Genomic DNA, 144,179 nt, shown 5'->3' on the forward strand with positions numbered 1-144,179 from the left:
CCCTATGGCCATAGGGTCTCAGCATAGACAATAGATGGTTTCTTATGATAGCACCCTATGGCCCTAGGTCCACAGGGTTCCAACATAGAGCACATGGTGTTTCTTAGTAGCATATATGGCCCTAGGGCCATAGGGTGTGAACACAAAACACACAAGGTTTCTTCCTAGCATAGACAATACCTTGTGGTACTAGCACCATAGGGTGCAAACATGAAACATTAGCGGTTTATATTAGCCTTGAGGGCACCTTGTGGCCCTAGGGCCATAGGGTGCCAACATAAAGCATATTGAGGTTCATATTATCATAGAATGACCCTATGGCCCTGGGGCCATAGGGTGCCTATATAGAGCATGGAGGGCTACCTTGTGACCCTAGGGTTATAGGGTGCTAGCATTAGGCATAGAGGGTTTGCCAGCATAGAGGACACCCTATGGCCCTAGGACCATAGGATGCCATCATAGCCCAAGTACGATTTCTCTTTTACCATAGAGGACATCTTATGGATCTAGGGTCATAAGATGCCAACATAGTGCATAAATGGCTTCTTATAAGTATACACATAAACATAGTGCATAGAGGGAATTTTACTAGCATAAAGGAAGTCCTATGGCCTTGGGGCCATAGGGTGCCAACATAGAGCATAGAGAGTTTTTTATTAGCACCTTGTTTTCCTTGGGACGCCATAGTGCCATAAAGTGGTTTTTGTATATGTAGTAGAGAATTCTCTCACACATGACACCTTTGTCACCATCTGGCCCTTGGACCATATGATAGTAGCATAGAGGACACCCTATAGCCCTAGGGTTTCCTTCTAGCCCTAGGGCCATACACTGCCAACATATAGTATACATGGTTTCTTCATAGAGCAAACCTTTTAGCCCTACACAATAGAATGGAAACCTAGACCATATAATGTATCTTACTAGCATAGAAGGCACCCTATGACCCTGAGGCCAAAGAGTACCAATTTAGGGCATAAATGGTCTCTTCCTAGGATGAAGGGCACCTTGTGGCCCTAGGGACATAGGGTGCCAACATAGGGAATAGAGGGTTTATTGCTAACATAGAGGGTCTCTTTATAAGATAATGGGCACCCTATGGCCCTAGGTCATAGGGTGCCAATATAGAGTCTCTAAGATGGCACCTAAGCTAAGGTGGTCTTTGCAAACATGGTAAGAAATACTCAAAGGTCACATTTTCCACCCCATGGCCCTTGGGACCATAGAGTGCCAACAGAGAGCATATAGGGTTTCTTACTAGCATAGAGAGCACCCTACAGCCCTGGGGCCATAGGGTGTCAACATAGTCAAATGGGGTGCAAACATAGAGCATAGAGGGTTTCTTACTATCATAGAGGACACCCTTTGTCCTTGGTGACATAGGGTGCAAACATATAGCATAGAGGGTTTCTTGCTAGCATAGAGAGAAACCTATGGCCTTGGGGCCATACGATTCCAACAAAGAGCATAAAGGGTTTTTTGATAGCATAGAGGATAGCTTATTTCCCTGGGGCCATATGATACCAAAATAGAAGAGTCTTAAGAAGGACACCTAAGCCACTAAATCACCATGGGGCCATAAGGTGGTCTTTGTGGGGAATGCTCCTAAAGGGTTCGTTGGCCACCCTATGGCCTTTGGGCCATAGGTACCAACATAGAGTTTAGATGGTTTCTTACTAGCATAGAGTGCACCTTGTGGCCTACAGTCTTTAAATGCTAATATAGAGTTTCAATGGTTTCTCACTAGGCGTAGGGGGCACCCTATGGCCCAAGGGCTGTAGGTTGCCAATGTAGAGCGTAGAGGTTTTCTTTCTATCATAGAGGGAACCTTGTGGCCTAGGGGCTATTTGGTGCTCCTCTAGAGCATACAAGGTTTCTTAGTAGCATTATAAAGGGTACCTTGTGGCCCTCAAGTCTCCATCGGGTGCCAACATAGAGCGTAGAGGGTTTTTCTTACTACCATAGAGGACATCCTATGGCCTTGGGGCCATAGGGTTTCAATAGAGGATTTCTTAGTAGCATAGAGGGTACCTTGTGGCCCTAGGTCCATAGGGTGCAAACATAGAGAATAGAGGACTGCTTACTATCATAGAGGGTATCTTGTGGCCCTAGGTCCATAGGGTGCAAACATAGAGCACAGAGATTTGTTACTAGCACAGAGGGCACCCTATGGCCCAAGGGCCATAGAGTGACAACATGTAGGGTTTCTTACTAGCAGAAGTGGCACACCTTGTGGCCCTCGAGCCATAGGGTGCCAACATAAAGCATAGATGGTTTCTTACTAGTGCTCATAGAGGGCATCTTGTGGCCCTATGACAACCCATGGCCTTAGGGCCATAGGGTGACACATAAATAAAGTACCATATGGCTTTGAAGCCATAGATCTATTTATATGTTGAGACCTCCTAACAATCCTAACCCTATGGCCTTGAGGCCATAAAGAGACATATTTTGGATTATCTTAAAGTCATAGAGATATCTACAAAGAGAACCCTATGGCCTGAAGGGGGTCTGAAGGCCATAAGAAACTTAGTCAAGGAAATCATCCAATGCAAGAAGATCATGGCAATAGAAAATGAGACTTGTGCTCTAGAGCTTAAAGGCATAAATGTTTCTTTAAGTATACTTCTAGGCGCTACCATCATGGACAAAGAACTAATGTAGCTAGATAAAGATTAGGAATCTCTAGCCAATGAGGAGCATAAAAATAAATTCATTGTAGATGTGTTGTTAGTTAGTAAATTTGCTATTTGCGATTAGTTTTTTCTAAGAGTGACAAAAAAGATTTATCAAAACTTTAGATACTTTGGAATCTAAAATTAGGTGTTCTTTAAACTTGCAGTCCTTCAACAAGATATTGCGACTGAAAAAGTTTTACTCGAGTCGTTGGTAAGAGGATGCTCATGCCATTGACCCTACTGAGAAAGATTCTATCAATCTCCATGTCAACCAAAGAGTTTCTTATGAAGATGACAAGAATCTACAAGTTTTTGAAGGTCAACTGCTACAACGACTAGAGATATATTTAAAGAGTAATCCAATCGAAGAAGACAGTGAAAGTTCCAGAACATGTGCAAGGCAAGAAGAAGAACTAGTAGCCCAAGATTTGGGAATTGGATTGCGTGACACTTCAATGAAAGTAGAAGGCAATACAAGTTCCAAAACATGTGCAACGCCTGAAGGAGAATCCAACACAAATATTTTAGCACCCTAGGATTTGGAAATCGAAGTGCATGGTGAGTCAGACCCTCCATCCACCAACAAACCAATGCTGACTATAATAGTGAGCTTGTATGGATTGTTCCTGAGGAGATGCTGGCAAAAGTTGAAGAAAATGAAGAGCTTAAAGTTTGGACATGAGCATATTGTTCTTCGTCCAGGATGCATTGAGTTTTTAAAGTCTCTACTTAGCAATTTCAATGTAGGGATATGGTCAGTTGCTAATGACATGCATGTTGTGGACATCATCATGATTTTCAAAAAGGAAGCTAAAGAAAAATTTCCATTCTTTATGATCTGGGGGCAAAGCCAATGTCAACCATGCATAGAATCAAGGATCACTCGCTTAGATAATCCATGAGTAGAAGCACTTTTCAAACCGTTGGCTATTGCATCATCAAAATTTGGGCTTGATGCAAGAAGATTTCTTCTTGTAGATGATGAACCATTAAAGGGATGCGTGAATCCTGCATTGAATTGTATTTTTCCACCATCATTTAATGTTGATGATGAGGAGGATAATATCCTCCTTGGGGAGCTGCTACCATATATCAAATCTCTCAATTATGTTAATGACATTCGCACAGTTATAGGGTCTCATTTATATGGAAAAGCACCCATTGCTCAAGGTTCTGAGCTTTATAACCGTATACACAAGGTTGTTGCAGAGTGGGAGGAGAGAAATCTAATTTTTCTAGGAAAAACCTACTCCACGGGAAGGCTACCAGAAGTTTCTCGTCCTCTTCACGATGAGAAAGTTGCAACATCTAGCACTAGTGGAATGTCCACTCGAAGTCAAGACAAGAAACTTTCAGCACGTGAACGAGAAAAAGTAAGGGTCTTAAAGAATATCAAATCGTTATCAGCCTTGAAAGGTACAGAAGCAATCATGCTTGCCCAAAAGTTAGGATCAAGGAGCCTATGATCAAAGTACATGAAGCCAGGAATTAAATAAAGCATTTAAAAATTCAGTATGATCTCAAATAGCCCCATATCAAGAAAGATCTTTATGTACTCAGAGGCTTTGTTAGAGTGCTTAGGGTTTCAAGATATATGAAGATGTAAATGATTAATAGTTTTTTAATTTGTCTTTCAATACTATAAGTAACTTTTCAGTTTCGTGTTCCAAATGCTCTTTTTTTTAAAGGCTTTATAGTTGTTTGCTTTGAAATTTGAGTTCATTGTGCCATCAAGGACAATCTACTTGCTCATAAGGTCAAATCTTGCTCTATGACCTTGGAGGAATTGCACTATATGGTCATAGTCTGACATGTGTTCTTGCAGAAGACTTACTAAGTGTAACCACAAATTAGCACCCTATGTCCCTAAGGTATTCAACACACTTAAGATCTCTATATTAACTTTTTTTTTTTAATCATTTCAGGGCTTCTAAGAAAAAATGTTTTGCTATTAGATTATCACAAAATAGAGGAGCTCCCTTTCATATTACATCAAATATCACATTCAAACCAAGAGCAATGGTTTCATTATCTACCAGCATCTTTTAAACAGGAGAAAAGAACGCTTATCTTGGATTTAGAGGGTGTGCTTCTTGCAACATTTGAACTTCAATCAAGGACAACCTGGACCAAGTACATGTGCATTGTAGAAGATAACAATGAGATGTATGCGGTGCGTCCAGATGCAGAGTATTTCTTAAGATATTGCTTTGAGTTCTTTGAGGTTTGGATTTGGAGCTGCCATCATTTACAAAAAGCTCAACACATAATCAAGACCTGTTTTCCTATACAAAGTCACAGATTCAAGATGATTATGGATAACAGGTGCTGCCAAAATTTAAATTTTAGTATTGGTTACAAAAGAGCCTATCACAAAAATCTTTCAACCATATGGAAGCTATTTGATTATTTAGATGGGGGCAACACTATAATATTTGATGATAGTCCATATCAAGTGATGCGGAATATGCAAGGAACTTATATGATTTTTCCAAAGTTTTGGAACCAACCTACTCAATTGCTTCAATTTTTTTAAAAAGATGAAATTGTTCCATGGTTATGTGGATGGTTGTATGCTAAAGACAAGAGAGACTATACCATAAGAAATTTTGTAATATTCCATCCCAATCCTGAGACTCACTATGTAATGCAATGTTATATGTCTCAAAGGACTCAAAATCTCAAGAGAAGGAGGCCACCTTAAGTATACTAGTTAAGCATTCTAAATAGCATCTACCAAGTATTTGGCATTGTGCTTTTCAAATTTTAAACTTGATGGAATGTTGTGGGATAGCTTGAAAAATCTTTAAACTATTTTTTTAATGAAGTGCATCCTATTGTGAGGAGACTTCTCTCATTCAAGTTCTTTGGTTTCATTGTTTGATGCTTCTATGGTATTGTTAACTTTTTCTTCTTAGTAATTGTCTTTATTAAGTGATGCAAACAATCACAATGTTCTTGACATTTGGTAGTGTTACAAAACGGTGTTTTTTGAACACCCTCAATCTTGGAGATATCATACTCTTTCTAGTTAGTACTTTGTTGTACATGCGATGAAGACCATCATTTTTATGAAACTGTCAAGTTGGTGGTAATCTTTGTGTCTATACTTTATACTATTTTGACATAATCAATGTATACAATTCATATTATTCACATCAAATGGTGTTTTTAAACACCTCCTTTTTTTGAGACATTATCTCTAAAACCTTTGAGTGAAGTTTTAAAGCATGTACTTGATGTAAAAATCTTCATATTACCATAGATTCTTTGGCACAAACTTATATTATGAGTTTTTATATTGTAGTTTTATGTTAAGAAACAAATTCAAAGTTAGAATTATGATAGTTTATCTAAGTGCCTCATTTAACTTTGTATAGTTAAATAAAATACTAAATGGAATTATAGGTGCAATAGATGACATCTTATGGTCTTAGGGCCATAGGATACTCTATATTATTGTTTAGATTTTTTTAATTGTTTGTGAACATAGAGCATAGAGGGTTTTTCTCACTACCATAGAGGATATCCTATGGCTTTGGGGCCACATGGTCTCAATATTGAGCGTAGAGAATTTCTTACTAGCATAAAGGGTACCTTGTGGCCCTAGGTCCATAGGGTGCAAACACAGAGTATAGATGATTTCTTACTAGCACAGAGGGCACCCTATGGTCCAAGGCCATATGGTGACAACATATAGAATAAAAGGTTTCCAACTAGCATAGGAGGCACACCTTGTGTGCCTGGGGACATAGAGTGCCAACATAGAGTATAGAAGGGTTTCTTATTGGCATAAACAACATCTTGTGGCCCTAAGACAACCTACAGCCTTAGGGACATACGGTGGCACATAAATAAAGTCTCATATGGCTTTGAAGCACTGGATCTCTTTATACGTTGAGACCAGCTAACAATCCTAACCCTATTGCCTTGAGGTCATAAAGAGACATATTTTGGATTATCTTAAAGTCATAGATATGTCTACAAAGATCACTATATGTCCTTAAGGCCATAATAGATGGCATCTCATGGTCTTATAGCCATAGGATACTCTATATTATTGTTTTGACTTTTTAAGTGTGAAATATTAGTTTGAATGTTGTTTAAATTATCGTGTATTTAAAACTTGATAACATGCTACAAAACCATGACCAAGTATTCTGTTATACATGGATTAAGATCACCAAATCTATGACAAGAGTGTTTAATAGTATTTCTCTTTATATATTATCTTTTTTAATTGATGTAATACAAATCAATTGGTTTTTTTGACACCTCATTTTTTGAGAAGCTACTTGTAGAAGCATTTGTTGAATTTTAAAAAAGCATTGATGTCATACAAATCCTCTTTCCAAGAACTATATTGGAGGTTTATTCTTAAATTTTATAGTAGAGAAATTAAAATAGACTTATACAATCATGATAACTTATCTAAATTATAGGCAACTAGAGCTTAGAAATCATAAAATAACACAATCCTAGCATACACGTTTAGAATTTGGGAAAGGGGATTTTCCCAAATTATCTAAAATGGTGTTCTAAAGTGTTTTTCTTTTCCTTTGGTATCCACAAGGATGTCATGAAGCTAGACTTGTATGGTAGTGCTATACTCACATATGTAGGCAAGGTTTGTACTTAAGTTCAAACCTCTTTCCATTGTTTGCCACAAGGATGTTATTCTATGCCCTTGGTAGCAAGGATGTCACGAGGCTAACCTTGCACCCTAGTGCTACGGTACCAAATACTCAAACTTCAGTTTGAACCTAAAGATATTTCTCCATGTCCTTGATAGCCACAAGGATATCATGAGGTTGTGCCCTTGCATAGTAGGGCTACACTAGCATATGCAGGCAAGTCTCTTGCCATTGGTAGCTACAAGGATGTTGAGGATACGTTTGTATAGTAGTGCTTCACTATACTAGCATAGAAAGTAAAGGCTCAAACTTAAGTTTGAGCCTAAATGTGTTATTCTATGCCCTTGGTACTAGCCTCAACGATGTCATGCGGGTAGCATTGCACAATAGCACAATAGCATAGACATTAATGGATCAAACTTAAGAACGGCTCAAACTTAAGTTTGAGCCTCTTGCCATTGGTAGCCAAGGATCTGATGAGGCTAGATTTGAACCCTCGTGCTACACTAGTACATGCAGTTGAGGCTCAAACTTAAGTTTGATCCTAGAGCTATTATTCTCTGGCCTTGGTTAAGTCTCAAAGCACTTACATGAGGCAACAATATTATGCTAAAATATCCACAATAAGCTCATGAGTGCAGACTAGATCGGCATATGCTAGTGCTTTGATAACATTAGAAGGTGAGGTTCAAGCTACATTAGTTCATTGTTCTAGTTTCTCAACAAGGACACAAGGCACCAAAAACAAGCTAAATATCAGAAGCAAAGAATCTACGTCAAGTGGCAATGGCACACTCAATACCCAACCAAGTAAGTGTTGTGATCTATCTTTTTCTTTAAAAGTGGTCATTGATTGAGTACTTAATTAGTGGTTTAAAAATAGTTAATTAGAGTTTATGAGTGTATGTAGTCATTAATGAAGAGGATTAAATAGAGATTAGAAACTAATAGAATGAGATTCAAAAGTGAATTTTGAGATGCATTCAGAATTGAAAAAGGATAGTAGATTAGAGGAGAGGAAAAGGTTAGTATCTGAGAACAATATCTCAAAGATTATTCAGAGGAGAGTAGAAGTTCAGGACCTGGGAATGTAATCTCAGAAGACAAGTTACAATGGTTAGTAGAATAAAATTTTGATTAGTGCACATTTAGGAGAGATTAAGAGGAGGGGACTGAGTGATTAGGAGGAGGCAAGGGAGATTACACAGAGAGTTTATAAGAGATTAGGGAATGAGTAAGAGGCGATGAGGGTAATTACACAGAAAGATTAGACGAAGGTATCTCACATACATGAGAGAGAGAGAGAGAGAGAGGGGTGCACCTGGATAAGCCTTTCAAATTTGAAGTTCAAAATTCAAATCTGGAAACCACTGCTATAATTAATCTTCACGTGCAATCAAAAAGAGAAAGATAGAGAGGGACACACACACACACACACACACACAGAAGAGTTAATGTTGACGTGTGAGAAAGAGCTTTTTGGGACTACCAAGAGATACATAGAGGAGAGGGAGATGTGGGAGTAAAGAACCTTACCTGTCACATTGTCTCTGTTTTGTCATAGTCTGCAGGAAAATCCAAACCCTATTTTAATGTAGAAGAGAGAGAGAGAGAGAGAGAGAGAGAGAGAGAGAGAGAGAGAGAATTAATGCAGACATGTGAGAAAGAGCCTTGTGGGGCAATGAACATATGCGTAGAGGAAAGGGAGACGTGAGAGTAAAGAACCTCACATGGTCGCGCTGTTGTCAAATTCATCATCGTCTGTAGAAAAACCCAAACCTATTATAATATAGAAGGTTTCAAAAGCTTTAAAATGGCTTTAATAGCTTTTCCCACCAACCCTATTAAGGTTAGATTAGCAAACACACATGTGTGGACCAAAACTAATGGGTTTTCATAATGGTTTAAAAAAGTGAAAAAAAAACTTTTCACAAAAATCGGCATAACTTTCACATACGGAGTCCAACTGCAAAACTTTTTTTATGAGCCTATAGATTGAGAGCGGCTCCACGCTTTTGTAAACAAAACCTGTTCAAAAAACCTATTGTTATACAATATGTTTTAAAATAACTTCTTGTATAACAACAAGTTTTATGAACAGTTTTCAAAAAAACGATGTTTAAGGGGTCAAAAAATTCATTTTTTACGTTTTTGGGAAAAAATACTCACAAGTTGGACATAGTTTTAACTTCCCTTGGCTAAGACCTCTTAGGATCAATGAGTGAGGGACCCACCTCCACCAACCCTCTTGCTTAACCGATTTCTTGGCACCTTTATGCGTGTAAAATTGTCCTGCTACAACATGTAAAACACCAGGACTATAATCACCAAGACTCAGTTTACACATAAGCAGCTAAGACAAAAACCTCATTGTATTTTGAATGTCCATAAAGGCTCAATTGTCATAGCATACTCTCCACAACCACCTTTACTCAAACTAAAGTTCTCTCCTCAAAGAAAACTATATGACTAACTGGACTCGAACTTAAGTTTGAGCCACTCATGCAACTACTTTGAAGCCTTGCCTTCTTGTAAGCTCCGGCTCTTTAGATGGGTCATTCAAGTAAATTTAGTTTTGATGTAAATCTCATCATTACTTTGGTTCCACCTTAAAACTCTTTAAATGTATAATGCAACTCAAACTTCAATCTGAGTTTCCTTCCAAATTCAAAGCTACTTCAGTATAGCATGGGTTTTTTCTCACACCTCTTGTTGGTCGTAGATTTTTAGCACTTGAATGTACATCTATGCTCAAACTTGAGTTTGAGCCTTCTACCAAAATCCATGGGTGCCTCCATGTAACTTGGGCTCCATCTTGCAACCGTGTGACAAGTATAGATTTCTAACACTTGGATGTACATCTAGGCTCAAACTTGAGTTCAAGCCTCCTACCAAATTCCGTGGTTGCCTCTATGTAACTTTGGCTTCATCGTGAAACTCTTGTTAGCTAAGTATTTCTAGCACTTAGATGTACATCTAAGGTCAAATTTGAGTTTGAGCCTCCTACCATTCTCCATGGGTTGATTCAATGTAACTTGGGCTTCATCTTGCAACTCTTACTAGCTATTGATTTTTAGCACATAGATTTACATCTAGGCTCCAACATCAATTCAAAAATTCCACCAAAATCCATGGGTGACTCGATGTTACTCAACTCTTGTCATATTCAAATTCTGGCATTTAGATCTACATCTAGGCTCAAATTTGATTTAGAGCCTCCTACCATCCTCCATGGGTTGATTCAATGTAACTTGGGATCCATCTTGCAACTCTTGTGATCTTTAGATTTCTAGCACTTAGATGTACATCTAGGTTCCAACATCAGTTAAGCCTCTCCTACCAAACCACATGGGTGCCACAATGTAACTTAGGCTCCATCTTGCAACTCTTGTCAGCTTTAGATCTCTAGTACTTATATGTACATCTAGGCTCAAACTTGAGCTTGAGCCTCCTACCATCCTCCATGGGTTGACTCAACATAACTTGAGATCCATCTTGCAACTCTTTTGAGTTATAGATTTCTAGCACTTAGATCTACATCTAGGCTCCATCCTCCTACCAAACTCCATGGGTGCCTCTGCAATGTAACTTAGGCTCCATCTTGGACCTATTTTCAACTTTAGATTTCTAGCACTTAGATGTATATCTAAGCTCAAACTTGATCTTGAGCCTCCTACCATCCTACAGGGGTTGATTCAATATAACTTCAGATCCATCTTGCAACTCTTGTGAGCTACATATTTCTAGCGCTTAGATGTACATCTAGGCTCCATCCTCCTATCAAACTCCATGGGTGCCTTTGCAATGTAGCATAGTCCCTATCTTGGCAACTCTTGTCAGCTTTAGATTTCTAGCACTTAGATGTACATATAGGCTCAAACTTGAGCTGGAGCCTCCTACAATCCTCCATGGGTTGACTTAGTGTAGATTTTTTCAATTGAATGGGATTCAAGCTTTTGCCAAAATTGGTAGTGTATCTTGGGAATGTATTATATTTTGAGTTCTATGTTCAAACATACAATTTTACTGACATCTCTTGATTTTCTCAAAAATTGCAGGGTCCAAACAAGGTGATTCAATGTTTCTTGTTGAGGTTCCACAAGGAATGCTCGCAAGGTTATTCATTCCACTGATGCATCTCAATGTTGTGGTTTTGAAATGATTGGTACAACATGTGTGGTGAAACATGTACTAGAAAGTTTTGATGACACCTTCTTGATTTCATTCGTCACAATGGGTGCAAGAACCATCTCTCAAGCAGATGGAAACATCATCAAATGGCCATTGCATAATATTATTATGGATAGAGGAAAATCAGATGAGGATTTTCTTGTTGGTCAAGAATATGGCTTGATAGATAGAGCGAGTTGGAAAGAGAAAAGAGTCATCCTTTGGGCTAACAATAGATCTACAAAACTTCGTAATGGAGTGGAATTGTTGGTCTACCCATATGAGGCTATAAACTGTACTGAACTAGGTGAGCGTATCTTGGATGTCATTGTGGAAGGGTTGATGCATCCACATCAAAGTGATATTTCAAGTTGAGTTTGGCAAGCCGGCCTATTAGGCAGCTCACATTTGAGAATGGTGAGCCCTTGATCAAACACACTGGATCTTCTTCTGCCATTGAGGATATTCAAGATCCCCTCATGGAAGAAATGGGAGATTCCCTTGATAGCCTATGTGCTTTTATTGATGAGAATGAAGATGATGGCATAGATAACAACACTGAAACTAGTTTTCAAGGAGGTGTCACTAGTATACAACTAGGTCTTCTTCTTCATACTAAGAATATAGAGGGCAATATGCCATGGCCGGTGATTATGATATCAAAGATGGGACAGCTAAGAAAAGGAGTTATGTACATAGAGTTACACCTAGAAAAAAAGCAAGTAATGCTCATGCATTCAACAAAAAATGTGATGTTGCAAGCAATCACAAAGTTGCAACAATTGATTGTTATGAGATGCGAAGTTGTCAGATTGGAGATAGATCCAAAATCATGCAAGCGAGGACAGACTTTTGGGGACAAAGCTATACTATCCGATGCACATTGTATTGCATTGTATGAGCATAGAAAAGATCAAGAAGAGGAATCATTTTAGTTTACTTTTGATGGAAAGTAGGTATGTAATAAAGCATGGAATGTAATGCATGGAATAGGAAAGTCAACATTTTACAGGCTGCGCAAGAAATTCTTGGATGGAGCATGCAATGGAAATCATGGAAACAAAGGAATAATAAGGAAGAGCTTGACACATGTTGAGATAGCAAAAGCACTCATACAGAGCTTCATAGATAATAATGCAGATCGCCACATAAGTCAAGGACAACCATGCATGGCACTCGTGAAACTCAACGTGTTCTACCAAAGATGTACAAACAAGTGGACATTCTACGGGAAGTAAATGACACACTTGTCACAATGGAATACAAAACGTTGTCACCGCCAACATTCTCAAGGTTGTGAAACACAGTCTTCAAGACAATCACTTTATCAAAATCAAGCACATTCTCTAAATGCAACATTTGCACATCAATAAACGTCAAGCTAGAGTGTAGCAAAAATCAAGTGGAGTGTGCTAGTGAAAACACTTTATTTGATGACTTCTGGCCAAGGAGTGTATATGAATAAGATCATCCTCTTGAAGTTCTATTGGAAGATAGTCTAGATGAAGTATTTGATGTAATTGAGGGCCACTACTGTGGTCTAATGCACAACAAACCAGCTAACGAGTTCAACCCAACTCTTGATGTGGCAAAGGGAGACTTTGTACTTGTGCAACCTTGTAATGAAAATTACCCAGTTTGATGAGGAGTGATGACAACAGATGGTGACCCTATTGAGTTAGACAAGAGTAATGTGCTTCTCATGTGTCCTACTGGCACAAGGAAAACCTTGCTAGAAAAAGCTTTGGCCAAGTTTGTGAATGTGCCCTTTGTTATTTCCGATGCCTCAACCTTCACTAAGATATCCATTGTTGATGTAACCTTACACCCACACATACACAATGGGTGAGACAACCATGGGCTATCGTGCTTGCAGCGCTTTGCTACATATGTACACCAATTCTTGTGCTCTCTATCTCTCTATCTCTACCCTTTTTGGTTTATGAATAGATATGTATGGATTGAAATTTGCAACAATTGACAGCTAGATATAATCTTTTAGGTTTTAGAATCTACTGCAATATTAACAATTGATTAGATGTGTAAAAGCCTTGAGCGAGGCTTAAAAATTAGACAATAACAATGTCTACCGAGAGAAACCAAATAAGTTACCCACTGCCTCAAATACCCTCCATAGCAATTTTGGTAGGATTTTATTCTTTTTTATCATACATGAACACTCACACTCAATCATTGGTTGACTAACAACACATATGAATTTTGAAGGACTATTAATCGTTATAGATACATTTGTAGGGCTTAAAACTTGTGGCACTTACAAATCTTTAGAGACTTTCATGATTCTTTCTATTTAAATGACTCATCCTTATTTTTTTTTAGTTGTTGACTACATCAAAAGTGGCTTAACATCCGTACTTCTGTTTAGTCTACAAAAAAATTCAAGATAATCCAATTTTCTATCTTGTATGACAATAACCAAATGATGATTTTTCCATTAACCTTCATTTCAAAGAACGTGTTAAGCATCTAACAATTCGCAAGAGCAATGTTGAACATAATGTGGCCCACCTATCTTTTTTAGTTGAATGCATGCATACCATCAAGTAAGAAAGTCATCAGAGAGAAGCAACCAGATAATTCATCTCCTCCATTTTCTTTTCTTTTTGTTTTCAATTCCAAAATTTCAATGATAATATACTAGTGGCACCATATAGGATTTTAGAGCGAACTCCTTGGTGGTTCCATATTAAATATATAAACTAGGGTTTCATTCATAATACTTAGTTAGTTGAGCATACTAACTCTCTAGTAAATTCCATTCAAAGCAACTAACAAATGCACACAAATTCAAATTAAATGGCTTGCATATCAACTTGATCCCTACCTTCAAAGAACCTCAAGGTATGTAATTTATCGATGTATTCTATTAACATATAGCTTAAAAAAGAAATTTTTTTTAATCAGTCAGTTCTCTCTCTATAGGCTCAAATGCCATGCACCACCCTTGTGTTTATCTTACCTTAAGATCTCCACATTATACAGCACCTCTTACAACATCTTCTTACACAAAAATCCCTCGGTTTATTATACTAGCTTGATATATGCTCACTTTCTTTACTTTTTTGTAACTTATTCTCTTTGCGAAGATTTTTTAAGAGTCTACACTCAAGCAACTTTGCAACAATGTCGAATACCACCGGTCACTCTTAGAAGACGGCGCTCTTTTACATTATCTTTTGAGCTCCGAAATCAACCATCTCTAACATCATGATTTGTACTTGCACTAGTTAGGATTAATTATTAAGCTACAAGCTACTCATATGAGCTCAAGTGATTTAGGATGGTCGACAACACTTTGTACGCACTTCACTATTCCAACTTACATCAATCCGGTGTCAAATTATATTTTGGTTTTTTGTTAATGCCTTGCTAGTCAATTGGTCACACACATGCACACAGATTTGTCGATTTAGGCACTGTGTACGTACTCATCCTAGTGTAGATTTGCCAATTTAGGCAAGACCAATCAATTGTGCAGATCCGTCGATTTAGGCAACATGAGTGCAGATTCCTCAATCTAAGCAGCACACCAACAAACATTCATTAGTTTACATAATATCAGTGCAAATTTGCCGGTTTAGGCAGCACTAGTGCAGATTCGCTAATTTAGGCAGCGTGCTTCATATGCCATATGTAGATGATGATAGGCATAAGTAAATTTAATTGTTTAAATTTATGAGTTTTATTTTTGACATACAATTTTAACCATTATTTTTGACAAGTATGGTTTGGAGATTTTTAACTTAGCAACTGAGGTCAATTGCTTTTCTTATGAAGAGGTATGTAATTAAAATGGAAATATATTTATTTATTGCAATTGACAAATGGAAAAATCATAAGCGATCAATGGCACATTTATGAATATTTTAGTGCTCTTTATGAGCTATGGTCTCTGCATGTCTGGGCGGACAGTCTATAATCATTTTGAGCATTCAAGAAATCTATAAATAAATACATGCAAGAGCGAAAATTCTCACTTTTGTACGGGGGAAGATTTCACGCGGTGCCCTATGTTCATCTTCTCTTCTCACCTCTCCTCTCTAGTTGTGTCGATGTAGCACTCCACTCTAGGAGGTGCACTTGCACATGTGCTTTGTACTCTGTCTCGCTCTTTATCTCTCTCAGATCATGTACAGTTCTTGATTGTGTGCATGTGCGACTTGCCATGTATGCAGATCTATCGATTTATTGTTTATAGTATGTTGTTTTCAATATTTTATAGGCCCTTTGGGCTGCCTGTTGCAATAATATCAATCAAGCTCTTCTCTTTTGTCTCACAATCTCTGTTACCCCTTTGCCTTTGAGTATTGACCTTGTTTCTCTATCATTAAGCTTATGTCCTATTTAAAATAATCAACTATATTCAAGTATGAGTCATGTCATCACCAAGAGCTCACTGCCAACCACTTTTAATGCTAAAGTTGGCCACGAACTTCCCTTGGTTGTGGCATATTTTCACTTCAAGCTCACATTCCAATGCCAAGGGGGAAGGGAGGGACCCGCGGGGGGGGGGGGGGGGGGTGGCGAACACCTCCCAGATGCCAAAATTGGCTACGAGATCAATGTACATGAGTATTTGGATATCCATGAAAATGAAAAAGGTACAAAAATAAAAGTACTATTGCAAAAACCCTAAGCTGTGAGGTTAGGGTTGTGTAAACATGGGTGTGATGGAGGATGAGGTGAAGGGATGGAGCTCTAGATCTAAGGGTATCAAAGTTATTTGTTTAGGGAGTACGGTATGAGGTGCATGTGTCTAGTTACATCTATCCATAGCAAAAAAATGGAAAGGTAAGATATGGGTGCATAGGGGTGAAAAACTCATGCTCCACTTGATCTTTTTTGGCTCTTTGATGTCATGTTTGGATCTCTTAGACTCCCTTTAATGTACTATAGGTCAGTTGCTAGGTGCAATTGTTTGTGCCAATGTGGTGTATCTACCCTCCGGGTGGTAGAAAAGAGGTATTTGAGTAGCTCTCAAACACAAGTCAACAATCTAGGACTATTTCCTTCCACTAAATGTAGTCGTGGACTAGATAAGTACCTCTGTGTGTGTAGCTCTCAATTATGAAGTGGCCAGACTATCTTTGGTCTCTTGACCCCATCACCTCTCCGTCCAAAGACTTCATCATCTCTTTGAGTGAATGTTCTCATGTGAATAGAAAAGAACACTACCTCAACATGCTAGCATAAGTTGGGCATCTACATATATAATGCTCCTGACTTTCCTCCTCATTTGTACATACTCTACAAGTGCTATGGTGCTTGGGATTGTGGATAGTTGCCTTGTCTCCATGTCTAATATGCGTGATGACACTATAAATTGTCCGATCACCACACAGGTACAATGTGGAAAATATTTATGCAATTTTTCCTAATCTTTGGCTCAAACTATCCTCCAAGACAGTCAAACAATATCTTTGATGGAAGAGGCTACTAAGGTGTTATCCAAGTCTTTGAGATGTACAGCTGCCGGAGATCGTGTTTGAGGACCCAGTTCCTACCAATATGTGAGAGACGGATAGATGGTGGGTAAAGGTCATACTAGACTTGGGGAAAATATGCTATGTATTCAAGACCATGTGTGCCAAATAACGGTGTGATTTGCACACGAGAGAGAGAGAGAGAGAGAGAGAGAGAGAGAGAGAGAGAGAGAGAGAGAGAGAGTTCCCAACAAAACACAAGTTTGTAAGGACATCATCTTGGGGTAACAATTGTTGTCTACTTTCACATGACTGCTTCGCCATGTTGGTTGTGGTCTATTCATGTTCATGTCTAATATTGGTCTTCTAGCTTGAGTCTTACAGAATGGATTACGAACATTTTTGAGCAAGGAAAAAATCGAGTGGCTTACCCCTAACATGGTCAATTGGACATCTTATTCTAGCTAAATTTGCATTCCTTAGAATCAAGAATATTATGCTTTTTCACTTGGAAGCTCAATTCAATCGTGTGGAAACTTTATTCCATTGGTTTCTCTAACTCCTTGGCAATGCGTTTCAACACAAATCATTTGGTGAAAGCTTTACAAATATGATAGATAGGCTTCACTTTTACAGTAGTATTATCAACAACTCATACGTTCAACTGAACTACAAAGGATGGTCATTTAAGTAAAGAGGACAGAAAAAAGATCAAGAAAAAGGTTGGGTGAAATTGTTTGGTATCACTATGAAACTAGGGGCTAAAATAAGATAATAAGGCACAAATGTATTATTGAGCATGTTAGAAGAGTTTTGATGATAAGAAATTTGTTATTCATACAAATTCAATGAAGAAAAGCTTGTCATCTCCCATTTATGATTTTTCTACAGTAGTACATCATCCTATAAAATGTTTGCCTCTTTGTCACATTGCAAACAAGCTCCTTCATTCCTCCACTCAGCGACATAGAGGTGTCCCTTCTTTATGTTATCAATAAGCGACAACAAATTACTATTCTCCCTCAATCCCTTTCCCATACTTGCTAGAGAGACAAGCAATGAATAGATGGAAAATATAGTCTCTCTCTCTCCTTCCTTGTAACATATATAGAAATCATTAATGTAGTTTGAATATTTGAAAGATCCTTGACTCGTATGTGTATGTGTAAGGTTAGCGTGATAAACACGTGCATAGACATGTGCCACTTGAAATGCCACAATATCATTGGGAGCTAACTATCTCCGCAGAGAAGGAAATTCTCGAGGTTAGACCCGCCTAGAGTGCAAACACCCCTAGCCAAAAGGTGGGGACTTGAAGCCCTCAAATTTCAAGAGTGACTCTCTTCTTTTAATTTTGAAGGCCTTAAAATAAACTTCACTTTCCTTTTTATGCAAATTGGAAGGGCATCAAATGTCCCATAATTCTTTTGAAGGATAGCATTCCTAGCCCTCCTCTAGAACGGTAAAACCCCCTTGGAAGGGTGTTGCAACATTCTACCTTTGGGGATGGTGGGAAGAGTATATGTTTGGGTTGAACTCTCCTCCAAAGCGAGACTTTTCCAATTGGCTACAATCATTGGATTTCAATAGAATTACATTTGGAGATACCGGAACGACCCCCTTTTGCCCCTCTTTGAATGTGTGTGAAACAAGCCTAAGACAATGTTTAGATTGAGTCAAGCATTGAGTGTAGACGTACATGTTGACGCAGATGGCCACATGTAGTGCAAGAGAAGGAAATGAAATCTCTCTCTCTCTCTCTCTCTCTCTCACACACACACACACACACACAAAACCAGCACAATTGTAATTAATATTGCATTCCATAATTGAAATCCGACACTTTGCTACAAGCCTAGGTACTCATAAAGCAAGAAAGGCCTATCTTAAAAGCATAGAACTAATGGAGATAGAGAGAGACCTTTTTCATGGAAATACTTCTAGCCATTCATGTCGGTGTGGATGGCCATATAGATTATTTTGATGAGGAGTACATGAAATTGAAAAAACTGCTTGTACCATCCACACCTGGTATAGATACTTTCATGAGGAGTATATCGAATTGAAATAACAGCTTGTAAGCATGAATGACTATAGGTTAGAGAGAGAGAGAGAGAGAGAGAGATCTGATGAGTAGTGAACTCGAGGCCCAATACTCTAGTAGAAAACGCGTAGTTGAGAGAGAGAGACAGTGTGGGTGAAATTCTTGCGATTCAATAATTCTTGGGATTCCTTTTCTAACCTTTATTAGCAACGCCGATCTTTCGGCAGAAAGGGAGTGAAAGGGAGTGTAAATTCGAGAAAATCCCCTTTCAGTTTTTGGAAGGTATGTTTTATTTTTCTCCTCTTTTATCTAAAGTCTCTTCTTCTTTTCGTTTCCTTCTCTGTAGCGCGTCCCCTCTGTCTCCAGACGCCTTGTTTGATTAATCAAACACAATACGGGCAAAAGGGGTGAAAAACCCACAAATAATAGGTGGAGCTCGTTCCTGGGCTCTTTGATGTTGTGTCAGACCTTATGCAGTGGCGCCACTATCTCTGGTCTCTCGCCTCCATCACCTCTCTGTCCAAAGACTCTGGAGATGTGGATAGCCGGCCCGTCTCCATGTCCTATCGCCACATGTGGCACATACTCGTGCAATGTGTGCTAATCCCATCCTCCAAGATAGTCGCTGCTCGGGTGTTATCCAGACTGTATAGCTAACCAAGATCGTGTTCGAGGAGTTCCTATCAATATGCGAGAGGCAGATAGATGGTGATTCGAGGTCATACTGGAAGAAAAAAGTGCTCTATATGGAGACCATGTGTGCTAATGTGTGTGTGTGTGTGTGTGTGTGTAAGAGAGAGAGAGAGAGAGCTTCTCGACAAAGGTAAAAGTTTAGCAGGGTGGCATCTTGGCGGTAACATTGATTGCCTAATTCTCTAGCATGACTGCTTTGCCATTGCGGTCAAGGGTCGGGGGGCAACTGTCCATCTCTTGTCAGTTCTGAGCAGGAATACAGGTCAGCGCGGGATGGATGACCACCCGGAATGGAAGCCACTAATCCAATCATGTGATGGCAAGTCAGCAGGTGGTGCCGCTGACACCTCATACTCAGAATGAATGTCCCGTTCTTCAATCAACGTGTGCCAACTCGGTAACCGGAAAGGCCTCTGATGCTGCCACCTCAGCCTTTGGAATATCGACATGCAGCCAGCAGAGCACACCCTACACATCTCTACAACCTTTGCACAATGCTGGCATCTGACGAGCACACCAGACATCTTTCCAACCTTTGCACAGTACTTGCATCTGGGGTCTGCAATGATTGGTGTATGACCAACGATTGGCTAGCTACCTTCGCAATGATTGGCCCCCATCCCCCCGACTCTTGACGGCAGAGTGCTTCCCCTCCCAAAGGGAATCCTAACTCCTTTATGAAAGACAGTGAAGTCCCCTTGCGACCTGCCAATGGACTAGTAGTAATCATATTCTGGTAGTCATATTGAATGGTGGGAATTTTCTCACTCCCAACAAAAGGACAGGCAACACTATATTGGCCATGCCAAAGGAAACTCGCGACAATTGATCAATCAATGGGTGGATTCTTTGATCAACCAATCTATGTATTCTTCAAAGACATGCATTGAACCTTCCTTAACGTGCAGTCAAGTACAATGAGCACAGAACTCTTTCAGAGAGTTCCAAACCTTCAAGAGGATCGTATCAAATTCCTTACTTGTCGCTTGAAGAAATGATGTAGCAGCAACATATAATTATATGACATCAGGCTTCCCCCAACAACAAAACCTTCACAACCTGGTCAGGCAAGCCTTCGACGAGAGGCAGCATGTGGCCCGCCCCTGGGATCTCATTTAATTGAACCCATGGAAGCCTTCTCTGAACATACTTCTGGAGCATCAAAGGCACCAAATAGTCCTCGACACCATGCCACACAAGTACTGGGACTCCAGCATTTTGCACTTCGCCAGGATCAAAATCCCATCGACCAAACATGTTCATCATATCACGAATTAAGGATTCATAAATTCCCTGCTGAGATGGTTCATTTGGAGATCTATCCTGGCAAAATGAAGAGGCATTGATTTGCTTTTAGATCTTGACAAACCCATACTGATACAAATTGAACTTATCAACACAAGTAAATATGTCCCTGCCTATTGTATAATGCTCGTGCATACAAACCTTTGTACACATATACACCTGCACAAAAAACACCAGTGCATGTGTGCATATGTACATACGACACTTGTGTGTGTGTGTGTGTGTAGAAACCATAATACGTACTTAAATGGAAGTACTATGCATGTGTTTAAGTGCTATGCATCCCTTTTTCTGAAAAAAACGAAAACAAAACTTTACCGTAAGAGGAGAGCTTTGACGATCCTTCATAATTTTCTTATCCAATGCGTTCAAAAAATGAAACCTCCCCTCTATGACACTAGATTTGGGGAGAAAACTCTGTGTGTTCCACCAATACGTTAACCAAGGTGCATAATGGGCAATACTGATAGCTACTTGATCCTGTCCTGGCTGAAGACGGAAGGCTTCCCATGCTTCTAAAGTTGGAATACCAGACCACCAGTAATTTGTGACTGGAGCTAACATTGCAACTCCAGCCAGCCTACAGTACAAACAAGACTCAATTTTCAGAATGAATTCTTAACCCTGCTGATTGCATGTGGCAATAAGTCTTAAGCATACCTGTGAGGGAAATACTTCAGTAATGTCCATGCTGTGTAACCTCCGATAGATATAGCTGTAACATAAAACTTGGGACCAAGATCCAATATGTCCGCTAGCGCTAGTACATCCTCAGCATCACTCTTGCGTGTTCGGCCTGGATTAGGGTCACTTTGTCCATATCCAGCTCTATCAAACCCAACATAGTATATGCCAAGCTCATCAATTATAGTCTGTGGCATAAAATCACTTATAAGCTAAAGAAAAGCCACAATTTTAGCTGACTGTTAAGATACTTTGTACAAAATACTCCTGCAATAGCGTAAGGCCACCTTGGACACAGGAAGAATATCATGTCGAGAACCCCCAAAGCCATGGATGTTGATAATCTTGTAATTTGCCTTTTCTTTTAGTATCCCCATTTCTTTATAAGCCATATACCGACCATCATGTAACTGAACACGAGGTGCAGTTACCGGTGGTCCAAGAGGAGTTCCACAAATTGTAGGAGGTGGAGGCTGAAGCGCTTTATAGAACCATGCAAGGAAGGCTGACAACGCTAAAAGTAAAATTTTCCCAGCCACTGTTGCCAAAACACAATAAAATTTAGAGACAAAGAGGAGATTTGTGAAAACTTCTCCCATGCATTGTCTTCGTAAATTAATGAAAATACCTCCTTTCTAATACCTTTGAGAGCAGCTCTTAGATCTACCTATTATGATAAAGTAACTTTTATCTGTTCATTGTTCACAGTCCACTATAAGCATTCAACGGAAATCAATATTAGTAAATAGAAGACCATAAAGATATCTCCATATTACAAACTGAAGTTGGACTCCCAACACTTGGACAAAACATAAAATCAAGTCACAGAAAGAAAGAAGATAAGGCAAGACTAATTCGATGTTCATCTTATTTCTCTAAGAGCAAATAAACAGACAAAACAAAACAAAAAATATACAAAAAAGATTTCACCAAGTAACTCTTGATACAATTTATTGCTACCTCACCACCTGCATCACGACGTTTTCCGTAGTCCATTTTCAACTCACTGTTTCATTTCCGCTTTTACATTTCAGGCATTACATTAGCATCTTAACTACGTTTTGTCCACTTTACCAAGATTAGTCCAGGAAAAGGACAGGCTCATCCAGGCTGTACTCCGATGGCACTACCGACCACCTGTGTGGCTTTTCCCTCCCCCCATTTCTTGATTTAGCCCCATCGTACATATGCTGGTTTTTCATTGGGAGAGTCTCACCATCATGGTTGTTGTAGCCCTCTCTTGAAGAGGTGGTTGTAGCCCTATGGGCAGTTTCATTAACTAATAGAAGGATCTTTTTCTCGGAAAAAAAAAAGGGACAGGCTCACCTCTAAAGGATTCATGGTGGTCATCCACTAAACAATGTGGCTATCAGCTCCATAATGCATATTATTGACTACAGACTACAACACTCCCACTAATGTCATCAGGTGCCAATAGTGGGTGTAGACCTAGGTGTCGATATATGCTCCCACACACCTGACACACACAAATGAGCATACACTAATACAAAAGTCAACTAAAAAAGCATATCACAAATGTACACTTTCTCATCAGAGGCAAGTTCTCAAGTGATGTCTATTTGAACTTTGAATGCATTATCGATTCAAGTTCTGAAGGGGAGTCACCGTAGACAACATCCTCCTCATGGTATGACTAACGTATGCCATCAGCAGGGTTGACACGTTCCATCACGTCCAGTTAGTTTCGTCTCTGACTTCTAAACATTTGTCCTCAATTGTAAGGCTTCATGATACTGATGCAGGATGTCTTAGGGCCATGACTAATCCCTTGAGAGACCCATTTCGCCAACTTGATTTGGGCGTGACAGCGACCAAGTACCTCTGTTCAGAGGCCAAGGGACTGCACGACTGCGGGACCTCGTCATGCGCATACCAATGTCAGCCACTTGAGGAGACCAGGGTAGTTTTCGTTCGACGTACGGGACGTCTAGTACCGTTCGGTCGGACCCGTTCCGTTCAGTACGTTTAGTACGTTCTGTTCGATCGAAAAATGTAGCCGTTTATGACCATTGGCGGCAGTTTTTGAACATTGGCAATGAACGTTAGTGGGCGTTTAGGGAGCCGTTTTGGAGCATGTTTGCAACCATGTGGCATGTACCAATGCCTATTGCCATGCTCTCCCTCTCACATGCATAATGCCCCATGCTCTCCCTCTCCCATGCTCTTCCTCTTCCTATAATCTATTTAAGGAACTCCTCCACCTTGTTCTCAACACAACTTACAAGCTACAAGCTCTAGCCTCTCAATGCTCTCATCATCCACGTGCTCCCATTGAAGCTCTCAAGTGACAAGGCTCAAGTTCTCCATCTTCTCTCCCTTGGGTCTCTCCCCCTCAAGCTCCCATTGAAGCTCTCGAGTCTCAAGTGACAAGCTCTCCATCTTCTCTCCCTTGGGTCTTTCCCTCTCAAGCTCTCATAATTGTAATCTGTACAAATGTCAAGTTTCTTTAAGGCCTAAGCCTTAAGCTTAAGAATTATTTGTTTTTTTAATTTTGAACGTATATAACGTCATCGTACATCATAAAAGTTTTTAGTTCGTTTAGTACCGCACATCGTCGTACGTGTACAAAACGTACAGGACCGTACGAGACCACCCTGGAGGAGACCTTACGGATCAATTGCTTCAGAGCCAGAGGATATGCGTGTAGTTGCTACTGACTTTTACCGTGACCTACTGTTAGCAGAGCCCGAGTCAGAGCGTCAGGATGCATGCCAAGAGCAGGTTTGGGCACAGATGCCTTGTCTTGTGACTGAGGAGATGCGCCAAAGGCTTGAGATGCCTCTCCAGCTAGAGGAGCTCCATGCAGCCCTCAGAGCACTTCCCCGGGGTAGTTGTCCTGGTGAGGATTGTTTGACTCCCAGTTTTTTCCTGGAGTACTGGGACTTGCTGGGCTCAGACCTTTGCAACGCTTTTCAGTACATCTTGCACACAGGAGAGATGCCTGACAGCATGAGTAAGGGCTTGATCTGCCTCGTTCCCAAGGAGGGTGGCTCCTTGGATGAGATTGAGAAATGGCGGCCCATCACCATCCTTAACTCGGCCTACAAAATTCTGGAGAGCGGACCGTGCACTTAGCGGCCGGCCAATCGACGTGAGGTGGGAAAAAGCAACCTTGGTGTGAGCGTCAGGCCGCCAAGGGGTGCGCCCGCAGAGAAGGGTAGAACTCGGGTGAAGAGAAGATCCTTCTCCAACGCGATTTGCAAGCGAAAGAAAACCTCAAGAACCCCAAGAACCCAAGACCCTCAAGACTCAAGAACCCCAAGAACCCAAGACCCTCAAGACTCGGGAACCTCAAGAACCCAAGATTCTCACGAATCAAGGACCTCAAGACCCTCAAGAACCCAAGTTCCTCGCGAACTTAAGAACCCAAGACTCCCAAGAACCCACAAGAACCCACAACTTCAGAATGATCATCACTCGAAGCGGAATGGATACTTCGCTTGGAGGTGATGAGCATGAGAGAGGCGAAGAAGAATTTTCCCCACTAGGAGGTTTTTCCGACCCTTCCCCATCTACGACACCGATTGCATTAACTCCTATGGAGGCTTTGGCGCAATTGTTTCTGAAACAGAATTTAGAAATCAAACGCAGACACGCAGAAGAAAAAGCAGAAAGAGAAGCCGAAAGAAAGGCAAGACAAGAACGGCGCGACCGACACATGCCAGAGTTCTTGCGACTCTTGTATCCCGTGCCGACACAGATGCAAGAGATTCAGGAGACGGAGACTCTCTCACTCTCTTCTTCTCCAAAGCATGACACACAAGATTTGCATGATTGTGTAAAGCATGATGATGATTTGATTGACAATGACTTGCATGATGTTTTGATTGACAATGATAAGCACAATGATTTGCATGATGATTTGAATGACAAGCATGATGATTTGGATGACAAAGATAAGCATGATAATTTGAATGATATTGCTAAGCATGATGATTTGGATGCCAATGACAAGCATGATGATTTGCATGATCAAGATGTGATTTCTCACGAGCATGATGATTTGCATGTTGAAGATGTGATTGTTCACAAGCATGATGTGTTAGTGGATGCTTTTCCTAGCGAAGCTAACCTTGTTGTAGATTCGATCAATCACGAAGATCCGATCTTGGCTTTCGAGTCGAGGTCCAAAGAACCCCCACAGGACGATTCGATCATTAAAGAAGAACCAATCTTGGCTCTTGAGCCTTGGTCCAAAGAACCCTCACAGGAAGTATTGTGTGTTCGCATGATTGATACGCACGCATTGTTCGAGTGTTTCATTCGTGAAGGTTTCCTGTATTTTAATCAGCATCGTTATGTGATCCCTTTTCCTAGGCATGACATATTGTATATTGGGCACGTTTCTATCATGGATGAGCACGAATGTATGCGGATTTCTCATGAAAAGCTGAAAAGTTTGTATGAAAGGAAGTCGCATTCCATGTCTCTTCCTTGGCATGACACAGTTTCCGAAAGAGCACATGATAATATGAGCACCAAGCATGGGCATTTCCATTGTGATTTGCCACAGTTGATTGATTTCGATCAAACAGAAAAAATTCGAGCGCATTGTTTGCATGTGTTTGATGAACGGATTGTCACTCCGTCTATATGTTCATCTCCATTGCATGCACAGTCTTTAGAGAAGACAAGATTTTTCTCCTTCACTTTACATGGAATGGGTATGTTCATGGTTTTGTGTTGGAGATGGTTTCAGGAATTTTCAGCCATGGAGATTCTTGAAGACGAAAGAAGCCGGACTCTAGACGAAGTTGAAGCAAGGAAGGAGCTATCAAAGACTTTGAGTCGCTTTCGGCGCGGCCCAAAGAAGCAAGCATTGCAGACCTTTATGAAGTTCAAGTACAGCCTAGCTTGGATCGTCAACACCACCAAAACCCTAGCGCTAGCAGATTACTGCCATCGCCAGCAATTTCATCAGCATTGCTAGCGTTTTTCCACAGCAGCCTATTAGCGTTTTTGGTCTCCACAGCCAGCGTTTTTGGCAAGAGAAAAGGCATCCCAGCGTTTTTCAGTTTCAGCCCTTATCGCATCAGATCCACAGCATTCCCAGCCCTACGACACAGTAGCAGATCAGCCCCAAGTTGGTTGCAGATGTTCCCCCATTTTCAGCCATAAAAACGCAGCCAAAACAGTCATTTTCAGCCACCAAAACAGTCCCGAAAAACAGCAGATAGAAGACTACAGATTTCAGCCATCGAGTCGTCGTCGTCATCGGCATAGTCCAAGTTGCATCAGTCCATTGCATTCTCATTGTACACCTTTGTGCAATCAAAGTAGACCACTCTCGCCGACGAGAGTGGGGCCTTTGGAGGAGGGTTTTACAACCTCTCGGGTGTCGTATCTCTTCTCTCTCCTTCTCTCAATCTCATTCACTTGCACGCACAATATCCACTCACTTTGTTCGTGATCATAGCACTCTCCATAAGACGGAAAGCTCTCTCTTTCCCTAAGAACTAAAAGGAACCTTGAGCAATAAAGATCACTAATCTTGAGAAAAAACAACATTCATTCCGCTGCACCTTACAATGTATGTAAGGAAGTCACATTACATGTCTCTTCCTTGGCATGACACAGTTTCCGGACGAGCACATGAAAGTATGAGCACCAAGCGTGGGCATTTCCATTGTGTTTTGCACACAGTTGATTGCTCTAGATTATAAGAGAAAGATTCAATCTCATTGTTTGCATATGTTTGATGAACGGGTTGTCACTCCGTCTCTATGTTCCTCTACATTGCATACACAGTCTTTAGCGAAGACAATATTTTTTCCACTCACTTTACATGGAATGGGTATGTTCATGGTTTTGTGTTGGAAATGGTTTTAGGAATTTTCAGCCATGGAGATTCTTGAAGACGAAAGAAGCAGGTCTCTAGGCGAAGTTGAAGCAAGGAAGGAGATTCAAAAGATTTTGTCGCTTTCGGCGCGGCCCAAAGAAGCAAGCGTTGCAGACCTTTATAAAGTTCAAGTACCGCACGACCCACACCTCGGAGTGGGCCGGCGAAGAGTCCCTTCCAAGATTCCGGATGCTATTGGCGATCTCCCTCGATGCCATACAGTTCGGTACAGTACCTCACTTAGGGGATGTCACGTGACACATCCAACCCTATGTGTCCATGGACAAGCTACAACATGATCAAGGTTCAGTCAGTCCAGTCAAGTCTAGATTAGAAGTGATCTGGCACTTTTGTGAGTCTATTCGTAGACAGTGCATGCCCAGTCACTTAGCAATAGATGCATATCCTCTAGTTGCACACAGCATGATCATCAGTATTACCTTCAGAATCCATCAGATCAATCAGGGGAATTTTCCAGTGCATTTAGCCTATTTTCCCTGTTTTTGGTATTTTTCACTTATTATTTTTAAGTGACTTTCCAACAAAAGTAGGTAGGGCAATTTTGCTAAGTTAATATATAAGCAAACCCAAGTTAGCACTTTCTGGCAGAAGACGCAGCAGGAGCTCCCCGCTCAACAGGCACCTTCTCAACAAGAACCCATCAACCCTAGCGTTTGCAGATTCCCTCTCCAAGCCCTGGCGTTTTTGGACATCCTCAACAGTACCTCCTCTAGTGTTGGCGTTTTCAGCTTGCATCATCGCCAACAGTCTCCCAAGCCCTGGCGTTTGCAGATCGCCATCAGCAGTACCAGATCCCCTAGCGTTTTCCAGTTTGCCATCGCCGGAACTTCCCAGACAGCCTAGCGTTTTTCAGATGCAGCAGCGTTTTTGGTTTTCAGCCATAAATGCATCAGATGGTCAGCGTTTTCAGCCCTATTGGACAACAACAGATTCAGCCCTAGTTGGTTGCAGAAGACCCCCATTTTCAACCCATAAAAACGCAGCCAAACAGTTATTTTCAGCCACCGAAACAGTCCCGAAATTCAGCAGATAGAAGACCACAAATTTCAGCCCTAAAGTCGTCGTCGTCATCACCGTCGTCGTCATTGGCATAGTCCCAGTAGGATCTTCCCTTTGCGACTTAACGCATCTGCAACAGGGTTAGCTTCACCACGCACATACTCAATCAAACCTCCAAATTGCTCAAAAAATTGTGACCACTGTGCTTGGCAATCACTCCAATGTGCACTAGGCATAGACTGGAGCCACTTGAGGGCTTGGTGATCTGTGCAAACTGTGAACTCTCTACCATATAGAAAATGCTTCCAATGCTTGAGAGAGTGAATGACAGACAGAAGTTCTTTGTCATAAACTGAATAGTTCTTTTTTGCACTATTCAATTTCCGACTAAGAAATGCAACTGGACGGCAATGCTGCTGAAGCACAGCACCTATGGCGACATTGCTCACATCCGTCCATACCTCAAAGGGATCATCCCAAGAGGCAAGGATGAGACACGGTGCTTCTATCACCGCAACCTTGAGAGCTGCAAAAGCCTAAATGGCTATTTCAGACAAATTCACGCGCTGTCAGTGAGTCTTTACCCCTTTCAAAACATATGTCATGGGTGCGACAATGCGTGCAAAATTCTCTATGTGCGAACTATATGCTTGACATAAACCAAGAATGAATAACATTAGCATCCATCTTACCGTCATACTTACTGAACGTCAACTTCTCAGTGACGGTGTTGTTGGAATCCGCTTCTCGACTTGTGATACCTGATGAATTGCCCACGTCTTTGAGTGGCTCGAATTTCGAGGTGAGCACCTGTAGGATCAACTCTTGCATGCGTTGGTCTCTCTGTGCCTCACGTTCTAATTCCATAGCCGCTCATTTTTCTTCGGCTACGATGCGTAAAGCTTCACGTGCTTGTTTGGCCGCCAAGCGCGCTTGCTCACACTCACGCTCCAAGGTTGCCTTTCTTTCTTCGGCCGCCAAGCACGCTTGCTCACACTCACGCTCTAAGGCTGTCATTCTTTCTTGGCGGTCGCGATCCAAAGCGGCACGTTGCGCTTCTTGTTGTAGCATCATGTACATCATCGACTTGACCAAAGCCTCCATAGGATTTGGTACAAGCCGTGGCGTAGATGGGAAAGGGGGAAGGTCGGAAAATCCTCTTGGTGGGGAAAACTCTTCGTCGCCACTTCCATGCTCATTACCTTCATGCAAAGTATCCATTCCGCTTCGTGTGATGACCATACACTGAGATCTTGGGTAAAGTTCTCGAGGAACTTGGGTTCTTGAGTTATGTAGCTTGCAATCGGTGTTTGACAAGGCTTTTCTCTTACCCGAGCTCGACTCTTCCTTGCGGGCACACCCCTTGGCAGCCTTGCGCTCACACCAAAGTTGCTTTTTCCCACCTCACATCGATTGGCCAGCCGCTAAGTGCACGGTCTACTCTCAATGAGTGAAGAGGAACAAGGGAAGGCTGGACAAGCCCTTCTTTCTTGGGTTACCTGTCACTCTTCAAAAACACATTTAGGAATCGACACGCCCAAGTGGACTTGGGTTACGTGCGACCGCAACAAGCAAAAAATTTCTTGTGGTTCTCTCCTTGAGTGATACAGAACACTGCCAAAGCTCTGATACCAATGTAAGGTGCAGCGGAAGTGAATGTTAATCTTGCTCAAGATATGTGCTCCGAACTATGCTCAAGGGTTCCTTTTACTTACGGAAGGAAGAGCCTTCTGTTCCTTTAGAGAGAGAATGCAATGATCACAAACAAAGTAAATGCAACTATGAATGAAGGTGTTGAGACAGAGAGAGAGAGGGAGACGGAAGAATACGACACCAGACGGTTCTCAAACCCTCCTCCAAGGGCCCCCCTCTCTATGGCGAGAGAGGTCTATGCTATAGATTGCACAAATATGGTACAATGGCCTCTAGATGCAATGGACTTGCCGACAATGTCGATGACGATGATGACGACGACGAGGACGGACTGGAATCTGAAAATGCTAGGGCTGAAATGCTGAAATCTGCAAACCTCGGACTTTAGGCTAAATGCTGACACTATGCCGACGAGGATGGCGATGGCGACAACTCGACGACGATACGCTGAAAACGCAGATGCTGAAATCTGAAAACAGTGGGCTGAAACTGAAAACGCTGGTTGACTTGACGGTACAGCGAGGATCTGCTGCGGGTAGGTAAGATCTGCGAGGCTAGGGGCTAAATCTGCAATGACTGAATGCTGGAAACTGAAAAGGCTGATGTACTTGGCTGATCTAGCGTCTTGGAACTGCAAAACGCTAGACTAGATTTGCTGCAAGAAACGTCAGAAAACACTGGGGCTGATCTGCTACAGAAAACGCCAAAGTGTTCTTGTTGGCTGAAAACGCTAGGCTCTTTGTCGGTCTTGCTGAGAAGGAGCACTGCAAGTTACTAGAACTTCTTCTACTTCTGCCGCTAAAACTGGGCGCCCCATGTTTGCATATATAGCTGATAAAATCTGGGTCGAGCAGTTCCCTACAGCCCACGACCTCATGAAAATTGGTAATTTAATATTAAAAAATGCTTGTAAACTGTACTATCCCAAAAGTGGCCGGGAAAATGGATTTTCTGCTTGAACAATGTTTATGATGGGTGGTACTGGGTGTGCAATCAGAGGATATGCAACTACTCTAAGTGACTGGACATGCACGGCCTGCTCACAGGCTCAAAAAGGTGCCAGAACACTTCCTAAGCTGACCTGAAGTAGCTTGTCCACATGCACATAGGGTTAGATGTGCACATGACATCTACCATCTTTGCTTTCCCTTTTTCAAGGGTCTTAAGCACTTTCTGCACTTCTGGCTGAGCAAGAGCATTTTTGCCTGAGCCGCTCAAGCTCTTCTGTTTCTCCTGCCATGACTGGGTATTTTTTTCTGCCAAGGACCCATCTCTCTTTAAGAAAGGAGAGGAGAGGACCTTCCTCTAATACCACTGCACATCTAACCCTATGTGCATGTGGACAAGCTATCTCAGGTCTAGGGTTCAGGTTATCCTAGGAAGTGTTATGGCACCTTTGTGAGCCTGTGCGCAGGCCATGCATGTCTAGGCACTTAAGAGTAGTTGCATATCCTCTGATTGCACAATCCAACCAGCATGTTCACTTTCCGATCAGGGTACCCAAATTTGGGACAGTACATTATTTGGTGATTTTATCATTTTAATTTCCCATTTATGAGGCCGTGGGGCTATTGGGGAGACTGCTCGACCCAGCCTTGTCCAGCTATATAAGCAAAGGGTGGGGCGCTCACTACAAGCAGAAGAGGCAGCAGAAGAAGTTCAGGCAACTTGCAGTGCACCTTCTCAGCAAGACCGGCAGAGAGCCTCAGCGTTTTCAGCCATCAAGACAGCTAGTGTTTTGGAGTTCCAGATCAGCCAGCTCTTTCCCATTGCAGATTGACCCCTTAGCTTCGTAGATCTCACCTACCCGCAGCAGATCCTCGTCGTACCGTCAGATCAACCAGCATTTTCAGTTTCAGCCCGCTGTTTTCAGATTTCAGCACCTGCGTTTTCAGCGCATCGTCGTTGAGTCGTCGCCATCGCCATCCGACACAATGTCAGTATTCAACAGCAAATAAGAGTTTCTAGATTTTAGCATTTTCAGCCCTAGCGTTTTCAGTTTTCAGCCTATCGTCGACATCGTCGGCAAGTCCATTTCATCTAGACCATTGCACCAAATTTGTGCAATCTATAGCATAGACCTCTCTCGCCATAGAGAGGGGGGGCCTTGGAGGAGGGTTTGAGAACCGTCTGGTGTAGTATGCTTCTCTCTCTCTCTCTCTCTCTCTCTCTCTCTCTCTCTCTCTCTCTCTCTCTCTCTCTCTCTCTCTCTCTCTCTCTCTCTCTCTCTCTCAGCACTTTCATTCACACTAGCATTCACTTTGTTTGTGATCATTGCACTTGCACTCTCTCTCTAAGAATGGAAGGCTCTCCCTTCCATAAGTAAAAGGAACCCTTTAGCACAGTTCGGAACACTCATCTTGAGCAATATCAACATTCACTTCCGTTGCACCTTACATTGGTATCAGAGCTCTTTGGCACTGTTCTATATCGCTCAGGAAAGAACCACAAGAAAAAAATTTGCTTGTTGCGGTCGCACGTAACCTAAGTTCACTTGGGCGTGTCGATAATCGTGTTTTTGAAGAGTGGCACGTAACCCAAGAAAGAAGGGCTTGTCTAGCCTCCCCTTGCTCCTCTTTTCACTCATTGAGAGCAGACCGTGCACTTAGCAGCCAGCCAATCGACGTGAGGTGGGAAAAGGCAACTTTTTTGTCAACACAAGGCCGCCAAGGGGTGCACTCGCAAGAAAGAGTCGAGCTCGGGTAAGAGAAAAGCCTCTCAAACACCGATTGCAAGCTAAAAACCCAAGAGCCTCAAGGACCCAAGAACCTGAAGAACCCAAAGTACCCAAGATCTCAATGTATGGTCATCACCCGCCGAAGCGGAATGGATACTTTGCATGACAAGTGATGAGAGTGGAGTTGGAGAAGAAGAAGTTTCTACACCAAGAGAATTGTTTCCCGATCCTCCCCCATCCCCATCTACGCCACGCATTGTACCAAATCCTATGGAGGCTTTGGTCAAGTCAATGATGGACATGATGCTACAACAAGAGGCGCAACGCGCCGCCATGGATCGCGACTGCGAAGAAAGAAAGGCAGCCTTGGAGCATGAGCATGAGCAAGTGCGCTTGGCGGCCAAAGAAAGAAAGGCAACCTTGGAGCGTAAGCATGAGCAAGCACGCTTGGCGGCCGAAGAAAGAAAGGCAGCCATGGAACGTGAGCGCGAGCAAGCGCGCTTGGTGGCCGAAGAATGAAGGGCAACTATGAAGCTTGAGCGCGAGCAAGCGCGCGAAGCTCTACGCATAGCTGCCGAAGAGAAGCGAGCAACTATGGAATTAGAGCGTGAGGCGCAGAGAGACTAACGCATGCAAGAGTTGGTCCTACAGGTACTCACCTCGAAATCCGAGCCACTCAAGGACGAGGGTGATTCATCAAGTAGCACAGGCAGAGATGCAGATTCCAACAACCCAGTCACTGAGAAGTTGACGTTCAATAAGTATACGGTAAGATGGATGCTAATGTTATACATTCTTGGTTACATCAATTTAATGCTTACTTTGCAACAACTAAGAAAACAGGGAATAGCAAAGTTTTGACAGCAACCATGTATCTTGCCGGTGATGCCATTGATTACGTGGCAAGAGGCACAAGCTAGCCGCGCACTTAGAGGAAGGCGTGCCCCTTTCTTTCAATTGGGCTGACTTCCAAGACAAGCTCAAGGCGTGGTTTATGCCGCCACAGTACCTAGCCCGGTTAAAAGAAGATTGGCGTAACCTCAAGCAAAATGATACCCCAGTCATGTATCTTTCTAACCGTGTTTTGCAGCTCGGCACCCAATTACACAAATCGGATGCGAAACGTAAAGAGGATTTTCTTTTCGGGTTGGACGAGTATATCAGGTTCGATGTTGAAGTCCTCAATCCCATAGACCTCAACAAGGCGGTAGCGATTGCTCTCACGCAGGAGATGAAGCACAACAAAGGAAAGCCTAAGTGATGAGCGCGCGGCGGTGTGTGCAAGTGAAAGAGCACGCGAGGAAGTGCAGTGTGTGTGCAGAGAGGGGAGGCGAAGAGCAGCAGGAGAGGAAGCGCTAGCAGAAGAAGAGGGAGAGAGAGAGAGAGCTCACGTTTTTGGGAAAAACTCAATAAGTGAGTTTTGGGTTTTCCCACTTTTATTATAAGTGACCTTTAAAAAATGTGTCCACGTTGAACCTAGACAAAGTATAAAAATGTACAAAAAGGGATTATTTAGGCCTTTAACCCAACAACCTCCCACTTCAAGGTATAAATGGCGCCTTTAAGCTACGTGACTCCCACCATCTCTATGCATAGATGATGTTGTGCTTTGGGTAAGCACTTAGTGAGAGCATCGGCTGGATTTTGTGATGTATGGACCTTAACCAATGTAATAAGGCCATCCTCAAGCACTTCTCGTATGAAGTGATACCGCACATCAATATGCTTTGTGCGTGCATGAAACATGGCGTTCTTTGCCAGACATATGGCACTCTGGCTATCACAACCAAGCATAGGTGCCTTGGCAGGCAAACCAAACTCACTGCATAGGCGTGCGAACCAAATAGCTTCTTTGGAAGCCTCAGTGGCTGAAATATATTCAGCCTTTGTCGTAGACAATGCAACAATCTTTTGCAATCTAGAACACCATGAAACAACACCTCCCGCAAGAGTAAATACATAGCCACTTGTAGATTTCCGTGTATCCACATCACCAGCCATGTCACAGTCACAAAATCCCTTCAACTCCATTGGTCCTTTACCATAGCAGAGACATTTGTTTTTAGTCCCTTGCAAGTACCTCATAATGGACTTCACTACATCCCAATGCAACCTGCATGGATTAGCCATAAACCGACTCACAACTCCCACTACATAGGCTATGTCAGGCCTAGTAGCAACCATAGCATACATAAGTGAACCACAAGCTGAAGCATAAGGCACACTTTGCATGTCATTGGCTTCTTCCTTTGACTTGGGACAATCATCCTTGGAAATTTTACCATATGGCTGTAATGGCACACCAAGAGGCTTTGCTTCAGCCATGTTAAATCTGTCCAGCACCTTTTCAATGTACTTTTCTTGCGACAAATACAATAGGCGCTTGTCTCTTTGCCGTGTAACACGCACTCCAAGTATATGTTCAGCTGCCCCAAGGTCTTTCATTGAAAACGCAGATTTCAACTGCCCTTTAAGAGCATCAACAATGCTTCTTTTCTTTGCAGCTATCAACATATCGTCTACATAGAGCACAAGAATAATAGGGCTACCATCCTCATCACGTTTGGTATACAAACAATGGTCTGCATGGCTTCTTTTGTAACCATATTTAAGCATGAAGCGATCAAACTTCTTATACCACTGTCTACATGATTGTTTCAGCTCATACAAGCTTCTATTGAGCATACATACCAAATGTTCCTTGCTAGGGATGACAAAACCCTCGGGTTGCTTCATGTAAAGCTCTTCTTCCACATCACCATGCAAGAAAGCGGTATGTAGCTGAGACAGCTCGCTACTGCAGCACGCTCCCCCCCCACCCCCTGCTGCGCCATCGCTGCCCCTCCTCCCCCCACGCCCTCGCACTTCCTCCAGCCCCCGCACTGCCCCCCCTCCCCTTCGCGCTGCCTCCTGCCACCCCGCGCTGCCCCACCCTCGCCCTCTCGCTGCCTCCCTCACCCTCGCGCTGCCTTTCCCCCCGCCCGTCCGCTGCCTTCCTCCCTTCCCTCCAGCTCGTCCGCTGCCCTCCCCCCCTCCCTGGCTGCTTCTCCCCCACCCCGCCTGCAGTCTCTTCTCTCTCGCTCGCCGCTCTCTCCGTCCCCCCCCCCGTCGTCCTTACTGTTCCCGAAGGTCTTCTACACCTGGCTCTGCAGCATTTCTTCTTCGGACGAGTGCTCGGTGTACTCGGTTGCAGACTTCCTTCACCGTCCGCTTCTTCGACTCAGCAGTAGACACAGATGGAGGCTCCAGCTCCGCCTCAGAGGGACTCGCCTGAAGCCCCCTCGCCCGACCCCGCTGAGCCCACCATTCGACTTGCTCTTTCGCCGACAGAGCAAGCGAGCCTTGCCGCAGAGGTAGAGCGCTTGCAGGCGACTTCTATCATCTGCAAGGTTCTCGACACCCGTCCTAGCAGAGGAGAGCTGCGAGACCTTCTCCAGGCCCGCCTTCTCGTAGAGGTGGGCAAGATCTTGGATGTCCAGATTCTCGGACGGGGGTACTACCAGATCGAGTTTGAGACTTCCGAGATGGCCTCCATGGTCATAGCTATGAGTCCACTGGCCATCCGAGCATCACGCGCCCACTTTCGACAGTGGCAACATCGTTTTGACCCGACTTCGGATGTGCTCGTAGAGGAGGCAGACATCCCCATCTCAGTTTGCTTTCCGGGTTTACGGAGGGAGTACCTTCCACTTCTCTCCAGGATTGGCTCCGCCATCGGGACTCTCCTGGAGACACCTCGCACGGCAGCATCAGTAGCTGCCAAGGCGGCTGGCATCCCTTCAGTTCGAGTTTTGGTCAGAGATACCCACACGCTCCCGAAGGTCATCCTTCTGCCTCGGGTGAGTGGGGGTTAGTTTAGACAGAGTGTGGAGTACTCGGGTCTCCCAAACCAGTGCTTCATTTGCAGACAGATGGGCCACCTAGCGAAGGCCTGTCCACGGAGGAGGCCACGACCTGCACCTCAGCCTCAGCCCCAGCCTGCCAAGGCTGGGCCGCAACCACAGCCAGCGGCACAGCGCACAGATTCAGAGCCATCCTCCGAGCCTAGGGCTCCAGCGGAGGAGGGGTGGCAGCAGGCCCGTGGCCGTCGACGCCAGGGACCACAGCGACAGCCTGGCACTCAGAGTGGCCCTCAGGTGCCTACTCAGCAGCACTGGGTTCCCACGGGGAACCGCTTTGGTCCTCTTGAGCAAGAGGAGCCCCCTACGCCAGCCTCCACCTCAGCTTCACCCTCGCCAACCGCCCCACCTTCAGATTTCCCCTCCTCCTCCACATCCCATCCCCCGCCCTCTACTCCAGCCTACTCCCCTCCTCGCCCTCCTGTCTCTGTCGCCCCACCCCGCTTCTCTTCTCCTCCGCCCCCCCCCAGCTCCTTCTCCCCCTCCTCCTGCTCCAGTACCACAGTTGACTCAGGAGACTGGTCCCTCGCCGGCGGCTAGGAGATCTCTTGGCAGCGCCTTTGCCACGAGTCGCCTAGCGAGAGAGGGTCAGCCCTTCTTGCGGCCCCCTCTGCAGATTCAGACATCTTCCCTTGCAGCTATCCCTTGTGGTCTGACGAGCATTGACCTCCGACACCGATGGGATTTCTTCGACTACGGGTTCACTCGCTTCCTCGGCGATTCCGCAGCAGACCACGAGGGAGCCTGCTTCAGGGTCCACGCTTTGTTCCTCGCCGCTAGGGGAACAGAGGCCTTGGACTCAGCAGTTGGTTTCTCCTTCCCCCTCTGTGGGAGGACCGAGACAGAGTGGTCCCTAGACTCAGTGGTGGGATGGTTGCATACACAGGTTCTCGAGTTCTCTCACCACATGGGAAAACTTGGAGTTACAGATTTGCTGCAGACTTTGTGGCCACTGGCCAAGTTTGCGGTGACACCCCCAGACTTAGCAGGATGTAGGCACATTGTGGTGTACTTTTTTGCTGATACGCAGTGTTTGCCTTGCTATGTATACATTCATGAGGACTCCTGGACAGAGAAGGTTGCTTTACGCACGGCTCGCTCTGCTTGGGCTTGGGCCAGGCACTCACTGCAGTCTCGCCTATCTAGAGGACGCTCGAATGCGGATTACTCCCCATCCAAGCTAGCCTCAAAGATAGCCCGTCTTGCTGCTACGGCAGCATCTGTTTCCTATCGCTCCCCATGAGGACCGTCTCGTGGAACGTGCAGGGACTAGGTGGGCCCCAGTTTCAGCGACAGCGGGGCCGATTGCATCAGGAGCTTCAGCGTTGCCTTGTGGGAGGAGAGATTGATCTCCTTATGCTTCAGGAGCACCATTTGTCTGAGAGCCGCATTCGGCGATGTGGTCAGATTTTGCGTGGACGGTATATGATACCTTTTGGTCAGCTGCTTTTGGACCTGGAGGCATCCAGGGTGGGGTATGTATGACCATTGCGGACTCATTGCAGCAGGCCATTGTGCCCAGAGGGATTATTGTGCCAGGCAGGGCTCAGTGGATTACTATGCAGCTTCAGGGTGGCCTTGTGGGCTTCCTGAACATCTATGCGCCCAATGTGGTGAGTGCTCGTGCAGAGTTTTGGTCACAGATTGTCGAGTCTTTGCCACAGGTTGACCATTGGTGTGTAGGAGGGGACTTCAACATGTTGGAGGACCCTTTTGACAGGATCGGAGGCAGCCATGCTACTGTGCATGGAGTCGAGTTAGCAGCTTGGGAGAGGTTGTGTATGACTTTGAGGGTCTCGGATACATGGCAGCATTCTCGCTTTGTGAGGCCTCCAGAGAGTCTTGCCTTCTCTAGATCGGACCGCAGAGTGGGAGGAGTGAATCTATCGCGGATAGATCGCTTCTACACTATTGACCACTTCAGTGACTTGGGGGGCTCCGTGGGCATCCTGGCAGGGACATCCTTCTCGGACCATGCACCAGTGATCCTCACAGTGGCAGACAGGCAGAGGAGTGGGAGCACGATGCTTCGCATCCCAGAGCGGGTCTTGTTGGACTTAGCACTCAAAGAGAGGGTAGAGGCTCTCTGGACAGAGAGCATGGACAGCCAGGCTCTACCTGCAGACAGAGTGGCCTTAGGCCTAGCTGAGCTTAGCCACTTTTTTCTACAGGAGTCTCTGGCTGGACGGGCTGCAGCGAGAGAGGAGGAGCAGCGTCTCAGACGAGGCATTGCTTCACTACAGAGAATGCAGGAGCAGCATCCAGACAATCCATGGTTGGAGGAGCAGTTACAGTAGGCTCGACAGGAGCTTGCTTGCACAGAGGAGAGGCGCCATGAGTTTGCCTTTCACCGACAGGCATCTCAGTGGACTCAGGTGGGTGACAGAGTGACAGGTGCTTTTTTTGAGACAGTGGGACCTCGGCACTCGCATGCCAAGGTCAATCAGTTGAGGAGACCAGATGGGTCAGTTGTTTGTGAGCCCGAGGATATGCATACAGTTGCTACTGACTTTTACCGTGAGTTACTGTCGGCTGAGCCCCAGTCAAGGAGACAGGATGCATGCAGGGAGCGGGTTTGGGCACAGATGCCTTGTCTTGTGACTGAGGAGATGTGCTAGAGGATAGAAATACCTCTTTAGCTTTGAGGAGCTGCACACGGCTCTTAGGGCCCTCCCTCGTGGTAGCTGTCCAGGTGAGGATGGGCTAACTCCCAGTTTCTTCTTGGAGTACTGGGACCTGCTTGGCCCAGATCTATGTAGTGCCTTTCAGTACATTCTGCTCACAGGAGTGATGCTGGATAGCATGAGTGAGGGCCTGATTTACCTCATTCCAAAGGAGGGTGGCTCCTTGGATGAGATTCGACAGAGGCGCCCCATCACCATCCTAAACTCAGCCTACAAAATTCTTGCCAAGGCTCTGAGTTTGAGGATTCAGCCACTTTTGGAGAGCCTTATACATGGGACTCAGACAGGTTTTGTCAAGGAACACAGTATCCTTGACAACATCTTCACCTTCTGGGAGGCTTCTGCCCGGGCACAACTCCGTGGGGAGGACCTTGTGATTCTTCTTCTCGATTTTGAGAAGGCATACGACAGAGTTGATTGGGACTTTCTAGAGGGCACGCTACGCAGGATGGGCTTCTCAAATGCTTGGATCAGAGGGGTGTCAGCTTTGTACAGACAGGCTCACAGTCATATGCTTTTGGCAGGCGGTAGAGGTAAGCGCTTCAAGCTCACACGATCGGTCAGACAAGGTTGTCCTCTTGCCCCCTTTCTCTTTCTGTTTTATGCGGAGGTGATGAGCAGATTTTTGGTGTCACAGCAGGTTGGTCTGAGGGGCTTAGCACTCCCTATACGAGGAGATGAGCTTCTGGACGCTGAGTTTGCCGACGATTCGGCCTTGTACTTAGAGGGCCAGGAGGCCAATTTACACAAATGTGAGCAGGCTTTGGAGACCTTCAACTGTGCATCGGGCGCACTGATCAAATGGAGAAAGACAGTGGCTTTCTCGGTTGGCAGTGCTCCTGTGCCAGATTGGATGCCAGGAGAGGGTTTCAGGCGGATTCCTCCAGGGACTACAGTTCTGTACTTGGGTTGTCAGGTTGGTTTGGACTTGTCCCCCGAGCAGCAGATTGCTCCTCTTCTCCTGTCCATCAAGAGAAAGCTGTTACATTGGAGCTCAGCACGACTCTCGTTGGCTGGTAGAGTAGTAGTTGCCAACCAGGTGTTGTTGGCGACTATGTGGTACATCACTTCTTGCTGGATCTTCTCGAGTTCTTGTATCAGCCAAGTAGAGAGGCTGATCAGGAACTTCCTTTGGTCAGGTCGCGACACTGAGATTACCCGAACCAAGGTGGCTTGGTCGGTCATCTCACTTCCTTGTTCTCAGGGAGGGCTTGGGATCATTGATCCAGCACAGCAGAGCAGAGCCCTTCTTGGGATGTTCGTCGTCAGAGGACTTCTTCCAGGCGAGGAGCCCTGGAAGGAGTTCTTGCTGCAGAGGCTTCGTGCCAGGGTGCCTCAGTCAGGAGGCCCTTGGCAACCTTCGACTAGATGGATCTTTACAGAGCTGCGCCGAGTTGGTTTGAGCAGGAGACTGGAGGACCGATTTGCTGTGAGTTTGCTTCGATCTTGGGAGCTCTTACGGCGTGGCCTAGAGCAGAGACCGCCGACGTACACGGAGTTGGTTAGCACTCAGAGAGGACACTTGGTTGGGAGTCGGCCTCATGTTTCTTGGGGGCCCATGGCAACTGGTCCAGCGCGCTCTCTAGGTGACTGGCTAGAGTTCACAGGTTTGTCGGAGGAGGTGCAGGCTGTCCAGCTACAGGGCATGAGAGGTGTGCAGAGCATGTGTCAGGACATCTCAGAGTCAGTTCCAGCTGAGTGGCTCACGCCTCTCGAGCCAGTAGCACCCCGGTGGATGGGAGCCTTCACACGACTGGAGGTTCTCATTTCAGTCAGGGCTTGCTCAGAGACTGTCCCAGCCCTATTCTTCGAGCTTCAGGGTGAGGGACGCTTACAGCGAGTTGCAGTACACACCCCGCAGGTAGCAGAGTGCTGTTTCCACAGGATCCGAGTTGTGGGCATCTGTGGGAGGACTTGCGTCTTAGACCCTGACCCAGCAGCTCTTGAGACAGGACACTGGAGGCTATGGGTTGGGGAGTGCTGTCCACTGGTACGAGTACAGTGGGATCCTGGTGAGTGGCTATGGAGGGACCCCTTCTCTTCTGCAGACCGCCCAGGAGTCCCCTTCTTTCAGTACACTGTTCAGCTTGGACGGCATATACTTGCAGCACAGAGAGAGGCCCGCCCCGCTGCAGCACGTCATTGGCAGGAGGAGGGCCTCACAGTCGAGTTCTTGGAAGCTTTTTCGCAGAGGCTGTGGGACTCCAAACAGCCGAGGCGAGTCACCTTGTTTCAGTGGCTGGTCGCACATAGAGCCACAGCAGTAGGGAGTTGGCTTGTGCATAGTGGTCTCTCGGCCACATGTGCAGCTTGTGACCATTTGGTGGAGAGTCAGCGTCACTGTCTTTGGGACTGTCCGTCGGCCTAGCAGGTATGGCTACGAGTTCTTCGGCTGATGCCTGCTCTCTCCACGGCTCGACAGTACACTTGGGGGGCAGCGGCACGGTCCACCCTCACGGGCGCGGCACTTCAGTTTGAGCTATCTTCCACCAGCAGGATGATAGTGATACAGGGGGGGCGACCTACACTTCAGCCTGCTACAGAGCTTACTCCACTGGAGTGGTGCAGTGAGAGAGAGGAGTGTTGGGAGCTCATCAGTGGCCTGACACTTTGGTTCATTTGGCGGGCCCGTTGTTTCTGCATCTTTGAGGCTCGCCCTGTGCCACCAGCAGAGACTGTTCGTGACTTTTGGCTAGAGCTGATCCATACTCTTAAAGGACAGCTTGAGGGACTACAGGGCAGCTCCGACTGCATGCGGGAGCGCCGCGAGGCTTTCCTTCGACTCTGGCGCCCTGGGCCTTTCTACACCATTGTCCAGGGGGTGCTCAGATGGCACTACTATCCACCTGTGTGGCTTTTCCCTCCTCCCATCTCTTGATTTAGCCCCATTGTATATATACTGTTTTTTCATTGGGAGAGTCTCCCCATCATGCTTGTTGTAGCCCTCTCTTGCAGAGGTGGTTGTAGCCCTATGGGCAGTTTTCATTAACTAATAGAAGGATCTTTTTCTCGGAAAAAAAAAAGAAAGCGGTATGTACATCCATTTGGTCCATTTCCAAATCAAAAGCAGCCACAATGGCAAACAATACACGCAAAGTGGTCATCTTCACAACAGGAGAGAACACTTCCTGAAAGTCTATGCCCTTGGTTTGAACATATCCTTTTGCCACAAGCCTTGCCTTATACTTGGGTTTTGCATCAACAGTTTTGATTTTATACACCCATTTGTTAGGAATAGCCTTCCTTCCTTTGGGCAATTCAACCAAATCCCAAGTATGATTAGCATGCAAAGCTTTAATCTCTTCCTGCATAGCAAGCTCCCACTTGTCGCTGTGCTCACATGTCTTTGCCTCTTTGTACGTAAGAGGCTCTCCCTCATCTGTCAACATAATGTAATGCAAAGAGGGGTCATATCGACTCACAGGCCGTCTTTGACGAGTAGACCGCCTCACCCAATGATCCACATTATCTGGCAATGGGTTTACATCAGGTGGCACTACAAAATCATCAACAATGGGCTGTTGTACATCATTTTCAGCATTGTTTCTTGGCTGCAAATGCCCTTCAGGAGCCTCAATTTGCTGTCCAACATCATCTGGCTCAAACACCACTGGATCATCTACATTTTCAGCCATTTGTGGTGCATCCAGAGGGTCAAAAATAGGCCTAACAGGTGCTGGTCATGCTGAAATTTCACCCTTTTATGGTCATGCTTTGAGGCACAATTGTTTTGAAGCAGCCTTGCCTCATTAAAAACAACATCCCGGCTGTGTCCAACCCTTTTGAGCTGGGGTAACCAAATCCTATAACCCATTTCGCCTTCTTCACCATATCCCATGAAGAGGCCTTTAATGGACTTCGCATCTAGTTTACTCCTCAACTCAGGTCTAACATGCACAAAATCTTCGCAACCAAAAATGCGTAAGTGATCATATGAAGCAGGCTTGCTAGACCAAACCTCTTCAGGGATGTCACCTTTCAAAGACATGTGAGGGGATCGATTGCATATATGCACTGCAGTTTTCAAAGCTTCTCCCCAAAATCCATGAGAGAGATTAGCTGTGGACAGCATGCATCTCACCCTCTCACAAAGTGTCCTACTGAATCTTTCAGCCACACCATTAGAAGAGGGGCTGTATGGTACAATAAGCTCCCTCTTAATGCCCAAATTTTCACAAAACTTGTTAAATTCAGCACTTGTGTACTGCCCCCCATTGTCTATACGCAAGCATTTTAGCTTTCTACCAATTTGGGTGGTCACAAATGCATGAAATCTCTTAAACGCAGCAAAGGCTTCATCCTTAGACTTAAGCAAATAATCCCAAATTTTCCTAGAATGATCATCAACAAAGGAGACAAAATAATATGCACCACCCATAGACTTAGTAGGCACGCTACATACATCGGAATGTACAAGATCAAGCACACAAGATTTACGAGAGACACCAGAGTAATAAGAACGCTTTACTTGCTTGCCATATTGACATTCATTACAAAAGTCAAGCTTTGTGCCTTTAGCATCAAGCTTGTTCAAAGTACAAAGCTTAGAAAGGCCCTTTTGGCTCATATGGCCAAGCCTCTTCTGCCACAACTCCATGTGAGAGTTAATTTCAGCCAATGCAATAAACTTGCCCAACACGGCCTTTCCATGCATGCACTAAAGTGTCCCTTTCTATGTGCCCTTTACAATCAACCTTGAGCCTTTAGTCATTTTCCATGACCCTCTCTCAAACAAGATGCTGTAACCATGCATATCCATCTGACCAACAGAAAGCAGACTCTTCTTGATTCCTGGCACATATCGAACATCATGCAAGACAAGCTCATTTGGGCCATCTATAGAGAGATGCACAGTGCCAATACCCTCAATGGAACATGCATGATTGTTTCCAAGGTATACATGGCCACGCTTGCCCGCATCAAAAGTAGAGAAACACTTCTTGATAGGAGTCACATGAAATGAAGCACCGGAATCAACAATCCAAGTCTGGGACAATGCATCATTCACAGTTAACAAAGCATCAATAAGATCCCTCTTAGTGTAACAGACTTGGACACTCCAAGTCAAGAATCAACCGCGACAGCACCAAATAACCACTTCAAAACAATTCACAGATCACAATAGATTTGCACTGGCCCGGCGGAGTTCCGTGCCTAGAGATATTGGCCCCAAAGACTGGCGCCCCTTTCGGTATTTCTTTTTGTATTAATCAATCATCAAAGTACAAGAGAGCGGTTAGGGTTTCACTCTTAGACTCTGCGTCCAGATGCTCTGAGAAGTGAGGCCCTCACTACTAATTTAAAGGTACAAGGGATGCCCAAAAGCAGAGCCCCAAAAGCTTTTAAAATAAAAAGCATCAGTTCTCTCTCTCTCTTAGAGAATCTTTTTCTCTTTTTTTATTTAAAAAAGCAAAATTCGCGTCGCTCATCATTTTCCCCAAAAAAAAAAAAAATCTTAGCCTCCGCGATTTCCAAAAATTAGGGTTTCTGCTGTCCGCCACGTCATCACTTTGTGACATACCCCCCTTTTGAAAGCATTGTAATCGACCGCGATTACGCCTGCAAAACCGACAAAAGCCATAAACCGTCTTAGCAGACATTGACTGTTAGTACCTACGTACTAGGAACACACATCTAGCACATGTACAAAATCGACAGTCACATCACACGACATCACAGGACATCACCAAACATCACAGGACATCACATGACATTCAACATTCATTCGGATCTTAGACCATAATTTATCGTCAATGTAGCTAGCAAACACATCTAGGTTCAATCGGGACCTCATCAATGTCCGATTGACTAACCCCTATTGCAACCATGTCTATTCGAGATAAATCAGACCAAAATGCTGGTGCCATTTCGTCTATCAGTTCCTGCACTCACAAGAAGTCAAGAACAAATCAGTATCATAATCAGGAATTCCATTTCATAAAGTCATCGAGCAGAATACTGTCAGCTCTCAGTATCCCTGAAGCTCAAAGAGACATCAGTGACTTTAGTATCAAAAATCGAGGCATCTGTTGACAAAGGAACGGAGTAACTCCCCTCTTGTGCATCCCACTGCACCAGATCTTCGGCCAAGCTGAGTTTCTGGGTTCCGTTTGGAGTAGACTATGGTAAACCAAAACATCGAGGTAAAGTTTCACAATCCGAGGAGTATCTGCTAGGTCCTCCTCCTCCATCCACTTCGCATCAAATGCAGGAAAGTTCTTGAACTAAACCAAGAACCGCCTTCGGACTTTACCTTTCTTCGTATCGTTATGTGCCAAAATCTGTTCAGGAACAAGGATCTCTTCGTTTTCTTCCACCTCGGGTTGCTCATCAGGCTCCCCATCATCAAGCACATCACCCTTAACAGGGTTCAAGAGACTCACATGCAACGCATTGTGAATCCTCCAAGTATCTAGCAGTTTCAATCGGAAGGACACATCATTTATCTTTTCAGTAATCTGGAAAGGTCCATAGTATCACATACTAAGCTTTGGAAAAAGCCTCTCCTTGCCCTTTTTCTTTCTTAGGCGTGCCTTCTCAAAAGTAAGAGCACCCAATCATCCTCCTTCACTTTCAAGTCGCGACGATGGCGATCCGCTGCCTTTTTCTGTCGTTCTTGAGACTCCTGCAAAGTCTCGCGAACCTTGGCAAAAGCCGTATCCAAATCTCGCGAATATTCATCCGCTTCAAATATCTAATCTTCATGCTCAGGAAGGATGGAACCTTCGCAGCACTTTCAACAATCTCACATGGCGTCTTCCCCGTCGAAGAGTGTATCATGTTATTGTAGGCAAATTCCACCAGGGGTAAGTTCTTTTTCCATTGAGTCTTCTGATCCAAGATACAAGACTTCACTAAATCTAAAATCACTGAATTGGCAATCTCAAATTGCCCCTCAGTCTGCAAGTGGAACGATGATGAGAACTGCAACTGCGTGCCAATGTTCTCCCAAATTGCCTTCCAAAACAAACTCATAAATCTGGGGTCTCTGTCGAAGACAATCGTCTCAGACGTGCCATGTAATCGGAAAATCATCGTAATCTTTCTGTGTTCTCGGGAGATCAAAAATGAAATCCATTGCAATACTTTCCCAGGGGTGGGTGGATATGGGTAAAGGCTGTAACAATCCATGTGCCTTATGCCTGTCAAACTTGACCTGCTGGCATACCAAGCAACTGCGCACAAACTCTTCCACATCCTTTTTGAGTCTCGGCCCAAAGAAGTATTTCTATACCCCCTTCATGGTGGTAGCAATGCCGCGGTGACCCGTAAAAGGTGGACAGTGGCATTCAATCATAACCTTTTCCCTCAACGGCTGTGTAACGCACAACATAGTCTTTTTCATCAAGTAGCCTTCCCGAAGGGAGTATCCAGCTAATGTCTCCCCATCCCGTATCCGTGTGAAAATATCTGCAAAATCTGTAGCTGTGGCATACCGATCGACCATATCCTCGAAGCTCCTATGATGTATCGCGGAAATAGCCAAAACCAACGGTTTCCGAGACAAAGCATCTACCACCACATTCTTCTGTCCCTGCACATGGACAATCTCGAAGTGGAACTGTGACAAGATCGCCCACCGCATCTACTTTTCCGAAAGCTGCTTCTGTGACAAGAAGTAGCGCAAACTCTGATGGTCTGTAAAGACAATAAAATCCGCTCCGAGTAGGTAATGCCGCCACTGAGTAAGAGCATGGATAACCGCCAAAAGCTCTTTCTCATAGATCTGTGCTGTCATCTCCGGCCTAGAGAACAAACGGCTCTCGTAAGCTATGACATGGCCTTCTTGCATCAAGACCCCACCCAGACTACGACCACAAGCATCACAATATACTTCAAATAACTTCTGCAAGTCCGGCAAAGTCAAAATAGGTCCTATAGTCAATTTCTCTTTCAATGTCCGAAAGGCAGTCACCTCCGTGGGTCCCCACGAGAAAGGTACTCCTTTCTGTGTCAAGGTATGCAAAGGGGAAGCAACCTCTGCAAACTTTCGTATGAACCGCCTGTAGTACGAACACAGTCCCAAGAAGCTTCCAACTTCATGGACATTCCTCAAATCGGGCCAATCACGGATAGTCTCTATCTTGGCCGGGTCCATTTGCACTCTTGCTGCCGACACAATGTGTCCCAAAAAAGTGTATCTCTGGTAGGAAAAATTCACTCTTCTTTGCATTAATCACTAGCGTGTGATCTCGTAATGCTTGAAAGACTTGAAGCAGATGATCTCTGTGTTCTGCCTCATTCTTGGAGAAAACAATGATGTCGTCAAAGAAAGTGCCAACAAATAGCCTGTACTCTCGAAAAATCCTGTCCATCATCCGGTTAAATGTCGCAGGAGCATTGGTTAAGCCAAAAGGCATCACCAAAAGCTCAAATAACCCAAAAGTCGTTCAAAAAGCCGTCTTGTAGACATCTCCTGGCGCTATCCTGATCTGATGATATCCACTCTTCAAGTCAATCCTGCTAAAGCACGAGGATCCCTGTAACCTATCGAGTATATCATCGATCCTAGGAATCGGAAATCTGTTCTTGATGGTGATTTGGTTGAGAGTGCTATGATCGATGCACATTCTCCAAGATCCGTCTTTCATCAAAACCAACAACACTGGAGAGCAATACGGTGAAGTACTAGGCTGGACAAGACCCTTTTCCAAGAGGTCTTTCATTGGGTTCATAATCTTTTCATTCTGTACTCGGCTCACACGATAAGGTGGCCGATTCGGTGGGGTGCTTCCAGGTATCAGATCAATGGTTTGATCTTCAGGCCCTCTGAAAAGCAATGGGCATGAGTGTGGAGAAAAATCTTGGCGTTCTTTTGATCAAGTCAAAACATATTCAACCTTTATCCATCATTCAGTTCTCTTCCAAAAGAATGAGTAAGAAACTGAAGTTCATCAAGTAAATCTCTAAGCCCTTCATTTATCAAAGTCGCTTTCTCCGCCCGGTAGTCAACCACGGCGTAGTTCTTGTGGTACCAAGGGATCTCGAGTAGAACGTCACTCACATGCCCTGAACACCCCTGTCATTGCAAACAAAGTTTGCCAATGCTCGGTGTAATGGCAACATCCCATCCGGGTGCCAGTCGAACTACCTCCGCCTATGGCGTCAGTCTGTCGGGCGTAGTTCCAAATCGAGACGCCAATTCCAAGTGAAAAGAGGTTGGCCTTGGCTCCTTCAAAAGAGCTTCCTGATCCTTCACTTTGCCCCAAAAGCGGCAAAGTTTGGTGCAGGTCCCACGCCATGTGGTACCAGTTCTGCTTTTCTATCTGCCTTTTCTGCCACATTCCTCAGCTGCTCTCGAACTCTCAGACCTGTCGTCGTCTTTATCATTCTGTTCTTTCTGTGCCTTTTTAGAGCACTTCGTGGAGATATGTCCCTGTTCCCCGCATCCAAAGCACTTCCCCTCTCTGATGAAGCGAGCTCTCTCCTCAGAAGTAAGCTTGGGTTGTGCATCATTTTTTTCTCTGGGTTGCTCTTTTTCTTTCTACTTTCATTCCCAGAAGTCTGTTCGGCTCGTTGTGTCATGGCCTCATCTGTGGGGTAGGTCAGACTGCCACAGTGAATGGCAAAGCCCCACTTCGCATGACTCATCAACTCCTGAATAGAAGCTGACTTCTATTCCAAGCAGTGATCTCGGATCTCTGTAGGTAGCAAGGTAGGATCAACACGTACGTCCGGATCCTTTCCGTACCGTACGGGTGATCTGTACGGATCCGTACCGTACGGATCGATCCGTACGGTGCTGGTTTTTTTTTTTTTTTTATTCTGTCCCCTTTCCAGCATGAGGGTTTCGCTAGGCCCAGGCGACCAGTTTTTTGGCCTTATTTTTTAGGCGCTTGCATTGGGTTGCAGAAAACCAGTAACGCAGTCAATTATCTCTGCAGAGAAACAAAGTGTCACTGTGCAGGTAAAGTCTCTCTCTCTCTCTCTCTCTCTCTCTCTCTCTCTCTCTCTCTCTCTCTCTCTCTCTCTCTCTCTCTCTTCTCCAAGTTCTTATTGCAGGCTCCGGGGCTCCCCTTCTCTGTCTCTCTGTCTCTTTGTCTCACTCGTGTCGCGTGTGTCTTATTGCTTGCGACAGATTCATCATGCCTAAGCCATGCAACCCGTCTTGGAAGGAGCATACCAATGTCATCCGCATTATCAACACTCCAGGCCAAGCGGGTTCCGGCACTCGACGATGGCAATGCAAGTACTGTAATTTTGAGCTCACGAGTACAATTTCTCGTGTCGTCAAGCATCTGACGGGCATTGGCACGACCAACAATTGTGGAGGGTGCAAAAAGGTTCCACAGGATATTAGGGACAAGCTGATTGCGGAGAATTTTCCCGAAGTACCAACACCAAAAAAAAATACAGGTAGCCAGCACACACAGGATGCTCTTCATGATGCTCTTATTGGGGATTTTGGTGGTTCATCTTCCGAGGTTCAAGAGGATCATCCCACTGCTGGTTCTAGTAGAAAGAGGGCTCGAGTTGTGCAGGAGGAGGAAGATCGAGGTGATATGGATGCACGTAGGCAAAGCACCTTGCCTTCGTGTGTGAACTCTCTCTCTTGGGTGAAGGAGCGTCAAAAGGTGGCTGAGATGGAGATTGCGCGTACTCTCATTGAGTGCAACATCTCCTTCAATGTTTTAAGGACTGAGCAATGGAAGAGGATGGTCTGGGCTATAGCTGATGTTGGTCACACAGATTCATGGTCAGGGGTGGAGTATAAGAAGATGCGCACTACAATGCTTGATGAGTAGAAGGCTTTGATAGATAAGGCTTTGGTCCCGGTCAAGGCCGGTTGGCAGCAGTTTGGGTGCACCATCATATCAGATGGCTGGAGTGATGTTCGTAGGCGGCACATCATTAATATTCTTGTGTCGTCTTGTCTTGGCACATACTTCTTGCGCGCTGTGGATGCAGGCAAGGCCGGAGAGCACATCAGTGGTGAGTTTATCTTTGGGCACATCAAGAAAGCTATAGATGAGGTTGGGAAGGATAATGTGGTACAGGTTGTGACTGACAATGCCTCAAATTGTAAACTTATGGGTGAAATGGTCGAGGCAGCTTACCCTCGGATTTCTTGGACTCCATGTGCTACGCATTGTCTTGACTTACTTATGGAGGATATAGGCAAGTTGCCTTGGGTATTGCCTATAGTTACAGATGCCACTAAGATGACCACCTTTTTCCGCAAGAAACATCAAGCTTTAGCTATCTTCAGGAGCCACAGTACACTTGATATCGTGCGACCCTCAAAGACCAGATTTGCTTCTATGTATTTAGTGCTACAGAGACTCTTCAAATTGAGGGATCCACTTCTCCAGACAGTCGTGGACCCGAAGTGGAGATTGATGCATCACTCGCAGACAGAGCCCACTAAATACATATAGCGACGGGTGCTCGATGAGTCCTTTTGGACACAGGTTCAGAGTTTGACAGTGGCATTGCAGCCAGTGTATGTGCTTCTTCGAGTCACAGACATGGAGGGCTCTACATTGGGCCTAGTCTATCATCTCTTCATGGAGATGAAGAGACACCTTACAGAGTGCGTGTCTCTGACACAGACCTGGTAAGTACTCGTCTTTTGAAATCTTCTAGTAGACTTGTTGTCATTTGAATTTGCCAATTCAACTTTGTTTTATTGCTGAAAATTTCAGCCGAGATGACATCATGGCCATTGTAGAAAGGAGATGGACTTTCATAAGTCGTCCCATTCACGGGATGGCTGCATTGCTTCATCCTTTCTACAAGACGCCAGAGCTTTTCCATGAGAGGACTCTCTTAAAGCTCAAGGATGATTACATCAATATGATGTACCACATGGACGATCAGCTAGAGATTGATGCAGAGATGATCAGCTTCATGATCAATCTAGGACCATCCTTTGCTAGAGCTGTGGTGTTGAGGCCAGAGGCTACCAAGTTCCCTCTTACATGGTGGCAGAATTATGGGAGACAAGGTCTTCCAACGCTTACACATCTGGCTTTACGAGTACTTTCACAAGTAATTGAGATTCTTGAGACTTACAGTTTTTGCACAATGTACTTAGTACTTACTATTGCCATATATTAAATCTTAATGCTCATTGTTGTAGGATTGCTCGGCTGGTGCATGCGAGCGCAACTGGAGCGCTTATTCCTTGATACATACAAAGATCCGCAATCGTCTCAGCACTTCTCAACTAGAGAAGTTAGTCTATTGCCGAGCAAATATGAGGCTTGTGCGAGCCTACCACGCTTTGGGAACACCCAAGCAGGTCTACTATTAATTTTCACATGAATGATTGAGTCATGAATCATGATACACTCGGCCATTGAGTACTTAGTACATACTAAATAATATTTCCTTTGTTTTCATTTTTCAACAGGCGGACCCAACCAAGGTGAAGATGGTGGCATATCCTGCTGCTATAGAGGAGGTGGAGGCGCAAATCAGAAATGAGCAAGAGGAGATTATTCGACTACTTCACAGGGAGTTGGAGAGTGTTGATCGGCGTGTGACGAGGTCACGCGCACGAGCTTTGGCTATTCCTCTACGTGAGCATGATCCAGACCCAGATAGTGCTCGAAGAGAGAGCATTCGTAAAGGGAAGCTACCTGTTCGTTCTTCTCGGAAACGGGCAAACGAGGCTGTTCATCTCATTGAGGCTTCGACAGAGGCAGTAGAGGATGATCTACATGTGGCACAGATGTCCGTGATGGCAGAGCCAGAGTACGACGAAGAGGGAAATGTCCTGACGGATGGGGACTTGGTCTCTTCAACAGAGTCTTCATCTGCATCTGATGATGATTTTTGACGATGGGGCCATCACATGGATGATGTGCTAGCTTTGAGCTAGCTATTTAGTGCTTTCTAGTATCTACTACTATATAGATAGACTTTTTGAGTAGGATGGTTTCAGTTACGATGGCTGATGAGCCTTTTGTTATGGCGTGGGCCTTGTAGGCTATCACCTATGGTACTTTGTCATTTGATGTTTTCAACATTAGTGTGTTCATTGTTATTTCAGATCTCATTTGACTCTTGTGCCTTGATGTTCTTGTTCAATTATCAATGTCGTCTTAACTTTTAAGTCTCTTGCAGTAGTTACATAGTATGTGGTTGTCTTGTAAAACATGTCTTTGAATGTCTCTATAAGTTGTTGGCTTCTCTCTTGATTTATATTGGAGAAGTCCTAGAAAACGAGTATTTTGCGGTTTTTAACCAAGAGTACGTATTTTTACGTACATAAAAATTTTTCCTGTACGGAACAACGTATAGTACGTACATATACACCACGTACAGTACGTTTGGTACCACCTTGGTAGGTAGACCCAAGGTAAACCGCTCAATCTGTTCTCTGAACGAGATCTTCTTGAATGAAGAGGTGGGTAGAAAAGATCTCCAGAATCTTTCACAGTAACAATTCACTGTATCGCCCTTGGTCATCCGGAGATGGTTCCAAGCAGCTCGTATATCTCGCTCAAACTCTTGAGTCAACCAAGAAGAAATAAAAAGCCTCTTGAATTTCAGCCATGTGACTGGCACAGTCTTGCTTAATAGAAGCGTGGACCACCAAGTGCGAGCATTCCTCTTAAAGTAAGAGGCAGCTCTCCGAATCTTGGAGTGCTCTGAATAGCGTCCTCCCGCGAAAGCGATGTCAAACTGCTGTATAAAAGACAAAGCCTTTGAAGCATCTTAGTATCTTGAAAAAGTATCAAACTTGATCGAGTGGCCACCTTCCTTAAACTCTCGGACTTTCTTGCTTTTATCTTCGAGAAAGTCATACTGGTTGGCTTTGTAAAAATTCTTCTTGTTCGCATAAAACTTTCCGTCATCGGAATCTGAGTTGTCTGTAGACGAGTCCTCAGTAGAACTGTCAGTCTCTGGGCGAGATGTAGCCTTCTTCTTGCCCTTTCCGAAGCTTTGTTTCTTGCTTCGCTTTTTACCTTTTCTGTCTTCTTCACTCGAATCCGAGGAGCTAGAAGAACTATCAGAAGAAGAAGAAGAAGAAGAACTGGGTACTCCTTCAAATCGATCACACTTCTTCTGTTTCTTTGCCTTGTCAAATGTCGACCGACGACCCAAATATCCCGGGAAGTCAGTACCTTTCTTCTGCTTTTTGCCGTGCTTTTTGCCTTTCTTTTGCACGTCGAAAAGCTGAGCAATCCGTGCATCAACCACGGTCTCTAGTTCCTTCTCCGTATATTTCTTGGAGGCAGAAGGTTTCTTGAGAGCGGGTTTCGGGAGTGGTGTTGTGGTTCTTTGCCACTCCATCTGTACCTCTTCCAAAGAGGTCTATTTCATATATTTTGCCATCTTAGGGTCCTTGGCAAAATTGAGCATCATCTTTGTTGCATCACCAATCAATTGACGACGCTCCATCTCTCTTTGCTCCGCCTAAGTAGGCCGAGGCGGGCCATACTCTCTGTCTGAATCTTCGTTGTGATCCCAGCCCGCATCTCCAGATGCAGAGGGAGTCGATTGATCATTGCCTGAAGCCATAGATGCCGCGGAAAAAAAATTCGGGGATCGGATTCCCCGTAGAAGAGAAATCGGCCGTGCTCTGATACCACTGTAACAGGCTTGGACACTCCAAGTCAAGAATCAACCGCGACAGCACCAAATAACCACTTCAAAACAATTCACAGATCACAATAGATTTGCACTGGCCCGGCGGAGTTCCGTGCCTAGAGATATTGGCCCCAAAGACTGGCGCCCCTTTCGGTATTTCTTTTTGTATTAATCAATCATCAAAGTACAAGAGAGCAGTTAGGGTTTCACTCTTAGACTCTGCGTCCAGATGCTCTGAGAAGTGAGGCCCTCACCACTAATTTAAAGGTACAAGGGATGCCCAAAAGCAGAGCCCCAAAAGCTTTTAAAATGAAAAGCATCAATTCTCTCTCTTAGAGAATCTTTTTCTCTTTTTTTTATTAAAAAAAGCAAAATTCGCGTCGCTCATCATTTTCCCAAAAAATAAAAAAAATAAAAAAATCTTAACCTCCACGATTTCCGGAAATTAGGGTTTCTGCTGTCCGCCACGTCATCACTTTGTGACACTTAGTGATCTGCATGTCCTGTGTATGAACATAGAGAGAGGCATCAAACTCATGAGCATCATCAGCTGACAAAGTAGCACATAGGATGTCCTCTACATCGGACAACTCCTCAATAACAACACTAGAGGCCACATTGGCCTTCTCCTTGTCTTTAGAGCTGTCCTGTGCATCTGTCTTGACTTCTTTCTTCTCTTTCTTTTTATCTCCGCCATTCTTCTTTCTTTCTAACTCTGCCTTACAATACGTGCAATCGGGCTTCTTGTGACCTTTCCTACCACATTGATAGCATGTCACATCACCCCTGCCTTTGCTGGCATTTCCCCTTTCCTTGCTCTTACTCTTCCTCCGCTGTGCATAGTTATTCTTCTTCTCTGTCCTGCCTCTAACGATGTTGGCTGAGCTGCCTCCCTCTCCACCTGCTTTCCTCTTGATTTCCTCATTGAGAATAGAACCCCTAACACCATCAAAGGTCAGATTGGGGTTATTAGACAGTGAAACCACCAATGTCTCCCAAGAATCAGGTAGGGTCATAAGCAAGAAGATAGCTTTCAGCTTATCATCAAAGGGAGGCATGCCTGAATCCTGCAACTGCGACAAAGTACCTGTAAACGACGACAAGTGCTTTGCAGCGCTCTTTGACTCATCCAATTGCATGCCAACAAGTTTTCGTATCAAATGCACTTGATTGACCGGCGTTGTATTTTCATACGTTGCGTTCAACTTTGCCCACAAACTAAAAGCAGTCATAAGACCTTTGAGATCTACCAAGATCTCGTCAAAAACGGCCATCTTTATGTAAGTAATGGCCTTCTTGTTCAAAGTGGCCCACGCATCATCAGACATGTCCTCTCGCTTGTGTTTCTCTAATGCCCTGTCACGGTCTTTAAGGAAGAGAATTCCTTGAATTCTGTCCTTCCATAGGTCAAAACCTGTACCTTCGAAGCGCCGGATCTCAAAGAGATTCTTCACGTCCGAGGAGGATGACGCCATAGTTGCACAAAAGGAGAGCTAACTTGCTGAAATTTTGGGCAAAACGCACCAAAAACGAAGTACAGCCTCACAGGAGTGTGTACAACAACTCCAAATAGTCACAGGGGCAATTCGAGGCAAAACGGGTCAGTTTAGGCACAAAAATCGAGTTCTGAATTTTTTGCGCAGAAAATTTCAGCGAGCTAATTTGTGCCCAAAAACAACAATTTTGGTTGTTTTTACCCTCACAGGACATACATAAGGCTAAAACACAGCCTTTAGAAGCATGTAAGCGCAAAAGCCCCAATTTGTAGCATCAAAATTGCATGAAATTGAGCCACAAATGGTCATACATCGACAAAATTTGTCAAATGTGCGTAGATTGCATCAATTTGCACTTTCCCGAATGTGATTAATCGCACCATAAAAACACTTGCAAAAACCTGCGTAAATCTGAAATTTGCTTAAAACACCTGTTTTAGAGCTTGTTTTTTTTGGCAATTTCAGGGTTTTCGGGTAGCGGGGACTTAGCAAAAGTATTCCCACACCTTAATACATCATTTGCAAAACCTGTATTTTCGCTGTCATAACCTGTAATTTCCTGTTTTTGACCTAATTTCAGCCTGTTTTAGGTCAATTTGGGTTGCCGGGAGCTCTCTAGTGTCCGGGGACGAGTCCTTTGGCGACGAAATTGCAAAATCTCGCGATAAAGTTGACCTTCTTGGCTGAAATTCAGCATTTGCAAGTTTGGAGGCAAACCCTAATCAAGCTCTCATACCAGTTGATGAGCGCACGGCAGTGTGTGCAAGTGAAAAAGCACGCGAGGAAGTGCAGTGTGTGCAGAGAGGGGAGGCGAAGAGCAGCAGGAGAGGAAGCGCTAGCAGAAGAAGAGGGAGAGAGAGAGAGAGAGCTCACGTTTTTGGGGAAAACTCAATAAGTGAGTTTTGGGTTTTCCCACTTTTATTATAAGTGACCTTTAAAAAATGTGTCCAGGTTCACAAAGTATAAAAATGTACAAAAAGGGGTTATTTAGGCCTTTAACCCAACACTAAGGAGAACAAGTCTTCTCACAGTACCTCTCAAACTCCTCAAAACCCACAGAACAGTAAGAACGGTAAGAATGTTAAGAATGGTAACTCTTCTAGCCCATCTTCCTTTAATCCTTTGGAAAAGAACTCTCAAAATGAATCTAAGGGTAAAGCTAAAACACTTGCTAAACCTAAGCTAACCCAGATGAAAAAGCTGCACAAGGAATTACAGGAGGATACATAATGCCAGAAGAACAAATCATTTATGCAAAGCAAGGTCGATCTTATCAATGTCACGTCAAGGGTCATATAAAGAAGGCATGTCCTAAGACAGCACCACCTAAAGTACCCAAAGCACCCACAACTACCACAAGCACTTTGGTGAACCAATCTGATTCTCCCACATGTCTCTGACAACACACATTGATGAGTCTCTCTTTAAATGTTATGGTCATGTGAAGGGTCAGCGTTTTGCCATATTGTTTGATTCAGGCAGTATGCATGATGTGATTGGTGACTCTCTTGTAGGAAGAGCCCGCTTCAAGGTTAGCCCAACAACTCCTCTCGAGGTGTCGGGCTTCGCTCCCGGTATGGACTCTCTCATTATGCAAGAGTGCCTTGATGTGTTATTCATTGTTCAGCAAGCATTCTTCCGTAGAAAATTTATTGCGTCTCCTCTCTCAAGATGTGATATGATTTTGGGCATTCGATGGTTTCGTGGACATAACCCTCTCATTGATTGGGCTAACAATACGCTCACTCTAAATGCCAAAAGTGACTCTCCCATGATCAATCGTGGTGAGGAGCGTCTTTATTCTTTACCTCTCATTTCACATGTGCAGGCGAAGAGTAAATTACGAAGAGGAGCACAAGCGGCATTGATTTATGCCTCTCCAATCACTCAGAACCTCAAGGCTCCAAAAAGGTATTCAGGTTTGTTTACCAAGTATGAGCACCTCTTGTTGCAGAATGATCTTCCACCCCGTCTCCCTCCCAAGCGGTCGGAGGACCATTGCATCGAACTCACGGAGGAAGCACAGCTAGTCAATAAGGCTCCTTACCGTTTGAACAAGACCCAAGAAGAAGAGTTAAGAGCGGCAACTCACGGAGTTGGTGGCCAGAGGATTCATACGCCCTAGTGTAAGTCCTTTGCTACTCCTATTTTATTCGTCCGCAAGAAGGATGGTTCGTCTCGTTTGTGTGTTGATTACAGGGCTTTAAACAAAATGACCGTCAAGAACAAATTTACGATGCCTCACATTGAGTATATCCTCGATAGGCTCAATGGGGCAAAGGTTTTCAGCAAGGTTGATTTCAAAAGTGGATACCATCAGGTAAGGGTATTCAAAGGCGCTATCTACAAGACCGCCTTTCGCACAAAGAGAGGAAAATGGGAGTATGTGGTTATGCCTTTTGGATCGACGGGTGCCGTGGGTACATTCAACCGTCTCACAGTAGGCCGTTTTGGCGATATGATTGACGTATGTGTGTTTATCTTTCTTGATGATATTCTCATTTTCTCTGCATCGTGGGAACAACATGAAAAGGATGTAGAAAAGGTTTTAGCCCATTTGCATGATTGTCAGTTGTACATTGCAGCTAAGAAATCTGAGTTTTTTCTCACTGAAGTTACTTATCTGGGTTATATCATTTCTGCAGAAGGTGTCAAGCTTGATCCCGCAAAGGTGAAACAAGTTCGTAATTGGGATTTGCCCAAAACTGCATATGATGTGCTTTCTTTTCTTGGTTTATGTCAAGCATATAGTTCATACATAGAGAATTTTGCACGCATCGCCGCACCCATGCTAGATGTTTTGAAAGGGGTGAAAACTCGCCGACAGCACGTTGTTTTGCTTGAGGCAATCGTTGAGGCTCTTTCAGCTCTCAAGGTTGCAGTGACAAAAGCGCCGTGTCTCATCCTTGCCTCTTGGGACGATCCCTTTGAGGTATAGACGGATGCGAGCAATGTCGCCATAGGTATTGTGCTTCAGCAGCATGGCCGTCCAGTTGCATTTCTCAGTCGGAAGTTAAATAGTGCCGAAAAGAATTATTCAATTTATGACAAAGAACTTCTGTCTGTTATTCACTCTCTCAAGCATTGGAAGCATTTTCTGTATGGTAGAGAGTTCAAAGTTCGCACAGATCATCAAGCCCTCAAGTGGCCATAGTCTATGCCTAGTGCACATTTGAGTGATCACCAAGCACGGTGGTCATAATTTTTTGAGCAATTTGGTGGTTTGATTGAGTATGTGCCTGGAAAAGCTAACCCTATTGTTGCAGATGCATTAAGTTGCAAAGGACAAATCTTGGCTCTCAAGTCAAGATCCACAGTTTCTATTCAGGGTGTCTCTTTCGACAGCATAAAGGATCAGTATGCAAATTCCGAGTTTGGTAAGCAATGGTTGCAGGCTCTCGCTCCCCAAGGGCCCAACAACAATCTCATTTGTGAAAATTGGTTGTATTTTCGTCACCGTCTATATGTGTTGCCCTCTCTCAAGACAGCCATATTGCACGATGCTCATGACTCTCTCACTGGTGGGCACAAGGGAATGAACACCACTTTGGAAAAAATAGAAAGATTCTTTTATTAGCCTAAAATGCGAAAAGATGTGTTTCGTTATGTCACACAGTACACCATTTGTCAAAAAGTAAAAGCTCCTTGGGGTAAGCAGCAAGGCCTCTTGCTACCGCTGCTTATTCTCGATGGGCCATTTCAAGACATTTATGGATTTTGTGACTAACATTCCACCTAGTTTGCACTCAAGGAACACTCAATGTTTAACAATTGTTGAACGTTTCAGCAAATTTTGCATGTTGATTCCACAGTCAGATGGTCAAACACAAATTTACAATCAGTTGGCTTTTGATGTTTTGAAGTCATATGTGCATGATCAACAGTCTCGTTGGGAGCTCTATCTCTCATTGGTCCAAGTAATTTTGAACGACTCTTATTCATGTACCATTGGTAGAACTCCGTATGAGGTAGCATTTGGCCGTCCATTCCAGTCACTTTTGACTCGCTCGGTAGTCAATTGCATGATGTCAATGCTAAAAGTCAAGTCATTGGATGAGATTTCTGAGAGTGTAAAGCTTCGGCTAAGCAAGGCTCAGGAGTCTTACTAACGACATGCTAACAAGCATCGTCAGGATGTTACTATCAAGGAAGGGGATTGGGTCTATTTGAGAATCATGAAGCAACGTCTTAAGCAAGTTGGAAAGAAGTGTCACAAACCAGTGACGTGGCAGCCATTTGGGCACGAGAAACCACACCCCCCCCGGCTGACGTGGCAGCAGTCCCGGATTTCGCGCTACAAATGCTGACATGGCAATCCCGTAAAATCCGGCAAAAAAAAGTAATGAGCGTACAAAAAAAGCAGAAGCTGTACAGATTCCTAATTTTGCGCTGGAAAAAAGCAGGAAAAAGGCTACGCAAAAGAACCCAAGGGGGCTCCCTCTGTAGAGCATCTGGACACAGAGTCTGAGAGCGAGCACCCGTGGGAGTTGTACTTTGTTCGAAATAATATAAAAAGAAATACCAAAAGGGGCGCCAATCTTTGGGGCCAATACCTCTTGGCACAGAACTCCGTCGGGCTGTGTCGAATCAATTGTGAACTGTCTTGAAGTGAATTTGTGTTGTGTCGCGGTAGAATCTTGACTTGGGTGTCCAAGTTTGTTACAGTAGTATCAAAGGACGGCCGATTTCTCTTCTACCGGGAAATCGGATCCTTTTTACGCGACACTTATGGATTCAAGCAAAGGACAGTCGACTTCCTCTACATCCGGAGATGCGGGAAGAGATCACGAAGAAGATTCACGCAAGGAGTATGGCACGCCTCGGCCTTCTCAGGCGGAGCTTGAAGAGATGGAACATCGGAGATTGGTCGATGATGCGACAAAGTTGATGATGAGTTTTGCAAAGGACCCTAAACTTGCAAAATTTTTCACCCAGACCTCCTTCGACGAGGTGCACTCACAGTGGCGGCAAACCACGGAGCCACCCTCAAAACAACGCTCAAACAACCTCCTACGCCGAGAATGTTTATAGAGCAAGAATTAGAAGAGGTGGTTGATGCACGGATTAGCCAGCTTTTTGACGCGCAGAACAAAGCCAAAAAGCACGACGAAAAGCAGAAGAAAGGAATTGACTTCCCGAGTTATTTGGGTCGTCAATCTACTTTTGCCTTGGCAAGAAAGCTGAAGAAGCGTGTGCGATTTGAAGGAGTACCTAGTTCTTCTTCTTCTTCTTCTTCTTCTTCTTCTTCTTCTTCTCTTCTGATAGTTCTTCTAGCTCATCTGACTCGAGTGAAGAAGACAGAAAAGGAAAAAAGCGAAGCAAAAAGCAACGCTTCGGAAAGGGCAAGAAAGAGACAAATAAGCCTAAGTCTCGGCCAGTTCTACAAAGGACTCATCTTCGGATAGTTTCGGACTCTGACGACAGTAGATTTTATGCAAAGAAGAAGAATTTCTATAAAGCCAACCAGTATGACTTTCTGGAGGATAAGAGCAAGAAAGTTCGAGAATTTAAAGAAGGCGGACAGTCAATAAAATTTGACACTTTTTATGGATTCCGAAACGCTTCGAGGGCTTTGGCCTTCATACAACAGTTTGACATAGCTTTCTCTGGAGGGCATTACCCAGAGCACTCCAAGATTCGGAGGGCTACCTCTTACTTCAAGGGCAATGCTCGAACATGGTGGTCCACTCTTCTATTGAACAAGAAAGCACCAGTTAAATGGCTGAAATTTAAAAGGCTCTTTATTTCTTCTTGGTTGACTCTGGAGTACGAACGCAACATACAAACTGCTTGGAACCATCTTCAGATGACCGGGAAAGATACCTTGGACGCATATTGTGAGAGATTTTGGAGCTCTTTTCTACCCGCTTCTTTATTTAAGAAGATCTCATTTAAAGAATAGATTGAGCGGTTTACCTTGACTCTTCCTACGGAGATCCGAGATCACTGCTTAGAGCAAAAGTCAGATTCTATTCAAGAACTGATGAGTCATGCGAAACGGGGATTCGCCATACACTCAGGCAGCTTGACTTACCCCATGGAGGAGATCATGACGCAGAAAACGGAACAGACTTCTAAAAATAAAAGTAGAAAGAAGAAGAGCCCCCAGATCAAAAAGACAAGGATGCACGACCCCGGCTCACTCCTCGGGAAAGAGCCAGCTACATCAAAGAGGGGAAGTGTTTTGGATGCGGGGAAACAGGACACATCTCCGCGAAGTGCCCTAAAATGGCACCGAAAGAACAAGAGGAAGAAAGGCCAGAGAGTTCGAAAGCAGCTGAGGAACCTAGCAGAAAAGGCAAATGAAAGCAGAATTGGTACCACATTGCGTGGGGCCCGAACTGACTCAGATGAATGAAAGTACAAAACTTTGCCACTCTCGGGCGAAGTGAAAGATCAGGAAGCCCTCTTTTCTTTTTCTTGGATGGAGGAGCCGAGACCCACTTCTTTTCACTTGAATGGGCGGCTCGATTTGGAATTACACCCGACAGGCTAAAGCCACAGGCGGAGATAGTTCTAGCGGGACACCCGGACGGGATGTTGCCATTACACCGATCATTGGCAAACTTCGTTTGCAATGTCAGGGGTGTTTAGGGCACGAGGACTTTACGTAAATCTATTGGGCCGAGAAAGTGACTTTGACAAATAAAGGGCACAGCCATTGTACTTGACGAAATTCAGTTTCTTTCCTTCATGTTCTGGAGAAAACTGAATGATGATTGAAGGTCGAATATGTTTTGACCTCGAAAAAAAACGCCAAGGTTTTCTCCACACTCATGCCACTTGCTTTTCAGAGGGCCTGCCAGGCGAGTTGCCATCAGCTCGTCATGAGGATCATACCATTGATTTGATACCTGGAAGCACACCACCAAACCGGCCACCTTACCATGTGAGCCAAGCCCAGAGAGACTTTTTGGGACACATTGTCTCAGCAGCAGGAGTGCAGATGGACCCGACCAAGATAGAGACTACCCGTGATTGGCCCGATTTGAAGAATGTCCATGAAGTTCCAAGCTTCTTGGGCTTATGTTCTTATTACCGGCGATTCATCATAAAGTTTGCAATGGTTGCTTATCCCTTTGCCTATGTTGACACAGAAAGGAGTCCCTTTCTCGTGGGGACCCACAAAGGTGACTGCCTTTCAGAAATTGAAACAGAATTTGACTACAAGACCAGTTTTGACTTTGCCGGATATGTACAAGACCAGTTTTGACTTTGCCGGATATGCAAAAGTCGTTTGAAGTATATTGTGATACTTGTGGTTGTAGTCTGGATGCGGTCCTAATGCATGAAGGCCATGTCATTGCCTATGAGAGCCGATTGTTTTCAAGGCCGGAATTGACAATACAGATCTGAGAGAAAGAGCTTTTGGTGGTTATCCATGCTCTTACTCAGTGGCGACATTACCTACTCAGAGCCAATTTTACGTTTTTCACAGATAGTTGGAGTTTACGTTACTTCTTGTCATAGAAGCAGCTATCGGAAAAGCAGATGCGGTGGGCAAACATCTGGTAACACTTTTACTTCTGGATTGTCCATGTGCAAGGACAGAAGAAATTGGTGGCAGATACTTTGTCCCAGAAGCCCTTGGTTCTGGCTATTTCCGCAATACATCATAGAAGCTTCGAGGATATGGTCGGTCAGTACGCCACAGACACAGATTTTTGCAAATATATTCAGTTGAATACAGAATGGGGAGGTAGTAGCAGAATATTCCATTCGGGATGGCTAGTTGATGAAGAAAACGATGTTGTGCGTTACACAACCATTTAAGGAAAAGGTTCTAACCGAATGCCACTGTCCACCTTTTACGGGTCACCGCGGCATTGTTACCACCTTGAAAGGTGTGGAGAGATACTTTTGTTTGGCCGAGACTCAAGAAGGACGTGGACGATTTTGTACACAGTTGCTTGGTATGCCAGAAAGTCAAGTTTTGACAGGCATAAAGCACAGGGATTGTTACAGCCTTTACCCATACCCACCCGCCCCTGGAAAAGTATTGCAATGGATTTCATTTTTGATCTGCCGAAAACACAGTGTGGGCAAGATTGTTTATTGCCCCGATATTCAGATTACATGGCATGCTTGAGACGATTGTCTCCGACAGAGACCCCAGATTCACGAGTTTGTTTTGGAAGGCTATTTGGGAGAACATTGGGACGCGGTTGCAGTTCTCGTCATCGTTCCACCCGCAGACTGACGGGCAATCTTGCTAATTCAGTGGTACTAGATTTGTTGAAGTCTTCTTCTTTGAATCTGAAGACTTCATGGGCAAAGGGTTTTTACCTTTGGTGGAATATGCCTACAAAAACACGATTAACTCTTTGATGGGGAAGGTGCCATTTGAGATTATTGAATTTGCTACGAAGGTTCCACCCTTCCTTAGCACGCAAGATAAGATTTTTCTTTGAAGCCGACTAGTTCACGAGGGACTTGGACTTGGTCCGGAAGGCTTTGCAGAAATCTCAGAAAAAGGTAGCAGATCGACATCGTCGCGATTTGAAATTGAAGGAGAACGATTGGGTGCTCTTACATTTTGAGAAGGCACCCCTGAGAAAGAAAAAGGGAAAGAAGCGGCTTTCTTGAAAGCTTAGCATGAGATACTATGGACCTTTCCAGATTTTTGAAAAGATAAATGATGTCTCCTTTAGACTAAAGCTCCCTAACACTTGGAGACTTCACAATGTTTTCATGCGAGTCTCTTGAAGCCTTTTAAAAGGCGATGTGCCCGATGATGGGGAGCCAGATGAGTAACCCAAGTGGAGGAAAACGAGCAGATACTCGTTCCAGAACAGATATTGGCACAGAAAGATAGAAGGTAAAGCGATAAGACGGTTCTTGGTTAAAATCAAGACCTACTCCGCATTGGATGCGAACTGAATGGAGCAGGAGGACCTGGCAGATACTCCTCAGATTGTGAACCTTTACCTTGAAGCATTTGGTTTAGCATAGTCTATTTCAAAATTGAACCCCGAACTCAACTGGGTGGAATTTGGTGCAGTGGGTATGCACAAGAGGGGAGTCGCTCCACTCCTTTGTCAAACTAATTGCCCCAATTTTGATACTAAAGTGACTGATGTCTCTTTTGAGTTTCAGGGATATTGTGAGCTGACAGTATTCTGTTGTATGACTTTATGAACTGGAATTCTCGATACTCACTTGTTCTTGACTTGTTTAAGTGCAGGAACATATAGACGAAACTACTACAGCATTTCGGTCTGAAAGATCTCGATAGACGTGACTGCAATAAGGATTAGTCAATCGGCCATCTATGAGGTCCCGAGTGGATTTAGATGCAATTGCTAAATATGTTGCCGATTAATCATGGTCTAAGATCCGAATGAAATTTTGAATGTGATTTGTCATGTGATGTCCTGTGATGTCAAGTGATGTCATGTGAAGTGACTGTCGATTAGTACATGTGCTAGATGTGTGTTCCTAGTGTGTTGGTACTAACAGTCAATGTCTGCTAATACAGTTTATGGCTTCTGTCCGTTTTGCAAGCATAACTGAGGGCGATTACAATGCTTTCAAGAGGGGGGTATATCACAACCAATTGACGTGGCAGCCATTTGGGCAAGAGACACTACACACACACACCCCGGCTAACATGGCAGCAGTCCCGGATTTCGCGTTGCAAATGCTGACATGGCAGTCCCGTAAAATCCGGCGGAAAAAAGCGCCGAGCGTACAAAAAAAGCAGAAGCTGTACGGATTCCCAATTTTGCGCTGGAAAAAGCAAGAAAAAGGCTACGCAATATTTTGGGGCAGCTTTTGGGTTTTGCTTTAATTTTAAGCCTTTGCTTTATTTATGGCAGCTTTTGGGACTCTGCTTTTAGCAACCCTTGTAACCTTTATAAAGAACCCAAGGGGGCTCCCTCTGCAGAGCATCTGGACGCAAAGTCTGAGAGCGAGCACCCACGGGAGTTGTACTTTGTTCGAAGTAATATAAAAAGAAATACCGAAAGGGACGACAGTCTTTGGGGCCAATACCTCTTGGCACAGAAGTCCGCCGGCCGTGTCGAATCAATTGTGAACTGTCTTGAAGTGAACTTGAGTTGTGTCGCGGTAGAATCTTGACTTGGGGTGTCCAAGTTTGTTACATAAGTGTCCTGAGTTGTCTTTCAGAATGTATGGTCCATTTCCTGTCATTAAAAAGATCAATGAGGTTTCTATGAAATTGCAATTGTCTAACTCATGGTTAATACACAACGTTTTCCATGTTTCTTGGTTGAAAGTGTTTCAGGGTACACCTCCAAAGGACATTTCTGAAGAAGAAGAACCAAAAATCATAGATGAAGCCAAAGTCATAGAACCGGAGCAAATCTTGCTACATCGATTTCGCCATAGTTCAAAGAAGCAAGTGCGACAGTACTTTTTGAAGTTCAAGGATCGAGGAACCCATGAGGCAGTGTGGGTCGATGAAGAATTTTTTAGAGATTATGCAGAGTTGTTGGCAAACTACAAGAAAGCCATGCAGCTCAGTACCATTACCTCACTTTAAAAAGGAGGGGATGTCACGTGCACATCTAACCCTATGTGCATGTGGACAAGCTATTTCAAGTCTAGGGTTCAGGTTAGCCTAGGAAGTGTTATGGCACCTCTGTGAGCCTGTGCACAAGCCGTGCATGTCCAGGCACTTAGAGTAGTTGCATATCCTCTGATTGCACAACCCAATACCAACCATATGTTCACTTTCCGGTCAAGGTACCCAAATTTGGGACAGTACATTATTTGGTGATTTTATCATTTTAATTTCCCATTTTATGGAGTTGTGGGGCTGTTGGGGAGACTGCTCGACCCAGCCTTGTCCAGCTATATAAGCAGATGGCCGGGGGGGGGGGGGGGGGGGGCAAAAGAGGCAGCAGAAAAAGTTCAGGCAACTTGCAGTGCACCTTCTCAGCAAGACCGGCAGAGAGCCTCAGTGTTTTCAACCATCAAGACAGCTAGCGTTTTGGAGTTCCAAATCAGCCAACGTTTTTGGGTTGCAGATTTATCTAGCGTTTCCAATCATCAGCATTCCGATCCAGCCATACAGTCTAGCATTTTCAGTATCCAACCCTTTGCCATTGCAAATTGACCATAGTTACCCGGAACGGGAATGGGGAACGGGAACGGAAGGGTTCGGAACGGGACGGAAACAGGGAGGCGGAGGGGGGGGGCGGAACGGGAACGGGGCCGAAACAGTCCACCTAAAGTAAGTCTTGAATTACCTCCATTCAACTTAGTCTCAAATAAACTCCTAAACAACACCAAAATTGTCCCCAAATCTACCCTCAAACCACACCAAATATGTTCCTCGAGCAGCCCCAAATCTGCCCCCAAAAGCCGACTTTTTTTCCCCCAAATGCCTACTTTTGCCCGTTCTGCCCCACGTTTCGCCGTTCCGTCTCATGTTCCGCCTTGTTCCCCCCATTCCGGAACACCATTCCAGTTACACCCCGTTCCGGAACCGCGTTAGGTTCCCATCTCCGTTTGGGAAACGAGACTCGTCCGGAACACTGTTTCGGAACGTTTGGGTTGTGTTCCCCCCATTCCCTGTTACATTGAGATTGACCCCTTAGCTTTGCAGATCTCACCTACCCGCAGCAGATCCTCACCATACCGTCGGATCAGCCAGCATTTTCTGTTTCAGCCCGCTGTTTCCAGATTTCAGCACCTGCGTTTTCAGCGCATCGTCGTCGAGTCGTCGCCATCGCCATCCTCGCCGACAATGTCAGTATTCAGCAGCAATTCAGAGTTTCCAGATTTCAGCATTTTCAGCCCTAGCGTTTTCAGTTTCAGCCCATCGTTGTCGTCATCGTCATCATTGTCGTCGATATCGTCGGCAAGTCCATTTCATCTAGACCATTGCACTAGATTTGTTGATCCGAAATGTAAGACTTCAATAAATCCAAACCATTGAATTGGCTATCTCAGATTGCCCATCTCTCTAAGGGTGGAATGAGGATGAGAACTGCAAACGCCTGCCAATGTTCTCCCAGATTGCCCTCCAAAACAAACTCGTGAATTGGAGATCTCTGTCCGAGACTATCGACTCAGGCATGCCATGTAACCGAAAAATCTGAGAGCTGAACACTCTCGCGAAATGGTCATGTCACGTGACACATCCAGCCCTATGTGTCCGTGGACAAGCTACAGCGTGACCAGGGTTCGGTCAATCCAGTCAGTCTAGATTAGAAGTGATCTGGCACTTTTGTGAGTCTTCGTAGAACGTGCATGCCCAGTCACTTAGTGTAGATGCATATCCTCTAGTTGCACACAGCATGATCATAAGCATTCCCATCAGAATCCTTCGAGGAAATTTTCCAGTGCATTTAGCCTATTTTCCCTATTTTTGTCATTTTTCACTTATTATTTTTAAGTGACTTTTGTTGAAAAGTAGGTAGGGCAAATTGAGTAAGTTTGTATATAAGCAAACCTAGACTAGCACTAAATGGCAGAAGAGGCAACAGGAGCCAAGCTCAGCAGGCAACTTCTCCAACAAGACCTTGGTGGACTTCCCTCCAAGCAAGACTCAGATCTAGCGTTTTCTTCATCAAGCACCATCGCCACCCATAGCATCCGCCTGACGTTTCCATCAAAAGGATCATCGCCACATACTCAGACCTAGCGTTTTTCTGCAAACTCTCATGCCTGGCGTTTTTCCCCATGCCTAGCGATTTCGAGGAGCTACAACACTAGCGTTTTTGCAAACCACAACGTTGCAAATTTGCAACCTGTACAACCTCAGTAGGCAGAGTTTTGCAGCAGTAGAAGACCTGCAAATTCAGCCCTAAAGAGTAGCAGATTCAACCCGGAAAGACCAGCAGTTTTCAGCCCTTAAGAACCTCAGTTTTCAGCCCTAAACCTGCAGAATTTCAGCGACAAAGACCTACAGAAACAGCCCCCAAAATCAGCGTTTTTGGACTAGTCGCAGATTTCAGCCCATAGCGTTTTTGGACAGCAAATAAAAGATTGCAGATTTCAGCCCTTAGGTCGGTCTCGTCGTCCCCGTCGTCCTCGTCGTCATCGCCGACATGGCCTAGACTTGCATCAGTCTCATGCATACAATTTGTACCAGTTTGTGCAATCATAAGTAGACCACTCTCGCCGACGAGAGTGGGGCCTTCGGAGGAGGGTTTTACAACGTCTCTGGTGTCGTATCTCTCTTCTCTCTCTATCTCTCAGTCTCATTCACTTGCACGCACAGTGTCCATTCACTTTGTATGTGATCATAGCATTCTCTGATTAAGAACGGAAGGCTCTCCCTTCCATAAGAACAAAAGGAACTTTGAGCACAGTTCGGAGCACTCATCTTGAGCAAAGCGCAAACATTCATTCCGCTGCACCTTACATTGGTATCAGAGCTTTGGCAGTGTTCTGTATCAATCAAGGAAAGAATCACAAGAATCACAAGAATCTTTTTTGCTTGTTGCGGTCGCACGAACCCAAGTTCGCTTGGGCATGTCAATTCCTAATCGTGTTTTTGAAGAGTGACAGGAATCCCAAGAAAGAAGGGCTTGTCCAGCCTCCCCTTGTGTCTCTTTTCACTCATTGAGAGCGGATCGTGCACGTAGCGGCCGGCCAATCGACGTGAGGTGGGAAGAAGCAACATTGGTGTGAGCGCAAGGCCGCCAAGGGGTGCGCCCGCGGAAAAGAGTAGAACTTGGGTGAAGAGAAGATCCTTCTCAAACACGGTTTGCAAGCGAAAGAAAACCTCAAGAACCTCAAGACCCTCAAGCACCAAAGAACCCAAGACCCCCAAGAACCCAAGTCCCTCGTGGACTTAAGAACCAAAGATCATAGTGCATGGTCATCACTCGAAGCAGAATGGATACTTCGCTTGGAGGTGATGAGCATGAGAGAGGCGAAGAAGAAATTTCCCCACCAGGAGGTTTTTCTGACCCTCCCCCTTCCCCATCTACGTCAAGGATTGCGCTAACTCCTATGGAGGAGTTGGACCAAGAAATAGAAGCAGAAAGAAAGGCCTACGAAGAAGAAATGGCAGCCATAGAGCGTCAGTACGACTTGGAAGAAAAAGAAAGTCAAGCAAGATTTGATCGCGAGAACAAAGCAAGAATGCAAGAGATGTTGCGACTCTTTTCTCAATTTCAGGCACAGATGCAAGAGATTCGGGAAACGGAGACTCTCTCAGTCTCTTCTTCTCCAAAGCGGGACACACAGGATTTGCATGATTGTGAGAAGCAGGATGATTTGGATGACAATGATTTGCATGATGATTTGGATGTTAATGATTTGCATGATCAAGATGTGATCTGTCACAAGTATGATGATTTGCATGATCAAGATGTGATTTCTCACAAGCATGATGAGTTGCATGAAGATGATGTGATTGTTCACAAGGATGATGTGTTAGTGGATGCTTTTTCTAGCGAAGCTAACCTCCTTGTAAATTCGATCAATCACAAAGCACCGATCTTGGCTTTCGAGTCGAGGTCCAAAGAACCCCCACAGGACGATTCGATCATTCAGGAAGAACCGATCTTGGCTTTCGAGCCTAGGTCCAAAGAACCCTTACAAGAAGTATTATGTGTTCGCATGATTGATACGTACGCATTGTTCGAGTGTTTCATTCGTGATTGTTTCCTGTATTTTAGTCAGCGTCTTTATGTGATCCCTTTTCCTAGGCATGACATATTGTACGTTGAGCACGTTTCACTCATGAATGAGCACGGATGTATGCGGATTTTTCATGAAAAGCTGAAAAGTATGCATTCAAGGAAGTCACATTCCATGTCTCTTCCTTGGCACGACACAATCGTAGAAAGAGCACATAGAAGTATGAGCACCAAGCATGGGCATTTCTGTTGTGAATTGCCATAGTTCATTGCTCTAGATCATACAAGAAAGATTTGATCTGGAGAGACAACGCTCGCTGCTGCTGTATCCCCTGCACTGCGCCCCCCCCTTCCCCCCCCCCCTCCCGTCGCTGCCCGCCTGCCCTCTCTCTGCCCCCCCCCGCCAGCCCTCGCTGCCCCCTTGCTGCCCTACGTGTCCGCGCGCTGCCCCTCCCCAGCTGTGGCAGTTCGCGGCACTGCCGCTGCTACAGCCCCACTGCCGCCCCTGCCGCCGCTTCCATCCGCTGCCGACCCCCCCTGTTGCGCCGCTCCCGCCATTGCCCCCGCCCGTTGCTGCTCGCGCTCTCGCAGTAGCCGTCTCCACCCGCTGCCCCTCCCCCCCCCCGACCCGCCTGCTTTTTTCTCCTCACAATTACATCCTGCACATCGGTACTCTCAGCATTGACTCCGTTTTTGGGGCAGTGCCTAGCCTGTCAAGTTGCAGATTCCGCCCGCCATCCTCTTCTTACGTCACAGCAGTAGACACAGATGGAGGCTCCAGCTTCGCCACAGAGGGACTCGCCTGAAGCCCCCTCGCCCGACCCCGCTGAGCCCACCATTTGACTTGCTCTTTCGCCGACAGAGCAAGCGAGCCTTGCCGCAGAGGTAGAGCGCTTGCAGGCGACTTCGGTCATCTGCAAGGTTCTCGGCACCCGACCTACCAGAGGAGAGCTGCGAGACCTTCTCCAGGCCCGCCTTCTCGCAGAGGTGGGCAAGATCCTGGATGTCCAGATTCTCGGACGGGGGTACTACCAGATCGAGTTCGAGACTTCCGAGATGGCCTCCAAGGTCATAGCTATGAGTCCACTGGCCATCCGAGCATCACGCGCCCACTTTCGACAGTGGCGACATGGTTTTGACCCGACTTCGGATGTGCTAGTAGAGGAGGCAGACATCCCCATCTCAGTCTGCTTTCCGGGTTTACGGAGGGAGTACCATCCACTTCTCTCCAGGATTGGTTCCGCCATCGGGACAGTCCTGGAGACACCTCGTACGGCAGCATCAGTAGCTGCCAAGGCGGCTGGCATCCCTTCAGTTCGAGTTTTGGTAAGAGATACCCACACGCTCCCGAAGGTCATCCTTCTGCCTCGGGTAAGTGGGGGTTGGTTTAGACAGAGTGTGCAGTACTCAGGTCTCCCGAACCAGTGCTTCATTTGCAGACAGATGGGCCACCTAGCGAAGGCCTGTCGACGGAGGAGGCCACGACCTGCACCTCAGCCTCAGCCTCAGCCTCAGCCTCAGCCCCAGCCTGCCAAGGCTGGGCCGCAGCCACAACCAGCGGCACAGCGCACAGATTCAGAGCCACCCTCCGAGCCTGGGGCTCCAGCGGAGGAGGGGTGGCAGCAGGCCCGTGGCCGTCGACGCCACGGGCCACAGCGACAGCCTGGCACTCAGAGTGGCCCTCAGGTGCCTACTCAGCAGCAGTGGATTCCCACGGGAAACCGCTTTGGTCCTCTTGAGCAGGAGGAGCCCCCTACACCAGCATCCACCTCCGCTTCACCCTCGCCAGCCGCCCCCCCTTCAAAGTTCCCCTCCTCCTCCTCATCCCCCCCACCCCCCCCCCCCCCCCCCCCGCCTTCTGCTCCCGTCCACTCCCCACCTCGCCCCCCAGCCTCTGTCGCCCCACCCCGTTTCTCTTCTCCTCCGCCCCCCCCCCCCCCCCCCAGCTCCTTCTCCCCCTCCTCCTGCTTCATGCCACAGTCGACTCAGGAGACTGGTCCCTCGCCAGCGGCTAGGAGATCTCTTGGCAGCGCTTTTGCCACGAGTTGCCTAGCGAGAGAGGGTCAGCCTTTCTTGCGGCCCCCTCTGCAGATTCAGACATCTTCCCTTGCAACTATCCCTCGGGGTCTGACGAGCATTGACCTCCAACGCCGCTGGGATTTCTTCGATTACGGGTTCACTCGCTTTCTCGGCGATTCCGCAGTAGACCACGAGGCAGCCTGCTTCAGGGTCCATGCTTTGTTCCTCGCTGCTAGGGGGACAGAGGCCTTGGACTCAGCAGTTGGTTTCTCTTTCCCCCTCTATGGTAGGACCGAGACAGAGTGGTCCCACGACTCAGTGGTGGGATGGTTGTTTACACAGGTTCTGGAGTTCTCTCACCACATGGGAGAACTTGGAGTTACAGATTTGCTGCAGACTTTGTGGCCACTGGCCAAGTTTGCGGTGACACCCCCAGATTCAGCAGGATGTAGGCACATTGTGGTGTACTTTTTTGCTGATACGCAGTGTTTGCCTTGCTATGTATACATTCATGAGGACTCCTGGACAGAGGAGGTTGCTTTACGCACGGCTCACTCTGCTTGGGCTTGGGCGAGGAACTCACTGCAGCCTCGCCTATCTAGAGGACGCTCGGATGCGGATTACTTCCCATCCAAGCCAGCCTCGAAGATAGCCCGTCTTGCTGCTGCGGCAGCATCTGTTCTCTCTCGTTCCCCATGAGGATCGTCTCGTGGAACGTGCAGGGACTAGGTGGGCCCCAGTTTCAGCGACAGCGGGGCCGATTGCATCAGGAGCTTCAGCGTTGCCTTGTGGGAGGAGAGATTGATCTCCTTATGCTTCAGGAGCACCATTTGTCTGAGAGCCGCATTCGGCGATGTGATCAGATTTTGCGTGGACGTTATGATACCTTTTGGTCAGCTGCTTTTCGACCTAGAGGCATCGAGGGAGGGGTATGTATGACTATTGTAGACTCATTGCAGCAGGCCATTGTGGGCAGAGGGATTATTGTGCCAAGCAGGGCTCAGTGGATCACTATGCAGCTTCAGGGTGGCCTTGTGGGCTTCCTGAACATCTATGCGCCCAATGTGGCGAGTGCTCGTGCAGAGTTTTGGTCACAGATTGTTGAGTCCTTACCACAGGTTGACCATTGGTGTGTAGGAGGGGACTTCAACATGTTGGAGGACCCTTCTGACAGGATCGGAGGCAGCCATGCTACTGTGCATGGAGTTGAGTTAGCAGCTTGGGAGAGGTTGTGTATGACTTTGAGGGTCTTGGATACATGGCAGCATTCTGGCTTTGTGAGGCCTTCAGAGAGTCTTGCCTTCTCTAGATCGGACCGCAGAGTGGGAGGAATGAATCTATCGCGGATAGATCGCTTCTACACTAGTGACCACTTCAGTGACCTGGGGGGATCCGTGGGCATCCTTGCAGGGACTTCCTTCTCGGACCATGCACCAGTGATCCTCACAATGGCAGACAGGCAGAGGAGTGGGAGCACGATGCTTCGCATCCCAGAGCGGGTCTTGTTGGACTCAGCACTCAGAGAGAGGGTAGAGGCTCTCTGGACAGAGGGCATGGACAACCAGGCTCTACCTGCAGACAGAGTGGCGTTAGGCCTAGCTCAGCTTAGCCACTTTTTTCTCCAGGAGTCTCTGGCTCGACGGGCTGCAGTGAGAGAGGAGGAGCAACGTCTCAGACGAGGCATTGCTTCACTACAGAGGATGCAGGAGCAGCATCCAGACAGTCCATGGTTGGAGAAGCAATTACAGCAGGCCCGACAGGAGCTTGCTTGCACAGAGGAGAGGCGTCATGAGTTTGCCTTTCACCGACAGGCATCTCAGTGGACTCAGGTGGGTGACAGAGTTACAGGTGCCTTTTTGGAGACAGTGGGACCTCGGCACTCACATGCCAAGGTCAATCAGTTGAGGAGACCCGATGGGTCAGTTGCTTGTGAGCCCGAGGATATGCGTACAGTTGCTACTGACTTTTACCATGAGTTACTGTCGGTTGAGCCCCAGTCAGAGCGACAGGATGCATGCAGGGAGCAGGTTTGGGCACAGATGCCTTGTCTGGTTACTGAGGAGATGCGTCAGAGGCTAGAGACGCCTCTTCAGCTTGAGGAGCTGCACACGGCTCTTAGGGCCCTACCTCGTGGTAGCTGTCCCGGTGAGGATGGGCTGACTCCCAGTTTCTTCTTGGAGTACTGGGACCTGCTTCGCCCAGATCTTTGTAGTGCCTTTCAGTACATTCTGCACACAGGAGTGATGCCGGATAGCATGAGTGAGGGCCTGATTTACCTTATTCCAAAGGAGGGTGGCTCCTTGGATGAGATTCGACAGTGACGCCCCCATCACCATCCTCAACTCAGCCTACAAAATTCTTGCCAAGGCTCTGAGTTTGAGGATTCAGCCACTTTTGGAGAGCCTTATACATGGGACTCAGACAAGTTTTGTCAAGGAACGCAGTATCCTTGACAACATCTTCACTTTTTGGGAGGCTTCTGCCCTTGCACGGCTCGGTGGGGAGGACCTTGTGATTCTTCTTCTCGATTTTGAGAAGGCATACGACAGAGTTGATTGGGACTTTCTAGAGGGCACGCTACGCAGGATGGGCTTCTCAGATGCTTGGATCAGAGGGGTGTCAGCTTTGTACAGACAGGCTCACAGTCTGTCTTGCCCCTTTTGGCAGGAGGTAGAGGTGAGCGCTTCATGCTCACACGATCGGACAGACACGGTTGTCCTCTTGCCCCTTTTCTCTTTCTGTTCTATGTGGAGGCGATGAGCAGATTTTTGGTGTCACAGCAGGTTGGTCTGAGAGGCTTAGCACTCCCTATACGAGGAGATGAGCTTCTAGACGCTGAGTTTGCCAACGACACAGCCTTGTACTTAGAGGGCTAGGAGGCCAATCTACACAGATGTGAGCAGGCTTTGGAGACCTTCTACTGTGCATCGGGCGCATTGATCAACTGGAGAAAGACAGTGGCTTTCTCGGTTGGCAGTGCTCCTGTGCCAGATTGGATGCCAGGAGAGGGTTTCAGGCAGAGTTACCAGGGAACGCCATCCCATGGGTAGGGAACGCCGGAACGGCGTTCCAGGGGGGTTACATGGTCCGGAACGGCCAGACGTTCCGCAGGGACTTTTGGTACCAGAACAGCCCGGAACGGCTCGGAACGGTCCGGAACGACTGGGAATGGGCAGATTTTCAGATTTTGGTGATTTGTCTTGGGAGCCTTCCCCTTGTTAAATGTCCCTTCCCCCACCCCTTACCTTCACAATGCACACAAGCTTTCAAGGGCCACAGCTAAAGCTCTACCCTCTCGACTCTCGACTCTCAAGCTCTAGCCTCTTTCAAGCTTTTAAGTCTAGACTCTAGAGTATACAAGGCTAAAATCTCTCCCCCTCTCTCTCAAGCTCCCTCCCTCTCTCTCTCTCAACTTTAAGCTCTCTCTCGAGTCTCTTCCCCCTTCCCTCTCTCCCCCTCTCAAGCTTTCAAGTCTACACGACACACGTTTGTCATAGTATGATTGAATGGTCTTCAAATCAAGTGTTTTGTGAGTGTTAAGAGTCAAAGGACTCTGATACTACTACTATTCAATCACAAAGAGCTTGAAATTGCATTATTTGGGTGTTTTTATGCCTCCCGTTCCGCGCCGTTCCCGTTCCGGGCCCCTCCCCGTTCCGCGGGGGATCTCGTCGTCGTTCCCGTTCCGCGTTCCGGGTAACTATGGTTTCAGGTGGATTCCTCCAGGGACTGCAGTTCGGTACTTGGGTTGTCAGGTTGGTTTGGACTTGTCCCCCGAGCAGCAGATTGCTCCTCTTCTCCTGTCCATCAGGAGAAAGCTGTTACATTGGAGCTCAGCACGACTTTCGCTGACTGGTAGAGTAGTAGTTCCCAACCAGGTGTTGTTGGCAACTATGTGGTACATCACTTCTTGCTGGATCTTCTCGAGTTCTTGTATCAGCCAGGTAGAGAGGCTGATCAAGAACTTCCTTTGGTCAGGTCGCGATACTCAGATTGCCCAAGCCAAGGTGGCTTGGTCGGTCATCACACTTCCTTGTTCTTAAGAAGGGCTTGGGATCATTGATCCTGTACAGCAGAGCAGAGCCCTTCTTGGGAAGTTTGTCGTCAGAGGACTTCTTCCAGGCGAGGAGCCCTGGAAGGAATTCTTGTTGCAGAGGGTTCGTGCCAAGGTGCCTCAGTCAGGAGGCCCTTGGCAACCTTCGACCAGATGGATCTTTACAGAGTTGCGCCGAGTTGGTTTGAGCAGGAGACTGGAGGACAGACTATCTGTGAGTTTGCTTCGATCTTGGGAGCTCTTACGGCGTGGCCTAGAGCAGAGACAGCCGACGTGCACGGAGGAGCGCCTACGGCAGCCCCTCGTCTGGAACCCCATGGTTAGCACTCAGAGAGGCCACTTGGTTGGGAGTCGACCTCATGTTTCTTGGGGTCCCATGGCGGCAGGTCCAGCGCGTTCTCTAGGTGACTGGCTAGAGTTCACAGGTTTGTCAGAGGAGGTGCAGGCTGTCCAGCTACAGGGCATGAGAGGGGTGCAGAGCATGTGTCAGGACATCTCAGAGTCACTTCCAGCTGAGTGGCTCACGCCTCTCGAGCCAGTAGCACCCCGGTGAATGGGAGCCTTCACACGACTGGAGGTTCTCATTTCAGTCAGGGCTTGCTCAAAGACTGTCCCAACCCTGTTCTTCGAGCTTCAGGGTGGGGGACGATTACAGCGAGTTGCAGTAGAGGCCCCGCAAGTAGCAGAGTGCTGCTTCCAGAGCATCCGAGTTGTGGGCATCTGTGGCAGGACTTGCGTCATAGACCCTGACCCAACAACTCTTGAGACTGGACACTGGAGGCTATGGGCTGGGGAGTGCTGTCCACTGGCACGAGTACAGTGGGATCCTGGTGAGTGGGTATGGAGGGACCCCTTCTCTTCTACAGACCGCCCAAGAGTCCCCTTCTTTCAGTACACTGTTCGGCTTGGACGTCATATACTTGCAGCACAGAGAGAGGCCCGCCCCGCTGCAGCACGTCATTGGCAGGAGGAGGGCCTCACAGTCGAGTTCTTAGCAGCTTTTTGGTAGAGGCTGTGGGACTCCAGACAGCCAAGGCGCGTCACCTTGTTCCAATGGCTAGTCGCACACAGAGCCACAGCAGTAGGAAGCTGGCTTGCGTATAGTGGTCTCTCGGCCGCATGTGCAGCCTGTGACCATTTGGTGGAGAGTCAGCGTTACTGTCTGTGGGACTGTCCCTCGACCCAGCATGTGTGGCTACGTGTTCTTCGGCTGATGCCTGTCCTCTCCACGGCTCGACAGTACACTTGGGGGGCAGCGGCTTGGTCCACCCTCACGGGCCCAGCACTTCAGTTTGAGCTATCTTCCACCAGCAGGATGATAGTGATACAGGGGGGGCGACCTACACTCCAGCCTGCTACAGAGCTTACTCCACAGGAGTCGTGCAGTGAGAGAGAGGAGTGTTGGGAGCTCATCAGCGGCCTAGCTCTCTGGTTCATCTGGCGGGCCCGCTGTTTCCGCATCTTTGAGGCTCGTCCTGTGCCACCAGCAGAGACTGTTCGTGACTTTTGGCTAGAGCTGATCCATACTCTCAGAGGACAGCTTGAGGGACAACAGGGCGGCTCCGACCGCATGCGGGAGCGCCGCGAGGCTTTTCTTCGACTCTGGCGCCCTGGGCCTTTCTACACCATAGTCCAGGGGGTGCTCAGATGGCACTACTGTCCACCTGTGTGGCTCTTCCCTCCTCCCATCTCCTGATTTAGCCTCATTGTATATATGTTGTTTTTTCGTTGGGAGAGTCTCCCCATCATGCTTGTTGTAGCCCTCTCTCACAGAGGTGGATGTAGCCCTATGGGCAGTTTTGATTACCTAATAGAAGGATCTATTTCTAGGAAAAAAAAAAAAAAAGATTTGATCTCATTGTTTGTGTGTGTGTGGTGAACGGTTTGGCACTCCGTCTATTTGTTCATCTATATTGCATGCACAGTGTTAGGAAGACAAGATTTTTTCCAGTCATTTTACATGGGATAGGTATGTTCATGATTTTGTGTTGGAAATGGATTCAGGAATTTTCAGCCATGGAGATTCTTGAAGAAGAAAGAAGCACGACTCTCGACGAAGTTGAAGCATTGAAGGAGCCACACAAGACTTTGTGTCGCTTTCAGCGCGGCCCAAAGAAGCAAGCGTTGCAGACCTTTATGAAGTTCAACTACCGCACGACCCACAGATCAGAGTGGGCCGGCGAAGAGTCCCTTCCAAGATTCCGGATGCTATTGGCGATCTCCCTCGACGCCATACCGTTCGGTACCAGTACCTCACTTTGAAAAGGAGGGGATGTCACGTGACACATCCAACCCTATGTGTCCGTGGACAAGCTACAGCATGACCAAGGTTCAGTCAGTCCAGTCAGTCTAGATTAGAAGTGATCTGGCACTTTTGTGAGTCTATTCGTAGACCATGCATGCCTAGTCACTTAGTGTAGATGCATATCCTCTGGTTGCACACAGCATGATCATAAGCATTCCCATCAAAATCCTTCAAGGGGATTTTCCAATGCATTTAGCCTATTTTCCCTATTTTTGACATTTTTCACTTATTATTTTTAAGTGACTTTTGTTGAAAAGTAGGTAGGGCAAATTGAGTAAGTTTGTATATAAGCAAACCTAGACTAGCACTAAATGGCAGAAGAAGCAACAGGAGCCAAGCTCAGCAGGCAACTTCTCCAACAAGACCTTGGTGGACTTCCCTCCAAGCAAGACTCAGATCTAGCGTTTTCTTCATCAAGCACCATCGCCACCCATAGCATCAGCCTGGAGTTTCCATCAGAAGGATCATCGCTACACACTTAGACCTAGCGTTTTTCTGCAAACTCTCATGCCTGGTGTTTTTCCCCATGCCTAGCGTTTTTGAGGAGCTACAACACTAGCGTTTTTGCATACCACAGCGTTGCAGATTTGCAATCTTTACAACCTCAGTAGGCAGAGTTTTGCAAGAGTAGAAGACCTGCAAATTCAGCCCTAAAGAGTAGCAGATTCAACCCGGAAAGACCAGCAGTTTTCAGCCCTTAAGAACCTCAGTTTTCAGCCCTAAACCTGCAGAATTTCAGCGACAAAGACCTACAGAAACAGCCCCCAAAATCAGCGTTTTTGGACTAGTCGCAGATTTCAGCCCATAGCGTTTTTGGACAGCAGATAAAAGATTGCAGATTTCAGCCCTTAGGTCGGTCTCGTCGTCCCCGTCATCATCGCCGACATAGCCTAGACTTGCATCAGTCTCATGCATACAGTTTGTACCAGTTTGTGCAATCATAAGTAGACCACTCTCGCCGACGAGAGTGGGGCCTTCGGAGGAGGGTTTTACAACGTCTCTGGTGTCGTATCTCTCTTCTCTCTCTATCTCTAAGTCTCATTCACTTGCACGCACAGTGTCCATTCACTTTGTATGTGATCATAGCATTCTCTGATTAAGAACGGAAGGCTCTCCCTTCCATAAGAACAAAAGGAACCTTGAGCACAGTTCGGAGCACTCATCTTGAGCAAAGCGCAAACATTCATTCCGCTCCACCTTACAGGTCAGGCTTGACCGTCTTCTTTATCTGAATAAAGTGAGCTTGCTTGCTAATCTTTCAATGACTGTCCAAATGGCATTGTGCCCACTTTGGGTCTTGGTAAGATCAAAAATGAAATCCATAGCAATGCTTTCCTAGGGGCAGGAGGGAATGGGTAAAGGTTGTAGAAGTCTTGGTGCCTTATGCCTGTCAAACTTTACCTTTTGGCATACTAAGCAATTGCGAACAAAGTCGTCCACATCCTTTTTGAGCCTCGGCCAGTAAAAGTAACGCTCAACACCTTTCAAGGTGGTATCTATGCCACGGCAACTTGAAAAGGATGGACAATGGCACTATGTCAAAACCTTTTCCCTCAACGGTTGTGTAACCGTCCCGTATGGAATAGCCTGTAACTGTCTCCCCGCTCTGTATCCGCCTAAAGATGTCTGCAAAGACAAAATCTGTGGCGTATTGATCTACCATATCCTCGAAAGCTTCAATGATGGATCGCAAAAGTAGCCAGAACCAAGGGCTTCCGAGACAATGCATATGCCACTAAGTTCTTATGTCCCTGTACATGGACTATCTGGAAGTGCAACTCTGACAAGATGTTAGACCACCTCATCTATTTTTCCAAAAGCTGCTTCTGCGACAAGAAGTAGCATGAGCTATGATGGTCTGTAAAGACAATGAAGTCAGCTCCGAGTAGATAGTGTCGCCATTGAGAGCATGGATAACTGCCAACAGCTCTTTTTCGTAAATTTGTGCAACCAATTCAGGACGTGAAAACATCCTACTCTCATAAGCAATGACATGGCCTTCTTGCATCAAAACTGCTCCCAAACTGCGACCACAAGCATCACAATAAACTTCAAATGGTTTTTGCGAGTCTGGCAAGGCCAACATTAGTCCCGTTGTCAGCTTTTCCTTGAGAGTTTGAAAGGCTGTAATCTCTTCTTGTCACGTGACACATCCAACCCTACGTGTTCGTGGACAAGCTACAGCATGATCAGGGTTCAGTTCAGTCTAGTCAGTCTAGAATAGGAAGTGATCTGGCACTTTTGTGAGTGTTCGCAGACCGTGCATGTCCAAACACTTAGATTAGATGCATATCCTCTGGTTGCACACAGCATGACCATTAGATTCCAGTCAAATTCCATCAGTAGCATTTTTACAGTGCATAGACCTATTTTCCCTATTTTTGACATTTTTCACTTATTATTTTTAAGTGACTTTTGTTGGAAAGTAGGTAGGGCAATTTTGCTAAGTTAATATATAAGCAAACCACAACTAGCACTTTCTGGCAGAAGAGGCAGCAGGAGCACCTTGCTCAACAAGCAACTTCTCAGCAAGACCAACCCCCGCGACTACTCTGGCGTTTTCTCCACAGAAGACCTAGCGTTTTTGCATCAGATCAGCCTTGGCGATTTGTGCACAGCAGATCAGCCCCGGCGTCGTCAAGACACAGCAGATCAGCCTAGCGTTTTGCATTTGCAGAACAACCGGCGACAGCAGCAGATTTTCAGCCCTAGCGTTTTTGCATCTACATTGTACCCCAGCGTTTTGCAGATTCTCCGCGACGGAACCTCAAGAAACCCCAGCGTTTTCAGTTTTCAGCCCTAAGACATCACAGATCAAGTCTCGAACCTCGCAAATCTCACCTTTCCGCAGCAGATCCTCGCCGCACAGTCAGATTCCGCAATGTTTACAGATTCAGCCCGGAAAACGCAGATTTCAGCATCTGCGTTTTCAGCGCGTCGTCGTCGCACCGTCGCCATCGACATCGTCACCGACATAGAGTCAGAATTCAGCAGATAAAGATTTGCAGATTTCAGCCCTTAGCGTTTTCAGATTTCAGCCCGGGTCTCATCGTCGTCGACATCGTCGGCAAATCCAAGCATTGTAGAGATTTGTGCAATCATAAGTAGACCGCTCTCGCCATAGAGAGTGGGGCCTTCGGAGGAGGGTTTTACAACGTCTCTGGTGTCGTATTCTCTTCTCTATCTCTCAGTCTCATGCACTTCCATTCACAATGTCCATTCACTTTGTTTGTGTCCATTGCACTCTCTCACTAAAGGAACAAAAGGCTCTCCCTTCCGTAAGTAAAAGGAACCTTAGCACAGTTCGGAGCACTCATCTTGAGCAAAGTTCAAACATTCATTCCGCTGCTCCTTACTTTGGTATCAGAGCTTTGGCAGTGTTCTGTATCACTCAAGGAAAGAATCACAAGAACCACATACTTTTTTTTGCTTGTTGAGGTCGCACGAACCCAAGTTCACTTGGGCGTGTCGATTCCTAATCGTGTTTTTGAAGAGCGACAAGAATCTCAGGAAAGAAGGGCTTGTCCCGCCTCCCCTTGTGCCTCTTTTCACTCATTGATAGCGGACCGTGCACTTAGCGGCCGGCCAATCGACGTGAGGTGTAAAAAAGCAACCTTGGTGTGAGCGCAAGGCCTCCAAGGGCTGCGCCCGCGGAAAAGGGCAGAACTCGGGTGAAGAGAAAATCCTTCTCTAACACAGATTGCAAGCGAAAGAAGAACCTCAAGAACCTCAAGACCCGCAAGAACATCAAGAACTCAAGAACATCTAGAACCCCAAGAACCAAGACCCCCAAGAACCCAAGTTCCTTGTGAACTTAAGAACCCAAGACCACAAGAACCCACGACTTCAGTAGATGGTCATCACTTGAAGCAGAATGGATACTTCGCTTGGAGGTGATGAGCATGAGAGAGGCGAAAAAGAATTTTCCCCACCAGGAGGTTTTTCCGACCCTCCCCCTTCCCCATCTACGCCAAGGATTGCACTAACTCCTATGGAGACGTTCGACAAGATCGTGATGGACATGAAGTTAGACCGCGAAGCACGAAAAGCAGAAAGAGAAGCAGACGGAAAGGCCTACGAAGAAGAAATTGCAGCTATAGAGTGTAAGTACGACTTGGAAGCCAAAGAAAGTTAAGCCAAATTGGATCGCGAGAACAAAGAAAGTCAAGCCAAATTGGATCGCGAGAACAACGAAAGAGAAGCATAATTTGATCGCGAGAACAAAGCAAGACAAGAACAGAGCGACCAACGCATGAAAGACTTCTTGCGACTCTTTTCTCAAGTGCAGGCGCACTTTGCATAGAATCAGGAAAAGGAAACTCTCTCAGTCTCTACTTCTCAAAGCAAGACACACATGATTTGCATGATGATTTGAATGACAATGATTTGCATGATGATTTGAATGATAATGATGAGCATGATGATTTGGATGACAATGACAAGCATGATGATTTGCGTGAAGATGACGTGATTGTTCACAAGGATGATGAGTTAGTTGATGCTTTTTCTAGCGAAGCTAACCTCGTTGCAGATTCGATCAATCACGAAGGATCGATCTTGGCTCTCGAGCCTAGGTCCAAAGCACCCCTTCAGGAAGAACCGATCTTGGCTCTCAAGCCTAGGTCCAAAGAACCCTTACAGGAAGTACTATGTGTTCGAATGATTTGTCAGCACGCATTGTTCGAGTGTTTCATTCATGATCGTTTCTTGTATTTTCGTCCGCGTCTTTAGGTGATCCCTTTTCCTAGGCATAACATATTGTACGTTGAGCACGTTTCACTCATGAATGAGCACAAATGTATGCGGATTGTTCATGAAAAGCTGAAAAGAATATATGTAAGGGAGTCACATTCCATATCTCTTCCTTGGCATGACACATTCGTAGAACGAGCACATGAAAGTATGAGCACCGACCATGGGCATTTCCGCTGCGAATTGCCAAGTTGATTGATTTAGATCATAAGAGAAAGATTCAATCTTATTGTTTGCGTGTGTGTGGTGAACGGTTTAGCACTCCGTCTATTTGTTCATCTACATTGCATGCACAGTCTTTTAGGAAGACAAGATTTTTTCCAGTCACCTTACATGGAATAGGTATGTTGTCACAAAGTGATGACGTGGAGGACAACAGAAACCCTAATTTCTGCCAAATACCCTAAAATTCCTACAAACCCTAATTTCTGCCAGAAACCCTAATTTCCGAAAATGATGAGCGACGCGAATCTTGCTTTTTTTTTTATAAAAAAAGAGAAAAGACTCTCTAAGAGAGAGAGAACTGATACTTTTTGTTTTAAAAGCTTTTGGGGCTCTGCTTTTGGGCATCCCTTGTATCTTTAAATAAGTCGTGAGGGCTTCACTTTTCAGAGCATCTGGACGCAGAGTCTGAGAGTGAAACCCTAACCACTCTCTTGTACTTTGATCTGATTAATATAAAAAGAAATACCGAAAGGGACGCCAGTCTTTGGGGCCAATATCTCTAGGCACGGAACTCCACCGGGCCAATGCAAATCTATTGTGATCTGTGAATTGTTTTGAAGTGGTTATTTGGTGCTGTCGCGGTCGATTCTTGACTTGGAGTGTCCAAGTCTGTTACAGTGGTATCAGAGCACGGCCGATTTCTCTTCTACGGGAAATCCGATCCCCGAATTTTTTTTCCGCGGCACCTATGGCTTCAGGTAATGATCAATCGACTCCCTCTGCATCTGGAGATGCGGGCTGGGATCAGAACGAAGATTCAGACAGAGTATGCCCGCCTCGGCCTACTCAGGCGGAGCAAAGAGAGATGGAGCGTCGTCAATTGATCGGCGATGCAACAAAGATGATGCTCAATTTTGCCAAGGACCCAAAGATGGCAAAATATATGAACCATACCTCTTTGGAAGAGGTACAGATGGAGTGGCAGAGAACCACAACACCACTCCCGAAACCCGCTCTCAAGAAACCTTCTGCCTCCAAGAAATATACAGAGAAGAGACTGGAGAACGTGGTTGATGCACGGATTGCTCAGCTTTTTGACGCGCAAAAGAAAGCCAAAAAGCAGGGCAAAAAGCAAAAGAAAAGCACTGACTTCCCGGGATTTTTGGGTTGTCGGTCGACATTTGACAAGGCAAAGAAATTGAAGAAGCGCGTCAAGTTTGAAGACCTACCCAGTTCTTCTTCTTCTTCTGACAGTTCTTCTAGCTCTTCAGACTCGAGTCAAGAAGACAGAAAAAAAGCAAAAAGCGAAGCAAGAAACAAAGCTTCGGAAAGGGCAAGAAAAAGGGAAAGAAGGCTACATCTCGCCCAGAGACTGACAGTTCTACTGAGGACTCGTCTACAGACAGCTCAGATTTCGATGACGGGAAGTTTTATGCGAACAAGAAGAATTTTTACAAAGCTAACCAGTATGACTTTCTCGAAGATAAAAGCAAGAAAGTCTGAGAGTTGGAAGGTGGCCACTCGATCAAGTTTGATACTTTTTCATGATACTCAGATGCTTCGAAGGCTTTGTCTTTTCTACAGCAGTTTGACATCGCTTTCGCGGGAGGACGCTATTCAGAGCACTCCAAGATTCGGAGAGCTGCCTCTTACTTTAAGAGGAATGCTCGCACTTGGTGGTCCACGCTTCTATTAAGCAAGACTGTGCCAGTTACATTGACCTACCCCACAGATGAGGCCATGACACAACGAGCCGAACAGACTTCTGGGAATGAAAGTAGAAAGAAAACGAGCAACCCAGAGAAAAAAATGATGCACGACCCAAGCTTACTCCTGGGGAGAGAGCTCGCTTCATCAGAGAGGGGAAGTGCTTTGGATGCGGAGAACAGGGACATCTCTCCGCGAAGTGCTCTAAAAAGGCACAGAAAGAACAGAATGCTAAAGACGACGACAGGTCTGAGAGTTCGAGAGCAGCTGAGGAATGTGGCAAAAAAGGCAGATAGAAAAGCAGAACTGGTACCACATGGCGTGGGACCTGCACCGAATCTAATGAATGAAAGTACAAACTTTGCCGCTTTTGGGGCAAAGTGAAGGATCAGGAAGCTCTTTTGAAGGAGCAAAGGCCAACCTCTTTTCACTTGGAATTGGCGACTCGATTTGGAACTACGCCCGACAGACTAACACCATAGGCGGAGGTAGTTCGACTGGCACCCGGATGGGATGTTGCCATTACACCGAGCATTGGCAAACTTTGTTTGCAATGACAGGGGTGTTCAGGGCACGTGAGTGACGTTCTACTCAGGATCCCTTGGTACCACAAGAACTACGCCGTGGTTGACTACCGGGCCGAGAAAGCGACTTTGATAATTGAAGGGCTTAGAGATTGTACTTGATGAACTTCAGTTTCTTACTCGTTCTTTTGGAAGAGAACTGAACGATGGATAAAGGTTGAATATGTTTTGACCTGAAGAAAAGAACGCCAAGATTTTTTCTCCACGCTCATGCCGATTGCTTTTGACAGGGCCTGAAGATCATACCATTGATCTGATATCTGGAAGCACGCCATGGAATCGGCCACCTTATCGTGTGAGCCGAGTACAGAATGAAAAGATTATGAACCAAGTGAAAGACCTCTTGGAAAAGGGTCTTGTCTAGCCTAGTACTTCACCGTATTGCTCTCCAATGTTGTTGGTTTTGAAGAAAGACGGATCTTGGAGAATGTGCATCGATTATAGCGCTCTCAACAAAATCACCATCAAGAACAGATTTCCGATTCCTAGGATCGATGATATACTTGACAGGTTACAGGGATCCTCGTGCTTTAGCTGGATTGACTTGAAGAGTGGATATCATCAGATCAGGATAGCGCCAGGAGATGTCTACAAGACGGCTTTTCGAACGACTTTTGGGTTATTTGAGCTTTTGGTGATGCCTTTTGGCTTAACCAATGCTCCTGCGACATTTAACCGGATGATGGACAGGATTTTTCGAGAGTACAGGCTATTTGTTGGCACTTTCTTTGACGACATCATTGTTTTCTCCAAGAATGAGGCAGAACAAAGAGATCATCTGCTTCAAGTCTTTCAAGCATTACGAGATCACACGCTAGTGATTAATGCAAAGAAGAGTGAATTTTTCCTACCAGAGATACACTTTTTTGGGACACATTGTGTCGGCAGCAAGAGTGCAAATGGACCCGGCCAAGATAGAGACTATCCGTGATTGGCCCGATTTGAGGAATGTCCATGAAGTTAGAAGCTTCTTGGGACTGTGTTCGTACTACAGGCGGTTCATACGAAAGTTTGCAGAGGTTGCTTCCCCTTTGAATACCTTGACACAGAAAGGAGTACCTTTCTCGTGGGGACCCACAGAGGTGACTGCCTTTCGGACATTGAAAGAGAAATTGACTACGGGACCTGTGTTGACTTTGCCGGACTTGCAGAAGTCATTTGAAGTGTATTGTGATGCTTGTGGTCGTAGTCTGGGTGCCGTCTTGATGCAAGAGACCATGTCATAGCTTACGAGAGCCGTTTGTTCTCTAGGCCGGAGCTGACAGCACAGATCTATGAGAAAGAGCTTTTGGCGGTTATCCATGCTCTTACTCAGTGGCGGCATTACCTACTCGGAGCGGATTTTACTGTCTTTACAGACCATCAGAGTTTGCGCTACTTCTTGTCACAGAAGCAGCTTTCGGAAAAGCAGATGCGGTGGGTGAACATCTTGTCACAGTTCCACTTCGAGATTGTCCATGTGCAGGGACAGAAGAACGTGGTGGCAGATGCTTTGTCTCGGAAACCGTTGGTTTTGGCTATTTCCGCGATACATCATAGGAGCTTCGAGGATATGGTCGATCAGTGTGCCACAGATACAAATTTTGCAGATATTTTCACACGGATACGGGATGGGGAGACAGTAGCTGGATACTCCCTTCGGGAAGGCTACTTGATGAAAAAGACTATGTTGTGCGTTACACACCCGTTGAGGGAAAAGGTTATGACTGAATGCCACTGTCCACCTTTTACGGGTCACAGCGGCATTGCTACCACCATGAAAGGGGTAGAGAGATATTTCTTTTGGGCGGAGACTCAAGAAGGATATGGAAGAGTTTGTGCGCAGTTGCTCGGTATGCCAGAAGGTCAAGTTTGACAGGCATAAGGCACAGGGATTGTTACAGCCTTTACCCATACCCACCCGCCCCTAGGAAAATATTCAAATGGATTTCATTTTTTCGATCTCCCGAGAACACAGAATGATCACGATGATTTTCCGATTACATGGCACGTCTGAGACGATTCGCTCCGACAAAGACCCCAGATTTATGAGTTGGTTTTGGAAGGCAATTTGGGAGAACATTGGCAAGCAGTTGCAGTTCTCGTCATCGTTCCACTTGCAAACTGACGGGCAATTTGAGATTGCCAATTCAGTGATTTTAGATTTATTGAAGTCTTGTATCTCGGATCAGAAGACTCAATGGGAAAAGAACTTACCTTTGGTGGAGTTTGCCTACAATAACACGATACACTCTTCGACGGGGAAGACGCCATGTGAGATTGTTGAAAGTGCTGCGAAGGTTTCATCCTTCCTGAGCACGAAAGATTAGAAATTTGAAGCGGATGAATATTCGCGAGATTTGGATACGGCTTTTGCCAAGGTTCGCGAGACTTTGCAGGAGGTTAAGTTCAAGAACTTTCCTGCATTTGATGCAAAGTGGATGGAGGAGGAGGACCTAGCAGATACTCCTCGGATTGGACTTTACCTCGATGTTTTGGTTTAGCATAGTCTACTCCAAACGGAACCCAGAATTCAGCTTGGCCGGAGATCTGGTGCAGTGGGATGCACAAGAGGGGAGTCACTCCGCTCCCTTGTCAACAGATTCCTTGATTTTGATACTAAAGTCACTGATGTCTCTTTGAGCTTCAGGGATACTGAGAGCTGACAGTATTCTGCTGGATGACTTTATGAAATGGAATTCCTGATAATGATACTGATTTGTTCTTGACTTCTTGTGAGTGCAGGAACTGATAGACGAAATGACACCAGCATTTTGGTCTGATTGATCTCGAATAGACATGGTTGCAATAGGGGTTAGTCAATCGGACATCGATGAGGTCCCGATTGGACCTAGATGTGATTGCTAGCTACATTGCCGATAAATCATGGTCTAAGATCCGAATGAATATTGAATGTCATGTGATGTCCTGTGATGTCTGGTGATGTCGTGTGATGTGACTGTCGATTTTGTACATGTGCTAGATGTGTGTTCCTAGTACGTAGGTACTAACAGTCATTTGCTAAGACGGTTTATGGCTTTTGTCGGTTTTGCAGGCGTAATCGCGGTCGATTACAATGCTTTCAAGAGGGGGGTATGTCACAAAGTGATGACGTGGCAGACAACAGAAACCCTAATTTCTGCCAGAATTCCTAAAATTCCTGCAAACCCTAATTTTTGCCAGAAACCCTAATTTCCGAAAATCGTGGAGGCTGAAAAAAAAAAAAAGGAAAATGATGAGTGACGCGAATCTTGCTTTTTTTTTATAAAAATAGAGAAAAGACTCTCTAAGAGAGAGAGAGAACTGATGCTCTGCTTTTGGGCATCCCTTGTATCTTTAAATAAGTGGTGAGGGCTTCACTTTTCAGAGCATCTGGACGCAGAGTCTAAGAGTGAAACCCTAACCACTCTCTTGTACTTTGATCTGATTAATATAAAAAGAAATACCGAAAGGGGCGCCAGTCTTTGGGGCCAATATCTCTAGGCACGGAACTCCGCCGGGCCAGTGCAAATCTATTGTGATCTGTGAATTGTTTTGAAGTGGTTATTTGGTGCTGTCGCGGTCGATTCTTCACTTGGAGTGTCCAAGTCTGTTCATGTTTTTGTGTTGGAAGTGGTTTCAGGAATTTTCAGCCTCGGAGATTCTTGAAGAAGGTGGACCTACGTCCATAGAAGAAGTGGAAGCATTGAAGGAGATTGAGAAATTGAAGGAGACAGAGAAGACTTTGTGTCGATTTCGGCGCGGCCCAAAGAAGCAAGCGTTGTAGACCTTTATGAAGTTCAAGTATCGCATGACCCACGCATCAGAGTGGGCCGGCAAAGAGTCCTTTCCGGGATTCCGGATGTTATTGGCGATCTCCCTCGACGCCATACAGTTCGGTACCAGTACCTCACTTTGAAAAGGAGGGGATGTCACGTGACACATCCAACCCTATGTGTCCGTGGACAAGCTACAGCATGATCAGGGTTCAGTTCAGTCTAGTCAATCTAGAATAGGAAGTGATATGGCACTTTTGTGAGTCTGTTCTGTTCATAGACCGTACATGTCCAGACACTTAGATTAGATGCATATCCTCTGGTTGCACACAGCATGACCATCAGATTCCAGTCAAATCCCATCAGTAGCATTTTTACAGTGCATAGGCCTATTTTCCCTATTTTTGACATTTTTCACTTATTATTTTTAAGTGACTATTGTTGAAAAGTAGGTAGGGCAATTTTGCTAAGTTAATATATAAGCAAACCACAGCTAGCACTTTCTGGCAGAAGAGGCAGCAGGAGCACCTTGCTCAACAGGCAACTTCTCAGCAAGACCAACCCCCGCGACTACTCTGGCGTTTTCTCCACAGAAGACTTAGCGTTTTTGCATCAGATCAGCCTTGGCGATTTGTGCACAGCAGATCAGCCCCGACGTCGTCAAGACACAGCAGATCAGCCTAGCGTTTTGCATTTGCAGAACAACCGGCGACAGCAGCAGATTTTCAGCCCTAGCGTTTTTGCATCTACATTGTACCCCAGTGTTTTGAAGATTCTCCGTGACGGAACCTCAAGAAACCCCAGCGTTTTCAGTTTTCAGCCCTTAGACATCACAGATCAAGTCTCGAACCTCGCAAATCTCACCTTTCCGCAACAGATCCTCGCCGCACAGTCAGATTCCGCAAGGTTTACAGATTCAGCCCGGAAAACGCAGATTTCAGCATCTGTGTTTTCAGCGCGTCGTCGTCGCACCGTCGCCATCGACATCGTCACGGACATAGAGTCAGAATTCAGCAGATAAAGATTTGTAGATTTCAGCCCTTAGCGTTTTCAGATTTCAACCCGTCTCGTCGTCCTCCTCATCCTCGTTGACATCGTCGGCAAGTCCAAGCATTGTAGAGAATTGTGCAATCATAAGTAGACCGCTCTCGCCATAGAGAGTGGGGCCTTCGAAGGAGGGTTTTACGTCTCTGGTGTCGTATTCTCTTCTCTATCTCTCAGTCACAATGTCCATTCACTTTGTTTGTGTCCATTGCACTCTCTCACTAAAGGAACGGAAGGCTCTCCCTTCCGTAAGTAAAAGGAACCTTGAGCACAGTTCGGAGTACTCATCTTGAGCAAAGTTCAAACATTCATTCCACTGCACATTACACTTCTAGTCCCTAAGTAAAAGGAACTCCTTTCTGAGTCAAGATATACAATGGAGAAGCAATCTCTACAAATTTCCGAATGAACTGCCGATAATAAGAGCACAAGCCCAGAAAACTTCAAACTTTCATGAACATTTTTCAAGTCAGGCCAATCACGAATGGTCTCTACTTTGGCCGGGTCTATCATTACACCTTCCACTGAGACACTGTGTCCCAAGAAGTGTATCGCTGGCAAGAAAAACTCGCTCTTTCTCGCATTGATAACCAATCTATGTGTTCGTAGTGCTTGGAAAACCTGTAACAAATGTTGTCGATGTTTTGCCTCATTCTTAGAGGAAACTATAATGTCATCAAAGAAAGTAAACCTTCATAAGTTCAAAATAGTCTGAACTCACGAATTATAAGAGGGAATAAAGCACTACTCATAACACTATAAAAGCAAGGGACACGAGAAAAAAAAAAGTTCGATACTCTCTGAAAATCCTATCCATCATTTAGTTGAATGTTGTTGGAGCATTCGTAAGTCCAAAAGGCATAACCAAATATTCGTACAAACCAAAAGTTGTCAGGAAAGCTGTCTTGTAGACGCCCTTGAAGCAATTCGGATCTGATGATATCCACTCTTAATATCCATTCTGCTAAAACAAGAGGATCCCTGTTGTCTGTCGAGTATATCATCAATGGTGATTTTATTGAGAGCTCTATAGTCAATGCACATCCTCCAAGATCCGTCTTTCTTTAAGACTAGCAAAACCGGAGAGCAGAAAGCTCAAGTGCTAGGGTGGATAAGACCCTTTTCAAGAAGTTCTTTAACCTCGTTCCTTATTTCTTCATTTTGGGCTCGCCTAACTTGATAAGGTGATCGGTTTGGTGGTGTACTTCCGGGAATCAAATCAATCATACGGTCCTCTGGACGAGGTAGAGGTAACTCGCCTGGTAGGCCTTCAAAGAATCAATCAGCCTGTGTGTGCATAAATTCTTGTCGTTCCTTTTCCGTTGTTAATCATTCAGTTCTTTCAAGAAGATTGAGTAAACAAAAAGACTGGATTTCATTAATTTGGAAATGGCCGAAACCGATACAAGTGGAACAGACTCGCCCTTCAATTTTACATCAAGTACAATTTCTCTGCCCTTCTTATTCTTCAAAGTCGCTTTCCCTGCCCTATAATCAACCACATCACTGTTCTTGTGGAACCAAGGGATTCCTAGGAGAACGTCACACCCTTCCAAAGGCATGATATAAATAATAAAAGTCCTCATGCCCTAAATACCCCTGACAATGCAAACGAAGTTTGCATTGCCAATGACAGGTGTAATGGCCAGTGTAACAGGGAACGAGGGGAACACAACCCAAACGTTCCGAAACAGTGTTCCGGACGAGTCTCGTTCCCCAAATGGAGATGGGAACGGAACGCCGTTCCGGAACGGTGTTCTGGCAGTGTTCTGGAATGGGGGGAACGAGGCGGAACATGAGACGGAACGGCGAAACGCGGGGCGAAACGGGCAAAAGTAGGCATTTGGGGGAAAAAAAGTCGGCTTTTGGGGGCAGAATTGGGGCTGTTCGGGGAACATATTAGGTGCGGTTTGTGGGCAGATTTGGGGGCAATTTTGGTGTTGTTTAGGAGTTTATTTGAGACTAAGCTGAATGGAGGTAATTCAAGCCTTACTTTAGGTGGACCGTTTCCCCCTCCTCCTCTCCGTTCCCGTCTCGTTCCAGACCCTCCCGTTTCCCATTCCCGTTCCGAGTAACTATGGTAATGGCAAACATCCCGTCCAGGTGTTGCTAGAACCGCATGTCCCTGTGGCCCCATTTTGTCGGGCGTAATTTCAAGTCGGACCACCAATTTGGGTGAAATGAGGTTCGCCTTGGCTCCTCCGTCAAAGAAGAAAAGGGCTTCTTGATCTCGTACTTTGCCCCATGCGTAGTAAAGTTCTGTGCTTTCATCCATCTGATATGGGTCGGTCCCCACACAATCTGGTACCAGCCCTGCTTTCATCTTTCCTTTTCTGCTACGTTCTTCGGCTACTCTGGAACTCTCTGGCCTATCTTCTGATGTTCCTTTGTGTGTCTTTTTTAAGCATCGTACGGCAATATTCCCACAGTTGAAACACTTTCCTTTTTTGAGGTACTCAGATTTCTGTTCCTTCATCATATGGGGAGGGGTATCTGTCTTCTTCTGAACTTCTTTTTCCTTTTGTTGTCATTGGTCAAATTTTGTCCGGTCCTTGATGTCAATTGTTGATCTGTTGGATAAGTCAGGTTACTCGAATGCATAGAAAACCCTTGCTTAGCATGTCCCATCAATTTTTGGATGGATTTGAACTTCTCTGGTAAACAGTAATCTCGAATCCCTTTTGGGAGTCCACAACAAAACGGCTCGATTTATTGCCTAAAACTGATCTTCTTTAAGGAAGAGGCAGGTAGAAAAGCATCCCAAAACCTTTCACAATATAGATCCAAAGTGTCTCCCTTGGTCATCCGAAGATGATTCCAAGTTGTAATCACATCGCCTTCGTACACTTGAGTGAGCCAAGAGGAAATGAAAAGTCGCTTGAATTTAAACCACTTGGTCGGTGCTTCTTTTTGTAAGAGAAGAGTGAACCACCATGTCCGTGCATTTCCTTTCAGATAAGATGCCGCCCTTCTAATCTTTGAGTGCTCTGAGTAGCGCCCTTCAAAAAAAGCTACGTCAAATTGTTGAATGAAGGCAAGGGCTCTATGGGCATCTCTAAGGCCTGAAAAGGTGTCTAATTTAACTGCTTGTCCACCTTCCTTGAATTCTTTGGTTCTTATACTGTCTTCGAGAAAGTCGTATTGATTTGCTCTTTAAAAATGCGTCCTCTTCGAATAATACATCTGGTCCTCAGGGTCCGAACACTCAGAAGAGGACGAATCCTCGTCAAAGCTATCAAAAAATTGTCGGTGTAAGGTGCAACGGAATGAATGTTGAACTTTGCTCAAGATGAGTGCTCCGAACAGTGCTCAAGGTTCCTTTTACTTGGGGAAGGGAGAGACTTCCGTTCTTTAATGAGAGAGTGCAATGGACACAAACAAAGTGAATGGACACTATGAGTGAAGGTGTTGAAACTGAGATAGAGAGAGAAGAGAATACAACACCAGAGACGTTGTAAAACCCTCCTCCAAGGGCCCCACTCTCGATGGCGAGAGTGGTCTATTATTGATTGCACAATCTGGTACAAGATGTTGATGCAATCTAAATGGGGCTATGTCGAGGCCGACGAGACTATGGTTGAAAACTGAATGCTTCGAATCGCTGATTTGCTGCTGAAAAATCGCTGTCTTTATGGTGCTTAAAGGTTTCCCTAAACCGTTGTATTGTTGCTGTGGTACTGCTGCAAGAAAACCCCAATGCAAGGGATGAAAAACGCTATGTGCAGAGGCTGAAAAAACGCTGCTTGCAGAGGCTCTTTCTTGCTGAATTGGATGGCTGAAAACGCTGGTATACCTTGGCTGAAAACGTTGGAATCCTTGCTGAAAAACGCTGGCAGAATTGCTCAGGCAAGCACCAAGTGCAGGGCTGAATTTGCTGATGCAAAAACGCTGGTATGGATGAGTGTTGCTACTGCAGAATAGCCAAGGCAAGGGCTGATAAGCGCTGGAGTTATTGCTGAAAAAACGCCAGGCTGCTGGGTCAAAAAACGCTGGAGTCCTCTGCTGAAAACACCAGGTTGAAGGGGTCCTTGTTCTTGCTTGAGAATTGGCCTGTTGAGCAATGCTCTTGTTGCCTCCTCTGCCAGAAAGTGCTAACTCTCGTTTGCTTTTATATTAGCTTGGCAAAATTGCCCTACTTAGTTCCCAACAAAAGTCACTTAATAAATAAGTGAAAAATGTCAAAAATAGGGAAAATAGGTTTAATGCACTGGAAAATTCTATATACCTTCATAAGTTCAGAATAGTCTGAACTCACGAATTATAAGAGGGGATAAAGCACTCATAAAACTATAAACACAAGGGACACAAGAAAAGAAAAGAAAAGCAAAAACAAACAAACAAACAAACTAAATCACTTTGTTTGCTACGAAACAAAACTAGATAAAACAAAACATTATTAACATAAAAATGTTTTTAGAAAAGGCATGTGTAAAATAAGTTGAACGCAACTTACTTGGCTTAAAACAAGTACTCAACTTTAAGCAAAAAAAGGATAAGACATCTTAAAAACTTAATCCTAGAAATCAAAACTTCACACAACAACTTCTAACGGAACACATTCTTAAGTCCTCAGGTAAGCTAAATACGAAATCGAAAAATGAATACTACTAACCTACGAAGAGCAAAGAACCAAAGTTGACAATATGTGATCTCAACTTCGTTGCTTGTCCAAACAGGAAGAATAAAATTATCACCTTTATCATGCATAGCTTGGACAACAGCTATGACATCCCTACTCACGTCGTCAGTGCCCAAGAGTAGGTGCAAGTTTATATAGAGGTCATTCATGCTTTGAACGTACTCTACAAAACCAACGAGCTGAGTTTCTATCACCCTCCGGAGGTGATGGGCATACTCAGCCATGATAAAGGCTAGCATTTGTCAAGCTATAGTAAAAATACTAGAAGCGCTAAAGATCAAAACAACAACATAAGGTGTTATTAAGTCAAACAATAAGTGGGCTTTTTAGCTCCCGACTTCTATTGAATTTACTATTGATCATCTTGAACATTTCAAAGGAAGAAACATTAAAAATAAACTTACTACGATGCAAAAATGAACGACGTTTTTCATTATTCTTTTGAATGAGTATCCTTTTTCAACTAGTAAAGAAATAAGATGGCAAGATTGAACAACAAAAGTAGATTTACTAGAACAAAGACAAGAAAATCTAAATAGTTGAGAGCAAATGACACCGTACTTAGCGAAAAGAGAAATGTTCAAAGAAATGTGAGACATACGGATGATTTTTAGATTGGCATATTCTGGTTCAAGGCGCTTATCATAGATATCTACTTCTAATCCCAAGGGAGTCTGAAAAATCTTAAGATCTAGAAAGGCACAACAATCACTATTTGTGGTACAATTAAGTTCACAAAACTCCTTGGGATAAATTCCTCCACCTACAGAACTCGAATTCAAGTACATAAAATCTTGAAAAGAAGGAACGTCAGGGACAAAAAGATCATCTACAAAGTGTCTTACATTGCATAATTTGTGCAAAAATATTGGACAAGTGTTAGCAAGGACAAGACGCTCCATAAAATCAAACTCATAAGTAAAAAGATAGAAATTAGCAAAAAAAACAGCACAATTGGTACCCATAGGGATACCAATTGTTTGCTTGAAAAGAGAGTCGCCGATGGTTATATATAAATTGTCCAAAAGAAAATATAACCAAGATATGATGTCAATGTCATCTACTGGAAAATTCCCCTAATGGATTCCGATGGGAATATTGATGATCATGCTGTGTGCAACCGGAGGATATGCATCTAATCTAAGTGTTTGGTCATGCACAGTCTACGAACTGACTCACAAAAGTGCCAAATCACTTCCTATCCTAGACTAACTGAACCCTAGTCATGCTGTAGCTTGTCCACGGACACATAGGGTTGGATGTGTCACGTGACGTCGAGATCTGCGGTGGGATCTGCTTTTCTTGGCCTTCTTCTTGTTCTTTCTATATCTCTGATTCTTTCATCGTTTCTGTCCTCATCACGCGAATCAGAAAAGGAAGAGCTATCCGAGTTGTCAGAAGAAGATGAGGACGAACTGGACAATCCCTCGAAGAATACATGCTTCTTCTGTTTTCTTGCATTCGCAAAAGAAGATTGACGACCCAAATAGTTAGGGTAGTTTGTTCCCTTGCTGCGTCTCTTTGAATGATTCTTGGCCCCCAGAAGTTGGTTGACTCGTCTTTCGACAATGTCATCGAGTTCATCTTCAGTGACCATTCGTGGGGCAAGAGGTTTCTTGAGGGTTGACTTTAATGGAGAGTCGATGGTTGTCTGCCATTGAAAATGCACTTCATCAATCAGGTGCCGAGTCAAAAAATTTGCATATTGGGGATCATTCGAAAAGTGAAGCATCTGCTTTGCGCAAGCATCAACTTGTTGTTGACGCTGCATCTCCATTCGTTCGTACTCCGTAGGCCGAGGTGGTCCGTATTCTACCTCTGTTGTTCCGTTCGAATTTCGCGTGCTTTCGGAATTGTCGAGTGGGTTCATTTGATTCTTGCGAAAGTCATCACCTAAATTTATGAGTGCCGCAGAAAAAGGGATCAGATTTTCCGGTGGAAGAAAAATCGATTGAGCTCTGATACCACTGTAACAGACTTGGACACCCTAAGTCGAGGATCTGATACGACGCACGAGAGAATCGCTTAAAACACTTCACAACTTTAAATCACGGTTCAATTTAGTCGACACGGCCCAGCCTCGTTCCGTGCCCAAAGAGATTGGACCCAAAGACTTGCGCCCCTTTCAGTATATATTTTTGTATTAATGCTTGAGCAAAGTTACAAGTCCCGAGGGTCCTCTCTGCTCTGCAGCTCGTCAGCCAACTCAGCCAGAGAGTGGACTTGGGTTCATATTTAAAGGCCATGAGTGCTCTCAAAAATAGTTACATGAAAAGCTTCAAACTCAAAAGCACTTGGCCCCAACAGCTGCCAGCACCCAACGCGGAAATCCGTACACTGCCACGTCAGCAATTGTCAACGTGTTTTGCAGAGAATCCGTACCGAATGTAACGTCAATAGTCAGCACGTTTTTCGACATCCGTACAGTTGGGCAGTAGGTCTTCTTTTATTTCCCTGTGTCCCTTAGGCCCCCCTCGACTAGTGCTCATTAGTCCCAACTTATGTCCGGTTAGTATGCCACTCCAACAATTTGTGACAATCAACCAGAGTTACCAGAACGGCGTTCCGATCGGCTACAAGTGCCCGGAATGGCAATGCGTTCCGACAGACCAATCATCACCGGAACGGCAGGAGGGAACGGGGCTGGAACGTCTCGGAACGGCAGCAATGGTAAGAAAGCATAAAGGGGCACATTTTGGGTGTGTGTGTTTCCTTATAAATTGCTCCCCCCTCCCCCCTTTCCTTCACAAATGTAGCAAGCCTCAAGGCTCTCTCTCTTCCTTGCTCTCAAGCTCTACCCTTGCGCTCGGGCCTCGAGCTCTCAAGCTCTCTCTCTTGGGCTTGCCCTCAACTTTCAAGGCTTCAAGCTCTCTCTCCCTTGGTCTCAAGAAGTGAAGCCTCTCTCAAGCTCTCTATCTCAAGCATGCATTGTGTCTGTTGTGAATGTACTATGACCGCGCATCACCACACGATGCAATCAAGCCATAATAAGGTGGAATGGTCTTCAAGTCATGTTTTTTTTGTGAGTATTAAAGTCAAAGGACTCTAATACTACTTGTATTCAAATCCATAATGCTAAAAATTGCATTATTCGGGTGTTTTTTATGCCTCCCATTCCGCGCCGTTCCCGTTCCGGACCCCTTGCCGTTCCCCCGTGCCGCAGGGAGGCCCGTCGCCGTTCCCGTTCCGTGTTCCGGGTAACTATGCAATCAGCATCTCAGCATAAGCATCATTGTATCAACATTTTCTACAAGTAATAAAGCAAGTACTTGCTTTGGCAAGAGAGCAAGGGGGCCCTTGAGGGTGGTTGGGACCCGACATGCGGTGTCGTCTCTGTTTCTCTCTCTCTGCGTGTCTCTCTTTCATTCAATTTAGTAGAGTTCTTTCAAGTGAAGTAAAGTAACCTTGTGTTTGTGTGCCGAACACTAGATCCGAGCTAAATCCTTAAAGTAACCTTGTGTTTGTGTGCGAAGTACTAGATCCACGCTAAATCCTTAAACAATTCCATTGCACCTGACGTTGGTATCACAACTCTGTGCGTGCTTAGGCTTCGCAAACTCAAGGGAAGAACCATCAAGAACCCCAAGTACCCAAAGAACCCAAGGAACCTCTATCAAAAAAAAAATCCTTGAGGAAGCTTCACGTCCCTACCCCGAACTTATTAGTCTCTCAACACCCTCAACATCAAGCATTCAGTACCGGCTCCCATGTTCATTGCCATGTCTTTGAAGGAAGATCGACATCGGATACACGAAAACCCAGATCTTGAGTACCAAGATCTACTTACCTCTTATACGCATATGGAAGGAGTTGGATACAGGATCCCTGACCCTCTTCTGCATTCGTATTAGCATGTAGCGTGCATCCACTTCCGTCGACATGGAACCATTGGAAATACACCCTTACTTTTCAGCTTCACCTGCAATGTTTTCACGACAAGACCATTCGAGTGGTCGTATCTACTCGCAAGGCAGAGTCAACAGCAAGGCTGGTATTCTGCGACAATAGTAAGGCTACCTAGTAACACGGTTGGTCAATGTTGACATCACAACAATCTCTACATCCGCAATATCCACCCGTTCGGAGGAGTTTTTATTGGTTATGCATCCACAAGCATCATAAGCGTTCAGTATCAGACGTACAAGAAAGAATCCACAGGTAGAAGTTCGGCAGTTGTGTCTCACCTTTAACCGGGGGGGGTCACGTGCGCACTTCACTTGCGCTTTGTGGACATGCTTCTGCTACAGTCTAGCATGAGTCTTAGCTTAGGACCTAACCTCGCACTTTGTGAGCCTCAAGCAAAACGTGCATATCCAGGCCGGTCATAGTTGCATATCCTCTCTTGCACGGTATAGAGTTTTCAGCATGTAGGCATGTATCGCGTGTGAACCACATCTTAGCATGCCATCTTTTTTAAAGTCATTTTCAGCTTATTTATCCCATGGTCGTGGGGTCTCCTTTTTGTTTGCTCACCCATCCTTTGGTGGGTATATAGGCAGCCCGGAGGCAACGCTTGGAAAGCATGAAGCAGGAGGAGGAGAATTACCGGCAGACCTCTCAACCTCACCTAGCGTTTTCCAGCAAGAAAGGCCAGCGTTTTCCCTCAGAGTTTCCTCATCGTTTTCAGCCCAGACACTCAGCAATTTCAGCATGTGTATCGCCATCAGATTTCATCCCTAGCCTCGTCATGGTTGCAGATTCCAACCATCGACTTTGCTAGCGTCTTCGGAATTCAGCCATAGCTTCGTCGTCGTGGTCGACACAGTACCCCAGCACCTAGTACCCCTTGTGTTCGGCTTGGCTCTTGCCTAGCTCAGAATAGGGACCATCAGTACCTCATCGTCGTCGTCAACATAGAACCCAGCAGTACCTCGTCGTCATCGTCGACATAGAACCCATCACTACCTCCTCCTCCTCCTCCTCCTCGTCTCTGCGTAGGGATCATCAGGACCTCCGTGTCCTCCGTGTCCTTAGTACCCAAGTACTTGCAGTACCCAAAGTACCAAGTACCAAGAACCCGCAGTATCCCTCAGCATCCACCACAGTACCCCTCAGCTTCTCAGTAGTACCAAGTATCAGTTGCATCAAGTACCCATCAGCATCTCAGCATTAGTGTAACTAAGTCAAACTTTGTAAATAATTAATTTATTTACGAGAAAAGAATTATCTAATTAGTTGTGTGCACACCAGAATAGACCTAGCAGTTCTAAGGCCTCAGGTGAGCCTAAATGCGGGCCAGAACACGTCAAAGGGACCTTAGCAAATTACCCCGAAGCCCTAGTGATTGGGAAATCGGGTCTTCAGAAAGGGATAAGCAGTAGCCTCAGATTTTAGGCTCAGAAAAATACACGCGTCAGTACAAGCACATGAATGAGATGGGGTCCTTAGAACAGTGACCCTAAGGCTAATAAAGCTAATAAAGCCTTAAGGTAAGTTTCGTTAAACTAAATTTAACGGTCCGTGCCCGGGCGGGCGACCGGACAAGTGTGAACAGGTAAAGGCGGTGCAGTGCCAGTGCGGCATTGCGTCGGCAGACCTTTGGTGTTCTCATAAAAGAATCATTGGTAGCATTTGTTAGTTAGTTGCACATTTTTAATTAATGAGCTAGAAGTTTCTAAAGTCAAAAGTTGAATGGTTTTTAAGTTTTTAAAGTAAGTGTGCCAAGTGGCACACTTACCAATGCAAGCTTTCACTCTCACTCTCCCTTATCTCCTAGCACTCCCTCTTCATGCATGAAGCCTATTTAAGAGCATCAGCGCCCCCTTCACAAGGGCTGACAGTGCACCTACCCCCCCTAATGTGAGCGTGCTCTACGCGGTGGAGCCCTCCATTGAAGCTTGAGAGCAGCCCCTTGCGACATATGTGGTAGCCTTGTGCTCCCATTGTCAAGAACAAGGGATCTCACAGTCATAGACACCTTCAGGTGAATTTTCATCGCGAGAAGCTGCCGTAGACGCTCTCTTAGCAGAGTGCGACGGCTGTAATTCTCTGTTTTCAGCCCCTAATCTCCTCGATTAGGGCTGTTTTCAGCAGATCAACCATAGAAATTCTTCTCTCTCCTTATCCTAAGCCTACATCAAGTTTGGTGCGATTGCATCGCGAAGAAGACCTCTGTTTCAGCGTAGGGGTGTGCAAAGGTAAGAATTTCAGGTTATGTGCAGAAAATTACAGCAAGCATGTGTGTGTGCATTTTGCTTGTTTCTCTTTTGTGTTCGATGCATGAATGAATGAGCATGAAGGCAACACATAACGGAAGATGGACTCTCCTCTGTGAGAGCTTCCGATGAGCTGTTTTGGAAGATAGACTCTCTTTTCGAGAGCTTCCAACCAATCTCACAGAAGAGGGGAAATCCCCTAAGCAGAAAGAAAGTGGAAACACTTTCTCAGTCAGTAGTCAGAACAGAACAGAAGAAAGAATAGAGGACGGGTGTATGCCCCGTTCCTGTGCTTGTAAAGATTCTCCCTTAGTAATAAAGATATTCTCTTTATGGGGGGGGACCAGCCCATCTTCTGGTCCCCAATGAAGTGTCAAGTTTTCTCTCTCCCTCTAATTCTCTTGAGTATTTGAAGTGCAATTAAACGTTAGTTTACGCTTCCGTATGTTTGTGACAATGGTATCAGAGCAAGGTCCTCTCTCTCTTCCTGAAGGGATTGACGACTCTTGGCAGACTGCAGAAATGGGAGGACGCGAGATAGAGTTCTCTCCTTCAACAGCAGGTGGAAGAGTTGCAGAAAGCTCTCTCCCATCTAGAAGTCCAAAAGATTCTCCATACTCTTGAAAAAGGGAAGGAGAAAATGCCGATGGGGTCGAGAGAAATCTCGCAGAACCCAAAGGCACCACAACCAAGAAAAGATCCCTTGATTGGAACTTCCCGCATGCACGAGAGGCAGAAGAAACCTCCAGAACGTCATTTTGCGTTTAATCCAAAAGTTCAAGAGCAGGATCCCCCTGATTCCCCTCAGTTCTCTTTCATGAAGGATCTGGATGACATAGTTGCTCCAGAAGACATGTTTCTCGACGATCCGTCGCAGCAAGAAGTGCATTCAAGGGAAAGGACTCCTGTCCACAAGGAGTCTAAGCATAGAAAGAAGGAGCACCATAAGAAGAAGCACCACAGGCAGAAAACATTCAAGTCGGGAGATAAAGATGTGAAATTCGACACCTACAATGGACGACGTGATACTGACAAATCTTTGGCTTTCATCCGCCAATTTGAAGTTGCATTTGCAGAAGGGAATTTTAAGGAAAGATCCAAGCTTCGCCATGTCAGTTTGTACCTGAAAGGCACCGCCAGCAATTGGTGGTTAACCCTTATCCTGGAAGATCGCAAACCCCAAGATTGGACCGCTTTCAAGAAGGAGTTCTACGCACAGTTCCTCCCTCCAGACTATGAGGAAGAGGTAAAGAAAGAGTGGGATCGACTTTCACAGTCGGAGAACGAAACTGTTCCACACTATGTGGATAGGTTTTGGGACGTTCTCTTGAAAGTCACTCCATTCAAGAAGATTGACGATTCGGAAAAGATGCGCAAGTTTGAAGCAGGACTACATGAAGCCTTGCAAAAGGCTATGAAGCTTTACCCTCGAGGTAACTTGCAGATACTTATGGAATCAGCCCGCATAGCTGATGGAATACATGACAAGGGTACTCCCAGGAAGATGGAGCAAAGTACTTACCATGCCAAGCAGAAGGCTCTCCATGAGCAACCTACCTCTTCTACTTCTTCTCAAAAGAAGAAAAGAACCGCCTCCGAAGCAGAAGCAAAGCCTGATCAGCCCAAGAAAGGGAGATATCTCTCTCCTGCTGAGTTGCGAACCTACATTAGTGAAGGAAGATGCTTCAAGTGCGGACAAGTTGGTCATATGAAGAGTGACTGTCCTACCAAACCTCCACAACCACCCTCTTCCAATGCAGTCCCAGATGTACAGGGAAATACAACCAAGGATGGAAAAGAAAGAGCTCTTCTCAAAGCGTGGGGTAGTATCAACAACCAGCGGGCTCTTATTTTGTTTGACCCTGGCAGTACAGACAACTTCATCTCTACCAAGCTAGCTGACGACCTGAACTTGCAGCCCAATCGTTTTGGAGTTTCTATTCAAGCACAATCTGCTTTCAAAGGGCAGAACTCAAACTCTACTCCAATCATAGGGAAGTTGAATCTAAAGGTCGACGACTACAAGGATCAAGAGTCTTTCTTACTAGCTTCACTTGAAGAATGCGATGTTATCTTGGGAATGCCTTGGCACTACAAGATGCATCCCATTCTTGACTATGTTCAGAAAACCTTATCTTTTGCTCATAAAGGAAAGGAGTATCTTGTACTTGCAGATGCAGGTGATTGGCGTATCCCTATCGCCAATCACATTGCCATCAAGAAAGAAATGAAAAAGTGTGTTTCAGCGTACTTGATTTTTGCAAGAGAGAGAGATGTGTCTGTTTCACAACTTTCTTCCTCTTTAGAGCAAAAAAGACTTAAGTTATTAGAAAGTTATCAAGATTGTTTTGCAGATGAACTTCCAAATGAACTCCCACCTCCTCGACCTGAGGATCACACAATTGATTTGATCCCAGGAAGTTCTCCTCCAAATCAGCCCCCTTATCGAGTTAGTCTAATGCAGCAAGAGCAAATTCTCAAGCAAGTTAACGAACTTTTGGAGAAGGGCTTAATAAGGCCTAGTACTTCTTCATATTGTTCACCTGTCTTGCTAGTACAGAAAAAGGATGGCACATTCCGCATGTGCATAGACTATAGATCTCTAAATAAGATCACAATCAAGAATCGATTTCCAATCCCTCGGAGTGACGACATTCTTGACAAGTTACAAGGAGCAAGTGTTTTTAGTCGTGTAGACTTGAAGAGCGGTTATCATCAAATCCGCATAGCTCCTCAGGATGTGCATAAGACTTCATTTAGAACAACCTTCGGGTTGTATGAATTCTTAGTGATGCCTTTTGGACTCACTAATGCACCAACCACATTCAACAGAATGATGGATAGAATCTTCCACTCATATAGAAGCTTCACAGGCGTTTTCTTTGATGACGTCTTAATCTTCTCAGAGACGGAAGACGAACACTATAAGCATCTCGCCTTAGTGTTTGAAGAATTACACAAACACAAATTATTTGTGAATGCTAAGAAGAGTGAGTTCTTTCTAAAAGAAATCCACTATTTGGGCCATATAGTATCTCACAATCAGGTGAGAATGGACCCTGATAAGATTCAAGCAGTTGTAGAATGGCCTACGCCAACTACAGTACATGATATACGAAGTTTCCTTGGCCTCTGTTCCTATTATCGGCGTTTCATTCGAGCTTTTGCCGCGATAGCAGGTCCCCTCCATGACCTGACAAAGAAGAGGATTCCATTCCATTGGGGGTCTGGACAAAAACAAGCTTTTGAAAAGCTTAAGTATCTACTCAGTCACGGACCTGTTCTCACCGTCCCTGATCTTCGCAAACCGTTCGAGGTATACTGCGATGCATCTGGAGATTGTGTAGGAGCAGTTTTGAACCAAGAGGGTCACGCGATAGCCTATGAGAGTCGGCGCCTTAAAGATGCAGAGTTGCATGTCTCCATATACGAGAAAGAGCTAATGGCAGTAATTCATGCTCTTTCCATTTGGAAACACTATCTATTAGGAGCTGATTTTATTATCAAGACAGATCATCAAAGTCTTCGCTACTCCCTACACAAAGAAAGTTATCAGAAAAGCAGATGAGATGGGCCAACTTTCTTTCAATGTTCCATTTTCAGATTTTACACACTTCTGGAACAAAGAATGCAGTTGCAGATGCTCTCTCCAGGCGTCCAAAGATCAATGCACTAACAACAATTTATCATGAGGAACTAGAATCTCTCAGCGAGATGTATCCTCAAGATCCAGACTTCGCCACAATTTGTGGCAGATCTTCAAGCTGGTCACTCAAAGCCACCTTATTCTATCAGGGATAATACACTCTATAGTCAACACGCAATATGCATAGCTCAGCCCTTACGACAAAAGGTGATGGATGAAGCACATAATTCCCCCTATGCTGGGCATCGGGGAATTGCTTCCACCACTAGTGCCCTCGAAAGGTATTTCTTTTGGCCAACACTCCGTGCGGACATTGAAAAACATGTACGTGAGTGTTTAGTCTGCCAAAAAGTAAAATATGATAGACATAAAGTTTATGGCAAGCTTCAGCCGCTCCCTGTGCCTAGCACGCCATGGGAAAGTATTGCCATGGATTTTATTACGGATCTTCCTAGATCCAAGAATGGAAATGATGCAATCTAGACTATAGTAGACAGATTCAGTAAGCAAGCACATTTTCTTCCAGTAAAGAAGACGATCAAAGCTGATCACATGGCTAGAATATTTCTAGCTCAGATTTTTAAACACCATGGATTGCCAAAGACTATTGTCAGTGATAGAGATCCCCGCATAACTAGTCTATTTTGGCAGGCATTGTTCGAAAACTTGGGAACTAAGCTTGATTTTTCATCAGCTTATCATCCTCAAACAGATGGTCAAAGCGAAATCGCTAATGCCACTGTTTTAGATCTCCTCAAGTGCTATGTTTCAGAACGACAATCCGAATGGGAACAGTCCTTACCAATAGTTGAGTTTGCGTATAATAATACCATACATTCCTCAACTGGTAAAGCCCCCTTCGAAATTATTTATGGGAAGCCACTCTTACTTCCTATTATGGTAACCAAAGAAAACATCTTCGCCGCAGATGAATTTGTGCGCAATATTGATGTTGCCCATCAACAAGTAAAGCAAGCGATTCTTCGTACTCAAGAGCAACAGAAGAGAAAAGCAGACGAGCACAGAAGGAATCTCAATCTTGAAAAAGGACAATATGTCCTGCTTCGGTTTGAGAAAGCTAGATTGAAAAAGCAGGTCGGCAAAGGGAAAGTTGTCAAACTTTCCCATAGATTTTACGGCCCTTTCAAAATTACAGATAAAGTCAATGACGTGACTTTCAGATTGGATTTGCCTTCTCACTGGCGCATCCATAATACATTTCAAGTCAGTCTCCTCCGACCATATGTTGGACCTCCTCCAGTGGCGCCTGTACAAGAAGATCCTCCAGAAGTCGAAGAGACTGAGGAAATCCTTCAACCTGAACAGATAATACACCACTCGGAGAGACAACTCAAGTCGGGGAGTCTACATCGAAAGTATTTAGTCAAGTTCAAGAATTACACTCCTTTAGATGCAAAGTGGATGACTGAGTCCGATCTTAAGGACTACCCCGACATCTTGCACAATTATGTTGACGCTCTACAGTTGAGGTCAACTGTTTAGAACCAAGAGGGATGTAACTAAGTCAAACTTTGTAAATAATTAATTTATTTACGAGAAAAGAATTATCTAATTAGTTGTGTGCACACCAGAATAGACCTAGCAGTTCTAAGGCCTCAGGTGAGCCTAAATGCGGGCCAGAACACGTCAAAGGGACCTTAGCAAATTACCCCGAAGCCCTAGTGATTGGGAAATCGGGTCTTCAAAAAGGGGTAAGCAGTAGCCTCAGATTTTAGGCTCAGAAAAATACGCGCGTCAGTACAAGCACATGAATGAGATGGGGTCCTTAGAACAGTGACCCTAAGGCTAATAAAGCTAATAAAGCCTTAAGGTAAGTTTCGTTAAACTAAATTTAACGGTCCGTGCCCGGGCGGGCGGCCGGACAAGTGTGAACAGGTAAAGACGGTGCAGTGTCAGTGCGGCATTGCGTCGGCAGACCTTTGGTGTTCTCATAAAAGAATCATTGGTAGCATTTGTTAGTTAGTTGCACATTTTTAATTAATGAGCTAGAAGTTTCTAAAGTCAAAAGTTGAATGGTTTTTAAGTTTTTAAAGTAAATGTGCCAACACTTACCAATGCAAGCTTTCACTCTCACTCTCCCTTATCTTCTAGCCCCCCCTCTTCATGCATGAAGCCTATTTAAGAGCATCAGCGCCCCCTTCACAAGGGCTGACAGTGCACCTACCCCCCCTAATGTGAGCGTGCTCTACGCGGTGGAGCCCTCCATTGAAGCTTGAGAGCAGCCCCTTGCGACATATGTGGTAGCCTTGTGCTCCCATTGTCAAGAACAAGGGATCTCACAGTCATAGACACCTTCAGGTGAATTTTCATCGCGAGAAGCTGCCGTAGATGCTCTCTTAGCAGAGTGCGGCGGCTGTAATTCTCTGTTTTCAGCCCCTAATCTCCTCGATTAGGGCTGTTCAGCGTAGGGGTGTGCACAGGTAAGAATTTCAGGTTATGTGCAGAAAATTACAGCAAGCATGTGCGTGTGCATTTTGCTTGTTTCTCTTTTGTGTTCGATGCATGAATGAATGAGCATGAAGGCAACACATAACGGAAGATGGACTCTCCTCTGTGAGAGCTTCCGATGAGCTGTTTTGGAAGATAGACTCTCTTTTCGAGAGCTTCCAACCAGTCTCGCAGAAGAGGGGAAATCCCCTAAGCAGAAAGAAAGTGGAAACACTTTCTCAGTCAGTAGTCAGAACAGAACAGAAGAAAGAATAGAGGACGGGCGTATGCCCCGTTCCTGTGCTTGTAAAGATTCACCCTTAGTAATAAAGATATTCTCTTTATGGGGGGGGACCAGCCCATCTTCTGGTCCCCAATGAAGTGTCAAGTTTTCTCTCTCCCTCTAATTCTCTTGAGTATTTGAAGTGCGTCAGTTTACGCTTCCGTATTTTTGTGACAATTAGCATATCTCTCTTTCATTCAGTTTAGTTCAGTTCTTTCAAGTGGAGTAAAGTAACCTTGTGTTTGTTGCGGAGTACTAGATCCGAGCTAAATCCTTAAACACTTCCGATGCACCTGACAACAAGACTATCGGGTGGTAGCACTTGCTCGCAAGGCAAAGTCAGTATCAAGGCTCGTATTATGCGTCAGAAGTAAAACTACCTAGTACCTCGTATGTTCGGTGTTTACATCGCGGCAGTACCTACATCGTCATTATTTATAAGTTAGGAGGAGTTTTTGTCGGTTTATGAATCCACAAGCATCAAAAAGCATTCAGCATCTGATGTACAAAAAGAAGTTCGGCAATTGTGTCTCACCTTTAACAGCAGGGGATGTCACGTGCGCCTTGCACCTGAGCCACGTGTCAACATCCGTCTTAGTTAGTATAGATTAGGATCTAGCCTGGCACTTTGTGAGCCTCTAGAAGGACGTGCATGATCAAGCAGGTCATAGTTACATACCCTGCCTGACTAAACAGTCACTTATTACTGAGTGCCTTTGACAATGACATTTATAAAAAGTAGTTAAGACAAATGGCCAAAAAACTATAAAAGAGTCACTTGGCCTTTTAGTTTTAATCATATTAGAACCCAATGCCCACAACACCTAGCGTTTCCATCGCCAACACGCAGCATCATCAACGTTTTCAACCTGCAGCATCATATCAATCCTAGCGTTTTGCATCAGTTCACCCCAACGTTTTTGCACCAGTTCAACCCTAGCCTTGTAGTCAGTTTACAGATCCAAGTCAAATCAAACCAACATTTTTAGTTTCCAGCCCTTAAATTTAGAGCTCCAAGCATCTACCGCAAGATCCCGTCAGCATCTCAACATCTAAGACCATTGTATCATCATTTTTGCAATCTAAAGAAAATACCTCTCTAGCAATAGAGAGGGGGGCCCTTGGAGAAGGGTTTGAGACCCTATCCGATGTTAAGTCTTCTTTCTCTCTTTATCACTCACAAAACCTTCACTAATAGTATCATTCTCTCTTCTCTCTCTAGTCTTTGCACATCTCTCGTGAAGTAAAAGAAACTCTCTCATCCAGTAAAAGGAACCTTGCGTACGCATTGAGCACTCATATTGAGCATTCACTATCAATCACTTCCGCTACATATAACATACCGTTAAGGGCACCAAATTGGGGACCCACACTCTCTAAAGGGGAGCTTTGTCTCTTCCTTGTCGATTCAAAGTGTTCAAGTGTGAAGTTCTCAATTGTTTTGGTAATTTTCCAATTGCCAAAGTCTATTACTGTGAGTTTCTGGTTGACACATGGTGCCGGCCAGTTACAAATTTAACTAAGCTAATACAATGAGATATGAAAAACCAACACTTTCACATATAATTAGTGGGGTTTTACACTTTTCTATCCGCCTACGAGGGTCCTATCAAAGCTCATAGCTTGCAAAAATTGGTTGCTCCTAGTCCTACAATCCATGCACATTCCATTTAGCAACATGAGATGATATTTTGTGACAAGCGTTGTGAAGTGTATTTACATGAAAAAAGTTTAATTGTGTTAATTTAACCTCATAAAATAGAGAGCATTTGAAGTGTGCTGAGAATAGGTTTCCAAATTAAGGTTTTTGTTTTGTTTTCGGAGTCGGGTAGGGCATGCCCGGTCGCTCCCCTCATACACCAAAAAAGTATACAAGAAGAACGACCAGGACTATGCACCCAGAAACCGAAGGCAGATGCTTTTGTCACTAGTTTCCTCTGGACTACGAGAGTCCAGAATTATCTACACTCTAAGGGCCATGACTAATCCCTTGAGAGACCCATTTCGCCAACTTGATTTGGGCATGACAGCGACCAAGTACCTCTGTTCAGAGGCCCAGGTACTGCGGGACTTGCTTCGGTCTTCCCTTTGGAGTTGCCTCCTCCAGGTAACTTATTTTCACCTCACTAAACTGCCTTTGAAACCCGACGGTTTTCCCCTAGGAAATGCCATACCCACTTGCAAGGGCGTCGGCTCACAGGTGGCATCCGCTGAGGTTGGTGGTGTCTCCCATTTGCACCTCCCAACCCCTTTTATGTGAAGTTGACCCCCCCGAGGGGGAATGGCACTTGGGCGCTCTTGTAGCTCATCTGGCTTCGCTTGGGGAGAATTACATCATTTCCCCCGGAAGGGATCGGATTCAAAATTACAGCATAGGAAGGGGAGCATTATCTCCCCATCCGCCTATGCAAAGCACCCAAATACTGGGGTACAACTTCACCGAGGAACCCAAATTAAGGCCCCACATTGACAACTACACAGCTCCAAAGGTCAAGTTGCAAAATTTGACAATTGAGTGCCTTGTAAGTAAAAAGCTACATTTGTAGGAATAGTCTGATAAGTCAGACCACATAGCCAATGGAGTGTGTTAAGAAACAAGAGACCCTCTAAAAAATTTGCTCCTCTAAAATGCAAATGATCCTAAGTGCATACACACTATTGAAAATGGATTTAACAGATGAGCCATTGCGTTTATTTTTGTGGTCCAATGAATACTCTTAGCTAATCACTTGCAACATCTTCATTCCAAGGGAGATGCTGAAACTTTCTTTTCCTTTAAACGAAACTACTTGAGACTACTGAGATGGATTGAATTGTAAAATTACTTGATAAGAGTAAAACTTCCCTACAAAATGATAACAAAACCGTAGTTAACGGGCATTGAACAACTACTGACTCTGATGACGGTAGGAGAAAGATCCAAATGTGTATCCAACGAAACAAGCGTCTCTCTCTCTCTCTCTCTCTCTCTCTCTCTCTCTCTCTCTCTCTCTGTGCATACCTCCGGAACAACAACAGCAGCGGCATCCTTTGGAAGAAGTAGCTTTGCGAGTGTGTGCACGAGCTGCGGCTGCAGAGATGCGGGCCATGCCAAGCCGAGAAGCTCCTCAGCTCGACATTCTAAGCACACTATGTTGCAAACAGCTCCCGCACACGCAAAGGTTGTGAAGTTGTAAACGACGACGACCTTCCGCAGTGTAAGAGAAAAATACGAGCATTGCTGGGTTCAGACTAAACCGGCGGAAGAAACAAGCCTTCCTAAATGTGCCGCCGCCTAGTGTGAACATTGTGGAGGTGAAAAAGTGAAGGGGGCTGAAAGAGGCCATCAACTCTTGGGGGGGGGGGGGGGGGGGGGAGGTCAGAAGAAAAATCGAGGGCCCGACGGAAGAGTGCCTCAACTCCAACCAATGAAATTTGCCATGAAGGATCGACACCCCTTTACATTTTTCTTCCGTCGCCTAGTCTGAACCCACCCTTAGAGGGCAGGTTCAAACTGCACGGAGCCCATGCACAACAAGAAATAAAAACCTTGCCACAAGCTTTTCATCGAATGAGATTGGAGCTCGTAGTTAGAGCTGTTGTCTTTTTCCAGCGGGGTCAGGAGTTCAAAGCCGTCTTCACGCTTGATCGAAGGCGTCTCCGTGGGTGCAAGGCTTGCATGAAGAGTACACCCCAGCAATCTAAACCCAATCTAAGGTGAGGACTCGTCCTAAGGTGCCCCCCACGCGGATGGGGGTAATCTATAATTTCAAAGATATATACCTCCACTCTTCACACTCACACGTGGGGTGAGTGGTGATTAGTTATTTGGGTAGGGATAGAGCAACTGCACTTTAAAGAGGTGCAGTAAACCTCAAGCTATGTGGTAACGAGCAATTATGGCTTTGAGACTCTTCAAATGCACTTTTTCTCACCTTGAAGGGATACACAAAAGATTTTTATTTTTATGTTTGAGATCTTGGCAGGTGTTTCTTGTATGAAAAAGCTTTTTGGCTTGCTAAAGGCCTTAGTACCCGTATGATGAAGGTAGTTCAATGTTCGTTGTTAGACAAAGTGTCCTCATGGGGCCCTCTTGTGAATAGAAAGAAATAATGGTCTTTTAAATGCTATTTTCCAAAGTTGCATTCACTTTTTTGGATTAAACAGTGGAGTATGATCCCATCATGTGAGGTATTGATAAAGGGTCTTTTCATTTAAAGACTTCATAAAGATTCATTTTGCTAACTTGTTTTATTATTTTTTTCGTTTATTAAATTTATCTTTTTATGAAAAAAGCACTAAAATATTTTTTTTAATTTTCATTGTCTCTTTTTATTTTATTGTTTTTATTCTACTTTTTTTTCATTTTATTTTGTTTCAAAATGCTGATGTGCAATGTGCACCTTTGACATTATTTAAGTGGATCACTTCGTAAAATATAAACCATCTACGATTATGTATGTATAATTAATAGTACAATTTTGTATTAAAACACAACAAAAAATTCATGTGATTGTAGGCACTTATCTAAACTTACTCTCCCTCACTTCCCTTAACGTAGCAGGTTAGAACTTTGTAATGTTGTTTACGTTAGTCAAATCTTATGCTGCACATATTTTGAGCACCATTTCTCTTTCACTCTCTCTCACTTTAAAGGCTTAACATTTCTTCCCTTCCACATGTAGTTGTGAGGCACAAATTGATTTGGGGGTTTATTTCTTTCAGTCATGTTTTGAGGGGGTTCATTGAAAATTGCTTACCCCCTCTCATGTGGGGGTCCCCTAAAACATAACAAGGTGAAAATTCACTATGGCCTACATAAGGCTATTGAAGGCTTCCTTATGAGCAAATATAGACATGAGCAAGGTTACCTACAGAGAAAACGATGTGGACCTCGTCAAAATATAAACATCAGCTAGATTACCTAGAGAGAAAAAGATTTGGCTCTAGCATGTTCTTAGAGCCAAGTCCCTTAAAAATTTAAGTGGTATTAGCTCTTCAATTTTTCAACTTTAAATCCTAAACTCGTTCGCCATTGCCAAGGAGAGTTAATTTTCACAGTCTAGAATTGACGCACAGCTTTTAGTGAGAACGCTGCCTCACTATAGAAATCTGCCAAGAAATTGTCTCATTGTAGCTTGGCAAACAAGTGGTATTAGCTCTTCAATTTTTCAACTTTAAATCCTAAACTCGTTCGCCATTGCCAAGGAGAGTTAATTTTCACAGTCTAGAATTGACGCACAGCTTTTAGTGAGAACGCTGCCTCACTATAGAAATCTGCCAAGAAATTGTCTCATTGTAGTTTGGCAAACATCTCCTCCCCCAAAGTAGCAATGACTTGATGACTCCCCCAACATCTACATGGAGTTTTTACACTTCTTTATGAGTTTTTAAACTTTGACAGGCCAAATTCTTCTATACCACCATCCCAATTCTACAACCCTTCAAGATGTGCTATTGCATGGAGCGAACCGGAGAGCATCATGGCATATGTGATGCTAAAGAAGGTGAGATTGCGACATGAAAACAACATTTTGACCGGAATGGAGCCCGGCAAGCTTTGACAAATTGGAGAAATTGGAGGAGAAGGTGAGGTTGTTTCTAAAGAGATCGAACAAGGTGAGAGAGGATAAGGACAAGAGACTAAGAGAGGGTGTGAGGGTTCCTTGGAGCTGCTTACTAGTGAGGTTGATAGCAAGCAACTCAACCCCCTATTTATCACACGTCAAGCCACTCCATTTATCTATGTAGGGGTCTACGACAGATGTACATTTGTCTACATCCAAGAAATTTGGCACCCCTAAGGGACTGCTCGTGATTGCCCGCTTCAACTCCCTTAGCACCTCCACCATAGCTAACAGAATTGAGTTGTCCTTCTGCTGTAATTTTCATATGCCTAGTAGCCTATTGAGAGCGCAATTCATCACTAATCTACCATCACCTGGCACTACTATACTGTAGAGAATCAAAAGCACCCCCTAAAAATTGAGCACCCCTAAGGGATCGCTCATGATTGCCTGCTTCAACTCCCTTAGTACCTCCACCACAACTACCAAAATCGAGTTGTCCTCCTGCTGTAATTTTCATCTGTTATTGAGAGCGTAATTCATCACTAATCTATCATCACCTGGCACTACTATACTACAAAGAATCAAAAGCACCCCTGTTGGAATTAGGGTTGCAGAGAAACACACACAGCTTGGAGAAGACGAAGGAAGCTCAAGGCACACAATAGAGAGTGTGTTACTTAGTGTGCAATGGAAAGATAGGTAGCCCTAGAGTGATGGGCGTATATACAATGCACGGGGGAAAAAACCTCCTAAAGAGGGAAAAAATGCCCCGGCGGTCCTAGTGTGTTCACACACATCACTACCACATGTATATGGTAACAAATCCCCCCTGGAGTGATGCGGTGAACGAGAGCTGGCACATGAGTAAAGGGAAGTGCCATGCCCTGAGGACAGGATCAGTCCACAAAGGGGAGTAAGCCCAAAGCTTTGCGGAAAGCTTCAAGCTTCTCACGAGACAATGCCTTTGTGAAAAGATCTACAAGGTTGTCCTGTGTTGGCACATAAGCCAAGCTGATCTCTCCTGGTGAGAGCCTCTCCCTGACATAGTGGTAATGCACCTCAATGTGCTTTGTGCGAGCATGAAAAACTGGGTTCCTCGCAACTGCCAATGCGCTCTGACTGTCAGTGTAGATAGTGTTGGCAGTGTCCTGTCCAACACCCAAGTCAGCCATAAGGCGTCTGAGCCATACACACTCAACCGTAGCTGTGAAGACTGCCCTGTACTCAGCCTCACAACTCGAAGTGGCCATAGTAGGTTGCTTCTTGCTCAACCATGATATACATGAACTGCCAAGCATGAAACAAAAACCACTTGTGGACACTCGCGTGTCAAAACAACCAGCCCAATCTGAGTCCGAAAAAGCATGTAAGTCTGGCGGCAATGATCCCCCCTTGGGATAAAACAAGCCAAGATGTAAAGTGCCACTAAGGTAGCTGAAAATCCTCTTGACAGCCTGCCAATGCTTAGACCCTGGGCTATGCATAAATCTGCTGACCTGCAAGACTGCAAACTGAATATCTGGCCTCGTGTTGCATACATAAATGAGGCAGCCAACAACAGTTTGGTAAAGAGTGACATCAGCAGGATCGCCAGCATCATGTAGACTCAACTTCAAACCTGTTTCCATGGGAGTGGCAATAGGTTTGCAATCCTCAAGTCCAAACTTACATATCAATGTCTCTATGTAACTTTTCTGACACAAGGCAATACCACCATCACACTGCTTAAACTGTATACCCAAGTAATGATGCAACAGCCCCAAATCTTTCATCTTGAAAGTAGCATTCAAATCAGCCTTAAATTCAGCAATATGTCTCTCATTTGGTCCAGTGATCAGCAAATCATCAACATAAAGAACCACAATGAGAAATACATCATCCTCACGCTTTACATACAATGTGCTTTCTGTTGGACTGTTACGAAAGCCTCGTTTAACCAAATGAGTGTCAGCTTTCTCATACCAAGCACGAGGAGATTGCTTCAACCCATACAAAGCCTTCTTACATTTGCACACTTTGTCCTCTTGTCCTTTTATGACAAAACCGCGAGGCTGCGTCACATAAACTTCCTCAAATATGTCACCATTCAAGAAAGCAGTAACAATGTCTGATTGATGTACATCCCAACCAAAATGAGCTGCCAATGCACATAGAAAACGCACAGTAGTCATACGACAAGTGGGAGCAAAAGTCTCTTCATAATCTATGCCTTTTTGTTGTGCATAACCCTTTGCAACAAGTCGAGCCTTATGGCGATCGATCTCACCATCCGGCTTGCGTTTCAACTTGTAAACCCACTTCGTACCAATGGCCTTTTTGCCAGGAGTCAAATCACATAAAGTCCATGTGTCATTCTCTATAAGTGCATCATATTCTGATTTCATGGCAGCAATCCAATTTTCTGAATTCTGTGCTTCATCAAAAGACAGAGGCTCCTCAACATCATGTAAACTAGACACAGCCAAAGCATAACAATCTGATGCATAAGATGCATGGCGAGAGCCTGAACGAGTACGACTAGATAAAGGTGCATCCAATTTACTGTCACGCAAAGTGTGCACCAGCCATTTTGGCATACCTCTAGCCTGCTCATTTTCAGCCCTTTCCTCATCAAGTACATCATGTACATCTGCATCAGTAATAGGCTGTTCTAAAACATTTTCAGAAACCCCCATAGGCTGTACATTTGCCTCATTGGAACTTACATTCGTATTTCCACCACTGAAAAGGGGCAACAAAGTGTCATAAATGTCCTGTGAGCTTACATTACTGTCTCTAGTACATGACAGCAAGGGCTGAACAGAGTCTTCCACAAACACTACATCCCGTGAAACCAGAATACGTTTTGTTTGCGGATGATACAACCTGTAACCTTTGCTTTCAGCACTATAACCAACAAAAATACATTTGACAGCCTTATCATCCAATTTTCTGCGCTGCACTTGTGGCACCAAAGCATATGCCAAACAGCCAAAAACACGCATGTGCTCAATAGAAGGTTTTCTATCATGCCATGCTTCATATGGAGTAATAGACTGCAAAGCTTTCGTAGGACACCTGTTAAGTACATAAGTGGCACACATGATGGCCTCAAGCCAAAAAGAATGCGGCAAAGCTTGACTTTTGACCATACATCGTGCCATTTCCGTTAGTGACCTGTTTTTCCTCTCAGCAACACCATTTTGCTGAGGTGTATAAGGCACTGTACATTGGTGTTTTATCCCACGACTAGCCAGAAATGCATTAAATTCATGAGACATATACTCCCCCCCTCGATCGGAACGGAGGGTGCCCATAGTACATTTTGAGACATTTTTAGCCATAGCCAAAAATTGTTTGAAGCACATAAAAACTTCGGACTTCGCTTTAAGCGGAAATACCCATGCATGCCTGGAGTAATCATCAATGAAAGTCACGAAGTACACGTAATTGCCCAAGGACGGAGTTTGCATGGGCCCACAAACATCACTATGCACAAGCTGCAACCTGCATGTGGCCCTAACTGAACCATCCTTTGGAAACTTAGAACGCTGCATTTTACCCAGAATACAGCCTTCACAAACATGTTTGACAGGTGCTTCAAGAGGCGGCAAAGAAGCAACCATATCAGATTTCTGCAAACGCAGCAAACTGGCAAAATTCAGATGACCAAAACGTGCATGCCAAAGTTTTGCATCTGAAATAGCCCTTGAATCTACAACAGCATTTGCAAAATTTTGTCCACACTTGTCATACAAAGTGAGCTTATACAGCCCACGGCACAAAAGCCCAGATGCAACAATTTCATCACCAAAACTGAGATCATGAACTGTACATCTGTCATCCACAAATTTGACTACAAGTCCAAGTCTAGCAAGTGCGGATACAGACAAGAGATTCTTCTTGATCCCAGGTACATAAAGTGCATCAACAAGTGTGAAGGAACTGCCATTAGCAGCAGTGAGCACAATCTTTCCAACTCCCTGAACTGGATAAGAGGCGTTGTTGGCACAAGTGACTGAATTCCCATGAGGGACAGACTCGAGAGAGGTAAACAATTCACGATGTGAGGTAATGTGCTTTGTAGCACCACTGTCGAAATACCACACATGTGAATCTGCAGCAACTGACAAGCATGCATCATGGACAGCAGGATTGTAAGTGCACTCTGCGCTAAAAGCCCATTCTGCATCAACATCAGCATCACAATCTCCTTTCACAGAAGACTCAACAATGGCTGCATTTGTAGTGGAACCAGCATTTGCAGTAGAACCACCCTCTTTCTTCTTAGCCTCTTTGGCCTTCAACTTAGGACACGACTTGATCAAGTGATCATTGGCTTTACAATAATGGCAACGCATCTTCTTTTTGCCCTTATCACCAGAATTGCCAGACGAAGTGCTGCCAGCAGAAGCATTAGGAACAGAATTTTTGCCACTCGCAGCAGAACCATAAGAAGTGGCTGCATTATTGTTACCACCCTTTCTTTGAGAAGCAATAAAAGCCTGTTCAACTGCACGCTGCCTAGTCCTGTTTTTTCTAGAAAGTGACTCTTGCAACAGCAATGTGCATAATGCATCAAACTTGACAACTTCAGGATTTCCTTGGGTCATCAGTCTCCAAGTACTAGCAAAAGTCTGGTAGGAATCTGGTAAGGCATCAAGAACAGTCTGCACAAGGGAACTGTCCGAAATGACTTCACCTGCAGAAATGAGTTGCTCATTGATATCCTTGACACTAGCAAGGAAAGTGTCCATATCATCTTCCTCATGCATAATCTTCGACTCTAGCTCTTTACGCAGCAAAGCAATTTTAGCCTCATTGCGGCTTGCATAAAGACCTGCTAGAATATCCCAAGCCTGTTTTGCAGATTTTGCTGAACGGATGTGAGGAATAATGGTGCGCTTCACAGACAACGCAATCAATGCATGAGCCTGCGCATCCTTAACATCCCAACGAGCTTGTTCTGCCGTAGGCAAAACAACTCTAACAGCTGCAATCCTTGCAGCAAGACCTGCAACATCCTCAATATCGCCTACATCTTCAGAACCAGGACGTACATCAATGCCCTGCACAATGTTCCAGACACCTTTTGACACAAGAACATGTTGCATCATATAAGCCCACATAGGGTAGTTGTCCCCATCCAACCTGTCCTCAGCAGCAAACATCTTGGACACATCTGTGTTGTTGTTGTCAGCCATGGTAAATGCTGCACCTGATGTGAAAATTGCCCGAAAATAGGAGAAATGGAGCGGGAACAACTTGTGCTATATAGCACAAACCGTAGAAGACTATAAGGCACCTGTTATGCAGAAAACGGCACTGACAGAAAATCTGCACAAAATGACAAAATAGCCTGTGCAGTACTGCCCGTAGTGAAAACGGAGGCCGAAATGAGCCCAAATCAAAATTCTGAGCAGACCCAACTCTTCGAGCTTTCCCAAAATATTTGTCGACCTGCGAACGCTCGCCAAAGCTCACTGAAATCGGAGAAAGTGAGCAGGCGTGTGCTGGAGTAGCTGGCGACTAAGCCCGGGAGGACGTGACCTGCTCTGATACCAATTGTTGGAATTAGGGTTGCAGAGAAACACACACAGCTTGGAGAAGACGAAGGAAGCTCAAGGCACACAATAGAGAGTGTGTTACTTAGTGTGCAATGGAAAGATGGGTAGCCCTAGAGTGATGGGCGTATATACAATGCACAGGGGAAAATACCTCCTAAAGAGGGAAAAAATGCCCCTGCGGTCCTAGTGTGTTCACACACATCACTACCACATGTATATGGTAACAACCCCCCACACCAATATATTGTGGATGATCATCGCCATTCATCTATATTTAGTCATAATAAGCAAAAGTCACTAAGCTAAGACATAGTGTATAGCCACTTTGGCCTTCTATGCAAACATAGTCTCTGTTGGTCAAGCTTATCATGTCTTCCTACGTAAAGCTAGATAATAGTCAAGAAATCCTTTGTACTTGGAATCCTAGTATTAACGAAGTTGTTTCCTTCATTGCTTGAAAAATTCATGAGGCCTTCCAATAATTGTTGATGATGTGCGTGGAATTCACAAAGGTTGGCCTTTGAAGTGGCTCTCTCTCTCTCTCTCTCTCTCTCTCTCTCGCACGCACACACACTCGCGCACACACTCTCTCTCTTTCTCTCGCACACGCACACACACTCGCACACACACAGATGAAATAATTGTCATAAAATATAATATCTAACCAACCCAAATGATTTTCTCATATTAAACTGATCATTTAATGTGGGAGAATAGACGGGAGCAAGGATTAGAATATAGACATGTGCTTATGGGTCTATCTCAACACGGGGCCAATGGTAAAGGGGTCCAAATGAGAGACAATCTGTCAAAGAGCAAGGCTAGCCAATGGAGCTTAAGGACCTTAGGGTTAGCTTCATTGAAGACCTCCAAAGGTTAGTGTTAAAAGTCCTTTGACCTTAGGTAAGCTAGGGCCGAGATTGAGGTGGGAACCCTGCCCAAGCTTGAGGTGATTTGTCATGCTTGATGACTAAGGTGCTTGTCGTGCTTGTTGTGGACTAAGATGCTTGAGGTGCTTGTCATGCTTGCCGACTAGGGAGCAACACTACCCAAGCTTGAGGTGCTTTGTCGTGCTTGCTGACTAAGGTGCTTGTGTTCCAAAAGTCAATATACTCCCTACTCATGAGGGGGCGAGCCTTTAAGCTAGGGGGATGAGAGAGAACACACACACACACACACGCACACACACACACACACACACACACACACACACACACACAAGGTAAGCCCAAGCCTCAAGAGGTAGCAAGGACACATGTCAAGCCCCTACCCATGTAGCCCTCATGGTGTGCCTAAAGCCTATTGGTTGGCCTCCCAAGGGGTCCAATGATGAATTAGTTAATTTAATTAATTATTTTTTGCATTTATCAAGTCCTCTCTCTCAAAGGGGAAAGGGGGACACTTGTCCCAAGGCTACCCTTGTTGCTTGATATGCCTCTTGCATGTGATTGGCTAAGCCTGGAGGGGTCCAATGAGCTTTAAGCATGAGCTACAAGGGGGGGTCGACCAAAGCAAGAAGGGGGGTTGCTTGGGGGGTATACCCTCCCACACACACTCACACACACTCTCATTGTGTGAAGTGAAAAGTGCAAGAGCTCCATTTCCTTCTCCAAGCAAGTAGAGAAGTTGAGAGCCTACACCAACACTCTTGGCTATGGAATGCAAATCCGTCCAAGAGCCATGCTTCAATGCTTAAGCTTGCCATCTTCTCCATCTTCATTACTATGCTATCATGTATGCAGGCAATGGGACTGAGGCTTGAGATAGTTAATGCTTTTTACAAAGTTTATGTTATGCTTGTGATGCATGAATCTTTCCATCTTCATTGCATTACCTAGGTCACAAGGAACACAAAGATTGTATTGTACCAAGTCTCTCTTGATGGGAGAAATTATAATACAAATGCCTATTGGAGAGGGGACTGGCTTCACAAAATCCCGGTCTCAATTGTTGTCAAGTTCTCTAAACTCTCTCACTACAAGCCATGCTTAACAGTAGCAACACTCATACTGCGACGCTCGAATATGAAAATGCACGGCGTCGCTATGACCGTCGCTATGTTACTCTTGACATAGCAACGCCGGCAAGGCTAAAAAAAATAACCTAGGGCGTTCGAAAACTCAGATCTCAGATATGAGTTTTCGACGTGCGCTCAAGCAAGCAAGGTAACGCTCTCCCTCTCTCTCTCTCTCTTTCTTCTCCACACACACACACACACACACATGAGGAGAGGAAGGAGAGCCTGGTACGCTCCTTCCCTCTCCTCACTCTCATGTTCCCTTCCCCTCTTTCTCTCTCCTTCTCACACACACACACACACACACACACGAGGAGAGGAAGGAGAGCCAGGTATGCTCCTTCCCTCTCCTCACTCTCATGGTCCCTTCCCCTCTTTCTCTCTCCCTCTCTTTCACTCACACACACACACACACACATTGTGTTTTTGAGAGAGAGAGAGAGAGAGAGAGAGAGAGAGAGAGCACAAGCATAAACAAAAAACGCACACACATGCATACACAAAGAAAGCACACACACATTGAGAGAGGAAAAGAGAGAGAGCATGCATAAAGCAAAAATGCGCACACACACATGCATAATCAAAGAAAGCACACACACATTGAGAGAGAAACAGAGAGAGAGAGCATGCATAAACCAAAAAAATGCACACACACATGCATAATCAAAGAATGCACACACATTGAGAAAGGAAAAGAGAGAAAGAGAGAGATATATATAAAACAAAAAGCGAGAGAGATAAAAGAAGAAGAAGAAGAGAGTTTTAACATCGTAGGAAAGTATCCCAAGAGACCTTAAAGATCTAGTCGAAAGGAGTTGAACTCAAGCCATGTCTTGTTATTAATAAGGAAAATGGCATAACCAATCTATCACACTTCGGTGATAGAATAGTTATACCATTTTTCTCCTATTTTTATTGGCGTGCACACACACCCGAGAAGAAGAGAGTTTAATTTAACATCGTAGGAAACTAATTAAAGAGACCTAAAAATCTAGCCGAGGAGTTGAAACCAAGACTTGTTATTCAAGAGGAAAATGACATAACCAATCTACCACACTTGAGTGATAGAAAAGTTATACCATTTTCCTCTTTTTATTGGCACACACACACCCACACACACACACACAAGAAGAAGAGAGTTTGAACGGCGTAGGAAACTATCCCAAAAGACGTTAAAGATTAGGGTTTTAGTAGACGTTAAAGATTAGGGTTAAATTAGATTTAGGTTTATTTAAATTAGATTAGATTAGATTTAAGTTCATTTTTAGTTAGATTTACGTTTGATTAGATTTAGGTTTATTAATTTAGGTTTATATATGTTATATTAAATTAGATTTAGGTTATTTAATTAAGGTTAGAAGAAATGGCGAGAAAATTTCTTGCGTTCACAGCCTCAACAGTCCATGCGGACCAGCAATTCCATCTGCATGTTCGACTTGAGAAGACATCAGCTATATTGCAAGAATGATGTACCTACATGCTACAAACAAAGATCTACTATGAAAAGATGTTAAGATGCTGTGAATGCTACAGCTAGAGAAGAGGCAAAAGGGTTTTGTCCACTACATGCAGTATCATGTAGACGTGGGTGTGTAGATTTCTTGTACCCACAAATATAGGCATTGACCAATAAAGACGAGATTATAACCCGGTGGTTCTGATCTCCGTGCACCTCTAGACCGAGGTGTGCGGGGATTGGACATGACTAGAGAATGTGAGGTAGTTTACAGTGTGAAGAGAGAGAGAGAGAGAGAGAGAGAGAGAGAGAGAGAGATAAGACGAAGAATGTCAATAGAAGATTAAATTTGTTGTCCAGATTATAAGATTTTTGCCCTCATTATGAGTAGTGACGAGGATGTGGGGCCGTCCAACCGAAACACCTATCTCTCAACGAGGATCTTGTGTCCCTGTAACCATTGCAAGCATGCTGTGCGACGGACAAGACGTGTTTCTTTGCAGCACGTTCGCGAATTTGGCGAGTTCGATCCATCTATTATAGATCGAGTTGTTGCCAATTATAACTCGTCGGACTCTGACGCTGGCCAACAGGCAGCAATCTTGCAACCCAATAGACGTGTTCGTAGGCGCTTTGGTCAAGCAGCATATGTGAGGCCACAAGATGTAGCCTCTGACAGCTCGGGGGATGATCATGCAGACCACATTCCCAACGAGGCAATGTTTGAGCCCGAAATTGATAAAATGATCGAGACGATCATGGATTCAGAAAGGCTTGTCTATGATGATATGAAAAGTGAAGCCGATACGCCATTGTATAATGGAGCACGTGTGTCTAGATTGAAAGCGCTCCTGGTTCTTCTCAACATGCAGACAAAGTTTGGATGGAGTGATACTAGCGTCACAGCGGTTTTCAGGTGATCTATTACAATAATTAGTTTACTTTAATAAAACTCTAAATGTATAATGATCTGATAGATTTTTACACAACTGTACCGTATTTTTATGTTGTGTAGATTGCTCAAAGAGCACATACTACCAGTTGATAATGTGATGCCAGATTCTCGAGAGGAAGCAAAAAAGATTTTGCAAAACTTGAGGATGGATTATAATTCGATCCACGCTTGTCCTAATGACTGTATTCTTTTCAGAGGGGAATACATAGACATGGAGAAGTGTCCGAAATGTGATTCCGAAAGATATCGAGTAGATCTCCACGGAACAAAAATTCCGCAAAAGGTTTTGCGACATTTTCCTCTGCTTCCTCGCATCAAGCATTTCTTCGAATGTAAGTCCATGGCCGCCCTAGCATCATGGCATGAGGAGAATAAATCTTCGGACGGTGTGCTACGGATTCCTGTAGATTGTGCAGCCTGGAAACATATAGATGGAACATGTACGGATTTTGCCAGGGAAGCTCGAAATTTGCGCTTAGGCCTGGCTATGGATGGCGTAAATCCATTTGGTCAAAGATCAACATCTTACAGTGTATGGCCCGTTGTCATCGTCAACTACAACATTCCCCCGTGGTTGACTACGAAGAAGGGGCACCTATGGCTAAGCTTGATTGTGCCGGGGCGATATAAAGTGAAGAATATGGATGTGTATCTTCGTCCACTATTGGAAGAGCTACAACAATTGTGGATTGGCATAGAGGTGGTGGGTATGAGCCGACACACAGGTCGACGGAATGCTTTCATCAGAGGCATTCTAATGTGGACCATGCATGACTATCCCGGACTAACAGAATGCTCAGGTGATCTATTTACACTCCTCACTCAGACACTGTAAATCTTGCTTTTTCTCAAGTTGATCTATTATCATGTGTATACATGCAGGGCTTCAAACAAGCGGATACAGAGCATGTGTCACATGTGGACCTAGACTGAATGCACGTAGGGCGCCCTCACTGAAGAAGCAAATCTACGAAGGTCATCAAGCGTATCTTCCAGAGAATCATGTGTTACGCGACGGCTTTTTGGGAAGAGAGCTACCGAGGATGTCTGCACAAGCATGGTTAGAGCAGAAGGAGATGTGTGATGACGGATTGCCCCCAGGGATGAAGAGACTATCTCTATGGTACGAGTTACCATACTGGCCCCGACTCATGATCAATCACTTGCTCGATCCAATGCACATATTCAAGAATGTGGGTAATCTACTATGGGACCATCTGACCGGCAAGAAAGATACTTTGGGAGCCAGAGTTGACCTTAGAAATGTGGATCGTATGGAGCAATATTGGCTGCAAACATCGTCCGATGGATCGATAAAACTCCCTAAAGCACCATGGATTTTCACAGGAGCCCAAGAATGCAAAGTAAAAGAGACCATTCGATCTTTGCGGACCCCCACTGGCGTAATGCACTCGCTCTGAACGTGTTTTACTAAAGAAGGAAAGCTTACCGGTTTGAAGTCACACGACTGGCATAAAATGTGTCAGGTATGTTCATAGTGGAGTATATCATAGTGAGAATTGTGTAACAAATTCGTGTGTGGACGTACTTTAATATCATTGCTGCACGTGTTTTGCAGTTTATTTTACCGGTTTCCATTGAGGGATGTCTGTCTCTTGACATCCGTAACACAATCTACAAACTTGCGAAGTTGGTACAATGGATCTCACAAAAGGAGATCAACGTAGACTCCATACCATTCGCCAAACTAAACGTTGCGGAGGTTGTGTGTATGTTTGAGAAACATTTTCCTACTACCATGCTAACCATTCAGGTGCATCTTCTTGTTCACATAGTTGATGAGGTGGAAATAGCCGGCACAGTACATTCCAGATGGATGTTCTTTTTAGAACGTTTCATGAAAACGCTGAAGGGATATGTGCGTCAGAAGGCACGTCCGGAGGGTAGCATGGCAGAAGGTTGGTTGGTATCAGAGTCCCTAGTGTACATTGGAGAGTGGCTAGACGGATTTGATAAAGCCCGGGACACGCTATGGCGAACCATAGATGATGAGCACATATTTGGAATTGTCATGTGCAATCTCGGTGTTGAGAAGAAGATGACGGAAGATCTAGAGGCTAAAATCAACCGATTTTGCATGCTTCACAATCCAATCATGCAGAAGTGGATCTCACAATATGAAAAGCAAGAGCGACAAAGGGAAAGAATTGAGTGGAGACGGGGAAGACGACCACCGATGCACTATCCGACGGGTCTGGAGAGCCTACCAACATTCATGAGCTTAAGATGGTTGCACAACCAACTGAAGAGCGCACAACAGTGCGGTGAAGAAGTGACTGAGGAAGCGTGGGAGTACTCTAGGGGTTGCGCGACCAAGGTAAGTTTGCAATGTACGACTAGTAACTTTCTAGATGTTTGAACGGCCACTCATAATCTTTGTTGGTTGTAGTATAAGTCATACACAGCAGCATGGTGTAAAGGTTGACATTTTAGGGTGGAACGGATCGACAAAAAACGTTTTACTCAAGATTGTGGAATCATGGCAAAATTTGAACAGTCTAGTCGACGACGGTCCTCTGATGCAGATCCTGTGGTGGCGGAACTCACTTACTTCGGCACGCTACAAGAGATTTTGAGGATCGATTATAGAGGATTTTTTGTCGACTTGTTCGACGTGCAATGGTTCAAGATAATCATGGAGGGTCGCAACGCTACTGTGCGTAGAGGAGATCTGGTTTTCTTGAGGTGGATTCAACTAAGAAATGGACTGACCTAAGAGACACTTTTGTACTACCCGAGCATTGTGAACAAGTAAGTATGTAAATAGTTAACTTGTGTTTTAGAATTTATGTGCTTGGAAGATCTCATGTAAGTTATGTGGCTCTGGCAGGTGATATTTCATCCCACAAAGTCTGCATCAAACTGGTGGTACGTCATAGAGGTAGCCCCTCGTAGTGCACGGACGTATGAAGGCTACCATGTGCCAATCACAGTGGCATCAATGGAGGAGATCGGAGAAGATGCCCAGTCAGAAGCCGTGGAGGTGGTGCCAGACAAACATCAAGCTGCTACTCTCTATGGGGTGCATGCAGAGGATCTACAAAATGAAACAGAGGACATCTGTTTAAACGGAGAGCTCTATATAGATATAGGAAGTTATGCTGAGCTATGCGAGGATGAGAGAGAGATCTCTTAAAGCCATAAATATTGTATTTGAACAAGTGTGCTCCGTTTTGTAAATTCAGAGTTATGCACTTGCCTCTTTCATCACTCAAGTTGAATAGAAGAAGAACGCTTTCTGTTTGCTGCTAGCCTTTGAACATTCCAAAGCTACAAGCACTGGAGTGTTCTTGTACGATTCTCCGGCTCTTTAAGTATTTGCGTCATTGCATCATTGTATTTATCTCTCTCTCTCTCTCTCTCTTTCTCTCTCTCTCTCTCTCTCTCTACTTGTCCATGTTTTCTACTCCATTCACTCAATATTAAGTTTAAATGTTCGTGTGTTTAATGCAGGTATGGATGATGATGAGTTTTTTTCTTCTTTGTCACCCCAGCAAAGACAGTGGTATGTGGAGCGTCATCGCTCAGGCGCACCATCGCGCATTCCTAATCCATCCGCATCTCCCTCTGTTTCGGAGTCCTCAGCGTGCTCCAAAGCTTCGGTGTCGATGAGACGATCTTCACACTCGTCTATGCACCGGCGCTCTAGTGGTGGCGATGGCGGTGGCGGTTGTTGTGGGGGTGGCGCCCCCGATGCTTCGACACCGCCTCATGTTCGACAAGTCTCTTTACCCTCCCCTTCTTTGCCCATCCCGACACCAGCCACGGTATCGCCATCGACACCAGGTTTTGCGCGGCTGAGTGCCGTTCCCCATAGCTACACACCACTAGCTACTCCTCTAGGAGTCACTCCAGTGGACACTCCTCGCTTCGGGGCTCAGACTCCAGTGGAGACACCTGGCGTCCGTACCCCCGTTGACACGCCGCTAGAGACCCCTGTCGAGACACCCAGGTTCACATGTCAACGGCGAGAGGGTTTGCCTTACTCCGTCGACTTCAACGACGGCATCATCTTGGATGATGACGGCAAGAAGGTGATTTCGCGCATGCGCGGTCTTTGCTCTCAGGTGTTTAGACACTACATACTACACACCTGGAGTGAAATACCGAAAGAATTAAAAGACAGAGTCATCAGCATGCTTCATGACGAGTTTCCCGTTCCAACACGGGATGACCGCTTCAATGAAGATGTGATGAAGGTTCGAATGTGCGAATACTGCAAGCATAAGCGTTCCGAAGTGCAAAAGCAATCAAGCATGGATGGAACATACCAGATTGGCTGGCCAAAGAAGATTGGAAGCATGCGAAGAAAGAAGCGTGCGAGAATCCCTACAAGTGGAAGCAACAAAAGGAGGCAGCCAGAGCGCGAGTAGAGGCAGGGAGCTCGCACCACTTGGGGAGCGGCGGGTGGGCATCATTTGAGGCCGATTTTGTAAGTGTTTTCGCATCTATGTTCGATAGTTTAGGGTTTATGGGATTTGAAATTCTAACATAATGGATTCTTTGTATGTTTTGACAGTGGTCGTTTACAGGACATGATCCCACTCCGTACGAGCATGAGTACGCAGGTAGGAAGGGCTTAAACGCCCTTATAGACATCCTGACTTCTCGCGGCGGCATGGTTAGTATTAGGGTTTATTCTTTTCTATTTATTGTATTGTTTTATAAACGTCGCTCGCTATATGTTTAATTATACTTACAAAAAGCTATCTTATTTTTTTTTTTGCAGAATCCGACAGATACGCCGCTTGGACGCGATGAGACGTTTGATTAGAAGCATCAATTTAGCCATAGCTAGATAGCATTAGTTTCTTTTTATCCTAGCTTATGTATCATGAGACCATGTAACTATGTATTTTTGAAAACCATGTATATTTTTAAAATAATGACAATGGTTTGTATCTATTACATTTGCAATGATTAACAATCAAGTGATTTTGCTGCTGTGTACAACTGTCATTTATTTACTTCCATCAATTCATGCTTGTCATTTTTGTATCTTTATTTTTCAAACAATATGTACTATGGATGATGGAGTTAATGATTATATCGTCTTGTGGCTGACTATTTTGGGTCTATATTTACCTTTGTAGTTTTTTTCAAAGGTAAATAGACCAATGAAACATTCAATATGGTTGATGGGTGGCAGGGCATTCAATGAGCTGCCACCAAAAAAATTTAATCTCGGGCGTCGCTAAATTGTGCACTGTAGCGTCGCTATAACCCTCGCTATCTATGGCCTTGCAACGTCGCTATATGCCTCGCTGTGGCCGTCGCTATATACGTCGCTATATAGCGACGCTTATATAGACGTCTGTAGCGACTGGTATAGCGACGTTTTCTTATCGACATTGGTAGCGACGCTTTTAGCGACGCCGGGGGATTAAAAAACCCAATGTATTTCCGTCGCTATAAGCGTCACAAGAGTACACAACCTCTTGTAGTGTCTCTCTTGCAAAAGTATTGTTCATGCCAAGTTAATTAAGTACTATGTTTATGTTGCTACCATCAATTAAGTTCACCCTCTATGCTCTCAAAGTGGTCTCACAAAAATGTTCTCTCTAATTCTCTTAATTCCGCTATTCTCAAAGTTCATAGGCCCTTTCCATTACATTGGTATCAGGGGCTATTGGTTTCTCTTTTCTTGCTTAAGAAGAGAGGTCCTTAAGTTGTCCATGAAAGGTTGGGCCTGTTAATTGCGATAGGGTAAGTGGGACAGGGATCTATTATCTTGGTTGAGAAGGACTTAGTTTGAGGTACACCATTGGGAACTATAGTCTTACTAATGGATCCTCTCGGGGCTTGCCTTTGGCTTTACCATTATTGAGCTACAAACAAGCTCAACAGGAACCATAATCAATCGAGCAATGTTAGACCCTCTCCGCTAGTCTTTGCAATCAACAGTGTCTAAACCACGGGTGTGGCTGCTTGAGAACTGATTTTCAAAGGTAAAGAAGAGTAGCGACTAAGGTTTTTGAGGGTACAAAGCACAAAGTATTATATACATAAGTCTAAATAGCATGGCTGACAATAACCAAGAGAGTAGAATGACCATTGATAACTTTGATTTTGCACATGAAGGTGCTAATGATGATCCCCCCATGTTTGTTAATTACCTTGTTACTAGGTTGCAGCAAGCTATGGGCAACCCTGATTTGCAAGCCAAAGTTACTCAACAACTTTGTGCTTATGGGATTTCCCTTCCTCTCCAAGAGGAGAAAGAGCTTAGGAGGCCTCTTGATGAGACCCCCAAAAGAAGACTCTCTCCCATACGAGAGGAGGAATCCAAAGAGCGAGAAAGTAATGAATCCCTAGGTTCCTCTGAAGATGTGGCTCCACGAAGATGGTGGTCTAGATGGTTGCCAACTCCTCCCTAGAGGAAACGGTCAACCCACAGTCCTTCTCCTCGTCACTTCAAAAGGGAAGAGAGGAAGAAAAGGAAGAAAGGGGCAAGAAAGGGGTCACCGTCTTCTTCTTCTTCTTCACCTTCCTCCTCTTCTGATGAAAGCTATGGATATTCTCCTAGAGAATACAAGAGGGGAGGACATCACAAATCTTACCCTGCACGGCGAAGGTCACAAAAGCTCAAGAAATTCAAAGAGGGAGGAAAGAGCATCTCTTTTCTCACCTATGATGGCACCTTTTGGTGCTACCGATAAAGTATTCTTCATCCAAAAATTTGATGCGGCCTTTGGAGACGAGGGCTTCACAAAGTCCTCCAAGCTACACCATGTATCTATGCACTTCCAGAAATCGGCTCGTCAATGGTGGGCTAGCCTTTGTGGCAACAGCAAAGCACCAAAGACATGGAAAACTCTATGAGTTTCCATCATGAAGCAATTCCTTGCAACCAATGCAAAGGACAAAGTGCTTACCGAATGGCGCAATTTGAAGCTTCTCTCTCATGAGTCTATCCACAAATATGTACACAAGTTTTGGGGGATTTAGAGCTCAAGGCTATTGTCTTTCAAAAATTAGACTTTGTCGAGAAAAAGCAACAATTCTGTGTAGGATTACTTGAAGAGATGGCCGAGTCCATCAATTTTCAACAGCCTGGTTCTATCACCAAAGTAATACCACCACACCATGGTTGTTTTGCGCATCAATTTCCAATAAGGGGCTAGACGGAATGTCAAGCCCATGGAAAACAAAGACAAGAGTGATGCAAAGGGGAAAACCAATGCCCAAAATTCTTCCCAAGGCAATTCCAATAACAACAGCAACAACAACAACAACAGCAACAACAACAATCGGTCCAAAGAGAAGGGAGTTTATAAAGGTAAAAACAAACTCTTTCATGAAGAGCTTGAATCTTTTCGCAAGGACCATAAGTTTTAAGTGTGGGGAGCAAGGACATGGCTATCGTTCTTGCGCCAAGAGAAATGCCCGCAATGAGACTCCTAGAGCTTCCACCACCGAAGCTCCAAAAGAGGATGCTCATTGCAAAGAATCACCTCTCTCCTATGCTTGGGGAAAGGTAAGAGAGCATGATGCCTTCATTTTGTTTGACCCTAGCTCTACTCAAACTTTCATATCAACGAAGTTGGCCACCAAATTGGGCATTCAAGCTTTTGATATGGGAGATGATGTAACGACCGACACAGCTTTCAAGGGACAACAAGCCCCCCATTACTCCCTTGCTTGGGAAGTTGAGGCTTCATGTCCAAAGCTATGTTGACAAAGAAGACTTTTTCATCTCTCCTCTCCAACATGAGGATGATATCCTAGGGGCAGCATGGTTTAATCGCGTGGCTGCCAACATGAAGTTCCCTGAAAGGAGAATCTACTTCACCTACACTATAAGGGAAAGAACATGTATATAGATGCTAGTGAGTGTGGTCGTACTATACCACTTGTAAATCCTTCTACTTTTGATAAATCAATGAAGAGCTCAGTTTTTGCGTACATGATTTTTGTCAAAGAGTCCCTTAAAGGTCCTAATGTTTCATCAAATGTAAATGGTAGGAATCAAGAAGAGTTAGACTTGTCTAATTTTCTAAAAGGATTCCAAGATGTGTTCATCGATGATATCCCTATGGACTTACCTCCAAAACGAGGGGATGATGACCATCGAATTGAGTTCCTATTAGGAGGCTCACCGCATAACAAGCCTCCTTATCGAGTTTCCCAAGATCCACAAGAGGCGATCATGAGGCAAGTACAAGAATTGGTAGACAAAGGGATGGTGAGGCCTAGCTCCTCTCCCTTTTGTTTTCTAGTCCTTTTAGTGCAAAAGAAAGATGGTACATATCGTATGTGTGTGGAATATCGAGCACTAAACCATATCACTATCAAAAACAGATTTCTCGTGCCTCGAGTAGAAGACCTGTTTGATAAGCTACAAGGCTCTATCTACTTCATTAGGATTGACCTTAAAAGTGGCTATTATCAAATCAAGATAGAGGATGAAGATATCCTAGAGACCGGGTTTTATACAACGTTTGGTCTTTATAAATATCTAGTCATGCCTTTTGGCTTGACTAATGCACCAACCACGTTCAATGGTTCAATCTAATCCAAGTCCTTGGAAGAATACAAGCAACATCTCCAAGTGATTTTTCAAGCATTGATGGAGAACAAGCTTTTTCTCAAAGTTCATAGGCCCTTTCCATTACATAATAGTCGTGAAGTACGACGTGAATTATATTCTTAATGAAAATTTTGAAAAAAAATCATGTGTCATAGAATTTGTAGATGACCTCTTTGGAAGTAGAAAGAAACTAAGCAATAAATGATTTTAGAGGGAGTTGGGTGGACTATGAGTCCAAAACTTATAGCAATTGAAGGTATAACATGAACAAAATATTTGAAATGAAGATAGGGAGGAGGGTGTTTCCATATTGAAAATCTTGCAAAAGATTATGATTGTATGTCCAAGAGGCACAACTTTAGATCCCATGAAGTTAATGTGACCCAACAACATTCAAATCAAAAGTCACTATGTCCCCTACGCTTAGAGACTCTAATAGTGTGTGTGGATCAACACCATTACATTTGAAGGGAGAAGGAAGAAACAATTGAGCATCAAGTGAGAAGGGGAGTTTTAATAGCATTCCTACCTTCAAATACGTGGATCATCATGATTGATGCTAGATACTTGCAAAAAATATTTTACAATTAGAATGGTTACATGGAATAAAAGCATGAGAGAGAGAGGCAATATATTACATATTTATGTGTACAACTACATAAAATTGCAACAGGTGCTTGCATTAACATAAAATCCATTCTCTGACTTAAAGTAATTATTTTATTAAAAATGCACTATTGCTCAAATTTGACTAAATAAAGGTTCCATTAAATGCAGCTGGCGTTGAACAAAGTCAAAAATTAACTAAGAAGGATACTACTTAAGACTACAACATTGGTATCTCACACATTAAAGCTCCATCATGCATTAACAAGTATGGGCATGCACAGAGAAATTTGAAGGTAAGTGATGATGGAAGAGGAATCTTTGCATCCCATGCATAAATACATATATTTTGTATAAAGAATAGAACTTTGCTACCTCTTTAACAAATTGCATCCTCAAGATCATATTTTATTTTACTCAACATGCAAAAAAAAAAGAAACACATTGAAAAGCCCCACAAAACCCAACCACACGCTTCTTCCATCCACAGGTATGAAGAATTCCACTTGAACATGACCTTGCTTGCTTCATGTATCCATTGTTATCACCAATTTCATGGATTCATGCTTTTCTCTCAAGAGAGTATTCGTTCTCTTCTTTCAACCAAATAATGGAAGTATGCTTAATAGGAACAAAATATCACTATTTGTAGTTCTAAACTAAAAATGAAAAAAAAAATGATTCGCAATTATACTCGTTGTGGAACAATCCTCAAAGTGGCTTTGAAAGAGGAAAAAAAAAGTGGCTCAATCCCATAAAGCAAAAACACATGATTGCATTCAACATCCATGCATAGTACTACATTCTGCCTTGAACTAAACACATAATGTCTGTAAACATTCATCTCTCTTTGCGCACACCCCATTATCATGTTCCTTTGTCATTCTATTTCAAATCACCGAGAATTAGACACTTGTAACCATTTCGAGAATAGAAGGGGTGTGTGTGTGTGTGTGTGTGTGTGTGAGAGAGAGAGAGAGAGAGAGAGAGAGAGAGAGAGAGAGAGAGAGAGAGAGAGAGAGAGAGAGAGAGAGAGAGAGAGAGAGAGACACGCACACACACACACAGGGAGATAAACAGATTTTATAATACTTTCTCATTATGTCTCCAACCCTGCAACACTATTTTTTCTTGTGACATTGTGATCTACACCCTGCCCAAAGACATTGTTAACTTTTGAAGAGAAAGGAAACACAGTTTGCTGTTCAAACCAAGTGAATATTCTCTCTCTCTCTCTCTCTCTCTCTCTCTCTCTCTCTCACACACACACACACACACACACACACACACACACACACACACACCCTTCCACACACACTGCATTTATTTCTAGATTTGAAACCAAATGTGTGTGTGTGTGTGTGTGTGTGTGACCAAATTTGAAGATAGCTTAGTCATGAACCTATGAAGTAGATTGGGTGTTCTTCAATGGTACAATAAGGCACAATGTTTATTTGTCAGGATTGCTGTTTCTAGGAGTATACAATGGGGCCAAGATCAAGATACTATACCAGAACAGAAGAAATTCTAGTAGAACAATGGGGCCAAGATCAAGATACTATGCCAGAACATAAGAAATTCTAGTAGAACTAGTACCAGAGGTACCGCCTAAATCAGAAGATGAACCCTTGGATTTGTTTCATGTCAGGCCAATAGAGTCAGTTCCAAAACCAGTAAAGATTGATTGTCGCACCAGTTTTGGCCAACAATTAGACCGCATTCACACGAGTCCCAAGCACAATAAGCCAGTTCAAAACCAGTTGGGACAATTGAGTCACATCACCTAACGGTCACCAATAGAAAATAAATGCCACAATCATAAAAAGGATCTTGTCAGTAATAATGATTATAATGGACCACTACATAAAAAGGATCTTGTCAATAATAACGATTATAATGGACCACCGCCTACTAGGGAACAACCCCTAGTAGGCAGATGGTTGGACTAGAGGCTTCGAGGAGCGGTAAACTAGAGAGAGTTAAGCTGACAGAATGCGCAATCAGTCATACATCAGTTGGGAAGGATATAAATAGGGCCCACTACTTGATTTCGAGGATCCTATTGATCCTGAACCTGCTTACTCTAGATCATGTCTTTTCTTGTACCTTATGTTCCCAATCCCTAGCCTTATACTTGTATCTTGAGCCATTGGCTGTTGTACTTTGTACTTTCATTGAGTTGGAAGCTCATTTAGTATTGATACCAGTTGTATACATTCCCACTATGAATAATACAATTCTAGTTCCACTTGTCTTTTCTAGTGTCTTCATATCTCCAGTTCCAGTTTTGTCTTTCTATATATTGAAGTCTAGTTTAAGTCTTTAGTTTGGATTGAACTAACTCTAATTGCCAACCTGGAATAGCTGTCTGAAAGATTCAGCTCATTCCACCTCGATACACACCTAGTCACGATTTTCTTCCACCACTAGCCAATGACCTAAATTTTCAATAAAACAAAGAGGTTAAAAAACCAAGTGATGAAATCACAAGGCCTACTTAATATGCCACCACCACATGACCCAAATGATTGTATTCATTTTTCATTCACTTCAAAAGGTAAGATAGGTGATTGTACAAAGTAGCCTATATTGTGTCATCTCAAAGAATGGGCATTTGATGGTAGGCAATGTCCTTTGATATTTTAGTTTATAAAGGAGTCCTTTCAATTAAGAGATTCATAAAGTGAGCATAGGGTCCATTTCATTGAATTATTTTAATATGAGTCCATATCATCTATTGTTTCAAAATTCCAATGTAACTTGAGAACGGGCCCGACATCCCATCACCAAAGAGATCTCTTGAAGTGCCACCATGGAGCCATCATTTCCATTTGCACATGTCATGCCCCAAAAGACTCTCCTAATATAGTCAATTTGGGATTAGCCATCTTGGAATCATCTTGGAACCAAAACTAGTGACCAACAAAGACAACACCTGAACCATGAGAGCGCCACCATTTAGCCTGCCTACCACGAAGTAGCATACGCCTCTAGATTCAAAAGTCAAACCCCATTCAAATTCATATGGAGAAACTTCATCTGTAACCAGATCCAAAAGCATCGACCAATCCAACAAGCATTATGTTTGGTATGTCTCTAGTTGATTCGGCTGACAACTTAACTTGAGTTCTCTTATGGCCAGTGTAGCCTCCCCTCTTTTGGCTAATCTCTTCTTTATGGTGATGTATTTTTCATGATTAACTTGTGATGTTTTGATCCTCATGCTAGAGTTGCTACACAAGGCTATGATGTAATTATCTTAGTTGTAATTTAACCACAACCTCCACTTGTTGGTGGAGGTACTACAAAAAAAAAACCAACGTGACCCTTTACTTTGTCTTGTTCATATCTCTAATGGCTTTATGTGAAGCTATATAAAGTCATACTTCAAAAGACCCACATGAGTTTAGACTCACCTTGCTAGAGAAATGAGAGAAAGCATTTAAATCACATTGGACTACTCATTATTTCTCTTGTTTTTCTGACACTTGTTTCTCTTGTCAGAGAAACAAGAGAGAGCATTTAACTATTTCATTACCACTACTAGGTCCATATCATTGAGACCCAATTAAATTTTCTCTGGGTATTTTCATCAAATCTAGCATTTTTGAAAGGAAAAATCTGATCATGTCACCATCATCCACTCTGTAGAGCTGCCTCCCCTTTGCACCCAATCAAACCCCCCCTTATTGCCTTGCTTGCCTACAAAACCCCTCAGACTTGATGAACAATCTACTGCAACAATCGTTGGCTAATATGAATCTTTCCCTTCAGCATCTTGGTCACGCCCTCTTGTATGGATTCAAGGTTCCTCGTCATTCACCACGTAGGGAATATTCTCACTTTGTTGGATTCACTTGTGTGTGTGTGTGTGTGTGTATATATATATATATATATATATGTAGAGAGAGAGAGATAGAGAGAGAGCACGTCTCATAGTGCCTGCATAGAGAGAAAAAGCATGTTTATATATATATGTAGAGAGATAGAGAGAGATAGAGAGAGAGAGAGAGAGCACGTCTCATAGTGCCTACATAGAGAGAAAACGCATGTTTATGTGCATGGGAGATAGAGAGAGACAGAGCGTTATCGTGTCGTGGCACAAGCATCATAAGAACGGATGTTATGGTTCCATTTTTAGATTCATGGTAGCATTTCTAATAATATACATAAGTGTGTGTGTTATAAGGCTAATTTATCTATCTCATTTACCTAAATAACCTTCAAGATAACTTTCTAAAATTTATTGCTAAGATTTACACGGATAAAAATCTATAACGGTTGTGAGTTTTATTTTTTTTACTCGTCTACTTTTATATAATATCTACATCCTATATCTATCATGATTATATTATATGTATCCTATTTTCTATTTCATCATATTTTATTTTTATTTCAAATTGACATTGATTTTTTGGGATGCATACAAGCTCTTGGACACTCTTTCCAAAGATCAAGGTCATGCTTACATGCACCATGATGTATGTATTACTGGAGCCATAAGGAAATTTAAGGTTCAAGGTCATGCTTACATACACCACTATGGGTGTATTCTTGGAGCCATAAGGAAGTTCAATGCAAAGAGGTCCACTCAAAGACTTTTGCAGAGAGAAAAAACACATGTTTTTGTGGAATTTTTTGTGTCCACTTCCCATCCGAATCTTAAAAAGTGTTTAAATGAAAGTTGTAGCTCATGAGCTGAAAAATATTCTTAAATTTTTTCATAATTTTTGGAGATATGGCTAATGAGATATGATCAAAATGGTGAACCCTAGTTTGCCTATCCACACCAAAAGAACATGTCATTTTTAGCTCTGCTCATCTCTTGTTCACATTGAATCAAGTGGAACTCTTTGAGGGTTCTCCCCATCTATATAAAGGACCCTCTTCTCCCTTGTAAAGCAATCAAGAGTTAGTGAATGGAATGATGTTAGTGGGAGGGAGTGAGACATAGAGAGGACCCTAACTTCTGTGTATGGCTTGGGGAAGATCTAGCTAAACTTGTGATCACACACATATTTTGACAAGCTGATGATTATCTAATGTACACATATTTCACTCATCAATAAAGGGTTTTGATTGTCCTAAGAATGTGTCAAAGGCTACTATTCGTTTGTTTCTTTGACAAATCAACAACATACTTGTGGACGTATTGTGTAAGGCATTACTCTTTACATTCATTGTTGTTCTATCTCTCCATCTATCTCCCTCTCCCTTACATTCTTTGCTATTCTCTCTCTCTATTTATCTCCCTCTCTAACCACATATCTATCTCCCTCTCTAATCATATATCTATCTCTACATAAAACTCTATCTCTATCTCTATCTTCCTTATATCCTAGCTACCGACCATAACTAGATCCTTTCCTTTATGCTTATAATATCTTAAATGAATAAGACACATAATTTCAGCTTTCAACCTTTCCATTTTGTGCAATCTCTTAGGGTGTTTAATACTTCCAACAAAGAATTGTATTTCTTTTTGGACAAGAAAGACTACAAGAAATTCTTTTCTCTCCAATCCTCATTATTATACCACTCCTAGATTATTCTAATTCATTTGATGTGCATTATTTTGCCCTAGAGGGTGAGTCTTGCTTGATTTGTCATGAACCAAAAAGACTTATATACACAACTTATTCCAATCACTAGGCAAAATATTTACATCATTGTGAGCACAAAATAATAGTTTCAAAGAACAATTCGGGGTTTTTAAGCGATAAAGGTTAGCCGCTATGAATGCATGAGTAAATTTTTTCATCTTCCCCTTGATTAGATATGATCTAAGCTTGGATATTTTGATATTTGTATTATTTGGAGAGTTCTATATGTACATGAGTGGATGGGAGAGAGACTTGTATGGCTGCACTTTAAGTATTCACCACAAAATACCACACTTCATTAAGAAAATCCTTTGCTACCTCCTCACAAGATCTCACAACCAGAGGTCCGGTACCTTCCTGGCAAGAACGTACGCCAACCGATGTGAAAGCAAGCCAGGGTAAGAGTTTATGGAAGTAATGGGTGATCACATAGGGCAACATGGTGTGCAATTTGATATGACTATCATGCAAATGTTCAAGCATTTTCTTCTTTCATGCAACACTTACATGCTACAAAAAAATGGAAGGTATCAATAACCGAAGCTATTCAAGCAGTTGTCAACAAAATGGATCAGTTTGATAGGAAAGATATGACAAGGTACCTTCGTGGATATGTGAAGGAAATGGAACTAGATCGAGTACTAGAAGGTGAGATGATACAAAGCTTTGATTTAGTTGACTCCTGCGATTAGGATCATGTAAGAGCAATTAGGGAAGGACATGGGAAAGTTGGGAAGCATTAAAACTGGCCTTAAAGGAGGAGTATTTCATGGAAGATTCAAAGAGAGCGCCAACAAGAACATTGTTGGAATGAATAGCCATTGCTCAGGGCTATGCTCAACTAACAAGGACAGAGAAGGTCACATTGGAGTCAGCGAAGATAGAGCTTTTCTTACAAGCAGCAGGAAAATAACTTCAAGAAAACTTTGAGCTGCTACTTAAAGACAAAGATGTTGAGCGTGAGACTGCCAATTTTGGATCAATAAGGAGATATTGAAGCTTTCTCCTCTGCTGTTTTTCAAGAGAGTTAAATGAAGAAACAAGAGAAGAGGAAGAGAGAAGGCAAAGCAAAGGAAGAGGGAGGTTTATTCTTCTTCTTGGATGAGCTCTCTCTTTGGAGATTTTTCTTGAAAGGTTTGAAGACAGAGTGCAATCGATGCTTGACAGACAATGGTTTCATCAAGGAAGTAGACTTTTGGGGTTTAGGTTTGCAAATCGAAGTGCATACCAATGATGGTGTATGCAATCATTGGCAATTGGGGTTTCATAATCTATAACGGAAGCTGCTGCAATCTAAGCGTAAATAATAGCTCATGTCAGTACTTTTTCCCAGGTTTCTAATGTTTTTGGATTATCAGGGTCGTTTTGATCACTTCATTGTATAAACTTATAAGATTCAATAATTCAGTGCTGCATGTTTCTCATTATGTGTTGTTAGCAATCCTATGATATTCACTAAATCTATGTTATCTCTTACAAATTAGCCTCTAACGACACTTATGCTCTTATAATTCTCCAATATCTCATGCTACACCATGTTCGCTTATTTTTGTTTCTGCTTCTTTCCTCTCTAAACTCTCTCACAACCAGAAGCATGACGTTTTTTCGGTCAACTCTGGAGAACCACACACTTCAACACCGTGGTGGACACCAAAACATTGTTGGGAAAAAAAGAACAAGGGGTACCTCTATAGCAGTGTCTCCCAATAGTGCTCAAGACACAAGATCAACACCACATATGGCATCAAAAGAACCCCAACAAAACCACAACTTAAAGACAAGTGATTCCTTGAGAATTCACAATCACACACCAACCAAAAAGACCACCATGGGAACTGGGAAGCACCTGCCCTGACACAAAATTATAGCACCTGCCAGCGAGTGCACTTGAGAAAAAGAGCCTAATCCTTCACCAAAATTCTCTTTACAACCACAATTTCAAAGAGTCATAGGCCACAAACTATGCGAGCTTCCACAACTTATTCTACTTCAAATTGCCAGCGAGCTGCCATATCTTGTACCCTATGGAATACAGATTGTATCTCCCAAACCACAACCTCAAAAGGGATGCTTTCAATCCTTGAAAATTCTCTTCATTTCCTGAAACAAAACTTTTGAAGACCACAATAAGTTTGTTAAAGAAACACGAGTTTAATTCTCGATATATTTTGCAAAAGAATTATAATCTTTGTGTTGATGGATCATTGAAGGTAGTCTAGAAATCATTCTAGATTATAGAGTTAGGTAGGTTAGGAGTAGAACTCTTAGGAGTTTTGGTCAAGTGAGATATGTATGATATAGAAGATGTCTCCTGGGTTTTCTTAGATGTTTTGGATGCTGAATACCCTCCTTTCAACTATGAGGACAAAGTTAATTTTGATAAGGGGAGAATATAATAGGTCTTATTTTCAAGTTTTAGCAATAACTTTTGTTTGAAGCAAAATTTGGTTGTTTTAAAAGTTTTCCACAATCAAGGAGTTCATTCTAATTATTTGCCTTTAGTTTCAAATTTTGACTCGGAGCACACTTTGGGAGCCACTTTTGAGCGTGACAAAGCGAGATTTTGGAAAAGTTTTGTATGTAGTAGACATAGCCCTAAAAACAAAAAAAAATTTGGTTCTTTGAGTATTTTCATATTCCATTATTTTGATATTTGTATTATCCTATAGACTAAGGAAAATTTGAGAAAAGGTTGTTTTATGTCGTTTTATAGAAGAGTGCGACGAGAAGAACAATTTCATGTGAGATAATCCCGAATAGATTCAGAGCCGTTTGGACGCTATGGGCTATTGAAAATGGCCAAAAAATTAGGACGTAGAACCAAATAGGTTGCTAATTTTTTAAAATTTGTACGTTTAATGGATTTTTTTAGTGTCGTTTTGTCGTCATGTGTAGGACGTCTCTTTTCGACCTTGTTTTGGCCTTGCTAAAAGATCAAAGTGGACTACGTCAAAAATAGCAACTTTTTGGCTAGCTATTGAAGGTGGAAACATGGTTGCGATTATGATTGAGAGTGCGAGTGTGCGTGAGACTAGGATTGTAATTGAGAGTGAGATAGCTGGGGATGGTCAAGAGGTTATAATAGGAGCTATGCTCTTTTTATAATTATCTTACATCAATATATATTCTATATTTGTCCTATTTTATGGGTACTCTATCAATTTTATGTTTATCAATCTTTTTTCGCTCTCATGTCATGTCACATTTCTCATAAGAAAAATTGTTTTCTTAGCTTGCTTATATTAGGAAAAAAGTCCCTCACATTTTCCAACCTGCGTATGTTTTACCGATAGCTTTCCTAAATGGAAAAGAAAATTCTTTTTCCTCTTGAATGTGCTAATTTATGTGGGAAACAAGTGATAAAATCATAAGCCCCATGGAAAAAGCTAAATGAATATCCAAAGAGTTCATTGGAAGATGCCTCAGAAGAACTTTAGACATGCTACTCATCAATCCAAAGCTCTTAATTCATAGTGTAGCCCTTAATTTCAAAAGTGCTACCTTTAGCCTTAGAGTCAAGTAATATCTTTTGAGAATCTTTTTTATTAGATAAGCGTCCTGGACTTTCTTATATTAGCAACACTTTTGCTTGTATATTCTCTCTCTCTCTCTCTATACAAATTTACACATGCACACACATTTGAAAACACTCACATAGAGACACATGAAATTTTGTGGCACGAATGCAATGATGCAATCTGTTTTAGCCAAAAAGAGTGGAGGGCTGCAAGAAGAGTAGTAAAGGACCATACTTGATTTCATCGTGAATTGTCGTTGTAAAGATCCCATGCTATAAACATGAGAGCAACATCTTACTGAGGAATTTTGTGGTGTAGGCCTCTCTATTTATGACATCTTGAGTGGAAGAAGAATGGATTTGGTAAGGCACCCACATTTTGCCAACATTCTTGAAAAGCTCTCACTATATGAGCAAAGACAGAGTCTTTCCATTTACAAGCTTAAAAATGAGATGGTTAGAGTAGTCCATGAGAACCGCGCTTTATTTGCGATTGAAGAAATTGGTTTAGGGAATTAAATAGCACAGGGTACACAATACGTGGCAGAAGCATGGGTACACAACAAAAGGAAAGATGGTTGCACACAACAACGAAGAGTGGCCGCAATGTTTGATTAAGAATTTTGTTGTAGACTTTGTGTAGTTGCACGATTAGTTTTGAGGATTGTGTAGGGCATGGGACAGTAATCAAGTATACGATTAATGAAATGCTTCTTAGAGAAGTGTGCATGTATAGCTAGCTTTCAATGTCTTTTGCTATCATGCTTGATGAAGCACATGAAAGAACAATACACACTAATGTCCTCTTTGGGATGTTGAAGGGCCTAATAAGGCAATAAAAAATTTGCTCAGATAGTTATCTTGGCTACTACTGAGAAGTTTTTTGAGTACTTTTTGGCTTTCTAAAAGAAGCCTTAGAGGAGAGTTGGGTTAGGCATACTTTAAATGTTTTTAGTGATGATTGAGACTTACTTTCATGTTATTTTAGTTTTAAAATAGTAAATGGATTTTTTTATTTCACCTTTCATTTCACACCCCAACATGTCTTGACTTTTCTTGCATTCTATTGTTTTAAAATGCTAGAGTGAAGCTTCACCTTGCATAATTCTAATAAATTCTATAAATGTACACACACACACACACCCACATATATATTCAAAATTTCTTTTTATTTCACATTTCATTTCACAGCTTCACATGGCTTGACTATTCTTGCATTCTATAAATTAATTTTAGTCAATAAATTTCCAGTTTAACTCAACCTAATGACTTGATCACTTTCTTATTTTTGGCTTGCTAAAGGCCTTAGTGCACTATGAACAAAGGTCGTTCAATTTTGTTTGCATGACAAGTGTCCCAAGGAGGCTCAAAAGTCTTGTGAATGAAAAGTAATCATGGTTATTTTCTAAAGTAGTCCTAGGAGTTTGATAAAGTCTTCATAAAGAGCCCTTTGATGTAAGGATTTCATAAAGACTTGTAACATTTAATGCACTAGTAACTTCTTGTTCTTAATGAGCATATAGAGAGTACTTAGTTTGAGAAAGCAACATAGCAATTTACACCTAACTACTAACTAGTTTAGCATAGACAATACTCGAAAAGAGAGAGAAATAGAACAATTGACAACAGTTGACGAACGGATTTACATGGAGCTGGTCCCCCCTTATAGCTTCTCCCATCAAAGGAGATTTTTGTACAATACAATCTTTGTGTTCCTTGACAAAAATCGTTGGTGCAATGAAGACGGAAGCTTCATGCACCAAATTATGCTTGAAAAACACACCTAGTGTCCCTAATCTCAGTCCCAAGACCTCACACACCTTCAAAAATTGTGAGAGCTAGCAAGGAATGAGGAAAGATTGAGAGGAAGAAGATGTGTCTTATGAGAAAGAAGTATTCTCCTCACATAATCACTCTAATAGCATAGCTTAGCTTAGTAATTAGCATGGTAGAGGAGACGAGCATGCCAGTGAAGCTTGGCTCTTGGTTGGATTTGCATTCCATAGCCAAGAGTTGTTGGTGTAGGCCTCTACTTCTCAATGCTTGGAGAAGGAGATGGAGTTCTTGCTCAACACATAAGTTGTGTGTGTGTGTGTAGCAAAGTGAGTTAGACTAAAAATGCCAATTCTCTCTCTACTTGGTCGACCCCTCTTCCTTTTTTCTCTTGCTGGCTTCCCATTGGTTCCTGTAGGCTTAGCCAATAACAAATAAGAAGCATAATTGATAGCCTTGTGACATGTGAACCCTTTCCCCTTTTGTGAGAGCTTTAGGTAATTAAATGATTTATTTAAACTCTCATTGGACCTTTTAGTCTTCTTGCCAATAGGAATCAAGCAAGCCATTGGGTTGTTGGATGCTCATTGGACCCCTTGGTAGACTGTCCAATAGTATTCTAGGGAGCTTAATTTCTATTGGTACTTTTATCAAGCATTTTTTAATTGATTAGACTAATTTTACTCTAGCCTAATTCTTGGTCCACCTCTACGGCCATCCAATAGGATTTGAGGGGAGATTGGGGTCAACTGGGCTAAGAGCCTGCCATGTGTCCATTCTTCCCTTTGGGGAGAGCTTGGGTGTGTGTGTGTGTGTGTGTGTGTTTCTCTCTCATCCCCTACCATTAGGGCTCGTCCCTCCTTGCTAGGGATGTGGGAAGACTAAAATAACCATCCAATTTTTCCCCACCTTTGGCCATTGGACTTTTTAATTAGTTTTTGGAACTTTAGCCTATGGAAGTCTTAATGGAGTTGAACCTTAGGTCTTTTAAGATCTATTGATGCACATTGCTCTTTTGCATACTGTCC

At 44.2% G+C, this 144,179-nt stretch overlaps 1 protein-coding gene and 1 pseudogene across 1 annotated transcript; one reads left to right on the plus strand and one right to left on the minus strand.

The window, feature by feature from the left end:
• Positions 1-20,488: 20,488 nt before the first annotated feature.
• On the minus strand, positions 20,489-110,806 carry LOC147458189 (uncharacterized). The gene is made up of 5 exons (XM_086512905.1): positions 110,580-110,806; positions 21,940-22,190; positions 21,629-21,840; positions 21,287-21,548; positions 20,489-20,986 (listed from the first exon to the last, which is right to left on the minus strand). The coding sequence occupies exons 1-5, from the start codon at positions 110,665-110,667 to the stop codon at positions 20,690-20,692; spliced, it is 1,110 nt and encodes a 369-aa protein (XP_086369031.1). The 5' UTR covers positions 110,668-110,806; the 3' UTR covers positions 20,489-20,689.
• Positions 76,493-79,653, plus strand: LOC147458190 (uncharacterized; annotated as a pseudogene).
• Positions 110,807-144,179: the final 33,373 nt, after the last annotated feature.

Source organism: Adiantum capillus-veneris, chromosome 5 (assembly GCF_014529385.1).
Source record: "Adiantum capillus-veneris isolate H3 chromosome 5, ASM1452938v2, whole genome shotgun sequence".
In the NCBI taxonomy this organism is placed as follows: domain Eukaryota; kingdom Viridiplantae; phylum Streptophyta; class Polypodiopsida; order Polypodiales; family Pteridaceae; genus Adiantum; species Adiantum capillus-veneris.

Excerpts from the sequence above, each read along its gene's own strand:
- LOC147458189 (XM_086512905.1), bottom strand. The coding sequence starts at position 110,667 with ATGGCCCGCATCTCTGCAGCCGCAGCTCGTGCACACACTCGCAAAGCT. Across the intron at positions 22,191-110,579 it reads CTGCTGTTGTTGTTCCGGAG|TGGCTGGGAAAATTTTACTT; the intron begins GTATGCACAGAG and ends TTTTGGCAACAG. Across the intron at positions 21,841-21,939 it reads ATATTCTTCCTGTGTCCAAG|ACTATAATTGATGAGCTTGG; the intron begins GTGGCCTTACGC and ends TTTATGCCACAG.